Source organism: Mercenaria mercenaria, chromosome 6 (assembly GCF_021730395.1).
Source record: "Mercenaria mercenaria strain notata chromosome 6, MADL_Memer_1, whole genome shotgun sequence".
In the NCBI taxonomy this organism is placed as follows: Eukaryota; Metazoa; Mollusca; class Bivalvia; order Venerida; family Veneridae; genus Mercenaria; species Mercenaria mercenaria.
In genome coordinates this window covers 13,974,503-14,118,681 of record NC_069366.1, presented here as the reverse complement: position 1 = coordinate 14,118,681, position 144,179 = coordinate 13,974,503, and the positions used below count along the sequence as shown (strand labels likewise).

The window sequence follows — 144,179 nt, the reverse complement described above, 5'->3', positions numbered from 1 at the left end:
AAAGTGTTCCGATATATATCAGCACAGTAAAACTGTTCCGATATATATCGGAACACTTTTTCTCTATTGAGGTCCTATCAAGGGAGTATAATTTTTTCCTTTCAAAGAAAAGATGATTTTAGCTCCAGTTTACAGTTCACAGAGGAAGAATTGTCACAAAAACCTACATTTATAAAGTAAAAGAATAAATAAACTAGAATATTTCAAAAAATTGATAGTTATTGCCAATTCAGAAATACATGAAATATATGAAATTCTGAGATTTCTCAAATGTTTCTTTTTCTTTGATTTTTTTACAAACAAAACAACAAGTTTTACAATATGTCTGGCCAATGAAATGCAAAGATTTAAAACCAATGCAGAAATTTGTTGGGTACTTTTATCTGGGGAACACATTTTCTAAAACAGAAGTTTTAGTGTTTCAGTCAGCGAGGCGCAGAAAGGGAATCAAAATAGTAAAAATAATAATAAACAAATTTAAATGAAAAATGATATATAAATTTTAATGATAAACTATGCGATAAAACAGTTATAATATGTAGTGCTCGTGTGTTACCAGGATATATCAGAGCTAGGGGTACATCGAGGGTATTTTTCTCTTCACATATCTGTCTCGGCCTACCGGCCTCGACGATATGTGCAGAGAAAAATACCCTCGATGTACCCCTAGCTCTGATATATCCTGGTAACACACTCTCACACATACTATAACTATTACATATAGCAATTGCTGCGGATCGTGTTAGAATTGAAATTATAAATACTGGTATTACAACTATCTAGAGGTGATATCGATATCTTTTACATTTTTTGTTTCAGAAACTATATATTCAAAACAAGAATAACATCCTGTGATAAATTATAATCAATATTATATGATAGATGACTTTACTATTACAACTGTGATATCTGTGAAATACTGTGATAATTTATTATGCTATGTAATTTGTATTGACATGAAGTGCACATATAAAATTATTATTATTAAAATTGTAAGAGTAACTGTGACGTATATATTGTGGCAATATCCCAGCAAACACACAACGTTAAGACAACGTTGTGTTTTAGTTGTATGTTAGTTGTGCTATTTTACAACGTTGTGACAACGTTGTAACAACGTTGATAACTATTCAAAATAGTGATTTGAAATGTATAGGAGAAAGTCCTATGCAAGCAATGTGTGAATGTACTGATAAGACCCTATAAAAAGACACACTGAGTTTTTATCTGAATCTTGTAAAATCTACAACGTTAGTACAACGTTGTGCAAACGTTGAGCTACAACGTTGTGTACGTAACAGTGCTGTAACGTTGTCACAACGTTGTAAAGAAACGTTGTCACAACGTTTTACTCAAGTTTGAATCACAACGTTGTTAAGGTAACGTTATATTAACGTTTTTACAATGTTGCCAATTTTCAGTGAAAGAGTAGTTATGAAAGTATATTCAAAACAGACAGTTGCCTAGAAAAGCCTGCCTACTTGCGGAGTTACCGAGGTCGCCTGCGGAGCTACCGAGGTCGCCTGCTCAGCAGCTGTCAACACTGCCTCATACGAGAACTGCTTTGCTACTCCCTTATATACTAATTTTTTTCGCTCGATTGTGAAGAATAAAGCTTCGAGTCCGAATCCGGGAAAACCTTGGAATAGCGTTTAATGAGGACGTTAACTGCCATGACCCAATATAAGGGTTCAAACCCACGTATCCGTGGTAAGCAGCCGACACCTTATCTCCAACACCACCACCCCTCTTCTGCCGCAAAACATTGCCAGTTATATAGGTAATTTGTACAGCATATGCTGTATGCAGGTCTAGAATTTTCTCTTTTTTATGGACATTCTGTAAATATATATATATATTTACAATCCATAAATCTGAAGATTTTTCAGTATAAATTTATATAGACTGGTTGTATGAGATCTGTTAAAATTACAATTTAAATCATAACTGCAAGTTAAAATGAAATTTTTCACTCATTATATTAAGCATGTAGATTAAAAACATAGAAATTATTTCATACAGATGGATCACTTTATTTTTTTCACATTTTCCAAAAATTCAAAGTTGTCAATTTTGACAGAAAATCACACGAAAAAAAACCTTCTTATGCATTCTAAGTTTAACCCTGCAGTTTTGACCAATTTTTAGAAGGATAATATGCCCCCTGCCCCCCACCCTACCCCCACCCGATCATACCTAGGACCTACGCTTAAGCAAATTATGTATTTATGAGGGTACATCAGAAATACTGATGATCTGAACTTCAAACTTCTGAAAAATAAGCTTGTTTCTTGAAATAAATTAGGTTAGATCTATTTTAGTGTCAATATTTTGTTGTTGTTGTTGTTGTTGTTGTAGTAGTATTTCATTATGTAAAGCTGACTTCGTAGCGATAGGTTCGATTCTATATTTTGCCATTATAATTTCGTTTATTTCAATTTAAGTTGTCGAATATACTGTAACATCATTGAACATAAATATTTTTTCGTAAAATTTACTTTGAGTTTCTCCTTCTTAAAAAGAAACGTTGATTCGGATGTACTGACACCTGAATATCTGCATGCGCGCCGAATGTTTAGGTAGCAGTTGGTAGTTTCCAGCCACAGATTCGAATTGGCCAGGGTCAAAATCTGTCATTAGAGATAAAACCTTGAAGTGAAGACTGTTTTGATGTTTGAAATATTTGTTGGTGTGAGTTTGTGATTAACAAGTTTAAGAATGGTATGTTGCAGAAATTCTGGCAGATGCGAATGTAAGCTTTATGGCATCATTTTCATATAACTGCTTGAAATGCATATATACCACTATCAGCATTGAGCGTCTCGTGAACTGTCAAATGTCATATAGGCCTCACACAGTTGAAATAGTGAAAAAAGTAATCGGTTGACAGGTATTTTTGTCCATCTCTGCAAGTAATACTTGAAACTGAGTACAGAATGCAAGTGGCCATTTGGCTCTATCATTTCCCCTAACATTTTAAGGCCAGTTGGAGATATGGCTAATTTGGGCTGAAATGTCATGTATTTTCGCGGCTGAAATTATCTTTCAGGTGGCTTGTGGATTTAAAAATCTATGCTTTGTATGAATTTTACTATGTATTTTATTTCTTCTTCAAGTAAGATGTAAACCGGTATCTTTTTATTTTCAGGTCTGCATCTCGTAAGATATCGGAAGCCGTCTGACTTGGCCACATCGCTCGGAAGTCCGAAGTACTAGAAAAAAACCGCCATCTGCTACCTTACAAAGTCCGTTAGTATTTTTGGTGTCTCTCGGTGATACTGTTACACATTAAAACAACTGAATAAAATCTCCTTTCAATTAACTATCGATATATCTGGTGTTTTACGTAAGACTGAGGTAAGTACATATAAATTAATACTTATATACTCTAGATTATTCTTGAATTCATTTTGGCGCAAACTGCAAAGTTATCCCAAGATTTGGGCCAAGTCAAGATTTTGTTGCAGATCAAATAGCCTACATATGCGTTCGTTAACAGCAACAGAAATTTATTCAGTAAAAACCCTAAAGTCTAGTTTCTGTAAAGAAAAAAAAACGAATGCAAATTGCTGCCATACCCCACCCACTTCTGTTAATCAAGAATGACGAAACAAGAAACTTTCCATATAATATTCAGCACTGGTAAAGGTAAAGGTAAGTTTTATTTACCATCGCTTGGTGAAACAATTAACATAAGTTCTGTAGAGCTTTTCTGCGACCCTATATTAAGAACAGTTAAAACCAATTATACCTCACCCCCTGCAATTTGCTGGTACCCATTTACAGCTGAGTCGACTGAGGCAATCGTGATAAAGTGCCTTGCCCAAGGACACACCGCAGTGGGAGTAGCCAGGATTCGAACCAGGCGCCTTCGCCTCCGTAGAAAGCGTCATAAGCCCTCTCGACCAGTGCGTCCGCAACTATTTAATTTCTGTTTCGAAGTCTTTCAGTGCTTTCACGGATCTACTTTTCAGATTAATATTTACAGCACAACAGCGGATGTTAAGTGCTGTGTGGCGGCCATAAAAGTCGCCCCGACTTATCTCAGTGTTGATATATTTTCTGGTCCTTCGGGATCATTGATTTCAACTCATTTAGATTTGAAGATTGAATACTGCTTAAGCCGGTGATAGGGGGCGTGGGCAGTGTTGCATTATCCATACTGCTCATGAACAGACTCAATCAAACTGAGTCTGCAATTTTCACTGTTTGTTAAAATTGTTTTGTTCTTGGTGCTTCAAGGATCTACTTTTCAGATTATATTTATATTTTTTAACTATATAAGTATTAAATCAGAGCTTCAGGTAAGCTGCGTACTTATGAAAATAAATTTTCAGAAAACCTGATTGAATTAATAAAATTAATACAAGGATGTGTCTAGCCGTCCGGGTTACCGAATGCCTAGTCTGAGATTTAGCCGATCTGCGATCCCTTTACCAGACGGCTAGCAAATCCTCAATGATTTTCTAACCATCCGGTAATAGATTTCCTAATGAATAAGTAATGATACCTGTTATTTACTGAAAAAATATAGATGTCGATACTCATCTGCAAACAAAACTTTGTGAATACATACTACAGATTTACTTTTAATCGTGCATGTAGATACGAAGACTTGCATGTCAGTACTAAGGTCATATTACAAACTCATTCTAGTGTGAAAGCTAAGTCCGGTTTCTTTGTAAATCTTCAGGCCTTTTTACATGGAGAGGTGGCAAATAACTTAAATGGTATGATCCTCATGCCAAGTGGGGCAGGAGAGGTCATACAAATGCATGTAAATACCGAAACTTGCATGTCAATTCTAGGTGCATCAAACATAGTAAACTAATAAAAGTCTGAAAGCTATCTCATGTTCCTTTGTCAATCCTCAGACCTGTTTACATGGAGAGGTGGCAGATACCTTAAATGGTTCGATCCTCATGCCAAATAGTACAGGAGAGGTGGTACATATGCATGTAGATACCAAGACTTGCATTTATAATGTAAATACCTAAGTACGTCATACATAGTAAAACCAATTCAAATCTAGAAGATATCTCATGTTTCTTTTTCAATCCTCAAGCTGTTTACATGGAGAGGTGGCGAATACTTAACTGTCTAATCCTCATGCCAAGTAGACAGGAGAGGTGGTACAAATGCATGTAGATACCAAGATTTGCATGTCACTACTTAGTATGTCATTGTAAACTAATTCAAGTCTGAAAGCTACAGTAAAACCAATTCAAATCTGGAAGATATCTCGTGTTTCTTTGTCAATCCTCAGGCCTGTTTACATGGAGAGGTGGCGAATACCTTAATTGGTCCGATCCTCATGCCAAGTAGGACAGGAGAGGTGGTACAAATGCATGTAGATACCAAGATTTGCATGTCACTACTTAGTATGTCATAATAAACTAATTCAAGTCTGAAAGCTATAGTAGAACCAGTTCAAATCTGGAAGATATATCGTGTTTCTTTGTCAATCCTCAGGCCTGTTTACATGGAGAGGTGGCGAATACCTTAATTGGTCCGATCCTCATGCCAAGTAGGACAAGAGAGGTGGTACAAATGCATGTAGATACCAAGATTTGCATGTCACTACTTAGTATGTCATTGTAAACTAATTCCAAGTCTGAAAGCTACAGTAAAACCAATTCAAATCTGGAAGATATCTCGTGTTTCCTTGTCAATCCTCAGGCCTGTTTACATGGAGAGGTGGCGAATACCTTAATTGGTCCGATCCTCATGCCAAGTAGGACAGGAGAGGTGGTACAAATGCATGTAGATACCAAGATTTGCATGTCACTACTTAGAATGTCATAGTAAACTAATTCAAGTCTGAAAGCTATACAGTAGAACCAATTCAAATCTGGAAGATATTTCGTGTTTCTTTGTCAATCCTCAGGCCTGTTTACATGGAGAGGCGGCGAATACCTTAATTGGTCCGATCCTCATGCCAAGTAGGACAGGAGAGGTGGTACAAATGCATGTAGATACCAAGATTAGTCACTACTTCGTATGTCATAGTAAACTAATTCAAGCCTGAAAGCTATTACATGTTTCTTTTGTCAATCCTCGGGCCTGTTTACATGGAGAGGTGGCGAATACAATGTACCTTAATGGTATGATCCTTGTGCAAAGTAGAACTAAGAAGAGTGGTACAAATGCATGTAGATACCAAGACTTGCATGATGTAAATACTCAAAGTACTTCATACAATATAGTAAAACTAATTAATTTATTTGGGTTTTACGGCACACCAACACAGTACAATAGGTTAAAAAAACCAATTGAATTCAAATCTGAAAGCTATCTCATGTTTCTTTGTCAATCCTCAGGCCTGTTTACATGGAGAGGTGGCAAATACCTTAAATGGTTCGATCCTCATGCCAAGTAGGACAGGAGAGGTGGTACAAATGCATGTAGATACCAAGACTTGCAGGATGTAAATACCTAAGTTTGTCATACGTAGTAAAAACCAGTTCAAATCTCGTGTTTCTTTGTCAATCCTCAGGCCTGTTTACATGGAGAGGTGGCGAATACCTTAAATGTTATGATCCTCGTGCCAAGTAGGATAGATTAGGAGAGGTGCTACAAATGCATGTAGATACCAAGACTTGCATGATGTAAATATTTAAGTACGTCATACATAGTAAAACCAGTTCAAATCTGAAAGCTATCTCATGTTTCTTTGTCAATCTTCAGGCCTGTTCACACGGAGAGGTGGCGAATACCTTAATTGGTACGATCCTCATGTCAAGTGAGACATGAGAGATGGTATAAATGCATGTAGATACCAAGCTTTGCATGATGTAAATTCTTAAGTTAAATTCTTAACGTACAGTTATGTCTCCTAAACTGCTCTCTAAATTTTCAAATAATTTTACATGCACATCACCATCATGAGTGCAAGGAACACGTGCATTTACATGTTACTTTGACCTTCACCTTGACTTGAGATACTTTTTAAAGTCAGTGTCTTCAGAAAATAAGCAATTTAGGTGCCATACGATATGGAGGTATTCATCACCTTCAGTGATAGCTCTAGTTATTTAAATTTTAAAGATTTAATGACTGAAATTGAATCATTTGATACCATTAATGGCATAAAAAGTTTATTCAATGAGTACTGTCTTGTTCTTATAATGCGATCTACTTTTATCAATACGATTGCTGTAGAACTGATTGGACCTACATATTTACAATAGTTTAACTGTTGTTCTGTTTCCTTTTTACAGTCCCAATATTATTGCACATTCGGTAGCAAAGATGTTGACACCACATGTCATCTGATGATGACTTTTACGGGATCAAATAAGGTTTGGTCATTGTATTCCCTGAAAGGAATGAGAGGAGAAAAGAAACTGGAAGACCTGGCTATCTACAGGCCAATGCTGGCTGCAGGTCAATATTGAGTAAGTTCTGTATACTGTTACAGTTTGGAGTAAATTTGTCCAGAGAAAGAGGATAGGTAGCTTGGTAATTAAAAAAAACATGTTTGGAATATTGGTAACATAAATCATCATCAATGACAGGTATTTTTTGAGGACAATTCAGAAAAGAAAAAGCTCAGCTGGGCCTCATGTTCTCAAACCATTTTTCAGTCTCATTTGTTATTTTATCTAAAACATCATAATCAATCGGGAATCCATTTAAATAGCTATTTTAGATAGTTTTTAAATTTCATTTGTTGTTTCATTATATAATATAAGATTTAAATTAACATGTGAGCATGGCGCCTAATGTGGATGCCTCTTTTGTGATAACGGCCCCGGTCGGCAATTTGATTACAACTTTTACACCACTGTAATGATTTTTTTTCAGATGCTGTTATGAAAACTCATAAGACAATAACAAAAAAAAAGAAGCTGAGGATGCTGTTTTTAAAACATGCTCCATTCAAAAAAGGTGGATTGAAATTTAAGGTAGGCTTAGATTCTATTGCTTTTCTATTGTTCAGTGTTGATGCTTTTTGGATAAGTCAGAAAATTTACAACATTAAAACAGCACTTGCTTGAAGGTCAAACTGACTTAGGTTACAGTTAAATGTATCTAAAGATAAGTGTAACTTGAGCTCTTGATAATCTTCAGCTTTACTTCTTTGTTTTTGGTGTTGCACTAAAAAGGTCAGAATAATTTGATTCAGGTTTTACTGCAGGATTCAGGATGGTTGAACTGATATAAAATTAAAGAGCCAAATCTTCATCCTTAAATTTGCTTAAAACATAAATTAAGTTTCAGAAACAATTTAAACAAATAATGTGTCTTGCTCCAGAATCATTCTATCATTGACATTTGTTTTAACACAAGTACTTAATATTAATGAATTATATTAAAAAAACATTCAATATTATACAGAAAGGTGTGATGGGTGCGTCTGCTGCAGGCAGGGAGGATTTGACGGTCAGCCAGAGGATTTGGAGATATACTGTTATGTCTTTAATGTGGACTTGCGTGTGATTTAAGTTTTCACAAGGGTTTTAGTGTGTGTGAAAGTATGTCAGTTTTCAAAATTGAGCTATGACAATTTGCTCAAACTACATAACTCAAAGAACTTTGAAGCGGTCTTGTTGACGTCATGAGCTTTTGTTTAATACCAGTATTGGTGATATAGTCCCATGATTATATACTGTAGAAAGTGAACAAGTTCACTGCTTGATACAGATAATCATATAGCCTGATCTCTGAATGATATTTATGAACCAAAAGAAGGCATAAAATAAAAACATACAGTAGTGATTTGAATTATTGATATTGTTAAACTAGATCTGGGCCTGTATTCATGAAGGATCTTAGTAAAAAAAATTATCTAGAACTTAATATTCTTTGAACAATCAAGTCAAAACCTTTTCACGCCCTTTAAATATTTCACAGCATGACTCCAAACTTGTATATTATACCAAAGAAAAATAGATTGGCAACTTGAAAGGCGTATAGAGCAAATCTCGCCAACATCACATAACAACTGAATGAGGTCTCCTTTTAGTAAGCATATTTGATCACAATTGATCAAGTCAGCAAACGCTTTGAAATAAGAAAACTTGATCGTTCGTGTATAATGCTAATGGTACCTTTTTAATAATGTTACCAGTATTTTCTACACAGGAAAGCAATGAATTTTTGATTGGAAGTCTGAGAAATCAACAGTTGTAGAAAAATAGACTTGATTCGGTTTATTACGCGCCAGTGTAACATTAAATACTGACCACGTTGAAAATTGACCCCATAGATCCTTTTCGACGTTGAGAATTGACCCCGTCAACATTTCAACATCAAATTTTGATCAAAGGGTCCTTTTTCAACGTTGAGAATTGACCCCGTCAACATTTCAGCATTAAATTTTGATCAAAAGATCTTTTTTCAACATTGAGAAATGGCCCCACCAACATTTCAACATTAAATTTTGATCAATGGGGTCAATATTTAATGTTACACCGGCTGTACCGCCAGTTTAATACTTCAGTAAGCATCTGTTGAATTGATCAAATCGGCAAACACTTTGAAATAATATAACGCGCCAAGGTCAATGTCACCAAGGTGTTATAGTGACGTCTTTGGTTATTTTTAAGGTTAAAGTTTTTCGGCAACCTTTGTTTTTCTGTCATAGCTTTGTTATTATTGCTTATATCTTTCTGTAACTTTACATAAACATTGTCCAGCATACAAACAAAGTATGTACAGGGGGTGGGCCCATTATACCCAAGGTCAAGGTCACCAAGGTGTTATACTTAGGTTAAGGTCACAAAGTTGTTATACTTGGAATTATTTTCATGTTAATTTTTTTGGAAAGCTTCGTTTATAGACATACCTTTGGTACTTTAAAAGATAGTGACTTCACTTTATCATCATCATCTGCATGTGTGGTAGCAATCCCAATAACTCTAATATGTGTTATTGACAGAATTATGCACCTTGATGTATCTTCCTTTTAAAGTAGAGGTCTCCTGTTGAGACATATATTCATTTTACTGTCAAATCACCGAATAGTGGAGCGCGCTGTCTTACGGACAGCTCTTGTTGTTGAGACCCCTTAGAGAATTTCAAATTTGTTGTCGCATATCTTCACTCTGATGTGTTGCACACAAGTCGCATCCATATAACCATGGTCAAGGTCACACTTTGGTCAAAGGTCAAAAGAGATTTATTCTAACACATTCTTGTTATTCTTTTACTATTTTTATCAGAAAATCAAATTATTGATCGTCTGCGTTACTTAAATTTTGTTTTTCTCAAAACTGTCAAAGGTAACCATTTGAAACTTGGAAAACTTGTTCACTTTTACACATTTTTATACGCCCGAAGGGACGTATTATGTTATGACGCCGGTGTCCGTCCGTCCGTTAGCAATTTTGTGTCCGCTCTGTAACTCTTGAACCCTTTGAAGGATTTCAAAGAAACGTGATACAAATGTTCACCACATGGAGACGACGTGCAGAGCGCTTGGTTCGGATGACTAGGTTCAAGGTCAAGGTCACACTTAGGGGTTAAAGGTCATATAAGTGTGTTTCGTGTCCGCTCTGTAACTCTTGAACTGCTTGGAGGATTCCAAAGAAACTTGGCACAAATGTTCACCACACTGAGGCGACGTGCAGAGGGCATGTTTTAGATGACTCGCTTGGGGGTCAAATGTCATATATGACTGCTTTGTGTATATTGCTCTGCATTGCAGTGCTCTTGTTTTTATTTGGCAGAACCCTTTTTTGTTCTCTTACAATATTTTTTTTTGTATTACTTCCCTTTTTTGTTACTATAAATAGCTTATTTTGAAACTTTTTTATTATTTGCCGTAGGGAAAAACTGAGACCACTTTTCTGTGGTACAACATGGATGGTACCTCCAATTTTAGGTGTATTTTGACATAACTTTACCTGGTAAGAATTTTTTTTGTGGACTTGGAATATTTTTCTGGATTTTCTTCTTTTTTTTTGTTCCTGTCCTTTGGGCTTCAACAGTCAAGTTCTTTAAATTTTGCTCCCATCCTCTGATATAACCCTTCGGGCGTATATTGCCCCGCTTGGCGGGGCTCTTTTATTCATTGCAATGCAGGTAACCCTGTGATTTGTCTTTACAGAGTAAATACCTCTTACTGTCCGTCAGTCTCCAATTTCTCAATACAATGTAACAAGGTATTTTTCTTCTTTACAGTGTTGACCTCATTCTGTTGACTAGGTGACTTACAATGATTTTTTTGTTAAGCTATTGCCCTTTTTGACCTTGAATTTTCAGTTTTGTTTTTTTTTTTCAATCCAATTACCCAATATCTTATCATAGGTATTGACATGATACTAGACATAATTCATTGTGATGACCCAATTTGTTAGACAAGAGGAGGTAACTGTATCAAGGATCATTTTCTAAGAATTATTGCACTTTTCATACGCCCGTTTGAAAAATTGGACGTTTTATGGGAACGCCCCTGGCGGGCCGGCAGGTGACGTCCGGAGCATATCTTCTTCATGCATGGAGGGATTTTGATGAAACTTGGCACAGTTGCTCACCATCATGAGACGGAGTGTCATGCGCAAGAACCAGGTCCCTAGGTCTAAGGTCAAGGTCACACTAGGGCTGTTCAGTGTATGTGCATCCGTGCGTGCTTGTGTCCGGATTTGATTACATGTCCGGACTGTAACTTTGACATGCATGGAGTTTGGCATGAATGTTAACCTCAGTGAGACGGAGTGTCATGCGCAAACCACAGGTTCCTATCTCAAAGTTCAAGGTCACAGAGGTCAAAGGTTAAATTCAATAATGACTGTCCGGAGCATTTCTTCTTCATGCATGGATGAATTTTGATGAAACTTGGCACAATTGCTCACCATCATGAGACGGAGTGTCATGCGCAAGAACCAGGTCCCTAGGTCTAAGGTCAAGGTCACAATTAGAGGTCAAAGGATACAAGAATGAAAACTTTGTTCGGAGCATTTCTTCTTCATGCATGGAGGGATTTTGATATTACTTGGCACAAATGTTAACCACCACGAGACGGAGTGTCATGCGCAAGAACCAGGTCTCTAGGTCTAAGGTCAAGGTCACAGAGGCTAAAGTTCAGATACAAGAATAACTTTGTCCGGAGCTAACTTGGCACAATTGTACACCATCATGAGACGGAGTGTTATGCGCAGGTCCCTTCTTTAGAATTACTTCCCTTAATTGTTACTATAAATAGCTTATATTGCAACTTTTTCATTACTAGTCGTAGGGAAAAATCGAGATCACTTTTCTGTAGTGCAACATGCATGATACATCCAGTTCTGAGATGTATTTTGACCTGTCTCTACCTGGTAAGATTTTTGTGTGGACTTGCAACTTTTTGAGGTGGTGGTGGGGGGGGGGGGGGGGGGGGTGGTTAAAGATTAACTTCCCTTAGTTGTTACTATAAATAACTTACATTGTAACTTTTTTATAATTGACCATAATTATGGAAAAACCAAGACCACTTTTATGTAGTACAACATAGATGTTTTTTTCAATCAGTAACTTGAGAACCACTTTACCCAGAATGTTAAAACTTAATAGGATGATTACACATGCAGAGTTTATGACCCCTATTTATTTTGGGGGTCACTGGACCTGAACATGAGAAACAATTTCCATTTCATAACTTTTAAAAGAACCACTAGGCCCAGAATTTTGAAACTTAGTCGGATGATTGGACATGCCAAGTAGATGATCCCTTTTGCAGCCAACCATCATTGTCTCTTTGACTTTGCTCCTTTCCCCTATTGACTTCTTGCCAATACGACTATGCATTTGGGGAGACATGCATTTTTCTTCAAAATCATCTTCTAGTTCACCTTTGCCGAACTTGCAGCTCATGAAGTCTGTATTTACCTTGTTCCTGTTGGCATGTCATTGTATTAGATTTTGTTATCGTTAAACTACATAAGCTTTTTGTATTTGATTAAATTGAATTATCGTTATCGTTAAACTACATAATCTTTTTATAATTTTGGACTTGAATTATCGTTATTGTTAAACTACATAATCTTTTTATAATTTTGGACTTGAATTATCGTTATTGTTAAACTACATAAGTTTTTTGGATTTGATGGATTTAAATAATTGTTACGTGCAGTATTCCCATATACTGCTTAAGGGATTACTTTCGTTGTTTCTGAACTTAACGAATATTTTAGTAAATTTTATAATTAGATCTTGAATTAAAATATGTTATTGAAATTTTGTTTTGCTTATTTATTTAAACATGAGCTGTCAAAAGTAGGTTGTATTTTGGTGGTTTCACAACGTTAACCAACAACATTGTCACAACGTTGATACGACTCCAAATTTTTACGTTGTCACAACGTTGTATCTGACCGCAACACAACGTTATGCCACAACGTTGTCGCAACGTTGACACGACTCCACACTTTTACGTTGTGACAACGTTGTTTCTAACGTTGTCACAACGTACAGCACAACGTTGTAACAACATTGTCACAACGTTACTGTGCTTCCTGGGATCAAACTATCGCTGTTTTTGTTTGAAGTTGTTAAAATTGAAACGCGGGCAAAGTATCAAACGGGAAAGATTTTCTTAACGGGTACAAGTAAATTTGTAGTAATTTATACACACCATATAAAACCATTCAAAGGATGTGGTCGTTTTATACAGAATTATAAGAGGCTATATCTAAAAGCTATTTTTGTACATTCTATAGTAAATGAATTAAAACAGTAGATTATACAAATTTGTAAAATGAAATCCTAATTATGAGATAAAAATATTTCAAACCTGGCATAAGGACGCAAAAAGACATATCTTTACAACGTAAAAAACATATCTCTTTGTGTTACAGAGATACCACTATAATTGACAGACATATCCCTTATAAATATCTTGTTATGATCGGGAAAGGTGCTCCCTGTGTGGAAGTCTCGATTTGCCCCCACCCAACCACCTGTCGAAAATCATTGTCTTAAACTTTCGTTAACAGTTTCCTGTCAAACATATAGATGATCTCGCCTACCTCGGCAAAGTTGTCAGTTTGAGTTCGGGCTCGGCCTTGTGAAATTATTTTTTAAAGAAGCTATCCAGCAAGCCTGCAACAGTTTCTGGTTCTTTCCAGTGTGTTTCTCTACTACAAACAGACGATTATCGACGTTTAACTTAAAAACTAACCGTTAAAAAATGACCCAATTACTGATCAAAAGTTAACAACTGATCAGGTCTCAACGACTTTTTAATCAAAATTTAATGTTGAAATGTTGGCAGGGTCAATTCTCAACGTTGAAAAATGACCCATGGGGTCAATTTTCAACGGGGTCAAAATTTAATGTTACACCGGCACATGTGCATTATAAACTGACATTCGGACATAATGTCAGTAAGCACTATACTATAATGGCGCAGGGCACAAATGATATGTGCAACTTTATTTGGTGTTAAACTGTATTAAATTTCATTCAAGTTTATTTTGCAATATAGGAGAAATAGTCAGAACATTTTCTAGAGAAATAAACGACCTTTAGATGCTTGTCACAATACTCCGCTAAAATTTATATACTGAAAAACATGCAAATCTTGCCTTGGTTAAATCCAGCAGTAGTTCAATCAAATTTTTGTGACAAGTGAACAAACTGACAGACAAGACAAAATCGTTATATATCCCTAGTCCCCACAGTAAGGGAAACATACTACAGTTAAATGAATTATTGCATTTTCCATATTTATTTCACACCTTTGGAACGTGAAGTACGGGTCATTTATAGTTGTTCCTCGTTCGAAATTTTATATTGTCTAAACTATAAATCCATATTGATCAATTTTATGAATTACTGAAGATAATACACAATATCAGTTTATAAGGTTTACATGTACAAAACTATAACACAAACTATAGTTTAGATTTATACAGCCATCAAAGCTCGCACTGTCCCTTTTATTTGAGCTCGGCATATAGCACACTTCGAGAGCGCCGAAATACATTGAGAACAACAGATCATATGACCACAAGGTAATGTTATAATGCAAGCCATTGCGTCAAAACATATTTTGCACATGACCGGGTCTTTAAGCTTTCTATTCTCTTCGACTATATCAGCCTCTGTCTCCGATTCAGACGACTCGTCATTTTCTAAATAGGCTGCTTGTGCAATTTTACCCGATTCTTCTTTACATTCAATTTCTTCTTTTATCTGTTCTGTTACTTTGACAAGATCTACTCCTGAAAATGTATCTTTTTCGAGAAGCAATTTTTTTATTCCACATCTAATTAAGTTTTCGTCAGTGCAGAAATCCCTGGCTGCCATTACAGCATCTTTATTACGCTTAATTGCAACTTCAACCGTATCGATCACATCATTACCATCGCCGTCAATTTCACAATCACTGTCATCTTCACCACGAACGTGTTTAATGTATGCATCACCCTTACACTGACGCAAATGTCCACAGTGCGGGAAGTTTAAAGCATGTTCTCTCCAAGGGTCTGCTGCATCTGGCCAGTCCCTTAGAGCCCCTCCACAATAAAAACATCTCACAGAATCATCTACCCCAGTATAAGCAAATCCTGCATTTACAAGTACATTTACACTAATTTTCTTTTTTTGATGCCAATTTTCATAGGATTTAAGCCTTGATTCTGAGGTTGCGTACTGTCTGTACTTTGGGTTATACAAGACAATTCCTAATCTGTCACTCAATGATTGTTTGTTTTTATCAGAATTACTTGCTGTCCTACTTATGATGTCTCTATCGCTGTCCGCTCTTGTATCAACCGAATCAGTCTGGTTTCTGTTTGAGCTATTTCTATTTCCTCTTGTATCTGCAGAATCAGGTTGATTAATATTTACGCTACCTCTTTCTGTTCTTGCATCAATAGAGTCAGTCTGATTTCTAATAGAGCTACTTCTATTAATTCTTGTATCTGAAGAGTCAATTTGGTTTCTGTCGATGCTACCTCTATCTCTGGAAGTAGTTTCGTAATTTATGCAACTTGCATCTTTCTTCGTGGTTACGTTTTCGGTTGAGTTTCTGTTTGAGCTCTCTCTTTCGCTGCTCATTTTTCCTCTTTCTGCAGTATTATGACTTATATTAGAGCTATCTGCCTTTCTCATGTTTGCAGTGTCAGTTTGATTTCTGTTCTCTCTATTTCCATTTACTCCTTCATTCGTAAAGTTTGTCTCACTGCTGACCATTGCAATATAACTGTCTCCATTTTTTGGCTTTTGTGCGACATTTTCCGGTAACGTTTTATGATCAGATTCAGTACTTTTCTTGCCGGATGATCCTATTGAAGTCAAAGTGTTTTCGTATGATGGCAGTTTCAAGTATCTGTGAAAATTTGCATCAAATTTTGACAAGACCCCTGCCATTTGCCTGAAAGTAGTATTAAAATAATCAGAAACATCAACCCAACCCGTGACGCTGCGTTTAGTCGATTCTGTTTACAGAATTTGGCATTAATTAGCCTAATTCATTTCGTATTCAGGTTTGGTAGGCATACGAAGACGCACCTTGCAGTTAGGATTCTGCGGACGCACCTTACAGTAAGGGGCGGTGAATTTATAGGGCGGAGTTGGATGAATGATTGACAGGTACTCGATTAAGTTCTAAGCATGCCTTAAAAAGAGAAACAAGCAAATTCGATGAATTGGAATCCCCCGCCGAAAGGGTCAGAGTTGAGGAACGGCAAAAAAAATATCCAGCAAAAAGTTAAGAATGTTACCAAGAAGCAAATAATTTCATTAGTCAAAATCAAATTAAAGAGAAAATGAATGGTTTGTTTGGGTGGGGCTGGGGGGGGGGGGGGGGGGGGGGGGTGAGGACACAACAGTTTACATGTTGATTATAAATTGATAGAAAGAAATGAAAATGAAAAAAAAAAAAAAAAAAAAAAATGGTGGGGGTGGGGGGGGGGGGGGGGGGACCAAGGTAAGGTGGTGACCAGGTGTAGGTACACAACATCACATGTTTTATAATAAATGTTCATGGAAAAGAATGAAAGAAGTTTAATGAAATTCTTCCAATTGGTTGGTTTGTTATGTACAGATCTGTGGATTTTTTAAACAATTAAAGGGCAATAACTATATGGAAAATTGACCAATCGAAAAAAACCTTGAAGGGCATCGTCGCAGTATCTTGGTTCATGTCTGTTTCAAGTTTGATGAAATTCTACCTGCTAGTTACTGAGAAATGGCTGCAGACGGACATTTTTCATTAAATCAAGGGCAATAACTCTGACGGAAATTGACCTATCAAAAAAAAAAAACTTGACGGGCATCAGCACAGTATCTTGGTTCATGTCTACTTCAAATTTGATGAAATTCTACCTGTTAGTTACTGAGAAATAGCTGCAGACGGACATTTTTTATTAAATCAAGGGCAATAACTCTGAGGGAAATTGACCAATCAAAAAAAAACTTGACGGGCATCATCGCAGTATGTTGGTTCATGTTTATTTCAAGTTTCATGAAATTCTACCAAGTAGTTACTGAGAAATGGCTGCGGACGGACGGACTGACGGACGGACTGACGGACGGACAACGCCATTTCAATACCCCCCTCCCGATTTCATCGGCGGGGGATAATTATGGGCGCACTTTAGAGTCAGGAAATAGATCTACATTTTAGCTTGTAGCGAAAGGAATGTACACTATACGTTACACTATAGAAGCGGACTACACACTATAAAGAGGGTTATGAAGAGTTACGGACCTCGTAATCAAGTAGGGCCTATTATATTTGTCAAAAATAAAGAGGAATATATACCATAAAATTTCAGCTACGGACGCAATTCAGATTCAGCATATTTATTAATTCATTATACTTCAGATTACGTTGTACTTTCAAAGCTACATGTGGACGCATCTTCCCGGAGTTAGATTACACATTAAGCCTACATTGATGATGACTGCATAGTACTATAAAAACTCTCGGCGATATATGACCATTTCACGTGCGGGTACAGCTTATTTTCTCCGAGAGGGACCGACTCCTCCCCCGCCACCCCCAGAAAGTTTTGCGCTTCATTTTCTGCATTCTAGGGCATTTAAGAACACCTGTCCACTGCAATTTTATATACAATATACCCTTATTTTCACAGGTGTTTTTAGCTAAACTTTTAAATTTGGGGGGGAAAAAGATAAAAAAAAGTTTTTCTTAAAGGGAATTCTTATTTTCCCTTTAAAAAATTTAAATTTAAAAAAATATGAATTAGTAAACAGATAAAAGTTCGTGTAGATGCCGGGGGGCCGCTTCTTGAGTCATTAATTAAAAAACATACCAACAAACGCAATACGCTACTATAAACACTGCAGACGAATCTCTTTTTAAGTTGTACATTAACCCTATTGGGAAAATAATATATTTTTTGGGAATTGGGGACGCGCCTCAGGTCCTTTTATTGGGCCCTCCTTTTTAAAAAAAAAAAAAAACTGCATAACAAAAACAACTGCGGACCACCTAGATTCAGCTTATACATTAAGTATAACAAAGAGGAATTTCTTGAGGCCCCAGAGTCATGAAGAAGAGCTTATTTAACTGCAGGGGACCCCCCCTCAGAGTTGTTAACATTAAGCATAATTAAAGAGAAATTAATTAAGAAATGGGGACGGTGCCTGAATAAAATACCATAAGGATCCATGAAAGTAACGCACCTATAAGAGCTCTGGACATACCTACAGCAGTTTATAAATAGAAGATTTAAGAGAATATTCATTTGAACAGGATGAGTCCCTAAGTCTTTTTATACATAACGCCCCCTTTAAGAAGATGATAATAAAAGCGCGAAAGTACCCAAGTCTTTTTTATCAAAAGACATACTTCAAAAGATTAAATAATATTATAGCAGCAGCGGAACGCCCCCAACGTCATTTTAACAAAGGGATCATTTACGAAGACAAAATAAAATTATGTTAGCGGACGCACCCCACAGTCAGTTTTACACAAGAAACCCTTTTACGAAATAAAACAAAATAGCAGCTGCGGAGCACCCTAAGTCAGTTTATAGAAAAGGCACCTTTTTAACAAGACTAAGTACTATTTTTGCAGCTGGGGAGCCCCCTTACATAGTTTATACATAAAAAATCATTTTAAAAAGACTAAATACATTAAAGCAGCCGGGACGCCCCCCCCAGTCAGTTTATACATAAAAAATTCTTTGAAAAAGAAAAAATTTCATTATAGCACTCGGACGCCCCCACAGTCTTTTTTATACAAAGGGCATCCTTAAAAAAAGACTAAAATATTTTTAAGCGCTGCGGAGCCCTTAAAACATTTTTTAACATAAGACATTTTTAAGAAGACTAAATTCTATTATAGCAGCAGGGGCGCACCCCCAAAAGGGTTTATACATAAGGGCACCTAAAGAAGATAAAATTTGATGCAGGGGGGCGCACCTTACGTCGTTTGTACAAAAAAAAGCCCTTTTAAAGCAGATAATCTTTTATAGCATGCGGACGCCCCCTGCAGTCTTTTATACAAAGGCGTCCTTCAAGAAGACTAAAATACCATTATAGCAGCTGGGGCGCCCCCAACAGTCAGTTTAACATAAGGCATCCTTTAACAGGACAAAGTACTAATTCAGCGCGGACGCCCCTTACAGTCTTTATACTAAGGGCCCCGAAAAAGACAAATACTATAATAGAGAGCGGGCACCCAGATCAGTTATAGATAAGGGCCCTTTTAAGAAGACTAAATACAATTATAGCACGGCGGCGACCCCACAGTCGTTTTATACAAAGACATCTTTTTGAACTTTGATACTTTATAGAGGGGCGGACGCACCCCTAAGTCAGTGTAACATAAGGCACCTTTAAACAAAACAAGTACATTATTGCAGCGCGGACGCCCTTAAGTCATTTATAATAAAGCTTTTTTAAAGAAGTCAAAATACTATTATTGCAGTGCGGAGCCCCTTACGCAGTTTATACATAAGGACCTTAAAAGAAGACTAAATACATAAAGAAACCGGACGAAAAACCCCACAGTCAGTTTAAAATTAAGGATCCTTTAAGAAGACTAAATAAATTATAGCAGTGCGGAGGCCCCAACAGTCAGTTGTACAAAACATCATTTAAGAAGTTAAATACTATTTAGCGCTGCGGCGCACCCCTAAGTCAGTTATACTAAGGCCCTTTAAAAGACTAATACTATATTGCAGGCGGACGCACCTTAAGAGTTTATAAAATGGGACCTTTGAAGTTAAAACTTTATAGCAGCTGCGGACGACCTTCCTCAGTTTATACTAAGGAAACCTTTGGGAAAGTCTAAAAACTATTAAGCAGTGGGACGCACCTTACAGTCAGTTTATAATAAGCACCTTTAACAAGGGCTAAGTACTATATTGCAGCTGGGGGACGCCCTTTACGTCAGTTTAAACATGAAAATCCTGTAAGAAAACAAAACTATTTTTTAAACTGCGGACGCATTAAGCTTATACAAAAGACACCCTTTTCAGGAGAGCTTCGATAAAACGGGAACACACCCCCGACATTTTAACATAAAAACTTTTTTAAGAAACTAATACATAATAGAGCTTCGGACGCTCTCACAGTCAGTTATAAAAGGCATCCTTAAGGACTAAATACTTTTTAAGCGCTGCGGAGCCCTTCAGTCAGTTTATACAAAGGCATCCTTTAAAAAGCCCCAAATACTTTTATGCGAGCGGACGACCCCACATCAGTTTATACATAAGGCTCCTTTAAGAGGAAAAATACTATTAGAGCTGCGGACGCCCCACAGTTTTTAACATAAGGCCCTTTTAAAGAAGACAAAGTACTTTTATACAGCGCACCCTTTAAGAAGATGCTTACTGTAACAGCTGAAAAAGCCCCCCCTGTCAGTTTATACATAAGGGATCCTTTAAGGGGAACTGTTACTGAAACGCTGCGGACGCACCCCATTGTCATTTTTATACAAAAGGCTCTTTGGGAGACTGTACTGTAAAACTGCCAACGCACCCCACAATCTTTATAATAAGGCCCTTTTGAAGATGTTCGTAAATCTGGACGAAAACCCCCCACTGTATTTTAAACCTTAGGCATCTTTGAGGGGATGTTACTGAACAGCTGCGAACCCCCCCCAAAATCATTATACATAAGGGACCCTTTTAAAAAACTTCTTACTGTAACAGCTCGGACGCCCCCCTGTCAGTTTTCAAAAGGATCTTTTGAGAAACGCTTACTGAAAAGTGCAAAACGCACCCCCCAATCTTTTATACAAAAGGGGACCCTTTAAGGGACTGTTTTACTGAACATGCGGACGCACCCCCACGTCATTTTAATTAATTAACCTTTTTTTGAAGGGGGAATAACAGTATAAAAAAGGGCAAAATTTCAGTCGTTGATATTAGGTCTCCATTGAAAGCACTGTATACTTAGTCGCAATAAAAGTTTGTGGGCGTCCTTGGTAGGCTTATATAATAACATGTTAACAGATGAAAGTTCGTGTATCCCAAAAAACGTTATATCAGTTTAAAACATGATCCCCCAAAATATTTCAATATGCATACTTTTAAAACCGCGGAAAAACCTCCCAGTCGTTGATCATTAAGCCCCTCCTTAAAGGATGCTTTTGTTAAAAACAGATGGGGGTGGTCCCCCAGCTGTTACAGTAAGCGGCTCCTAAAGGATGCCTTATGTATAAATTACTGTGGGGTGGTCCCCCGCGGATAAAGCAGTCATTAAAGGGTGGGCCTCATGTATAAACTGACTTTGGGGGGCCTCCTCGCGTTTCAAAAAAAGTCTCCTTTTAAAAAGGTCTTATTATTAAAATGAATGCAAGGTGCGTCCGAGTGAAGTTTTTTGTTTCTTTAAAGGGTTCTAATATATAAATGATGGGGGGGCGTCGCAGAGTAAGCAGTCTCTTTAAAGGGGATTATGTTAAAAATGCGGTGGGGGTGCGTCCCCCCCTTTTTACAGAAGCAGTTCCCTTTTAAAGGGTGCCTTATTTAAAATGAAGCTGGGCGTCTCGCTGTTTACGTTAGCGTCTCTTTAAAATTATGCCTTTTGTATAAACTGACGAGGGTGCGCAAACAAGTTACAGTACGCAGTCCTTAAAGGATGCCCTATGTATAAAGTTGCAAGGGGCGTCCCTTTGTGTTACAGTAAGCGCTCCTTTTAAAAGGGTTATGTAGGACATGACTGTGGGGGGGCCCCCAGAGTTACGTAAGCATTTCCTTAAAGGATGCCCTTTTGTATTAATGAGTAGGGTCGTCCGCAGTGATGTAAATTTTTATTCCCAAAGATGCCTTATTATAAACTGACGCAAGATGCGCCGCCTGTTACAGTAAGAAGTCTCCTTTAAAGGAGCCTTATGTAAAACGACTGCAAGGTGCCCGCAGTGCTATGATTATATTTAGCTTCTTTAAAAAATTCAATATATAAATATGAGAGGTTTTTCGTCTGCAGTAGTAAAACAGTCTTTAAGGTGCCTATGTATAAATGAATGGGGTGCGTCCTCAGTGTTACATACGCATTTCCCCAAAGGGTGCCTTATATTAAGGACTGTGGGGTGCGTCCCGAGCTGATGTAGTTTGTCTTTTTAAAGGAACCTTTCGATCAACGAGCAGGTGCGTCCGCAGCTGCTATAAAGATTAGTTTCTTAAAGGAGTCTTATGTTTAAATGAGCAAAGGGGCCCCCCAGTGCATAAAGTATTTAGTTTTTAAAGGATGCCTTATTATAAATGACGTGAGGGCCAGCAGTGTATAATAGTATGAGTTTCTTAAAGGTGTTTATGTATAAATGCTGCAAGGGCCTCCGCACGCTATTAGAATTGTCTTTTAATTAAAGGAGATGTTAAAAAAGCTGTGGGGGCATCCCCGCTTTCTTTAAAATCTTTGTGTTCTTTAAAAATGCCCTTATGTATAAAGCGGGGGTGCATCCGCGCGTATAAAGTATTTTAATTTTTTTAAAGTATGCCTTTTTGTTAAAATGATGTGAGGTCGTCCCTACTGTTATATTTCAATTTTTTAAGTATGCCCTTTTGTTAAATTTTACAGGGATCCCTCCCCTTTTTGAATGAATAAATCTTTAATACTCCTTTTTTATAAAGACTGTAAGGGGCGTCCAAATCTTTTTTGCGTGCAGTCTACTTACATGGATGTTTATTATTGTTTATCAGAGTCCCTCCTCCATTCTCAATGTATATTTTTCTTTAATTTGTTTAAAGATAAACAACCGAGTTTCGTCCCATGTTATAGTAGCGTCTTTTCACTGATTGGGTCCTCTTGAATATTTCCCCTTCGTTTGCTTTAAAATTTTAAGCTTAATCTAGGGTGCTCCGCAGTTTTTATGTATGAGTTTTTTTTTAAAAGGGGGCTAATTATCAAAGGGGTCTGAGACCCTGTCCCCAATTTCCCTTCTGTAATTATTCCCCAAAATAGGCTTAATTTATCAACTAACTATGAGATGCGTCTGCATTTATGATGCAGATTGCAGTTTTTTTGGGATATTATTAATTAACTGACTCAAGAATGCGGTCGGGATTACGACGAACTTTATTGTTCTACAGTATTATAATGCTTATCTAGGGTACGCCCACAGCTGTTTTGGACTGGTATACAGGCTCTTCAAGGAGACCAATATTCAACTACTGGTCCCTTAAAGGATGGCTTTTGTAAAACTGACAGGGGGGGCGTCCTCCTTTTTTCGTAAACATGTGCGTTTCTTTTAAAGGATGCCTTATGTTTAACTGACGTGGGGTGCGTCCGCAGCTGTGAGTTTCGTCTCCCTTTAAGGATGCCTTTGTAAAACCTGCGCAAGGGGCGTCCTAGCTGTTACACTAAGCATCTCCTTTAAAAGGTTTTTATGTATAACTGACGCAAGGTGGGGGCCCCTCAGCGTAACAGTAATCGTCCCCTTAAAAAATGTCTTTTGTATAAACGATCAAGGGGTCCCCGGTTTTTTACATAAAAAATTCTCCCTTAAAAGGGTGTCTTATTTTAAAATGATTGCAAGATGCGTCCTAGCGTTACAGTAAAAATCCCTTTAAAAATTTTTCTTTTTTTATAAAAAGATGCAAGGTGCGTCCTCAGTTAAATTCCTTTCCAAGCCGTCAATAGAAGCTTAATGTATTACCTGACTCTGAAGAGCGTCCACAGCTTTTACAGTAGTAGGGTCGAATACAGGCTCCTTAATTCTATATACTATGTTTTCTTGACTTAATATTTAACCTGACCCCGAGGAGCGTCCTCAACTATCATTATATACATAATAATTATATATATAGAAATTGAGTACGCACCTCGGAGAAAGGTGACACATTAAGCATATCTTATGAAAGTTGAGGAGCACCTCAGGGTCAGATTATAAACAACACCACTACTTAATTAAATGGAAATAAAGACGTTTTCCAGAATCATGTTACAAGACTCGTCTTTAGAGCATGCTTAATCAGTTAAATACGTCCATTACTTTTGTTGACACCCACCTCAAATAAAGAGTAATAATGAAAGAAGAAAAAGAAACAACAGAAACACAAAAACAATCTTCTTCTGCTAATTTTCATTAAATCCTTAATTAGCAGTACTACAGTATATTTAAATGATCTATAAAATAGGCTTTTCCCGTTTATCTACTGAGAAAATCAGGAGTGTTTAGATAATTTGTTTTCTGGTTTTTTTTTCCCTTTTTTTGCGCTAAATTAAAGTGTGGGTGTAACACGGGTTGTCCCACGCACTACCATAAAATGAGAAGGCAAATCTCGCATTCTGCTCCCTGCTCTCATAAATGCCTATGTTCAATCAATAGCTTTATGATACATTTTGCTATAATTATATGGACCGCCAAGGTATCGTTTTCTGGCTTCATTTAAAAATTACTCCCCCCCCCCCCCCCCCCCCCGCCCAATTCCCCACTAAAAAAATTATATTAAAGCTTTATAGTATAGTTTATATATTTCAGTTTAGATAGATCTATATTTTTATTATCTATAAAAACTTTTGGTAGATCTAGATCTAGAATGATATATTACAGTACGGTAATTTATTAATTTATCGCCCGGGTTCGTATTAATTTAAGTACTACAAGAAACATGTGTAATATTTTAAATATCACTGATGAATGAATGCTTTCAATGTAGGCTACTTAATGATTTAAACGTCTTTTACGTTTCTAGCTGTTGCTTGCCACCGCGCAAACGCTGACAACTTTATCATAATATCATCGCTCCACCTACTTACTACGGACCGCCTATAACTGTATGATGCGTCCGATTTCCTGACTGTAGGGTGCGTCTTCGTATGTCTACGATTCAGGTTTGGTCCATTTTACAGATTATTTTTACAAAACCCCATCGATGCCAGGATGTTTAGTTTTCGGATGAGTAAGGCTAAGCTATAGCTATTACACAACACGACTGGCAATAATTCATGCTATAAAACGTTTGCAAATTACATTTTTAAAGTTCGATCTAATACTAACTATACGTACGTTTCGTTTTAGCCCCCTTCAAATGGTGTATCACTGAAAACTATGAAGCAACTAATATTTATAGTTGTACATTACGCTGTTATCTGTTTTATAAACAGACATTGCTATAAATAGCCTGGTTTGGGCAGGTAATCCAGGCTATTGCTATAAATAGCCGAGTGGAAATCCGGTGACGCATGGCGTCAGTTGTTAAATAGTTATAGTGCGTATTTTCTGACCTGGCGAAGATATTTTTAGTACAGGCTTTACCATTAAAATCAATAGGTAACTTGGTGCTTATCGGATTTATCCGACGTAATAAAACGAAATCTAATGATATAACCGATTACCCTAAACTCAATGATAGAATGGCCCATTTATGACCTTTCTATAAATATCTCCGCCAGATCAGAAAATATGCACTATAATATGTGCGCATATATATCATGTGTTGGAATGAAAGTTTTGGGATACCAATAATGACACAATTAGTAATAGTATTGTGTATAGCGATTCCACAAAATTGGCACGTAGACTATAAGCACAGGCCCCATCTAACGGTATCCTTATTGTATAGCGTATATATAGTAAGAAAAACTTCTTACTATATATACGCTATACAATAAGGATACCGTTAGATGGGGCCTGTGACTATAAGAAGATTTATATTAATAAGCATTAATACGTCGTCAAGCCTAATTGAACCTGCAAGCATCTTACTCAACAATAAGTGATTTTTCATGCAATTCATTTGAAAGTTTTTAAACTTGGGAAAGGAACATATCTGTAAGCAACACGTGTCTGACAAACATTTATTATAACAGAAGAAAATTTTATTTTTTTTACTTTTGTGTTGGGTGCATTTCTAGTCAAAATAATTCGACGTTCAATTGTTTTATATTGCCCATATGAAAAAAAAAATCTCAATATTTCAAAGGATCGCGTCAAATTAGTTGGACTAGGTGCATTCCTACTCCAATCTGATTAAAATCATCTCCTCGATAACGATCGGGATTTTAATCTCTATTGGTGCTGCATATGAATACAACACCCAAATATAAATTTCATGTAGAAATTTGTGTATTTAAAACGATGTCCGTACGGTTTTAAACTGAAAGTCCACCAATTTTAGAATCCTTTCGGTCTCTGTACAATCGTAGCGTCTGGTCACAATACCTACGGGGCCCCGTACGATCTTTAGAGGATGCAATCGTAGGATATCTGTAAGGACATCGCAGACAAGTCGTGCGGAGCTCGCAAGGATCCCGGTAGTACCTCGTACGGTGCTCGTTGGTTCGAACGGCTCTCGCACGGCACTCGTATGTGGTCCGTAGTTACTGTATTTTAATACCACCTTGAATCCCCAAGGAAGTCGTACGGAGCCCGAACGGCGATCGTAACGCCCATGCGAGCCCCGTACGGACATCGCACGTTCTCCGCACGGTGTCCTTAATATCGTACGGACATCTTGTACGTTAACCGTTCGAGTCCCCTGCAATAGTCGTGCGAGTATCGGCAAGCCTCGCAGTTTTCCAAATCCGCACGGACATCATGCGATGCCCGTACAAGCTTTTCCAGGGCCTGTGCGGTTCCCGTACGTGGCTCTTGCGAGCTGCCCTTGACTTCGAAAATCTCTACGAGCTCATAGAGAACTCAGGAGCTCGGTGAAACATTTTCACCGAATTCCCTAGTCCCCTACGAGTTCAAAAAATCCGTACGACGCTCGTACGAGTCAACAATGCCCGTACGGACGCCGTACGAGTTTGCCGAAATTCGACTGAAAACCTACTCATATGGAGCTCGTAGCGTTCTTGTGACCGAACTTTTAACATTTCTGACTAAGTATTTGTCTGAAAGTCATTGAAAGATCCGTTTTCAGTCTAGGCACTGGTCAACAAATATATCACTGTCATCTGAAAACACTTGGGTTTGCTATTTTGTTATATAATTTTTATCAATCTTAGCTTTTAGAGTGATTTATTGTAATTTCAGAAAAAGTCTTTAATACAGCCAGACTCTCTGTAAAGCAGGTTTCTCGCCCGTAATAAGTTTTTTCCGACGTTTATTGTTTCTACCGGTATTTTTAAATGCATGTGTGCCGTTCCAGCGCATGGACGTTTACTTAGTTTTCTTTGAAATCTTTAAATGAGTTTATAGTACAACCTCTCCAGAGCGGCCCTCTCTTAAGCAAAAACCTCTCTATAACAACATCATAGACATTTCCCTAAGCTGAAATATACTATCAAATTTACCTCTCCGGAACAACTGATCATGAGATAGTGAATCTAAAATCAACTTTGAGTTTCAATTTTGATGTAAACAGATACAGACAATAAAGCTATTATGAAATTCAAAATTAATAATTTTCTTTCAATGAAAATCATTGTCAAAACTGAAAGCTCTCCATAATCATTCTGCAAATAATAAACTTTCTATTAACAGACTGTTGCCGATAGTGACACGTTTTTATTAGGAAATATCTGAGTAAATGTCTTGTTTATTTTGGGTTGTAGACAGTTTTTCAGTCGTGTAACGGAAGGCAGTTTACCTAACCAGTGTTCCTGGATTCTGTACCAGTATAAACCCGTTCTCTACAAGTAACTGCCACCTTCCTCACATGAATCAGCGGTGGGGGATTATATAATGATTTCAGACGCAATGTCTTTTATCAAATAGTCACAAAGAACATACGTTCCACCTGAGGATCGAACTCACGTCTGTCAACCCGCAATCCGTAGACCAACACCCTACCTACTAAGCTAAGCGGGCAGGCTTATCTTAGTAAATGGTGGATAATACTATTGCTGAAGAATGAAGATAACCCGTTGAGGTAAAAACCCGTTGAGGTAAATCAGTAAAAAAAAGGCGTAAAGGGTTATAAGGCATATTTTTTAAAACCCAAAATTGACGGCACAGTAAAAGTGAGACCTCATTGGTCATGCTGCTGCACCATGACGGGCACTAGACGGAGCCTTGGGTTGCTGCAAGGTGAGGGGCACACTAGCCACTAGCAAGTTACTGAAAACGGGGGCTCTTTTTAAATTTCTGTTTTGCGCCACGCGACTTTTACAGTTTGCCGCCCCAAATAAAAAACAAACGTTACATCGGATTATTTCGATAATCCCACTGCCCTTTCATTTTAAAACGTTTTTCCCTTATCCTTTAAAAGTATTGTCTAGCCATACCTCTAGAATAGATTCTCCCCCTAATGGGTTAAAAACTTCCTGCCAAAATCAAAATTATTTATTTGTGCAAGGGGAATGTTATAGAAATCTAGGGTCATTTCACGCTTTCAAAAATTTCGATCTTAAAATTTATGCATTCCCCCGTAACTTACAATCAAATTTTGGCTGTAAATCTAATGGCAAACGACGAAAACCCAAATTTTGAGTGGGCCCAAATTCTGAATTTTACCCCGACTTTCAGACGTTTCCCATGGTGACTTTTTGCCAAACATTAGTTTAAGTCAGTTGGAGGAATTTTAATGAAAACTGTTGACGACCCTATTGATTTAAAAATTATGCAATAAATTTTAGCCATTTTCTGAGGAGTTGGGGTTTTTACTTTAAACCCGGTTGATTTATTTGCATGTCTTCGGGCTTCTTCCTGTATTCATTTTCAATGGGCTAATCCGGTTAAACCGGGAAAAAACAACGTAAATCGAGCTGTATGGGGGTTTTTTTCGTATACGGTTTAACCCCCTTTTTTGGGTTTGCCCCCAAAGTTTTTTTTAATTTCCCGGAGGCCCCTGCTTTGAAAAGATCGATAATAATTTGGTTTTTTTTAAAAAATATTTTAAAAAAAATGAATAAAAGAAATTTTTAAATTACCTTGACTTAGAATTTCAAAAATTCTTTAAAGTCCTACGTTGGGACATCATCAACGTTCTGATTGTTCTTTCCCTTTTTCCCTGTACGGCCCCAATTTCGTCTTTTTTTTCCCCTTCCAAAATTTTTTATTGACCAGAATAATGTAATATATCTATTTTGGGCGATTACAAAGAAACATAGGACCACTGCAGTTTTAGTGATACTGAGCCTACCCCTGCTGTTGTGAAAATTAAAAGCAGCATACTGGCCGGCCCCTCAGGGGGTTTCTCGGGGGTAATGACTTCTGAAGCGAGTTGCGTATTACCAATTACGTATGCATTTTGCCCCTTGTTGAGCCTCTCAGAGTTTTACTGATAACCCCCACGACCGGGGTTTTATTGAGCGACTTTTCCCATTTTGAAAAAAATAGGGGAAGCTAATTATATATATTTGCGTGTTTGTCATAAAATATTTTGTATATCCCTTGCTATGTTGTACCAAAAGAAAAATTTATATAAAATTTAAAAAAAAACATTCAGTTGAAAAATGTTCTTTTAAGTAAAAAAGGAGACCTTTAAAAACCAGCCCGATTTTTTTTTTAAACTGAAATAGTTCGTTCCAAAATTATTCACTGGGAAAATCAGTCCCGGAATACGTACATTATAATTTTTTCCAAGCGGCACAGATTTAAAAATGATTTGATAATTTTTTCCTGCATTTATTTTGTGAAGGCGAGTTGAGTTTTGGGGTTGGCTGCAATGAAAAAAATCTGGAACAGTTGGGTTTTCCACACGAGAAAAGTAAAAATGAAGTGGGGGGAAAAGATGTTAAGGGAACTTTTTTGAAAGAGGGGGTAAATACATTTTTGTTGTTTGTTGTTGTTTTTTTACATTTTCCTCAGTATTTTTTTACAGAAACGCGATTTTTAACATTTGGTCTAGAAAAGACGAGTAAAGCTATTTTTTAAAGTGTTTTTTGCCTGGAAAGTTGCTTCTTTCGTGGTTTTTTTTTTTTTAAATTCATAGTTCGACTATGTGGTATAGTAGTTTTTTTAAATTTTCGTAATTTGATCCAGTGATTTTTTTATTGCAAATTTTCCCATTGTATGTATTTTGTTCTTTCTTATCGCCAATTTCCGACAATTCGAAAGTCTCCGAGTTGTTGGATCAGTGCCCATTTAAATCGGTGATAGTTTAATACCCCCTTAAAATTTCACCCCGGTAAAAAATTTGTTTTGACAATTTTCCTGATTTTATAAAACTTTTTGTAATTTTTAAAAATAAAATAAAATTAAAAAAAGCCCTGAAATATGTTTTTTTCGAAAGTAGACTATTTCGGGCTTAAAAGTTAATTGCGTGTTTCCTTTTTCCCGCGAGTCGTACATTTTTTTTTCGTTTGTTCGAGGTTTCTCATCGATTCGAGCTTTGTGCTTTAGTAAAATTCATGTATGTAGCATGGATTCCATTTCCATTCGCTTGTTATTTAATTTTAAAGTTCCTAAACCCCAGTTAAATACTTGTTGAAAAAATTTAAAAAAAAAAATAGCATCCTTAGCAATTTTTTTACTTTTGAAAACCCCGTGAACAAGAAGGAAATTTGGGGAAATATGGATTAAAAATTTAACCCACTTGATTTTTTTCCAGGGGAAAAAATATTCCCCAATGAAAAAAAAAAATCAAATTTTTTTAGGATGGCCAAATTAGTTAGTCCAATTAAATTTGTACAACCCAAAATTTTGGGGAAAAATTTTTTGTATGGTCAATGGATTATGCCCTATCAAAAAAATATTCAGAACCTTTTGCGAAAAATTTATTTGGACTAAAAATTTTGTTTAGACCAAGGAAATCTACTGCCCCAAAAACTTTTTTAATACGAACATTAAAGGATCAATGAAAGTTTTAAAATGTAGGGTTTGTCGCCTTCGTTTATCAAAGGAAAAAATTATTAAAATTTAAAAGGGTGATAAATTGCATCAGGGTACGGACTTGGGTACTTAGGGGAAAAATGTGTCAGGCAGTCGGTAGAGCACTGCCTTGTAAGCACGGGGCCCCCAGGTTCAAGCCTGACTGTTGCGACATTTTTTCCCCGGTGACAGTTGTTAATAAATTCTTAATCCCCGTTTTTAATGCAAATTTATTTTTTGAACGCGCTGCAAAAAAAAAAATATTAATTAACGCTTAAGAAAAGCCCCCCCCAAAAGGGTTTAGAGGTTCTTTCGGGGAAACATGCTATTTTTCGTCCCAAAAAAATTTTTTACCTGGATAAAATGAAACTACAGTATTTCAATTAAAAGCTTAAATTTTGGGGGTTAGTTTTAAAAGTTTTGGGCTTACAGGTTTTTTTATGATAGGTTTTTTTATAATACTGCCCCCCGCAGGGGCGGAAATTAAATTTGTCCTTTTTCCCCCAGGTTGTCCCAAGCTTTTACGGAAAAGTGAAATTTGCCCAAAAAATTTACTAGTAATAAATCTCGGACAGTAAAAAATATCAAATGACAAAAATGAAAAACCAAGTCAAATCGATTTCCCCCCCTAAACCCTTTGTGGGGAGCGCAAATAAAGTTTCAAGTGCCCGAAACCCCTCCTATGGACATAAAAGGTTGGCCATGGTGCATGTATTAAAGCCCGCTCCATCTTGGTTTTTAAACCCTAAATTGTCACGGAAAAGATCAACCAAGCAACCCACAGTTGTGCATTTTGCCCCCCACTTCGGGTTTCTGCACAACAGCTCCCCGGCAAAAAAGAAAAAAAAAATTTGGGGCCAGTTTAAGGCCCCAAATGCTAGTCGTTTCAAAAATTTCACGGGAGGATAGTTTCCAATTTTGTATACCTGGCAAAACATTGTTGCTTTAAACAAAAAAAGGCCATCAGCAGATCAGACCCCATAAATAAAACATTTACAGCTTTAAAATTGTCAAACGAAACTGTGGACAGATTTCGAGAAAATTTACAGAAGTGGTCAGTCCCAAGCTTAGTGTACATATGAAAAACAGTTATACATATTGGTGAAAAAATTTTTTTTTGTGACAAAAAACCCCTTCCATTTAAATTTATTGTCTTTTGCCAAATATTAAAACTTTAAATTTTCTAAAAATTTTACAGACAGAAAAGAGGCACTGGACAGATAGCCCAAAGGACAAAAAGGCTCTTTCGACAAAAAGGGAAAGGAAGCTGACCCCTCCAGAGTCTTGTTTGTTGGTTCGGCAAGTTCCAAGTTGGTGAGGGAAAAAGAGCCCGAAAGAAAACCAAAGATTAGAGGAAAGAAAATTTCGGGGAACAGGTTCCCCCAAAAAAGAAAAAAGGGGGTTAATAAAGTTGGCCCCCCCAAAAAAAAAAGAAAATAAAGATATTAAAGACGGTGTCAAGCCCCCTCCCGGAAAAAAGGCGAAAAAAAAAAAGAAAAACCAAGGCTCGAAAGCAAAAAGGTGCCAAAGAAAAAGCCCCATTAAAGCCTCGTTGAACAGAATTCCCATCCCCACCAAAAACCCCACCCTTTTTGAGGACTTTTTTGAACCTTCTGCCCAGATAAAAGCACTAGCAGGGAAACTGCCCTGGCAATGAAGTGGCATTACTAAAGCCCCCATATACTGAATTGTTGGAAAAAAGCACCCCCAATAAAGCAACAAGACATCCTATTAAATCCTAGACGATTCAGTTTAAAAGCAACTGTTCCAGACATTAAACGGCTTGGATTTAAAGAAAGTGCTAAGTTTTTGCTGATAGAACCCTGTATGAATTTTTTAAAATTCTTTATTTTTTAAATGTAGGAATTGAGCCATCGTTTCTATGTAATATAACTTTTTTAAAAACATTCAGTTTTTAAGCAGATAATAGTAGACTAACGGGTTTTTGTCTTTTGAAATGTTTGGCCCAAAAAAACAAAAGTGGAATTCTAAATTTTTCAGTCAAAGGGCCCGCTGTTGTTTGTATAAAGGGAATAAATTTCTTGCATTGAATGTATGCACAATTGAATGCAATATTAAATCTGTGTTACACCTACAATGTAACCCTGCCCCTTTTGTCATTTATATATTGATATTGAACACTCATTTTTATGTAACTTAATAAATCATTTAAAATTATTTTATATAAAATTAAATAACAAACAAAATGATTAACTTCACAAACTTTTTTAAGACTTGAAAAGATTTGGATGTTGTCTTTATTTTTAAATTTTTCTTTATTAAAGAATTTTTTCACCCAATGAAGATTTTATGACCTTTTCCCGCGTCTTAGGTGAAGCCCCAGGTTCAACGTATGCAAAGATGATGTTAGAGCTTTTTTCCAATTGGTAATAAGTTTTAAATTTAAAAATCCTGGCTAAATTCTTATCATTTTAAAATCGGGTTATTGATATTTTTGGGTTATAATTGCAAAAACACAGTTTTTATGATATATTTTTAGGATTTGAGACAGTTCTTCCAAAATCAGGGTACTTAAATTCCCCTGATTGAACAATACCTGGTCATTATTGTAAAAACGGGATGTCCCCGTTATTATGAAATTTCCAATTCTTTAGATAAATTTTGTACCCGGGTTTTGTAACAATTTAATTTTTTTTTCCAGAAAAAGTACGAAACCCCTGTGATGTCCAGAATGTACAAACCCATAGTGATGTCCAGTTACAACAATCTTAATGATGTCCAGAAAAGTCCAACACCCTAAGTGGCTGGTCCCCAATGTTAACAGGCTAAAAATTTTACTCAGTCTTATAACTAGAAGTCAACTTTTATATGTATGTTGTGTATTGGTAGTGATCATTGACTTTTTGATCGATATTGTTGCCTACGAAATTTTGCAACGAAAAAACCCCAATCATTTTGTTATAAATTTCCGAACTATGAAAAAGAGTGGTCAAAAAATGAGTTTTTTTTCAAAACGAAGAAATTATTCCGTTTTTTTCCCGGGTTACGTCATTAAAAGTGCGTCAAGAAATTTTGACGTCATTAAGCGGTTTTTCGCCCCCTTTTTTTTGTAAAAAAAATTTTCCAAATATTGGAAAATGAAGTAAAGACAAGATAAAAAGAAAATGGTTAGTGCCTAAAATGGAGAAAGTTTTTCTGGTCGGCTCCGGAGGTTTTTCAGGTTCGCCCTTGGCTCACCCATAACCTCTCCACCCCGCCCGTAAACTTTCCTCTACTGCATAACCCATTATTCTCTATTTATTAAAGACCAAAATTTTATTTGTTGTTTTACAATCTCTGGTATACGTGCACTGGGTTTGGCTTTGTAGTCAAATTAATAAAAACCCTAGAAAGAAGTGCTGAGGGTAAGTGTTTTTTGCTGTTGATGCAAGCCTTTTTAAAAATTTGGGGGAGTTTGGACTAGTGGGCCCCACATTAAATCGTTTATTGAGGTGACAAAAAAATTTTTTTACATCGTTTTTTTTTAGGAATCAAAATTTTTAATTTTGTATCTTTGATTTCAGGTCAGTCAATGTCAACTTATATGGGAACATGATCGTCTTTCCAGATTGAGTCACAACCAATTGACCCCTCAACCCAAGTCACTTAGAAAATTGGTAGGTGGAAATTAAAGCTATTGATTTAATCTTTCCAAGTTTTTTAAATTTTCATTTAAAGCAAAAGCAAGTTGAATAGCAGATTCAGTGTTAAATGACTGAAAGTAAACATGCAAGTTTCAAATTTGTCTTGAAAAACTTAAATTTTTCCCTTCTTTGTAATTTATAACCAAGATTAAATTTTTTTTGAATGTCACCAAAAAAATTATCTGGACATGTTTGTGATATTTGAAAATGATTCAAATGTATTTATTTCTTATTCAGTGTGTCCAACCCAAACCTGTGACAATTTGGGGAAAAACTCACCCAAAAAAGAGCCCGTGAAAACATTTTTTGGGGGAAAACGTAAAAAGCATCTCATGGTTTTGTATTTTTTTTTTCAAAAAAAAACAAAAAACATGCATGGTTCATTTAAGCCCCCAAATTATGGCAAAGTAACCCAAGACCCCCTCAATTATCACGGATAAAGTGTTTCGGTTAAAAAATCACCCCAAAAAATGCTTTTCTTTTATATTAATTTGTTTTAAATGTGGGGCACTTGACCCCTTTTTTTTTTTTTACCAAAATGATTCTCTTATCGATTAAGGTTTTTTTCTAAAAAATTTATAGTGAGTTGATCTCGTCTCAAAAGGATAATCAAATAAAGATAGTCCAACTGAATAACCCAAACTGAAAAAGCAATTACTGAAGAATCAAAGAAATAAAAAATTTTAATAAAATTAAAAAATGTTTTTTCCTAAGAAAAATTGGATTTGCTTGAAAACAAAATCTTGATATTTTCGGATGAAAATCGGAAAACAAGTGCCCGAAAGGTTCCCGCGTGAAAGCAGACTAGCATTTTGTCCAAAGCTTGTTCTGCGCGGCAAAAAATACAAGTCAGGATACAAGCTGTGTTAATTGTTATTCGAGCGGGTTTTTACACCACAGGGGCTTCGCAGTCCCCGGGGGCCCGGGGTTCAAAAGGCCAAAAAAGGGATTTAGGGGTGCCCTTGACAAGTTAAAAATGGTGCTCAAAGGGTTTTTCGTTTTTTTTTTTAAAAGTGTTTGGGATAACAGGAAAAAGGCGGGGGGGCGAGTGTGATTAAGACTCCATTTCTGCAAAAAACTGTCACAAAGTTTAAAACTTTAAATTAACCAATATTGACATACTTTGCTTTTCTAGCTTTATGAACGGCTGTGGATTCCCCCCCCCCCTTTTTGTTTATTTACCTTAAAACCCTTTTTTGAAAGGTTCCCTTTGGCAATTTTTTAGTTGAATTAATTAGGGCCCGCAGGCTCTCTTGTTTTTTTTTTCTTTGAAAAATGTAAGTAGAGTTTTTTCAGATCCTTTTTAAAAAGAACCCAGTAAAAAAAGGGCGGCTACAAAAAAAGGGTTTTTTTTTCAGACAGGTCTGCATTTCTGGGAAAAAATTATCTTATTGAGGGTGCCCTTTTGAAAATAAGTTTTATCAAACACTTAATGTGAAGACGATCACTTATATGCCAGACTTGCTTGGAATGTTTTACTTTTTAAAAATTTGACATATCTAGTAGAGAAATAGGTTAAATAGGAAAATTATTATTTTCAGGTTGGAATTTTTTTTTTCAGATTATACAAAAAGATGGTGCAAAAAAAAAAGGAAAAAAACGAAAAAACCTTCAGAGGCAGAGTGAATAATGCTGTTACGAGAAGTGTCTTCAGCAGAAAGCAGCTTTAAAATTAAATATTAAAAACAAAAACAAAAAAACTTTAACATGCATGCAAAAAAAAAAAGTTTTTCATTTTGGAAAAAATTTTAAGACTTCTTTTTTTAATTTAGTTTTTTGTTGTGGCAGGATCCACAGCACTAGTTGCCAGAAGGCAATAATTGCTGTCGATTTTTTGCAGGGTTTGAAATAAAGTAAAATTTTTAAAGTTATTATAATTTTGTATTTAAGTTTTCCCCGGAATTTTTTATTCACATTTGTGTTAAATGCTCATGGGTCATGTGATTTACTAAGGTTGGGAATATCTGGCGGTTTTATTTTTCTGCAATATTTTGCACTGTTTAAAAATTTTTGTATAAGTGTTTTCTAAATTTTGAAATTTTTGTGAATTCTTTTTTAAAAATTTAAGACTTAAAGAGAAAACATTGATTTGCTCAAAACAATTTCTGTTGAAAAAAGGCCTGGTTTTAAAATGACGCTTGGGGTTTAAAATGCGCCGGTTGAAAAAAAACCTTGATAAACCTTTTCCCGGTTAAAATTTGGCTGGGTTCAAAAAGACGCCCGGTTTAAAATGACCCTGGGTTTAAAAACATCTTTGCATAAAAATTGTATATCGCTTGGTTTTGCCCTTATTGACGCCTGGGGGACGCTGTTTACATTACTCAACGTTGCAAAACCAGCTGGTTTTTTTATTCTTGCGCCCGGTTTCCCGTTCCCCAAAAAAGGGGATTTTAAAACAGGAACAACCTTACTAACTGTCAATATTTGTACTTCCCCAAAGGGGGGTTCCCTTACAGAGGTTGCACGATTATTCTTTCCTTGCCATTAAATTTTAACAAATTTTTTAAATAATGATCCCGTATGATGAACAGTTTGTAAAGTCTGTAAAAACCCCTTTTTGAAAAATTTCTTGTTCAAGCTTTACTCGATATCATTTATTTTTCCTTTCTGTAAAATGCTACAAGAACAGGGCTTACAGATGTTTTAAAATTTTGTACAGGTAACAAGTGTTTGTAAAATCACACGTTGCGCCCCCCCCACCCCCCCCCTTTCCCCTTTTAAAAGACCCTTTTTATTTGATGTTTGGGCCAAAAAAAACAAAGACTTATTAATGATTACAGGAAAAAATTCTATGAAAAAGGTTGGGGTCTTAGGGCCAAGTGTCTCTGTTATTAGAACCATTTTAAGTCTAGACCTATTGACGCCCTTAAACAATAGGGTATCTACTACCAAAGGCAATCAACTTGAAGTTTGACTTTGTAGACAAACGTCCCCCGTTATCGCGGGGAAATTTTGAGTTTAAAATCACGTGACTTGACCTGCCCAAAAACAATAGGGTTTATTACTGCCCACGCAATAATCCTCTGAAGTTGACGCCCGTTCTCGAGTTTTTGAAAAATTTTGTTCCACATCACGGACCTTGACCCTTTGTCCTCAAAAATGTAGAGGTCATCTATGCCCAAGAATTATGTGAAATTGGGCCCGTGGGCAAAATTCTAGTTTTTCAAACGGAAACTGCACAAGGGCCCCGTTTCCGCGTGGTTTTAATCATGACTTCCAAAACCCTTGCCCCCCGTCGATGTTGAGCCTCCCTGGGGGGTTGAATTTTTCATGTAATGAAGCTCCCGTGGCTTTCGGAAGGGCAGTGGTTCTATCCAGGGGCCGGGTCGTCCTGAAAAAATAAAGGAGGGGCCCTTTCCCCCCCCCCCAGGGAAAGTCGCCCATATGACGTATAAATTTTTCGGTGACAAAATAAATTTAGTTTCGGGGCCTTGACCCTTTACCTTTGACCAATGCCCCCCAAATCAACAGGGGTCCCTAATTACCCAATCCCCCGATAATTTTTCATTGGTTGTTACAATCTAAAAGGGGAGATTCGTTCCCTATACATGAAAATAAAAACTAGGTAATCGGGAGTCCAAACCACCTCGACTATTCGAAGAATGATGTAGTATGGGGGTCAAAAAAAGGAAGGGAAAAAGGCGATTTGTAAACCAAGAAGCTCCCCCAAATTACTGCAGCTAAGGGGCCCTTTTTTGTCGCGGATTTTGGTTTTTTGGGGAAAAATTTTAGCAAGAGTTGCTGGTTCTTTAACAAAACCCTCTCTCTCTTCTTTACCTCAATGAAATTTTAAAGAATCAAGTCAATACTTCAAATATTAAACTATGCCCCCCCAAGGTTTTCAAAAAAAAAGTAATTTCCGAAGACGCGGCTCCCTATTCGGGGGTTTGACAGTTTAAAAAAGAATATATGTCTCGATAATCGAGATCTACTTTAAAGGAAAAACCCAAGGGCAAAATTCGTCAAGAAAAACAAACTAGAGTTTTGGGGTTTTTACCCCAAAATGCAGATGAGATGGGAAAAATTCTTTTGAGTTTTAAGCATAACCTTTTAGTATCAAAGTTATGTCCCGGGAAACGAAATTGTCAAAAACTTTAAATAGAAAGGGCATAATTTGGTCAAGAAAACAATCAAGAGTTGTGGGGATTTGTTACCACTCTTGCAGATGATGGATAAAATAAATTTCAAGTTTCAATCTTTATTTTATAGTACTAAAGTAAAATCAAGAAAACAAATTGCCCCAAAAATTTTAAGTATAAAAGGGGCATAATTCTTCAAAAAAAACAATTAGAGTTATGGGGATTGTAACACACATTACAAAGAAATATTTTTGATTTCAAGTCATTATCTTTTTAAAGAACCAAAGATATGTCTATAAACAAAGCTTTCAAAAAAATTTAACATGAAAATAATTCCAAGTATAACAACTTTGTGACCTTGACCTTGGGTATAATGGGCCCAGCCCCTGCACATACTTTGTTTGTATGCTGGACAATGTTTATGTGAACTTACAGTAAGATATAAGCAATAGTAACAAAGATATGACAGAAAAACAAAGGTTGCCGAAAAACTTTAACCTTAAAAATAACCCAAGTATAACACCTTGATGACCTTGACCTTGGGTATAATGGGCCCAGCCCCTGCACATACTTTGTATGCTGGACAATGTTTATGTGAACTTACAGTAAGATATAAGCAATAGTAACAAAGATATGACAGAAAAACAAAGGTTGCCGAAAAACTTTAACCTTAAAAATAACCTAAGTATAACACCTTTGTGACCTTGACCTTTGGTATAATGGGCCCAGCCCCTGCACATTGTTTGTATGCTGGACAATGTTTATGTGAACTTACAGTAAGATATAAGCAATAGTAACAAAGATATGACAGAAAAACAAAGGTTGCCGAAAAACTTTAACCAAGCTCACGCAGACGCCAACGCCGACGCCGGGGCGAGTAGAATTGCTCCCCTATTCTCTGAATAGTGGAGCTAAAAAATGGGATGGTTCCTTGTCACTGCACTCCCTCTTACTGACCACTATCAATATGTAAAGTATTAGGTCAACACTTGTGTATCACATAGCATCTGAGTTATGCCTTGGACAAGGTTTTAAACAAGAGCTGTCCGTAAGACAGCGCGCTCGACTTTTCTCAGTGCTTGACTCTGAATTAGAGCTTTGCCAGTAAAAAAAATCCAGGTAAAAAGGGACATAACTCTGTCAAAATTATAATCAGAGTTATGGGAATTGTGTCTCCTGGTGTAGACTTTGATAGTAAGTAACTATTTTGAGCTTTAATAACTAGAACTGTCACAGGAGTGACTCATACCCCCACCATACGGTCTTGTCACAGAAGAATGGCAACCATAAGAAATCTTAAAAATACTTAGTCTTTGGAGTACTTCATCCTGGGCTTCCACATGTAAGTAATACTAGTATAATACTAGTATAATACTAGTATAGTAATACTAGTAAATATATTAAATCTCTAATATTAGAGATACACTAAAAGTGAATACAAAAAAGTGTCTTACCGACCCATGTTACCACAGAAAAATGTATTTACTTTTTACATAGGACTTATAATAAAAAAGTTACAAAAATACCTAAAATATTGAAAATCTAAAAATAGGATTTCTAAAAATAGACTAATTCCTGGAATTTAAGGTGAAGAAACTCCATACAAAAGTTAAAAAAAGGTTACTTCCCTTTGGCTCTAAGCCAATCAGAATGAGATATAGTGAAAATACATCAAAATTAACCTTAAATTCTAGGTAAAAAGGGACACAATTCAAGAAAAATTAGTGTCAGAGTTATGCACCTTGTGTCACATGATGTGGGTGATGAGGTGGAACATCTATTTTAAGTTTGAATCAAATCCATTCAGTAGTAACTGAGATATAGTGAAAATACATCAAAATCAACCTTAAATTCTAAGTAAAAAGGGGCATAATTCATGAAAAATTGGTGTCAGAGTTATGCACCTTGTGTCACATGATGTGGGTGATGAGGTGGAACATCTATTTTAAGTTTGAATCAAATCCATTTTGTAATAACTGAGATATAGTGAAAATACATCAAAATCAACCTTAAATTTAAAGTAAAAGGGGACATAATTCATAAAAAATTTATGTCAGAGTTACGCACCTTATGTCACATGATGTAGGTGGTGTGGTGGAACAACTATTTTAAGTTTGAATCAAATCCATTTAGTAATAACTGAGATATAGTGAAAATACAACAAAATTAACCTTAAATTCTAAGTAAAAGGGGACATAATTCATGAAACTTGGTGTCAGAGTTATGCACCTTGTGTCACATGATGTGGGCACATGATGTGGGTGATGAGGTGGAACATCTATTTTAAGTTTGAATCAAATCCATTCAGTAGTAACTGAGATATAGTGAAAATACATCAAAATCAACCTTAAATTCTAAGTAAAAAGGGGCATAATTCATAAAAAAATTGGTGTCAGAGTTATGCACCTTGTGTCACATGATGTGGGTGATGAGGTGGAACATCTATTTTAAGTTTGAATCAAATCCATTTAGATATAACTGAGATAGAGTGAAAATACAGCAAAATTAACCCTAAATTCTAAGTAAAAGGGGACATAATTCATGAAAACTTGGTGTCAAGAGTTATGCACCTTGTGTCACATGATGTGGGTGATAAGGTGGAACATGTATTTTAAGTTTGAATCAAATCCATTTGGTAATAACTGAGATAATAGATTTCGGGACGCGACGGGACGGGACGGGACGCGACAAAACTGACTCCTATATACCCCCCTCAAACATGTTTGGTGGGGGTATAATAACAGAAATATTAGACTTTTAACAAAAAATTCTAAGTTAAAAAGGGGCATAATTCTGTCAAAATTCAAATCAGAGTTATGGGAATTGTGTCTCCTCATTAGACTTTGATTGTAAACAACTATTTTGAGTTTCAAGTCAAAAGCTTTAATAGTAACAGATATATTTGACATTTATCAATTTTTTAAAAAAAAAATTCTTAGTTAAAAAGGGGCATAATTATGTCAAAATTCAAATCAGAGTTACGGGGATTGTCTCTCCTGGTGTAGACTTTGATAATAAATAAGAATTTCAAGTTTCAAGTCAATAGCTTTGATAGTAACAGAGATATTTGACTTAATCAAAAACTTTAACCAACGGCGACGCCGACACCGGGGCGAGTGCAATAGCTCTACTTTTTCTTCAAAAAGTCGAGCTAAAAAGGGATATAATTCAAATATGGGACCACCTAAGTTACTGTTCCTTGTCAATGCACATCCTCTCATTGAGCTTTATCATTGTATAGAGTTACAACTAGGGCACACCAATTGTCCAATAATTACGTGAACCCAGGTTCACAGTCGAAAAACTAGCATTAACGATTGATAAATTAGGTTTTTCGAAGGTAAAACCAGATTTTTCAAATACTAACCTGTATTTTCAAGCAAAAACATAAGATAACAGGCGTAACCTATAGTTTACGCTCATGAACGCAGGTTTACATTCGATAAACTAGGATTTCTCAATTCAACTATGAATTTCTCTCGTTCACGAGGGTGAACCTATATTTTTAGCAGCGTAAACCTGGGTTCATGAGCGTAAATCATAGTTTACAAACGTGAACCTATGTTAATGAACATGGGTTTACGACTGAAAACGTGAACATAAGATAACGACCGGAAATCATAGTTTTGTTCCTGAAACCAAGTTTATCCAACACAAACCTAGGTTCACGTTTGTAAACTATGGTTCAAGGTAAGCCAATTATCTAATATTTACATTCTTGGTCGAAAAACTATTTATTTATTTATTTGTTTGGGTTTGACAACGCACCAACACAGTATAGGTTAAATGGCGCCAAACAGGACTACAAATTTTGGTTTCATCACATCTCATTTACATCGAAATAAATAAAAAAAAAAAAAAAAAAAAAAAAAAAAAAAAAAAAAAAAAAAGGATTATCGAATTCGAGTGAAAACATAGGATAATGGGCGTAAACATTAGTTTATGCTCTTGAACCAGTGTTTACTTCCGATAAACTAGGTTTTTCGATTAAGCAAGAACCTATGTTTATGGGCGTGAACCTGGCTTCACGAGCGTGAACCTATGTTTACCACCGAAAACCATAGTTTTGTTCGAGAACCCTAGTTTATCGATCGTTAATCTTAGTTTTTCAACCGTGAACCTGGGTTCACGTAATTATTGGACAATTGGCGTGCCATATACAACTTGGTACCTTCAATACTTTTGAGTTACCCTCCTGAGAATTGTGACGGACGGACTAGGTGGGGACTATATATTTCCACATCCCTTGAAGGTTTTGTCGAAATGTGGACTGGTACGAAAAACTTAACCAAGGTGCGATGCAGATGTCATAGCGAGTAGAATAGCTCTCCTTATTCCTCAAATAGTCAAGCTTAAATGCCAAAAAGGCCATATGTAAACTGCTAAATGTCCTTGAACATTATTATCAGTACTGAAGAATATTTTACCAGGATTAGAAAACCTTTGTATCAAATAGACGAAATCAATATTGCATTGTTCCATCATTATGCATATAACAGTGTGTGTGTGCATATACCACAAATTAATTTGTTCCAGTGTAATTATTACACAAGGTATTGCTTCTAGTGACTGGTGTTTTTTTTTAATTATTCCTGGGCCCCACATCCATATAAAGAAGTGCCAAATGGAATTAGCAAAGGACACAATGTTTAAATTTATCTCTACCTGGAACACACAAGACACCACAAAACTAAGAGGGTTCATCTACTGATTGCTTGAATGTTTCCCCCCGTTACTTATGACAATTTTTAGGATGCCGACTTTGAGGTGGGAGACATAATTATAGACCTAATACAACTTATTCAGTGAACCCTTTTTAGATTTTTGTTCTAAATTCCAATCATTCCACATGTAGGCCTACTGATTTCTGTTTATCATCCTATATCTACACCAGTGCTGCTGTGGTGTTATTAGATTTAGCTCCTACACCACAACATATTTTTTTTCAATGTAGTGACCTGAGCTAGTCTATATCCTAGGTCAAATTTAATTTCATTCCTCAGAATAGACTCACTTTTGTCTAGACGAAATGGAATTAGACAATAACTGAAATGTGGAAATATCTTTATCAGTCTATAGTAGCTAGTCTATTGTGTTAGCAACTACCGATTGTGCAAAAATCACATGACAAATTCGACCAACTAAAATTATACTTTATATAGACTTATTATCTTAGTCATGTAGAATAGACTCACTTTTGTCTAGACGAAATGGAATTAGACAATAACTGAAATGTGGAAATATCTTTATCAGTCTATAGTAGCTAGTCTATTGTGTTAGCAACTACCGATTGTGCAAAAATCACATGACAAATTCGACCAACTAAAATTATACTTTATATAGACTTATTATCTTAGTCATGTAGATTATTCATATTACATGAAGGACTTCAATGTTAAAAAAATTTGGTCAATTCTACTGGCGTTATGATCCTTGGGCGGGGCGCATGTTCTCCGCGACTATTTGATAAACAGCATTTTGTCTGAAATCATTAGTCCTCCACCTCTGATTCATGTGGGGAAGTTGGCAGTTACTTGCGGAGAACAGGTTTGTACTGGTACAGAATCCAGGAACACTGGTTAGGTTAACTGCCCGCTGTTATATGACTGAAATACTGTTGAAAAATGGCGTTAAACCCAAAACAAACAAAACTGGCGTTATTTTCATCAATCGTTACACAGGAACTCCGAGGCTGGACATACAGCAGCTGTATTGACTACCCATTGTTTTCCTACTTGAATTGTCACCTAATAACACATAACTTTCAATTTAAAAGCTTCTTTACAGCAACCAGAATTTGCCAAGGTAATAAAAATATCATTTTTTATTATTGATACATTAAAGCATTTAAATCTAAAGTTGAGGGTTATTTGGTGACTATATATATGTAAGGATTCCAACTATGTAGAAGTATAAGGTTTTAGTCTATAGAAATCATATAGCACTTGCTAACTTATACTTCTAAGGCACTGTTCAAACACCGGTCAAATCAAGGCGGGTAGTCAACATGGCTGTTGTATGTACGTTGTTCAACGTTATTTCATCTTAAAACATGAAGAAAGAGGAAACATAGCATTTTTATCAATCTAGGGCCGCAACTCTCGACCAGATGGTCACATTTTAGTTTTTACCCATAATAAAACTTTTGATCATATACATTGGAAAGGGGTGACCGTTAGGTGGGGTTGGACTGTACTTTGAAATAGGTGAGAAAGGGTAACAGCTTAACTTTGAAATAGGCGAGAAAGGATACCAATCAAGTTTAATGCAAATATGGCGATTCATCAATTTCACAAGCAGATAGGCACAATTTTTGTACATTAGTAATTTTCATGTTGGCTTTATTTAGCCATAATTTCTTGGTAATTAGCTTCGTGGTGTTAAGAATTCGCAAAATGTGAACATTTACGACACAATGTAGATTATTGTTCACAAATATTTTGAATAAGCAACGAACATTAATCAGAATAGAAGTATCCTGAATATTACCTAATCTACAGAAACTAACAAAATTGGATGTCTCGCCTTTTTCAAGTGGAATTTGTTTTCCGTGGATTTTTCAGAAAGGTTTTCTATTTGCTTTCTGTTTTTTATAAGACTGTATCATCAAGATATTTTGAACAATCTTGGCAGAGATTCAGGCAAAGAACATTTCTGAAAAACTATTTTGAAATCTGGCAAGCTGTGTCTGAAAAGATTTTAAAAGTTTTACTTTCCCACCGATGTGGTGGCCAGAGTTCTACAAAGAACAAGGGAGTCTAAAAAGACAGCTAAATCCCCGGCCACTGTTATGGATAGTGAAAGGGTAAACCTTTGACTTTGAGCTGTGACCCTGACTTTGAACTGACATGGCTGACCCATGAATTCTGCACATCGTCTTGATGAGGTGATCATTTGACTAAAGTTTCATGAAAATCCTTTAAGGGGTTTAGGAGATACAGAGCTCAAACCTTTGACCTTGAGTTGTGACTTGGACCTTGAGTTGACATGGCTGACTCATGAGTTCTTGATGAGGTGATCATTTAACTTAAGTTTGATGAAAATCCTTCAAGGGGTTTAGGAGATACAGTGGACACAAAATTGAGGGCTCAAACCTCTGACCCCAAGTTGTGACCTTGACCTTGAGCCGGCATGGCTGACTCATTAGTTCTGCACATCATCTTGATGAGGTGATCATTTGACCCAAGTTTTATAAAATTCCTTCAAGGGGTTTAGATATAGAGCGGACACGAAATGGAAGGCTAAACCTTTGACCTCGAGCATGGCTGACTCATGAGTTTTGCACATCGTCTTGGATAGGTGATCATTTGACCCAGGTTTCATATGAATCCTTAAGGGGATTAGGAGATACAGAGCGGACACAAAATGAAAGGCTCAAACCTTCGACCTTGACCTTGAGCCAACATGGCTGACTCACGAGTTCTGCACATCGTCTTGATGAGATCATTTGATCCAAGTTTCATGATTATCCTTCAAGGGGTTTTGGAGATACAGAGCAGACACGAAATGGAAGGCTCAAACCTTTGACCTTGAGTAGTGACCTTGACCTTGAGCCGACATGGCTGACTCATGGGTTCTGCACATCGTCTTGATGAGGTGATCATTTGTCCCAAGTTTCATGATTATCCTTCAAGGGGTTTAGGAGATACAGAGCGGACACAAAATGTTACGGAAGGACGGAAGAAGACCATTCCTTTAACCCCCCCCCACCACTCGTGGCAGGGGATTATTAAAAATTTTCAGCAAATGGTTGACCATACAAGGAACATCCAGTCCAAGTTTAATCAACTTCAAATAGTTTCAGAGATGTCGTTTGAAACAAACTGTAAAAGGCCGGACGACGGACGGTATGTGATCACAATACCTCACCCTTAAGCACTTTGTGCTCCAGCGAGCTAAGATAATGTCCGATTATGTTTTGCAGTATCTTTCCTAACACAAGTAATACATTATGAGATTTCCTTCTTGGTGGCCTCTGAAGTGGAAAAAACAGAACCGTTGAAGAAAGTCTGGACTATTCATTCAAGGATGCAGCAGTTTCATGAAGATCCATCGTGATTCAAACAAGAGCTGTTCGTAAGACAGCGCGCTCGACTTTTCTCAGTGCTTGACTCCGAATTAGAGCTTTGCCACTAAACAAAATTCCAAGTTAATAAAGGACATAACTCTGTCAAAATTCAAATCAGAGTCAAGTCAAAAGCTTTAATAGTAACAGAGATATTTGACTTTATCAAAAATTTTAACAAAAAAAGGGGCATAATTCTGTCAAAATTCAAATCAGAGTTATGGGGATTGTTTCTCCTAGTGTAGACTTTGATGGTAAATAATTATTTTAAGTTTCAAATCAAAAGCGTTGATAGTAACCGAGATATCTGACTATCAAAAACTTTAACCAAAAATTCCAAGTTAAAAAGGGACATAACTCTGTCAAAATTCAAAACAGAGTTATTGCGATTGTTTCTCCTGGTGTAGACTTTGACGGTAAATAAGTATTTTAAGTTTCAAGTCAATAGCTTTGATAGTAACAGAGATATTTGACTTTTTTAACAACTTTAACCAAAAATTCTAAGTTAAAAAGGGGCATAATTCTGTCAAAATTCAAATCAGATTTATGGGGATTGTTTCTCCTGGTGTAGACTTTGATAGTAAATAACCATTTTAAGTTTCAAGTAAAAAGCTTTGATAGTAACAGAGATATTTGACAATCAAAAACTTTAACCAAAAATTCTAAGTTAAAAGGGGCATAATTCTGTCAAAATTCAAATCAGAGTTATTGGGATTGTTTCTCCTGGTGTAGACTTAGATAGTAAATAACTATTTTAAGTTTCTAGTCAATAGCTTTAATAGTAACAGATATTTGACTTTATCAAAAACTTTAACCAACGGTGACGCCGACGCCAGGGCAAGTACACTAGCTCTACTTTTTCCTCGAAAAGTCGAGCTAAAAATAACTGTGTAAAAGGTTTTGTATTTTAAGCCCCGTCAGTTCCAAATATGGGTAACATTTCCCCATTCAAACAAGGTGATGATTAATCAAGTGATTCATAAGTCATTTGAAAGCTTTCTATTTTTTAGCTCAGGCAGCCACTAAAATGGGTCAAGTGAAAGCATGCTACAGACATACAGACAGTAAAGGTCCATCGTGTGTTGTTTGAAGGATTTTTCCTACCAGTATTTTAGCCAAGACAGTCCCCAAGCGGAGGAGTGGATCACCTGAACAAAACCTTGCCAGAATACAACGAGTTTGGTGCATTGCTACAATAAAATCAAATCTTAAAACCCTTCTGAAAGCACAGAAAGCAAAATGACAGCAGACTCAGTTCCAGTCTATTCACTAGATGAAATAAAATTCCATTGGATTCACTTTACAACCATCCTGCATTCATTAGCAGTTTTGTTTAGCAATGGCGCACTTGACATATCCGTATGCCCAGTCTATCTCATTTCTATAAGCAAAGTTTTTTCTTATATCTCACATGGCAATTTCCTGTTTGATTCCACCTGCCTTGCAACTCCCCCTATCTAATTAACAGATTTATGTTCACCGTGACTGTCGGATACTGGTCCAAGCTGACTATGTATAGAATTTTCTTTAGCAGGACTGATGTATTCTTTCTAATATTCCTTTAGATCTAAAATAAAATTCCCTGTGTGATCCTGTGCTGGAGACAGTCAAAGCTAGCTGCTGGCTGTACAAGCAACACTTTAGTACAAGTTGCATCTTAGTTCACAGGGCTTTTCATCCTTATACAACAGAGGCCTGTATGAGGCCACTTCCCAATCCAAAAATATACTATTTTTTCCCGTGGCAGAAATATTTCCCAAAATGCAAGGTAAGATTTCTGAAAATCATGCCAACAGATGGTTAAGATTTTGTTTACATTTTAGTATTTCAAGAGGAAGCGTTCGTCTCAACACTGGTATTGATTTTTTGTTGCATTATAGCCCAACAGTGCACAGAACCACGTGTGACACATTACCAGTCTAATCCTTTATATTCCACGGCCTGGATTTTAGTCTGTTTCAACGAGATAAATTTAATTTGTCTTTCGGTGTTTACTTCTGGTTTATTTTTCCCAAAATGACAATTATCGCACATAAATTTCCCAATTTCCTGATGAAAAGCCCTGGTTCAAGTCTATGTGACTTAAAACCTAAGAAAACAATTCCCTGTATCAGCTGACCAATGCCTTCAAACACAACAAGAGCTGTTTGATGACAGCGCGCTCGACTATTCGAAGAATTGATTGAAGAATGGGGTCAAAATATTACCAAAGATATTCAGACAAAAGAAAAAAAAAGGTTAGACAATGTTCCTGTATTTGCGGATTTCGGTAAGTCTTGCACTAAATCATTAAAATGGCAATGTGTGAACCAATTTCAAAGTCCAAAAAGGGCCATAATTCAGCCAAAATAGTTGTCAGAGTTATGTACTCTTGCCTACAGATTGAAATCATGATGATAAACAAGTGTTCAAAGTTTAAAAGCAATATGTCGAATAGTTTTGACAAAACGTGGACTTGTATGAAAACAGAACAAATTTCCAAGTCCAAAAAGGGCCATAATTCAACCAAAATAGATGGCAGAGTTATGTACTCTTTCCTACATATAGAGACTATTATACTGAACAAGTGATAAAAGTTTCAAAGCCATACGTCAAACACTACACAAAATATTAACTGGTACGAAAAACTTAACCCAGATTTCTAAGTCAAAAGGGGCCATAATTCAGCCAAAATCCTCGATGGAGTTATGTACTCTTGCCTATAACTGGATATGGTGATGGTAAACAGGTGTTGAAAGTTTCAAAGCTTTATCTCAAAAGACTTTGTCAAAATATGAATTGGTACGAAAAAATTAACCAAGATTTCTAAGTCAAAAAGGGCCATAATTCAGCCAAAATCCTTGGAGTTATGTTCTCTTGCCTATAACAGGTCATGGTGATGGTAAACAAGTGTTGAAAGTTTCAAAGCTTTATCTAAAAAGACTTTGTCAAAATATGAACTGGTATGAAAAACTTAACCAAGATTTTTAAGTCAAAAGGGGCCATAATTCAGCCAAAATCCTTGATGGAGTTATGTACTCTTGCCTATAACTGGACATGGTTATGGTAAACAAGTGTTGAAAGTTTCAAAGCTTTATCACAAAAGACTTTGTCAAAATATGAACTGGTACGAAAAACTAAACCATGATTTCTAAGTCAAAAGGGGCCATAATTCAGCCAAAATCCTTGATGGAGTTATGTGCTCTTGCCTATAACTGGTCATGGTGATGGTAAACAAGTGTTGAAAGTTTCAAAGCTTTATCTCAAAAGACTTTGTCAAAATGTGGACTGGTACGAAAAACTAAAACCAAGGTGTGACGCAGACGCCGATGCCATGATGAGTAGGATAGCTCTACTTACTCTTCGAATAGTCGAGCTAAAAAGTGCAACACAAATGCCTTTAGACGACATATTTATTTTCAGGAAAAATACAGTTTATTTCTTTTTGCCACCAGACTTCTTCATTGCTTTCCTCAGCTTGCCAAACTCCACATTAATAAGGCGGTTTCTCTGAAATGAGAGATTGCATAATGTTAACTTGATCAAGAAACATTGATAATATTATTTCTTACAAGAACATTAACTTCTGAACAATCAAGTTGCATCATTAATGCACTTGCAATTTTGGTCCAAAAAGTTGAAATAGTGTTAGTTTGGTGAATCCATATTACATCTGTGCCTCACACAATATTGAAGATTTACCAGCAATATTTCACCACTTGAAAGTACAAATACTGTATCTTGCACTTCAGAATATGTATATCAGCACTGCAAACTATGACGGCAGTTCCTATCAAGACACAAGGGTTCATCATTGGTGCAAGTAACTACAGCTTATGTGCGACAATACAAAAAAGAACTGATCAGGTTTTAGTGTTTCTCAGAGTATTTAAAGAAACCGGTTGATCGTCAAACAATATCTGATGTCAATTCATAGATTACTCAGTGAAAAAGTGGTTAACTGCATTAAAATGAAAAAGTTTTTGAAATGAAAATGGACATCTTTTGGAGCATTTTCTCTAAAATCGCTTTTTGAAAATATTGTCAAAACTGGAAGGTAAATATAAACATAACCCAATTAGATCATATGTAAAAAGTTTGAATGTTAATTGGAAAATAGACACATGAAATGGTAACGCTGGCTAAATGCTGGAGACAAATTATAACCACATCAGATTAAGTAGATCAGCATAATAATCTATGACGGCAGTTCCTATCAAGACACCATGGTTCATCATTTGTGGTAGGTTTAATTATTCAATAGTATCTTTTTGAATCCTCCATTCAATGTTAACACCTCTATTAATACCTTTCTAAACAGACTTGACAATGTTACATTTTTTTATGCAATGATCCTTAGTTATTCGAGTTACAACAGTACAAAATGAAAGTTTCTTGAAACACGGTTGTTTCTTCTGATACACGGTCAGCAAAGGCCCATACGGAAGATTGCTTTTGCAAGTATGCTGCCTTGTTAAATAGTCTTTATTATTATATATTACAAAATTGAGTATGTCGAGACATCAACGACATTTAACAGATAAAGACTTGAGACTACCCGAGGAGCACAATGCATTACCCTCAAATCATCATATCATTTAACAATATGATACAACATTAAATATAATGTTGCCGAAGCTGACCGTTTCTTGCCAGAAATAAGCTGTAAAGGACACCAGCAACAATTAGAACTAATGAATATAGGCAATAAACACCACCGTCTTCTCAGCAATAAGGCTCCAATGTTGACAAGAGCCTGTGTTTGAAAGTTAAACGTTTACAAGATTTTTATCTGGTTAAACAATTCTTCTAGCCATCTATCATAAACAATGTTGAAAAAAAAACGTCAATACTGGTTACAACCATGCTATGTTTGGCACTGTTTGATGCGATTCCATTGTGAAACAGTGCGAAATTGTCCAAATAGACTGAACTTGGGAAAATGTTACAAAAAATTACCTTGAATTTGTGATATTTTTCAAGTTTAATTTGAGAAACTAATGCAATTACGAATTTGAGCACCCGTTATAGAAAGGAACAAGAGCTGTCACTAATGGTGACAAATGCCCCCGCAGCGCCTTGACCTTTGACCTGGTGACCCCAATGTCAGTAGGGGTCGTGTACTCAGTAAGTACTATCAGCATGTGTATGTGTAGTTTGAAGGTCCTGGGTGCAGTGGTTCGCGAGTAAAGTGCCTTCATGCAAAAAGTTAACGTTGTGACGAACGAACGAAGGAACTAACGAACGAACGAACGAACGGACGGACAGTTGAAAACTAATATGCCTCCCTTCAGGGGCATAAAAAGCCATCCAGTATCATCTCGTTTCAATAAAGATCATGTAAAATTTTATATAATTCTGTAAATGTGGGAGCCTAACTAAGCAAGCTGTCACAAGAAAGCTGGATCATGATTGTAACAGGTTAGGATATATATTTCTTAACAACTGTTTGTTTGACCACACTTCAGAATCAGTTTATCAGCACTGCAAACTATGACGGCAGTTCCTATCAAGACACAATGGTTCATCATGTGTGTGGTTTCAAGCAATTAGTCAGATTACCCCTACTCTTAAATCAGATACATACATAAAACCCTCACAAACAGACCCTTGTATCAGAATAAATGACCCCGAATTCTAAACATAGCCTTGGCTATCTTTGAAAAACTGACAAAATCTTTAACACACCATTGTCAAACTAATTTCAGACAAGAACAATGGAGACTGACATCAAACTCAGTACTGACACAAACAAAATTAGGCAATTTACACAATAATAATTACAAATTGATAAATCACACTACAAAAATGCAAATAAATTCATTTCTACATGCATTTGTATCAGCGAGTATTTCTAAAATTTACTTACTGCTTGCTTTGCCTTCATTAACTTGAATCTGTCAAAGTCTGTGAGAGTCTCTCTCTGGAAAAAAAAAAAGAGAGAAAAGTTTGTTTACATTAGATGTGGTTTTCATACAAACTGCTGAAATTTGTTAACATTAATAACTGAGAAACCTAAAATTTGATAATTACATCATCTGAAGTATGTAAACACTTAACTATCCTGTTTTTTGTTTGTTTTGGGTTTAATGCCCTTTTTCAACAGTATTTCAGTTATGCAACGCCGGGCAGTTAACCTAACTAGTGTTCCTGGATTCTGTACTAGTGCTAACCTGTTCTCTGCAAGTAATTGCCAACTTCTCTACATGAATCAGACGTGGTAGACGAATGATTTCAGACACGTCTTTTATCAAATTTTCATGGAGAACGTATGCCTCACCAGAGGACCGAGCTCACAACCCTGCAATCCATCAATTTGCGCTCATCCTGATGAGCTCAGCGAGTGGACTACTATACTTGTATAAACTTCAAGCTGAAGAAGTATATCTGTGAATTAGTACAACACTAAATCCAACTTTTGATAGACAAGTTCGGTGCAGGAATAAGCAGTAAGTACCTTTTCTCTAGAAGCAATCTTCTTGGCCCACGTAGAGTTATTCCACTTCTCTGTGATGTTTTCCTTTTCCCAATTTTTCCTGATTATCTTCTGTCTGCAAGATGCCGGCACATTCAGTCTATATTGTGTCAACTGCAGTGCCTTCAAGTTCATCTGTTTACGGGCAACATTGGAACATGGACCATCAATCAAGACCTGCAAATGAATGTAGCCAGAAAATAATGACATTATTAAAATAATAATTCCCAAGTTGGTCATTATTTTGTACCTTTTTTTTATTAATTTAGTATCTATTTTACTTAACATCACTGTCTTGTCCTTCGTACCTGACCACAAACCCTTATTTTCTTACTCTTGGTATTATCTTCTTTTTCTTCTTTTCACAAAGCAAGTTACTGACAGAACATTTTTCATAGATGCTTTGTTTAAAAAAGAAATCAGTGTTCCCCTAAAATTCAAAAACATTTTTAGTGTTTTTAGGGTCTACATGTAAGTCTTCTAAGACTTTTTTAAGGACAGGCATCAAATTCAAGGATTTTAAGGTTTTTGCAAACCCTGCTAAAAACATTAGTTTTTGCAAGCTTTTCAAAACCAGTTATACCAACTGTAGATTTTTGTTTGTTTTGGGTATAATGCCATCTTTCAATTAATGAATCAATAGTATTTCAGTTATGTAATGGATGGCAGTTAACCTAACTAGTGTTCCTGGATTCTGTACCATACAAACCTGTTCTCTGTAAGTGCCAACTTCTCCACATGTATGAATCAAGAGGTGGAGGACGAATGATTTCAGACACAAAGTCTTTTATCAAATTGTCACAGAGAGCATACGCCGTGCCCGTGGACTGAGCTCACGACCCTGCAATCCGTAGATCTGCGCTCTCCCTATTGAGATAAGCGGGCCAGCTATACCAACTGCAGAAGTCTCATAATGTAAATCATATCATACAAATAGATACAGATAGAAATAGAACAAATTTATGTATAATAGCACTTTCAGATCTATGTACTTGTACACTTCTAAACATAGTACCCAATAAAAATAATGTGTCTTCCAGCTCACCAGCAGGATTATCTATATCAAGTACCAGGAACTTCCGTTCAATGGTTTCACAATAGATGTTGCAGTGCTTGAAACTAGCACAAGCCCAAAACTAAAAGCCTACTAAAAGTAAGTTTGTGCAGGTAATTTTCAAAAATTTATATAAACCTGAAGACTCGGTTTGACAAAATACTGTGGTTCATATTAAACTATGCAATTTGGAGCAGTGTCTGAAAATCTTAAGATCTTATTTCTAACACAAATTCATTTGATGAAAACTAACAGAATACTTCGTAGATGCAGACAATTGTATGAGACAGCTGTAGCTCACTCTTAGTACAAAACCCTTAAGCACTGTGCTTAGGTGAGCTTACATATAGTAAGACAACTACAAGGCCTTTTGATTCTTTTAAAATGTGAGGCATAAAAACCCAGTAAACCAAAAAATGTCCTCTTTTTAACAGATTAGATATATAATGAAATTCAAGCAGTCAAAAGTCTGAAATCAGGACCAGTCCTGAAGTAGAGCAACTTCTACTTACCCTGTTCTGGTCAATCATATCAACAATAACACAAAGTTTTCCTTTATCGTCTCCATAGGCAATGTAGGCTACACGCCCAGATTCCACGTAGCGATCCTTAAAATATAAAAAGAAGTTACAAAAGTAATGGAAAACTCTTAACCTCATGGATTGGAACTGGAGATTCACAAATACTCAAGACATATTAATTCTTCCTGTTTTTGAATTGTGCTTTACTTTTCAAAACGTGAAACGTGTGCGTGTTCCTGTTTTAGCTTCTTTTCCAACATTTTTTCCTGTCATATTTAAAAGGACAATGTCTCACTGTAACAGTGAGCACAATGCAGTGATTTTTTTTTACAAATTTCCATGTACGAGTCCCAGGACTCGCTTGGCTAGAAAGCAAAGAGTCCGGACTCATCAATGACAACACACAACAAGTGATCCCTATAGCTCACCCTGAGCTTCACTCAGTTGAACTAGCCTAAGACAGATTTCAATATTTTTATATCATTAAGCATCATTAATGCACTGTGTAATCCTTTCTAATACCCTGGATAAACATATTAAAAACAAGAGCTGTCACTATTAGTGACAAATGCCCCCCGAAGTGTGCCCAAGAATGCTATGTGTTTGTGAGTTTCAGCCATTTTTGTTGACTTTGAGTTTTTGGCATTTTCAGAAAAATCAAAGTCCACCAAAATGACTGAAAGTTACAATTGGCCTTTATTTATGCATACCATCTATAAGCATGTTTAAGTCACGTGATTAAAGTCCCAGGATGCTGTGATGTCATATTCGCGAAATCAAGGTTTGCAGACGACTGACATAATTTATTTGACAGGACTGTTTCGGACTTAACCCAGTAGATAACTAAATCGAATAAAATTAATTGGAATAATGTATGTGGTGGAGGATAAATGTATTTAATCACAGGGTTTTTTCTTCCTGTTTTGGGAACATAGCCTATACCCCCAATATTGGGAATTTTGACGCGTAAATGTTCCAAATTGGGAAATATTTAGGATACAGTAAGGATGTGTTTAAGTACTTTCTCATACACTTGTTTCACATTGTACAACCTCTTTAAGATACTCAGGGTTTCCTCTGGGTCAATTTCACTTTGCGCCAACAAATTCGCCAATCAGGAAAAGTTTGCGCCAGTGGCTCTCAAGTTGGAGCCAATAGTCTGTGATGGGCGACATACCATTTTCTTTTTCAATCTCTTTTTCATTTGATTCTTTACAGTAACCAGGCAATTTGCTCTTGAACCAGTCTATCCTAATAGAACATTGAATCAAAAATAGTTTTTAATCTTCTCAACCATTTTCAAGAACATTTTTTAAACAAAAGTAATAGCTCAATCTATAAAATTACTCCTTTATATAGTTTGCCATTTTTAATTATCTCCCTTTAAGGGTCATTTTCACTAAATAGATGTTTTTAAAACATGAATATTTATCCTAATATCACATTGAATCAAAAATAGTTTTTAATCTTCTCAACATGCTCAACCATTTTCAAGAACATTTTCTAAACAAAAGTAATTGCTCAATCTATAAAATTATCCCTTTAGCTTGCCATTTTTAATTATCTCCCTTTAACGGTCATTTTCACTAAATAGATGTTTTTAAAACATGAATATTTATCTCTTTATTCTTTTAACTTTTTATTTCAAAATTTATTTAGGTCATTTATCAAAAACAGTGTTGTTTTATATTATTTTATAACTTCTGAAAAGCTTTTTAAAATGCTTATGTTTCATTATATATATATATAACTAAATTTCTATTTCCATTCATACATAGTATTATTACTAATGTATAGCGAAAATACCACCTACAGGTATTATTAACACTTTGTTTGGTAGCTCTGGGGTTGAGCTTTTTAAAACTATCCCCCCTGTATCAATGCTTTAAGTTGGGCAGGTAAAAGAACCAAAAGAACTGCTTTAGTTCATTTGTATCTCAAAAATTCTTCCATTGAAATTATACGACCGCGACTGAAATTTACGAACGCTTAGATTTATTTAACAACGCTTGTGCAAAATTTATCTAATTATGATCGGAGAATATGTATATCTTTTGATCGTGCTTTGAGGTGTCATTATTTCCGGCATTTTCTCGGTCTCGATAACTTTGGCATAAGGCGTTTTCTGCATCATAAAAAAGGTGGTACATTAGACTAAGCACGCAGCTAATATTTTGTTTCATTTGCTTTCGTGTAAGTAGGTGGGGCTAAATTTGGCGAATCAGACTGACTGATAATCATTCTTGCGTGGAGGAATGCTCTAGTGACTCTGGGAAGTTTTAAATTATGCTCCGAGGTGTAAATCGATATTGACACGTTGTGTATTGTCTTCGTGTAGTGTTAAATATCGGATAATCCGTTATTGCGTCCTTGAGAAAGATCAGATCAGATCGACAATTATCTTGTAGGCGCCAATGAAATTCGCCAATTGAAGATTTTTAGCGCCAGAATTTACATTTTGTCGCATTTGCCACCATTGACGACCGACATCGGGAACCCTGAAACAGGTACAAAAAAAATTGCCCCTAGACTACCTTAAAATTTTTTTTTGGTCTAGACTATTTTGATGGGTTGGTCGATGCACTACAAACAAACCATTTTTTAATTTAGGCCCTGGACTACCTAAAAAAATTTTTGGGTCGGACTATTTTGATGGGTCGGTCGGAGCACTACAAACAAACCATTTTTTAATTTATGCCTGAGCATGCGCAAAAAACACCCTCTTCCAAAAGTAATTTTGGATAAATATTTTTTGAACAGATAAATGTAAGTCATTTATTTATACAGAATATTTATATCAATTTTGTTTTTGTTTACACCAGTTGGTGTTGTAAGTGGTTGCTATTAGATGGCACGTTCAGTTATATAAATAATCGACTGCAATCAAATAATTCGAAGGTGGTCGACTTTATCATCTGTTTATCATCAGTACCAGTATTGGATAGAAAAAAGTTAACTTTCATTCAACAAGAGCTGTCCGTAAGACAGCCAAGCTCGACTATTCGAAATATTGTCCCAGAAGCAGGAAAATATTACCCAAAAAGGTTAAATATCAAAAGAGTTTTAAGTTCAAAAGTGAACATAATTTGACCAAAATGCATATCAGTTATGGGACTTGCTGCTATCAACTAGTTTTATAACCCCGAAGGCACATGTGAAGTTTCAATTCAGTATCTGTATTAGTTTTGGAGATAGAAACTTGCATGTAAAACTTTAACCAGAATTTTCTAGGTCCAAAAGGGGGCATAATTTGCCCAAAATACATGCCAGAGTTATGGGACTTGACCCAGTGAGGTTAGTAATTGATCTAGAAAAAGAAAAAATAAGTTTCAAATATATATGCCTTTTAGTAATAGCTGTATGTTCTTGCACGCAAAACTTTAACCAGAATTTTCTAAGTCCAAAAGGGGGCATAATTTGACCAAAATGAAGGTCAGAATTATGGGACTTGGTGCTATCAACTAGTTTTATAACCCCGAAGACACATGTGAAGTTTCAATTCAATATCTGCATTAGTTTTGGAGATAGTTACTTGCATGTAAAACTTTAACCAGAATTTTTTAAGTCCAAAAGGGGGCATAATTTGCTCAAAATACATGTCAGAGTTATGGGACCTGACCCAGTGAGGTAGGTAATTGATCTAGAAAAAGAAAAAATAATGAACTTAACTTAAAACAGTTACACCCATGACTGCTGAAGCGATTTTTGCGCTATACGTTATTTCAGTTCCATGTTAAGACCGTACATAACATGTAAAATAAAACATGCAAAATATCTATTAAAATGAACTTATAAAGTGATACACTGTTGTCAGGTTTTATATTTAGGACCAATTAAATATAATTGGGGAACCCAAAGTCAGTCAGGACTCCAAAATTGGCATGTGTGGGAGTCCCTGGACCGCCATCTAGCAATATCCAAGCAAATCCCTGGTTCTTCTTATGAAAATATGAAAGAAATCGAAATGAAGTTCAATATTTTATGAATTTTCGCGACCCACGTGTGAAATAATCTGCAAAATTTACCTAGTAAGTGAGCAATGAGACAACTGATACATGTATTTATTTCTCATCAGTATAACGTTTGTTAGATTTTTAATGTCTTTAACCAGTTCTTTTTGAGAGAAACAAAATATGTTGGAAAATACTTGGAAATTTACCTTGCCTTGCACCATCGTGTGGCTGAGTAACCGGAAAAGGAAGTTGCAAAGAGAGTACCCGGGAAAATTTATTTCATTTTTTTTTTTTACCATTGATTAAAAAGTTAACTTCCCCGCTTTCTCAGAATTATGCATTTCCTTTAAAAAAGTAAAAAATGTGATACTGTTAAAATAAATTATATGAAAATATGATAAAATAGACGGTGATCTTAAGATACGAAAGAAACTCTTTACGCGGAAAAAAAAAATTTCTGTCTTTCTTTCTTCCTTTAATGATTTCGATCAATACTGACCATCACGTCATGCAGGTGGCAATTTAAGCAGTCAGAAAAGTTGATAAAACAACTACCCATATTGGTACTGATGATAAATCCGGACAGATGACTAAGTCGACCACCTTGGAATTATTCGATTGCAATATGTTATTTATATAATTGAAAACGCCATCTAATAGCAATAACTTGCAACACCAACTGGTGTAAACAAAAACAAAATTGGTAAATAAATAAATGGCTTACATTTACCTGTATAACAAAATATTTATCCAAAATTACTGGGAAAGAGGGTGTTTTTTTTTTACGCATGCTCACTGTCAACACATAAAGGCATGACATTGGATCACTTTTCATTATTTGATCCGGAATGACTGATGCAGCATTTTTTGGAAAGTTTCAATATAATACTGCGAGGAAAAATTTGTAAATGACTGGTCGAATTTATTATCAGTCAACGTTCGTACAGTCCCCATTTTACATACCCCTTTTAGGGCCTCACTTCATGTGAGTTTGCTTACTAAATATAAATTTGAAGTAGGTAAAGTTTTTAGCAAATGTTAAGCTTTATTTTGATACCAACCATTGAAAACAATTTGCAGAAATAAAAAGGTTACAGGTAAAAAACCTCATTTTCTGTCCGGGTTAATCATAAGTACCAGTATATAATACAGTTAATAAAATAAGTAATTTTGAAGCCAAAATCGCTCTGACAGCCAAATTACATGTTTTTAAAAGGGTAGCCGATACAACCTGTTTAAACTATGTACAAGGCTATATTACCTTACATTGACAGAATGGCCTTCTTAAAGGAGTCCACTGTACTAATGGAGACAGTTGATTCAGACAGGCCATTCCAGACTGGTATTAACCTAGGAAAGAAAGAGTACTTGAAACAGTCTGTGTGTGGAGAAGGTCTATGGTATTGAAAGGGGTGACTGTGTCTGGTTCTGAGTGGCCTATTTATAATCGGAGTCAGGTACCTATCCTTATCAATAAAGACTAGATTATTATGTATTTTATAGAAAAAGGTTTAACTTGAGACCTCTCTAAACTATCCAGATTTAATTCTGTCAACATGTCACCCACATGACTAGTCCTACGCCATCTCCTACATGCCCATCTTGCCGCAGTGCGTTGCACCTTTTCAATCCTCTGTACATTTTGTTGGGTGTAAGGATTCCATGCTGGGGACGCATACTCAATTTGGGGTCCAACCATGGTTTTGTATGCCAAAATTCTTGTCCCCTGTGGGACAAAGGAAAGGTTACGACGTATGAAATCCAGTGTTCTAGTGGCCTTGCTAGACACATTGGCTATGTGTTTGGACCAATCCAAAGTAATGGTGATAGTTACACCAAGATACTTAGCAGAGTCAACCGCCTCAAGGACTTGACCATGGAGCAAAAATTTTGTTTAATAAGGTAAACCTGTTTATGTCTAGAAATTCTCATGACTTCACATTTGGCCACATTAAATTTCATTCACCAAGTTTGCTCCCACTGTTGCAATTTATTCAAATCATCTTGTAGGGTCAGACAATCTGAGTAGGAATGGATATCTCGATACAACACACAGTCGTCAGCAAAAAGAAGCACTGTTGATGTGATACCCTCAGGTAGGTCGTTAATAAACAAGAGAAATGGCACTAGTCCAAGAACTGAGCCTTGGGGAACACCAGATACTACTGGGACTGGGTCAGACTCTGCACCATCAAGGACTGCCACCTGAGACCTGTTGTTTAACCAAGATTTAATCCATTTAAGGGTGGTATCCCGTATACCATAACAATTTAGCTTGTGCAGGAGTCTCTTATGAGGCACTTTATCAAAGGCCTTGGCAAAATCCATGACTAATATGTCGGTTTGGACATGTTTCCTTGTTTTACTATTATCCAGGTTACGGGCCAAGTTATGGACAAATTGTACTAGTTGCGTCTCACAAGACCTTTTCTCACGGAAACCATGTTGAAAGTTTGACAAAATGTTAGACATGGAAACGTGTTTCATTCAGTTACTAACAGTTATGTGCTCAAAGACCTTACATGAAATACATGTAAGGGAAACCGGTCTGTAATTGATCGGGTTATATGTTGCCTGCTTTTTAAGTTTGTCTTTTGACAGTTCCTGTGATACGAAGGCGCCATAACCTCAGATCCCCTTCCTAACTTCAAGTTTGTTTAGTTCTGCCCATTGTTTTCTCGTTTGGAGCAAGCCCTTTACTTTATCTGGGGACCAAACGCCGCTCTTCATGGAATTACACGCCTCAACACGTGTATCATTGAATGTTCCATGTTCACCGCCGTTTGAATACATCTGCGGATGTCTCTAAATTGCTTTTTGTACTTTTAGCATTTGTAAATGTTGAGTTCAGCTCAACCCGGGGCTAGAGGGCGTGGACGGTAGCATGCATTTCCATGAACAGGCTCAATCAAACCGAGCCTGCAACATTTTCGTTTTTGTCGTGTTGAGCGACCTGTGAAGTTTCCACTTTTCTCTATTTTATACTTATCGCCCTTCTTAAAAATAGGAGCTACTGAGGCATTGCACCAGTCATTATGGGTTTGACCTGAGCGCAAGTAGTGGTTAAAGATGATAGACAATATGTCTGCAAGTTCACCAGAACACCTCTTAAGTGTACGGGTATTAACACTGTCTTGGCCTGATGCTTTATGTGGGTTAAGTTTATTCAATAACATAAAAAACCCATTACTCTCTCAACATGTATGTCTGACCTAGATGGGTACTTCTAGGCCCCATGTCGGGCATTTCTAAGTTATCTTCGACAGTAAAGACATAATAAAATTGTTTATTCAAAATATCAGTCTTATCTTTGTTGTCTATTTTAAATTGTGTAGGTGCATCTTTAACACTCACCCGGCAAAAAAGAAGAACAACAACAAAAACCATATAGTGCTTATCGAGTTGGCTTTCCGGTGATAAAGCGTTAGCTAAATATTGTTTGTTCGTTTGTTTTGTTGGGTTTAACGTCGTACCGACACTTTGGGCGTATGGCGACTTTCCAGCTTTGATGGTGAAGGAATACCCCAACTACTCCATCACGGGCGGACATCTGGGTAGAACCACCGACCTTCTGTAAGTCGGTCTACTTACGCCCCGAGTGAGGCTCGAACCTATATTGGTATGGGGCTAGTGCTTTGAAGTCAGCGACCGTAACCACTCAGCCACGGAGGGCCCGATTTGGTGTACAGTAAAGCTTCGTCTACGCACACTTGCATATAAATTTTATTTCTTTTAACATAATCATATAACAATTTATACAATATTCTTGCTTTCATGACTTCTCATTCAGTATTCTTGCTTTCCGTCTTCTTAAATTCTCCTTTGTGTTTTCCGGTGATCTCGCTTTGTCAATTGTAAGTCAAAATGGAATTAGTATCAGTTTGCAATAATATGCTGTAAAGATTAAGTGAGTGAAATATCTCGCTGTAACAAAAATGGCCGAATTTTGAACCGAAAGAACATATCCTGAAGGGATTTATTTACCGGTAAGTGAGTTTTCGCTTTACATTTCATGAAATAAATATGCAAGTGCTATTCTTTAGCAACATTGCATTTATAGTTGAATAATTGAAAAGACAAAAAAGCTTTATGAAAGGTTTTGGGCTCGGTGCAATGTTTACAAATAATTGTCTTGATTTTTTGACAAAATTTTGCTCCTATCCCCTGTAAATATGATACTTCTTCATATGTTATAAAAGCTTTTTAAGTAGATATGGCAGTTTACAAAGAAAACGATGGCTCTACTTAACTTGCCTATAAATTGTCGCCATATTCTGTAACAGCAGGTCGTTTTCGGTAGAATGAAAACACATTATACACATTTAGTTTGACTGTAAACGCATGTTTGTCGAAGCGGTTAGCTTTCTTGGGTATTCCTGCCATTTCCAAAGATGATCATTGATCAGTGTCCATACTATTGTTTATTAATTACGCCTATCTGTTTTTTTTATTGAAAACAATTGGAGTTTTATTTGATGATAATAAGAACGGATTATAGTCAAAACGTACCCAAACCAAAATATACCCTAAATAAAAACAGTCAAAATGTACCCACAAAGTGTTAAAATTTGTTAGTATGTTATCTGCAAAAATATATACGGAACTGTATGTTGAATAAAATGAAATATTATCAACTGTTAATTTACTGTTTCCTAGAAGGTAATAGCATTTCACACAAGTCTTGATTGTTTTCAAGTCATGAAAATTCCTACATGTTCAATTCTTATTGCTTTGAAGCAAGATTCTATTTTGATCTATTAAGTTACCACATCAGTTAAATGTCCGCTTAGCTCAGTAGGGAGAGCGTTGGTCTACGGATCGCGGGGTCGCGAGTTCGATCCCCGGGCAGGGCGTATGTTGTCTGTGACGATTTGATAAAAGACATTGTGTCTGAAATCATTAGTCCTCCACCTCTGGTAATTCATGTGGGGAAGTTGGCAGTTACTTGCGGAGAACAGGTTTGTACTGGTACAGAATCCAGGAACACTGGTTAGGTTAACTGCCCGCCGTTACATGACTGAAATACTGTTGAAAAACGGCGTTAAACCCAAAACAAAACAAAACAAAAAAATGTCATACTGTTGAACTGAAACTGAAAATCATTTAAAAAGAACAGCCTCAGTAATTTCTTAATGGGATACTGGATACATTGTATATTATATTTTAATGTGGATACATTTTGACTTTTTTGGGTACATTTTGACTTTACCATGTGGGTACATTTTGGTTTCGGTACGTTTTTACAAAAAATATTCATTATCTATAGTGCGATCGTATGTTTGTATTTTATTAGGGAGACTGTTTTCCTGACAGAATAAAGACAAGATAATACCAACGCAAATTGTAATTAGTGAGTCAACTTCCTCACGTGCGAGTTTTCTTTTCTCGAAAAAGAATTATTTTACTGTATTGTACTGTATGCTATGTTATTATTGGATATTACATGTATTTCATTATTTCTTCATATTTCATATTGCAATTTAAAGAAGAGAATACATTATCAAAAACAAAAAGATTTAGCAATTTTCGATGTTTAGGTGAATTATAGACAAAATACGAATCATTGCATAAAACGCGCTGATGGGAAAGCACATTACTTGATTGGAAAGGGCCTGTCATGTCTTTATTATTGGAAAGTTGTTTATTATTTCTTCACATTTCGTTGATCAAATAATAAAGAAAATAAATTATGAAAAAATTTAAAGTTTCCTTGTTTTTTGTTTTTTTAAATGATTATAGACAGTCAGTGCATAAAACGCGCTTTTAAAATTTGCTTTTTTTATTTGCTCAATGCAAAATTCAACGAAATTATTGAATACTTTCCAATAATAAACACAAAGGGCCTGTAATATGTTTTTATTCGAAATTATTGAATCATTTCTTCATATTTTATTTTGCCATTAAAAGGAAAATAAATCATGAAAAAAATATCAATTTTCGGTTTTTAAATGAATTATAGAGAAAGTATGTATCAGTGCATTGATCGAAAACGGCCTAACATGATCGGAAAGGACCTGCCATATGTTTATAACTAGAAATTATTGTATTTGTTCCTTAATGTTTCATTGAGCAAATAAAAAGAAAATAAGTTATGAACAAAACAATATAAAATTTAAATTTTTAAAATAATTATAGACAAGATACATTATAACATATCAGTCCATAAAACGTGCTGATCGGAAAGGGGCTAACATGCTCGGAAAGGGCCTGCCATATGTTTATTACAAGAAATTATTGAATTGTTTCTTCATATTTCATTGAGTGAATAAAAAAGAAAATAACTTAATGAATAAATATCAATTTTCAATTTTCAAAAGAATTGTGGATAAAATATGTATCAGTGCATAAAACGCACTGATTGGAAAGGGCCTGACATATGTTTATTATTGGACAAAAATATTGTAAAACGCGCTGATCGGAAAGAGCCTGCTATATATCTATTTTGGGAAATATTTGATTATTCTTATATGTATGATATATAATTAAATTAAGAAAACAAATGCGTTTATTGTCAAAGCACATACCGTTCTAATCTATGCGGCATAACAAACACGTGCTTCTGATTAGTCATGATTGAGTTTGCATTATCACACCTATCGTATTAAATCAATTAATTAGTATATCTGTAAGCACCCAAGTGGTAGTGACATAATATATTGTCGCAAAATTTTAATATGCCATTTCCGATCAGCGCGTTTTAAATATTGACTCATGATTTGTGAATAACTCTTTTGAAAATCGAACATTGATATTTTTTTCATAGTTTATTTTTTTTTTTTTATTTGCCCAATGCAAAATTAACGAAATAATTGAACACTTTCCAAAAATAAACATGGCATGCCCTTTCCGATTAAGTCAGGCCCTTTCCGATCAGCGAGTTTTATGCACTGATACATATTGTATCTATAACTATTAAAAATGAAACTTCGATCCTTTAGGATCATGGAGTCCATTCAATATCTTTGTAATAGAATTCCGCTTAACAGCGTGAGAGGTGTTGCACTTTCCATTACCTCTCATGAACAGACTCAGTCAAACCGAGTCTGCTATTATTTTGCTTGGTTGCATTCTGTGCTTCCAAGGGATCTTTTTTACAGATTTTATTGATTTTTGTCATAATTTATTTTCTTTATTTTTTTGATCAACGAAATATGAAGAAATAATTAACTACTTTCCAAAACACATGAAAGGCCCTTTTCGATCAAGTAATGTCCTTTCCGATCAGTGCGTTTTATGCAATGACTCGTATTTTGTCTGTAATTCATCTAAAAATCGAAAATTGCTATATCTTTTTTGATAATGTATTCAAATGAAATATGAAGAAATAATGAAAAAATGTCCAATAATAAACACATGGCAGGCCCTTTCCGATCCGTGCGTTTTATGCACTGACTCGTATTTTGACTAAAAACTGATAATTTCATTTTCATAATTTATTTTCTTTTTTAATGGCATGCTCTTTCCGATCAAGTTAGGCCCTTTATGTTCAGCGCGCTTTATGCACTGACTCGTATTTTGTCTACTGGTCCAGTGCCTAAATCCGGACGGTTCTTAATAATTCGGACACCGTTAAAAAACACTTTACGATTATCACGGGGGAGGAAGTGTTACACGAAGGATGGAGTTCTTCTGATAACCTGTCATGTTTTCTTCTGATAACTGTTACGGAGTTCCTGGAAAACGTTACAGAGTTCTTCTGATATATGTATGACAAAACAAGGAATCGGTCGAAAAAATGGTAATTATCAATCTTTAAAAAGAGAGAATGGGGTGTAAAACTAAAGTTTGATGATCAAGGTTGCCTCATGTTTTGTGCTATGTGTCAGAAAAAAACTGTTTAGTCTAATAATCATCGCCACTTCTTTGAAATCAAGACATTTTGAGTAAAATGTCGAAATCGTTTGCTTATTAATCTACTCGTCCACGTTCTTCATCCTCGCCACATGCAATAGCCTAATTTTAGTGCAAAGCTGCAAACATAAACCACTGTCTAACAATTTTATGCCCGATTTTTCTAATGTTACGGAGTTCAGGTGATAAATCTGAAGATGTCACAGAGTTCTTATGATAACTTTTGTTACTGCCAGGGTGTTTCTTGAGCTATGTTAAGATACTTTTTAGCTAATTTTATTATTTAGAAAGGGTGTTAATCATGTTCTAATGTAAGATATTTATCCAAGGCACAGTATTGTGGTTATATGATGTATGGTATGTGTGTTTTTGAGTTCCAATGATAAAGTTTTAGTGCTATGTTTTTAATTCTAACTAGATGTTACTTTTAAAGGGACTGTGTACGCTCATAATGCTGATCTACTAACTATTCCTTTTACTTTTCCAACTAAACTCAAAATGTACTCATAATCGTCTTATAGCATTTTGGCAAATGCAAAGGTCGTTTCTGGTGAAGGATTGATATAGACAGCTCTTTAAAATTCACATTAATATGCATTATGATATTCTTTAAGACAAATAGTATATGCATGTATGAGGATGACAAGCCCCTTTTTGGTACGCAGTATTCAGCGCATTTAAAATTATATGCATTTTGTAAGGTGTTATGATAATACCAATTAAGTTTTATCGTAGAATTTACGCCAGTCACATTTAAATTCACCTTCTGTATAATGTCGCATTGGGACTAAAATTTTTCAGTGTCAAATTTTAAAATTCTACTATATTAATGATTAGAAGAATTATGATGGTAAAGTATTACTGATAATATATAGCATTATCATTATCATTATTACATTCTTTATGAAAATCTATTGATATGAATACAACTGTATACATAGTATGCGAAAGCGTTCGGATTAAGGTTAAATGTTTTGGGTCTATAACTTAATGAAAATGATCATGCGATAAACATTTAAAAAATCGCATACACACATAATTGAAAAATTATATGTATATTCTCATGTAAATCTGAAGCTATAATTTTGGTGTGTTTTAGTATAATTTCTTGTCGCCGTTTACGTATATTAATTAGTTATTGTACGATTTTTGTTGATTATGGAGTATAATCTAATGTCGCGTGGCAAATTATGGTCCCTAATCAACAAATATCATACAATAATAATTTCAATTTAGAATCATTTCCTTCTTGTCATAGCATGGTCACGCATGGTTTAATTTTGCCACACAGCCTCAATGTTGTAATCGCGACTTTCCTTTCAGGATGAATATTTACAACATGAGCAACTGCTTCAGACGGTGTCAGGAATGTTTTGTGATAGTATTTACATCTGACTGTCGCATCTGAAAAAAAGGACAATTGAGCCGCGCCATGAGAAAACCAACATAGTGGCTTTGCGACCAGCATGGATCCAGACCAGCCTGCGCATCGATTTTTAAATGTATTTTGTCTATAATTCATTTAAAAATAAAAAAATTGATAACTTTTTTTCATAATTTATTTTCTTTTATTATGTCATAATGAAATATGAAGAAATAATTAAATAAATTCCAATAATAAACATATGGCAGGCCCTTTCCGATCATGTTAAGCCCTTTTTGCAGAAAGGGCCCTTTCCGGTATCTAGTCATAGCGTCATTATACTGCACATAGTAAAAACTTTACAAAAGACCCATATCATACATTATATAACCACAAACTGTGCCGTGGATAAATATCTTACATTAAAACATGATTAACACCCTTTCTAAATAATAAAATTAGCTAAAAAGTATCTTAACATAGCTCAAGAAACACCCTGGCAGTAACAAAAGTTATCATAAGAACTCTGTGACATCTTCAGAGTTATCACCTGAACTCCATAACATTAGAAAAATCGGGTATAAAATTGTTAGACAGTGGTTTATGTTTGCAGCTTTGCACTAAAATTAGGATATTGCGTGTGGTGAGAATGAGTAGATTAATGTGTATGAATAAGCAAACGATTTCGATATTTTACTCAAAATGTCTTGATTTCAAAGAAGTGGCGATGATTATTAGACTAAACAGTTTTTTCTGACACATTTGCACAAAACATGAGGCAACCTTGATCATCAAACTTTAGTTTTACACTCCTTTCTCTCTTTTTAAAGATTGATATAATTACCATTTTTCCGACTGATTCCTTGTTTTGTCATACAGATATCAGAAGAACTCTGTAACGTTTTCAGGAACTCCGTAACAGTTATCAGAAGAAAACATGACAGGTTATCAGAAGAATTCCATCCTTCGTGTAACACTTCCTCCCCCGTGATTATGATTTTTTACTGAAATGAACAGGATCGACGTAAACAAACCACCACAAGTGTACGGATTTAGGCACTGGACCAGTATAATTCATATAAAAATCGAAAATTGCTAAATCTTTTTTGATAATGTATTCTCTTCTTAAATTGCAAAATGAAATATGAAGAAATAATTCAATAATTTCCAATAATAAACTGATGACAGGCCCTTTCCGATCATGTTATGCCTTTTCCGCGGAAAGGGTCCTTTCCGGTATCATAGGAGTACCAGTCACGAAAGCAAAATCAGCTGTTTGTAAACAAAATACTAGAATTAGATGTGAAATTATCATAGTGAAATATGAATTGTCAACACCTACTTCGCCGAGCAGTTCTTTCCAGATCATATTCCGTTAAGTTAAAAAACAGCTTAAGGTTGAAGTCACATGTAAGTTAAAAATACACGCTGTCGAAATCTGAACCCACTGTTTAAGAAGTGGGAGGGGTAATGGGTTAGGAAGCTAATTTCCAAACATTAATTATTACTTACGCACGCATTGAGCGTATAATTTACTGGCTGACCGCAAGGGTTAGGTTTTACCTAGGGTTAGAATTTTTGCTACAGTGTAGGGATAATACACATTTTTTTGTGTATTCATAACTTTATCATGACATCACAGTACATTAGGGGTTCTAATTGACCAATCAGAGAGCTGCATTTTCGAGTACCTGCCAGTTTCCACTTGGGTATTATCAAGTATATTTACAATGAACATATAGTGACTTTAGAAATAAATATCACACTAATTTAGAAATCAAAATAAGATTTTTCACTGCACATGCCCCAGATGATGCTACAAACAACCAAACTTTGAAGTTTCACTGAATTATTATATCGATTTAATACCTTTATTTTAGTTAAAAGTTTGAGATTTTACACAGGCAGTCTATGATAAAGTCCGAGTAAAATGTAATCAATACCCAAGTGAAATTAGTATCATTCCACAATGTTTTGGACATGTTAAAATTATGAATATCCCCACACAACCTATTTTCGACCACAACCTATTTTCGACCTACTATTAACGCAGGGCTCGACACTAACGCTGGTCCGCTGGTCCGAGACCAGTGCTTTTCAGGGAGGACCACTAACTTCTCGAATCTGTGTGGTCCGATGGACCACCGAAAATTACAAGCAAGTCATTTTTAAAATAGGCAGTGGCTAGTGAACCGCCACCGGTGCAGCAGACACGAGGTCTAGTGCACCGTCACCGGTGCAGCAGACCTGAGGTCTAGTGCACCGTCATTTTTGTTATATATAAAATATAGCTTTTCTTTGAATTATAACTTATTGTCACCAGTTTTATGTATGATCATTATTAGAAGAATGAAGTAAGATGATTCTAATTTAAACAAACCTTGACTTACCTTTTAATTTACCGATATACCGATTAAAAACATTGTGCCGCTATCAGATATGGTCTATTAAAGAAAGTTTATTATGGCGGAATGATTCTTAAGAAGAACGTTCAGTTATGACAGAATGAGTTTCATTCGGAAAGAAATAATTAATTTTTAATTTTCATAAATAACATACTAGTATATGTATGTCCATTTAAGATTAGTTATTGTCTGTATCTGGATACATCAAAATTGAAATCCGAACTTAATTTTAGATTCACTATCTCATGATCATAGCTGCCGATACAAAAGACAAACACGCCCAAGCTAATTATTAAATAACTTAAACAAGCTACCAACAAAGCCTACATTTGTAGACCTCCATTCATTGTTTTAATCTAATCTTTATTGTTTTTCACAGTTTTTATCATAGATTTCGTAAGATGTAGCCTTTTTAAATTAATAATATAACAAATATTGAAATCATGACAGTATTCACCGTAAATGTACATTATAAAATATTTGCTTGCAAGATGTCAACATTTCCGAGTTTCAGGTTTCATGAAGAGTTAATTGTCAATTGTCACTGACATAATAAATCTGAAATTAAGATCGAATTTCAGTTTTGATATACATACATATATATACAAATGCAGACATTAATGGATACCACTGTTGCCGAAGAACGGAGATCAGCGCTTTAAGGTAAAACGGTAAATTACCAGGTAAGTCGAGGTTTATCTTACTTCATTCTTTTAGTTATGCTCTTGCATTTTACTGGTGAAAATATCTTTTGATTAAACTTTACATAAAGGCTATATTTTATATATAACAAAAAATGACGGTGCACTAGACCTCAGGTCTGCTGCACCGGTGACGGTGCACTAGACCTAGGGTCTGCTGCACCGGTGACGGTTCACTAGCCACTGCCTTTAAAATAAATTAATAAACATTGAATTGTTCACGGTACTGCAGTTTAAAAATAGAATTTGGTTTTCCCCGTGTATTTTTTCTTGAAATTTGGAATGCCCGGATGTAACGCTGGTACTAAAACCCGGGAACGGAACACGGTAACTTATCTCAGTCCACGACACTTCGCCGAAAGACACCTCGTCGAATACGACACTTTGCCGAACTTGACACTTTGTCGAATCCGACACTTTGCCGAATACGACACATAGTCGAAGTTACATACTCGTCAAATTTGGTCGAAAGTTGGTCTAAAATAATCGGAAAAGGAGTACTTACAATGTTGAAAAAAAATCGGAGTACTTACATATTGAACGAGAAAAGAAAGCGGAAACACTTCTATTAAACTGTGCTTGATTTTTAACAAAATCGATCAGTTAGATTAATCGAGTTACAGTCTCTTTACAGTCTCTTTATTAGTATCTTATGTTGTATGCTATTCCCCTCAGAAATTCTTCAGACGATCGTTTCCCAAAGTCCTGTACCACTCTCTGCGCGGCCTTTGCACTTTCTGTTTTCGCAACGCCAATATACCTTTTCAGACACTTCTCTATCTTTACAATAGTTAAATCCTTTTAAAGTCATTTTTTTTGCACCACGTAAACTAAGAAAATATTCAGGCTTTTCCTCCATTACTTGTTTGCTTTTACACTTTACACTTTACAATAACATATCATAACAAATATACTGAAACTAAAATTATAATTATACTTACCCGTAGGCTTCTCCGGTCCAATTCATAAGAACTTTGTTCACCAAATAACACGTTTCTAATCAATTATGGTTATTTATCCATTGAGTAAACGGTAAACGTAAGCCGATAATACAATCAATTTTCATCATAAAGGCCTTTGTCAAACGTAACAATTTCGACCAAGTGTCGTACTTTATATGAAAATTAGACCAAGTGTCGGATTCGGCTAAGTGTCGGATTTTAAGGTTCCGGATTTTGACCCGCGAAAATCGAGAAAAACTCGTATCTGACTCGCACAGAAAATACCCCATGCGTCGGCGTGACCCGCGGTAATTTTCTTTGATGCGTCTGAGTTCGAAAGTTCTGCCCCTGTGCCAGTCAAAATCCCAGTGAATTTAAATATTGTTTGCCGCCATAAGCGGAAGTATGGCAGTAGGCGGAGCGTCGTATATTAATTAGCTACTGACATATGTCAATTACGCCACGCGCCGACTGACACGTTGTCATCTCGCGGTTTGTATTTAGTACAATTATAATGCCCGTCATTATCAAAAGTGTTTATTGATCAAAAAATTAAAAGTTAATTGATAACAAATCAGCCTATTATCGTGTTTGTACAACTTGTTAATTAGCGGTATACAGCTTATGCTGTATTGTTATGTCTTGCCGATTATTACTGCATGAACAACAAATTCATTAAAATCATTTATTTTATGTGCTTGACACGTTTATATAAGCCGATCGGCCGTTACGATCTATAGCATTTTATTTAATTTATTATCATTACCGAGGCTTTGTTCGGGCAAAAACAAATAAAAATGCTTTTAATAAGCAGAAATTATAAGTATTCAGTAGGTATAATGAAAAAAATAAGAAATTTATAACATGTATTTTATCAAGATTTTAATGTACTTTCGTTTTCCAAATTTGTCACCCGTTTTCACGGCCGTGATTTTCGGACATTTTTAACGAGATTTTCTAGTGCAATCTTAATGAAAAGTCAATAAAAAGTCTGCATTTAAGGAAAAATGACAACTGTTGCAAAAAAAAAGCTCTTATTTTGAAGCTAAACCCCACCCACAAAATATGAATTGCTGAAAAAATCTTTATTGACATCTTTATTTTAAATTTGATTTTCAAAATTATTTAATAATTAAATGGCAGATGTTTATCAAAATAATAATATAAAAATCACATGTTTTGCAGTGTTTGTAAAAAGTACTCCATGGAAGAAGAGGGGGTCTCATATATTACTGGTTCTGTTAACTTAAAAAAAAACAACATCCATCTTGGTAGGACCACCTGAAATTCTGTCGGACCATCAGTTTGCAAAAGCTGCTGGTCCTTCGGACCACCACTGTAAAAAAGTTAGTGTCTAGCCCTGTTAACGTCTGCAGAAGCCCGCAGGAATGTGACCGAAACCGAGGGTCGAGGTCACAAACATATCCCAAGGGCTTCTGCAGACGTTAATATACAAAACAAACGTGCATTGTCGCTATTCTTGCATAAAAACATTACATGATGACTAAATGTATTGTTTTCATATGTGATGACTTGACGATTCCGGTACATTTTTTAATTACCATTCTGTTGTTCTTGGAAATGGTAAAATGTTTTAAATATCCGTATCCAGGGCCCAGAAATAAACAACACTATCAAAGGCACATCCTGAAGGTTTTTAAACGATTTTTTTTTATCTCTCGTTATTACAAGCATAAAATTACCAATAATTGTTCATATAACTTCACAGTTTGATGAACAGGAGCCCAATTTCAAGAATAATAACTTTACATTCGAGTTATATTGAGTACGGACACATTTGGAGTACGGATGAGTACGAATGTAGTGTCAAGCTTTCAAACTGTTTATATAAATTCTTCCAGAAATTAGATAAAAACATACGGACTGATACTTACAAAAAACATAAATTTGATTCCTAAAAACAAACGGTCGCACAAGTTACAAGCAATTCTTAAACATTCACAGTTATCTACAAAAACTCAAACGACGCTGAGTTCTAAAAGGGGAGTAAACAAGGGAAGAAGCGAGTACGAACATTGTTAGGGGCAGTGCATTTGGCGTTGGTAACTGATACAACAAAATATTCTATGGTTTAGATTGCATCTTTTATGCTACAAAAAGAAGTTATTATGGATGAAACAAGATGCAGGTACCAGATGTCAATCTGCGGAGAAATACATGTACGTCCCTGGCCCTGGGAAAGCATTTTAAAAATAAAAATCATGTATTAACAGCATGTGAATTGCCTTGTTTGCACACGATTTTTCTCCCGTTAATATCTTGGCGGATCCGACACTTAAATATATTATAACTACTATGTTTTCTAAGGGAAAAAATGCCAAAAAGTAATTTTGAAATTTTTTTGCCCCTGTGACAATGAGCCCATAGAAAAAAATGGTTAAAAAAAAAATTCATGGTAATGAATTATTGTGTGTTGTCCAAATATTTGACGAAATTACCCTGCCACTGTCTTAAATTTACATGGCAATAATTGTAAATGTCTTACTAACAAAATTATTTTTAAAAATACGGGGCTCCGATACATTTTACATATTCACAGGAAGCGCTTTATCAAGTCAAATGCCGTACCACGAAATTAGAATTATCTCCCATGGCAAAAGTGAAGGTCGCATGCACAGGAAAAATGATGGGTTTAAAGTAAACAAGGTCTAGAAAAATGATTTTCTGTTTGAAATAATTTTGGAAAAGAAAAGGTTTATGAAGTTAATAGGAAATAATAGCAACATCATCTTGTTTTTCTTCCCTTTATTCATTTATTCCCTTAGTACAGCGAAAAAATGTGCAAACAGGCTACTTGCAATTTTGTTCAACTGTTTTGGGCAGAACCTTTATATACAAACGTATAATAATTATAGGTGCTTGACTGATGCTTTGCATGGTCCAAAAATTATCTCACTTTATAAACACTTCGCAACAACATAGTCATTATTATAACTGTCTTTTATTTCTTGTTCATTTTTGACATGTAAAAGAGTACAAGAGAATTACTAAAAAAATTTTGACTTAGAAATTAAACTGACTTACTTTGCACAGGTTCCATAACTCTATTTTGCATTTTTACAAAATTATGCCCCTTTTTCGACTTAGAAATATTTAGTTAAGGTTTTTATATGTAAGCTGGTATCTCAGTACCCACTAATGGGAATGGATTTAAACTTCACACTTGTTCACTGTGATGATCTGACATGCAGTGCATAGATTCCATAACTCTACTTTGCATTTTTACAAAATTATGCCTCTTTTTTGACTTAGCAGTTTCTGGTTATAACTTAAGTTTTTGTATGTAGGCTTGTATCTCAGTACCCACCAATGGGAATGGATTGAAACTTCACACAATTGTCCATTGTCATGAGCTGATATGCATTGTACAGGTTTCATAACCCTGTTTTGCAATTTTACAGAATTATGCCCCTTTTTAGCTCAATATTCGGAGAATAGGGGGGCTATTCTACTCGCTTCGGCATCGGCGTGAGCTTTCTTGGTTAAAGTTTTTCGGCAACCTTTGTTTTTCTGTCATATCTTCGTTACTATTGCTTATATCTTACTGTAACTTCACATAAACATTTTCCAGCTTACAAACAAAGTATGTGCAGGGGCTGGGCCCATTATATGTAAGGTCAAGGTCACCAAGGTGGTTCGCTGTCTTATGGACAGCTCTTGTTCAACTTTAATATTCATTCAATTGACAAGACTGTTGAGTAGTCGAGCGTTGCTGTTCTCCGACAGCTCTTGTTCAAAAAGTACTCGCATTTTGCCAGTATGCTAGCTTAAATTCCAACCGTGTTACTTAGGTTCAGTGCATTCCAACTCTTGACTTTATTATCAGTTTCATTTCATTTCTGTCTACTTGGGTATTGCAAATCAGAGTCATTGATGCAGGACCCGCCCGCTTAGCTCAGTAGGTAGAGCGTCGGTCTACGGATCGCGGGGTCGTGAGTTCGATCCTCGAGCTGGGCGTATGTTCTCTGTGACTATTTGATAAACGACATTGTGTCTGAAATCATTAGTCCTCCACCTCTGATTCATGTGGGGAAGTTGGCAGTTACTTGTGGAGAACAGGTTTGTACTGGTACAGAATCCAGGAACACTGGTTAGGTTAACTGCCCGCCGTTACATGACTGAAATACTGTTGAAAAACGGCGTTAAACCCGAAACAAACAAACAAACAAACATTGATGCAGGCCCATCTAAGGGTTTTACAGCTGAGGACAAGAAATATTGTGGAAAAAATTAGAAAACAGTTAAGTTTGTAAACTTTAAGCATCTGTGCATATTAAACAACTGTGGGTTATAACATTAGCCTGTTTTTTCAAGCGATAAACACAGTATCCCCAAGACTTACATTTTCGATAGACATATGATTTTCACGATGTTATTTTTTCCAGTAAGTTTGTACATCCCAGGCATGTTGAGTGGTGACCACATTTCATCACTTTATTTAAATAACAAGAGCTGTCGGAGGACAGCAACGCTTGACTATTCAACAGTCTTGTCAGTTGAATGAAAATAAAAGTTAAAAAAGGAAAATAATTTTGTAAAATTACAAAACAGGGTTATGGAACCTGTAAAATGCATATCAGTTCATTACAATGGACAATTGTGTAAAGTTTCAATCCATTTCCATTAGTGGGTACTGAGATACCAGCTTACATACAAAAACTTAACCAAAAACTGCTAAGTCAAAAAAGGGACATAATTTTGTTAAAAAATGCAAAGTAGAGTTATGTAACCTGTGCATCACATGTCAGATCATCACAGTGAACTAGTGTGTGAAGTTTCAATCCATTCCCATTAGTGGGTACTAACTTGAACATCCTCAAAATTTCCCTAAGCTGAAATATACTATCAAATTTACCTCTCTAGAACAGCAACCTCTACATAACAGTAAATATTTGTATCTCCCAAAGGGTGTTGCTCTACAGAGGTTGTACTCACATTGCACATGCTGATTATTGAGGATTCAGGCAGATACTGATAAAAAAGATCCCACCTACATTGTTAAAAATGGGTTTTACTTGATAAATATAAAAGTTGGGTTCAAAGGCCAGCAGGAGTTGAACTTAGCAGGGGCTGATTTATGTCAGGTGCACTACGTTTGAAAATCAATGATATTTAATAAATGCAAATTTGAATAGGACTTAACAAAAACTCACTGAAAATATACTATTTAAATACCTTTTAATACTGTTAAAATGTTGATAAAATGCAAAATAATAACTGCTTGAAGCCTTCAAATGATAGTTAATGATTTTTACCAATTTCAGTGTACGGTATAGATTTTTAGTGTGATTGGCTTGAACCGTCTAAAATGTAAAACATAAATCATGAGCAGGTGCTTTCAACTAACTGCTGTTTTTATAGGAAATGAACTTGCAAAACTCAGAATTCCGGATAATATCCACACACACAATAAAGGTCTTGTACTGTTTTGTCACCTGACGAGACTTAGTAGGAATTTTAATTATTTTCCTTTATACTTTATTTTTGGCGATCAATTTATTCCTTACGCCATCAAAAACTGATATCACTGGGATAACTATGTTGTATATTGGCTCAAGATGACAGTTTTGCCCAGAAAATATAGAGCTAAGAACATGACTGTTTTCTTCTAGAGACACTTACGTTATTGTCCGGTATTATGTGGATCGAAAGGGTTCAGATATGCATGAAACCTCTTCAGAATCTAATAATTTGTAAAATATTACCAGTAATTAATAATAACTGTGAATGATTTTTATTTTATTATCATTACATACAAAACAAGAGCTGTCGGAGGACAGCAACGCTCGACTATTCAACAGCCTTGTCGACTGAATGAATACGAAAGTTGAAAAAGGGGCATAATTTAAAAAAAGCAAAAAAGGGTTATGGAACCTGCATAGTGCTTATCAGCTCATGACAGTGGACAAGTGTGTGAAGTTTCAATCCATTCCCATTAGAGGGTACTGAGATACCAGCTTACATATAAGAATTTAACCCAAAACTCCTAAGTTTAAAAAGGTGCATAATTTTGTAAAATGCAAAGTTGAGTTATTGACCCTTTGCACTGCATGTCATATCATGACAGTGAACAAGTGTGTGAAGTTTCAATCCTTTCCCATTAGTGGATACTGAGATACCAGCTTACATACAAAACCTTAACCAAAAAATAAGTCGAAAAAGGGGCATAATTTTCTAAAAAAGCAAAATAGAGTTATGGAACCTGCTTTGTGCATGTCAGATCATGACAGTGAACAAGTGTGAAGTTTCAATCCATTCCAATTAGTGAGTACTGAGATACCAGCTTACATACAAAACCTTAACCAAAAAATTCTAAGTCAAAAAAGGGGCATAATTTTGTAAAAAAGCAAAATAGAGTTATGGACCTGTGCAATGTAAGTCAGTTTATCACAGTGAATAAGTGTGTGAAGTTTCAATCCATTCCCACAAATGGTTACTGAGATACCAGCTTACATACAAAACCTTAACCAAAAATTTCTTAGTCGAAAAAGGGGCATAATTTTGTAAAAAAGCAAAATAGAGTTATGGGACCTGTGCAGTGTAAGTCAGTTTATCACAGTGAATAAGTGTGTGAAGTTTCAATCCATTCCCACAAATGGTTACTGAGATACCAGCTTACATACAAAACCTTAACCAAAAATTTCTAAGTCGAAAAAGGGGCATAATTTTGTAAAAAAAGCAGAATAGGGTTATGGGACCTGTGCAATGTAAGTCAGTTTATCACAGTGAATAAGTGTGTGAAGTTTCAATCCATTCCCACATGTGGTTGCTGAGATACCAGCTTACATACAAAACACAACCAAATCGGGACGCGGACGCCGACGCCGACGCCGACGCCGACGCATGGGCGAGTCCAATAGCTCTACTATTCTATGAATAGTCGAGCTAAAAATCGGGTGCCAATTTTATCTGCTCCCATGATGCGAAAAGTCTAGCTTGACTTTTCGAAGAAAAAGTAGAGCTATTGCACTTGCCCCAGCATCGGCGTTGCCGTCGGCATCGCAGTTGGTTAAAGTTTTTGATAAAGTCAAATATCTCTGTTACTATCAAAGCTTTTGACTTGAAACTGAAAATAGTTATTTACTATCAAAGTCTACACCAGGAAAAACAATCCCATAACTTTGATTGAATTTTTAGCTCATCTGATTTTTTGAAAAAAAATGATGAGTTATTGTCATCACTTGAGCGGTTGTCGGCGTCGGCGTCGGCGTCTGCGTCGGCGTTGCCTGGTTAAGTTTTATGTTTAGGTCAGCTTTTCTCCTAAACTATCAAAGCTATTGCTTTGAAACTTGGAATACTTGTTCACCATCATAAGCTGACCCTGTATAGCAAGAAACATAACTCCATCTTGCTTTTTGCAAGATTTATGGCCCCTTTTGTACTTAGAAAATATCAGATTTCTTGGTTAAGTTTTTATGTTTAGGTCAACTTTTCTCCTAAACTATCAAAGCTATTGCTTTGAAACTTGGAATACTTGTTCACCATCATAAGCAGACCCTGTACATCAAGAAACATAACTCCATCTTGCTTTTTGCAAGATTTATTGCCCCTTTTGGACTTAGAAAATCAGTTTTCTTGGTTAAGTTTTATGTTTAGGTCAGCTTTTATCCTAAACTATCAAAGCTATTTCTTTAAAACTTGCAACACTTGTTCACCATCATAAGTTGACCCTGTATAGCAAGAAACATAACTCCGTCCTGCTTTTTGCAAGATTTATGGCCCCTTTTGGACTTAGAAAATATCAGATTTCTTGGTTAAGTTTTATGTTTAGGTCAACTTTTTCTCTTAAACTATCAAAGCTATTGCTTTGAAACTTGCAACACTTGTTCACCATCATAAGCTGACCCTGTACAGCAAGCAACATAACTCCATCCTGCTTTTTGCAATAATTATTGCCCCTTTTGGACTTAGAAAATCATTTTCTTGGTTGAGTATTATGTTTAAGTCAACTTTTCTCATAAACTATCAAAGCTATTGCTTTAAAACTTGCAACAGTTTTTCACCATCATAAGTGGACACTGTACATCAAGAAACATAACTCTATCCTGCTTTTTGCAAGAATGATGGCCCTTTTAAGACTTAGAAAATCATGGGTAGGACAATATTTCTATTACACAAAAAAAATCAGATGAGCGTCAGCACCCGCAAGGCGGTGCTCTTGTTGAGAGTTATGCCCCCTTTTAACTAAGAATATTTTGGTTAATGTTTTATAAAGTTTTTACTTGCAAAGCTCTAATTCAGAGTCAAGCACTGAGAAAAGTCAAGCTTGCTGTCTTACGGATAGCTCTTGTTCTAAATATAACTTTAGTGGTGTCCCTGGAAAAGCAACAAGCTGATTTTTAGCTCGACTATTCATAGAATAGTGAGCTATTGCACTCGCCCATGCGTCGGCGTCCGCGTCCGCGTCCCGATTTTGGTTAAGGTTTTGTATGTAAGCTGGTATCTCAGTAACCACTTGTGGGAATGGATTGAAACTTCACACACTTATTCACTGTGACAAACTGACTTACATTGCACAGGTTCCATAACTCTATTTTGCTTTTTTACAAAATTATGCCCCTTTTTCGACTTAGAAATTTTTGGTTAAGGTTTTGTATGTAAGCTGGTAACTCAGTAACCACTTGTGGGAATGGATTGAAACTTCACACACTTATTTACTGTGATGAACTGATCTACATTGCACAGGTTCCATAACTCTATTTTGCTTTTTTTACAAAATTATGCCCCTTTTTCGACTTAGAAATTTTTGGTTAAGGTTTTGTATGTAAGCTGGTATCTCAGTACTTACTAATGGGAATCGATTGAAACTTCACATACTTGTTCACTATCATGATCTGACATGCACTAAGCAAGCCCCATAACTCTACTTTCTTTTTTTTCAAAATTATGCCCCTTTTTCGACTTAGCAGTTTTTGGTTAAATTTTTGTATGTAATCTGATATCTCATTATCCACTAATTGGAATGGATTGAAACTTCACACACTTGTTCACTGTCATGATCTAACATGCACTGTGAAGGTCCCATAACTCTACTTGGCATTTTTACAAAATTATGCCCCTTTGACTTAGCAGTTTTTTGTTAAGTTTTTGTATGTAAGCTGGTATCTCAGTATCCACAAATTGGAAAGGATTGAAACTTCACACACTTGTTCACTGTCATGATATGACATGCAGTACAGAGGTTCAATACCTCTAATTTGCATTTTACAAAATTATGCCCCTTTTTCAACTTTTTTATTCATTCAATTGACAAGGCTGTTGAATAGTCGAGCGTTGCTGTCCTCCGACAGCTCTTGTTGTTTCTATCTGCCGAACTATGAAATACTTACACAGATGAGTAAAATATTGCCAAAAAACTGTGATTTAGTGTCGAGGTTGTCTAGTTGTTAACCAGGTTTTCAACGAAAACCTGAGTTATTAGATTGGGGTATGTCGTTGGTTGGGCGGGCGGATGGGCGGCGGCGTCAAACTGATGTTTCCGGTCAATAACTTTTGTTTCGGTAAAGATATTTGAATAAAACTTGGTATGTATGTAGCTTATATCAAGACAAAGGCTGGGATTGATTTTGGGGTTTCTGGGGTCAAGGTCACTGTTACTTAAAATAGAAAAAGGATTTCCGGTCAATAACTTAACTTAGGAATGAGCTATCATGATGAAACTTGGTGTATAGAAAACTTATATAAAGTTGTAGCTTGGGATTGATTTTGGGGTTTCTGGGATCAAGGTCAAGGTCATTGTTACTAAAAATAGGGTTAAGGTTAGGTTAGGGTTTAGGGTATAGGGTTAGGGTTAGGGTTGTGCTTTAAAGTGGTGCACTGTGATTCAGTATACTTTTTTATTCTTACGAAAAGTGTTGAAAAACTGGTTTCGTGGCATTGCCGCGTTTCTTGTTTAAATTTATCAAACAAAAGTCAACAAATATGTGGTATTAGGAATCACCGTACTTTTGTCTAGTCTATTCTATAATTATCAAATAGTTGTTTATTTATAACATATGTGCCTCATGTGTCTTCCATCACTTAACTATTTACCAATATCGCCCCAATCATTTGAAAATGTCTTGAACTCATATCAGTAGTTAGTGTGGACGATTTTACTTGCTACTAGCCTGTTTGATGCTGTTTTCTCAGTACTAAGGAAATAAGATTATGTTGATATTATTTCCTATTAACCTAGTTAATATTTCCTTTGCAAACATTATTTCAAACAGGAATTTCAATCAGGAAATCATTTTAAAATCCTTGTTTACTTTTAAATCTATCAGGTTTCTGTTACAATGTGACCTTCACTTTTGCCAAGGGAGTTAATTCTAATTTTGGGGTTCAGCATCCTACTTGATGAAGCGCTTGCTTTGAAAGTGTGAAATTTATCAGGGCCCCCTTACTTCAGTTTATGAGTAAGACATTAGAAATTATTGTAATGTTAATTTAAGACAGAGGCAGGGTAATTTCATCAAATATTTGGGCAACACACTCTTTATTATTGATACTACTTTGTCAAATAATCAAAGAGGGACATATTTTCAAAATAATTAGCATACTTTTTGCCAAATAAGGCAGCTTTCAAAGTAGGTCAAATTTGTTTCCTGTAGGTAGCACTGCACTTTGTTATTCTAGCAAAAATCCAATACTGCGAGACTGGATAAACCCAAAACTAACAGCAAATTGTTTATGTGTTACACTGAACCGTGGTTTGTTTCCATGTTGAAATTGTAACAGTAAAATATATACAGCTTTCATTATGGTCTTATTTTTAGCTCACCTGAGCCAAAGGCTCATGGTGAGCTTTTGTGACCGCTCAATGTCCGTCGTGTGTCGTGCGACCGTCAACATTTTCTTAAAAAATCTTCTTTTTAAAAACCACTGGGCAGAATTACTCCAAACTTCACAGGAATGATCCTTAGGTGGTCCCCTTTCAAAATTGTTCAAAGAATTGAATTCCATGCAGAACTCTGGTTGCCATGGCAACCAAAAGGAAAAACTTTAAAAATCTTCTTGTCCAAACTGCAAGGCGTAGAGCCTTGATATTTGGCATGTGACATCATCTTATGATCCTCTATCAAGATTGTTCAAATTATGCCCCTTGGGTGAAAAGAGGCCCCGCCCCGGGGGTCACAAGTTTTACATAGGCTTATATTGGAAAACACTTTAAAAATCTTCTTGTCTAAAACCACATGACCTAGACCTTTGATATTTTGTATGTAGCATTGCCTTGTGGTCCTCTACCAAAATTGTTCAAATTATGCCCCTGGGGTGAAAAGAGGCTCTGCCCCAGGGGGTCTCAAGTTTTACATAGACTTATATAGGAAAAACACTTTAAAAATCTTCTTGCCTGAAACTGCAAGGCCTAGGCTTTTGATATTTGGTATGTTGCCTTTCCTAGTGTTTCTCTACCAAAATTATTCAAATTATGTCCCTGGGGTGAAAAGAGGCCCTGCCCGGGGGTACCAAGTTTAACATAGACTTGTATAGGAAAAAAATTAAAGATCTTCTTTTCTAAAAGTTCAAGGCCTAGGCCTTTGATATTTGGTATGTAGCATTGCCTGGTGGATCTCTAAGAAATTTGTTCAAATTATGCCCCAGGGGTGAAAAGAGCTCTGGGGGTCACTTGTTATAATTATGGGTTATATAGGAAAAAATACTTCAAAAATTATCAGATCATATTTCCTAGACTGTTTAATTATAATTACCTGATGACCCCAAGCGATTAGGGATCACTTGACTGTGACCTTGACCTACTGACCTACTTTCTTGTTTTTTAAGATACAGCCTTGGAATTTGAATGAAATGTACAGTTTTGCACACAGATCTTAAAACTGACTTTCAGTTACCATGAATGTGACCTACTGACCTACCTTCATAATATTTTAGCATCAGTTTGCCATTTGAAACATGTGACTCATATTACTCAGGTGAGCGATTCATCATGACCTTCTTGTTTAAAGATTTAAATTGTATTATTTTGTGTGGTCTGAACCATCATAAAGTTTTCATAGCATTCTGAAGCTCGTTTCACTAAAACATATACCTAATTAGATGCTTGCAGGTAGATATGTGTAAAGGCAAAAGTGATTCGGAATTTAAGGATTAGGTCAATGGTTTGTGTGCTTGCTTTCCAATCCAGAGGTTCGGGGTTTGATCCCCAACAGATGCCTCGGGATTGTTTCCCACCCAACTAGAGATGTACTGATCAGAAATCCAGGCAATCCTTGCATGTATCAGTGCTATACACCTGGCACATTAAAGAACCAAGGTGTCTATTAAAAAAGAGCTAGGGTCTGGTACCCGGATTGCCTTGTATCTGAATAACTGTCTCTTCAACTAGTCTGCACCTGTCAGACACTTGTTTATATACACATAGTGTGCACTTGTAGATAAAAACACTTAGTGAACACAGTTCATATAAAAGAAAAAATACCTCTCCGGAGGGTGCGCCTATACAATAGGTGGAAATTACCTGTAATACAATACAATACAATACCGGAAATGACTAGAAATAGCTGCGGTCATGGAGGTCCAAAAAATTTAATTATTATGCAAAGTAACAATATTTCATAATTTAGATACAATCTTTTTATTGGCAATTTATTGACCTATTCTGACATGAGTATTTATAAAAGATATTGTGTAGGGATAACGCATGTTGTTTCGTTTTATAACATCTGCAAAATCCCAACGGATTGGTTTGTGCCGGAGCCCAGTATGGCTAAGGTACCAACGTATCCCCAGGGATTCTGAAGTTGTTATAACATGAAATGAACATGTGCTTCTGCTGTTCTAGCATAAAATGTGTAAAAACTAAATAATGGATATGTGGTTCCTCAACATCATTAAATTTCCTTGAAATGCACGGGAATGATGCCATTGTTTTATGAGGTTGACATCATTTCCTTTTAAATTATCCATTTTGGGGCTGTAATACACTTACGCTAATACGTTAATAATGCTTTGCCACAAACCGTGCAGATATAAAAAGGTGTTTTAAAAGCATGTGAGCACAAGAATTTCTCAGTTAACACATCCCCAAAAAGTTACAAGAACAGCAATTTTATGCAAGAATACATTTTGAAGCCTAAGTCCAATATTAGTTTTTATGAAAACTGGTTTGGAACACCGAGTTGCACTGTATTTAATGTCCAAGTTTATTTTTTATGAAATACCGAAGTATTAAGTACACCTGTTTGGGCATCTTACTAAGTCATGTCCTTGTTTCAGGAACTGTTCTATGATTTCAGGTTGCAACAAATGTGAAGGTCACAGGAACATTTGTTCTATGATTTCAGGTTGCAACTTTGAAGGTCATAGGAACATTTTGTTCTATGATTTCATGTTGCAACAAATTTGAAGGTCACAGGAATACTTGTTCTATGATTTCAGGTTGCAACAAATATGAAGGTCACAGGAATACTTGTTCTATGATTTCAGGTTGCAACAAATTTGAAGGTCACAGGAATACTTGTTCTATGATTTCAGGTTGCAACAAGTATGAAGGCCACAGGAATACTTGTTCTATGATTTCAGGTTGCAACAAATATGAAGGACATAAGAACATTTTGTTTTTCGATTTCAGGTTGCAACAAATGTGAAGATCATAGGAACATTATGATATCAGGTTGCAACATATTTGAAGGTCACAGGAATTCTTGTTCTATGATTTCAGGTTGCAACAAATGTGATGGTCACAGAAAGATTTGTTCTATGATTTCAGCTTGCAACAAAGTGGTGGTAACAGAATTATAATTCTGAGTTCAGGTTGCAACATATGTAAAATTTACACATTTGTTCTATGATTTCTGAGGTTGCAACAAATGTAAAAGTTACAGGAACAGTTTTTTTATGTTTTCAGGTTGCAACAAATGTGAAGGTTACAGGAACAATTTTTTTATGATTTCAGGTTGCAACAAATGTGAAGGTAACAGGAACTTTTGTAGATGAAGTGAAGAAAATTGTGGGAAGATCCAATGTATCGACAGCAGATGCTGTACGGGAACAGCATGGGCATGATGAGTCATATCATGGGTAATAAATACACTCACCTTTTGCTTTACCTTTTGCTTTACTTTTGAACACAATCAAAGCTAGTAATCGTAGTATGTTAATATGGCATTGCAATTTTGAACAAATGAAAGCAAAGTTAAAGTTTGATATTTAGTATGTGAATTTCTGAATGTGGCCCCTACATGAGTTGCTAACTGTAACACTACCCTATAAGACTCTAGAAATTGTTCAATATTTTAGTCTTGCATATACTAGTATATGCATGATTAAATGATCAAACAGTGTAAACGTATGTTTGTGAATTGCCCTTTTACACTGCGAAAAAAGGGTCAATATACGGGAGTGTACAGTCCCGTATATTTCGAAAATACGGGAGTATACGGGGTGTATATTATAAATATACGGACCTAGTATACAATCCCGTATTCGGAACATCTAGTATACGGGAAGTCCGTATATTTGTCATGCATATACGGGATCCCGTATACGCCGAATATACATACATGTATATTTCCCGTATATATTAAATATACGAGTTTTAAAAAAAAATCAATTAGAAATGGTGTTTATTAGTGTCCTGCTTTAACATAGATTTTATTTTCATGTATTCGAAGGGTCTTTGAAATTTATCCCGTATACTTGTCGTATTTTAGAATATACGGAACACGTATACGAGCCTGTATATTCCGGATATACGTAGTATACGGAGCCGTATTTTGACATATACGGACTGAAAACTGCAATCTAATATACGGGACATATACGGACCTGTATTTCTAATATACGGGCATCGGAATTTTTTCCGTATACGTAATGATATACTAAGTATAGGACCCCGTACTTTTGACATATACGGGGCATATACGGAACTGTATTTTTTGATATACGGGTACGGACTTGTCCCGTAATATGCAAGGTATACGTAATATACGGATCCCGTACATGTGGCATATACGGAATTTATTTGCATCTGATATAAGGGGATATACGCAGTGTTCCAGATAAGCTGCGTATCGGCGTATTTTACGCATAAAAATCAACTAAAAACGCACATGATTTCATTTTGATGCGTACATTATACGTACATGACTTTGAACTTACGCACGACATTAAAACTTGAAGCGTACCTTAATTATATTTAAATGAAAACATGTTGAAAACAGCTGATCACTACTTCCGTATAAACAATGCGACGGGTAACCACTATTAACTTCGCTAAAACGTTCTACCTGTCTTAGAAACCATAAACTAGTCTACTTGAACATCTGCATCGTCTAGGCGCTCTAGAAATTTTATGTATTTACTTACCAAAATCAAGCGTTTGATCGTTGTATTAAAACGAAAGTAGGCACATTATTTTTATCATGGCTTCCGAAGCAAAACAGAGAAAAAATTGATAATTTTTTTGTGGTTAAAACACCTCTACCGACTAAGAGCTTTGTGCAACCAATAATCGAAGACATTATTTCTCCCGTTTTAAAAAATAAAAAGTCGCATGTGGCTGTCACAGAATCTACCATGAAAGTTGGAAAAAATCGTACCCTTGGATAAAACTCACTGAAAAGGACAGTTTATGGTGTTGTTATAATGTCTGTCTTTGTCTCTATAGTAACGGTAAGTATTGTTAAAATTACCCTTTATCCGAGTTTGGAATTTTGAGTTTACCCCCATCTTCTGAAAAGTGAGGGTAATTACCCATGGGGTCAAAAAATTATCTGGAACACTGTATACGGAACTGTATTTTGTTGATATACGGGCCAGGTTTTTTCCCTTATATGCAAGATATACGTAGGATACAGATCCCGTATTTGTGTCACATATAGACTGAATTTGTTTTTTCGTATACGGGAAATACACGGAACAGTATTGTTGAAATATACGTTGGCCAGATTTTTCCCGTATATGCACTATCCCGTATTTTTATTTTATTAGAACTAATCTGGTATATGGGGCACACACTGAAAGATGACATAGAATGAAGGTTAAACAAACCTTTAGCAGAATACGGTATGTTAGGAAAAATCAAGACAAAGACAGGGTATGAGAAAAACATTATCATCAATGAAGACAAGTCAGATTAAATTAACATTTTTATATAACATTATATAAATACTTAAAAAAAACCAGTTGTTTTTTTCTCGTACGTTTACGCGTTATTTTTATCTTTTGTCCAAATGAAATAAGCAGAAAATGTAATTCTTGCATACCAGACGGTGATTTCCGGTATTTTTACCGGTGCTGGAAAATCCATCCGGGGTGTAAGATGACTCTCGTGCTTTAAATGACGAATTACGAACTACATATTGGAGATGATTCATGTAGTTATATTTTCTTTCAAAACGAAATAAAAATCCAGTACCTTGACAGTTCCTCTTGGTTCCTGATAATATATTTATCAAAAATTCATAACGTTACGCTGCAACTGATAAAACAAAATCGGAACTAAACATTGTTATTTGTCTATGAAACGTCATGACATCTTTCCTGTTTACGGACGTTGCTTTCCCGCGCTTTGTTTAATTACGCTGCTATAAAAAATAGCTCTATAAAGAAGCCACTCGATTGATTTGTTATTTTATTATTATTTCTCCATGTCGGTATGCAAGAAAAAGATTCTGTCACTGGTTATAGGTGCAGATGGGAATATCCGGCTCTCGGCTAAACAGTTACCCTCGAAGCCGGAAATTCCCATCTGCACCTACAACCAGTGAAAGAATCTTATAGCAATCAATAACATTATGCATTTTTAGATGTTCGTTTCTAATTGAAAAAAAAAAACACACCGTTAACGCAACAAATCAGTATAGTAACACTTCTTTATTACTGTTTATAATTGTTTCGTTATTCCAGTGAATGTTGATTCCCACTATAGGCTTTTTGATTTGCCGTCTGCTAAAAGACCAGTTCATCCTTTCTAATGTCTGAAGATGTATTCAAATTTAGCGCTTTGAAAAGATGCATGATGCATTCTGTGTTGGAATTCAATATGAAAGCAGGTTACAAATGATGCACCCCATGGAAATCTTCAGTTTCATGATCTCAATAAATGTAAGCTTTTGTCTGTTGAGGTACGAATGTCACTGAGTACGATGGCTCATCCGGGCTGTCTGTCAGCATCTACTGACCAAACTTCTGACATAAGCGTATTTTCTATCTTGAAAACAAATCGTCGTCCAGATGGAGTTAATTGAAAAATCTCTTGTGTCAACCTGAATAGAATTTGCACGCATTAAAGGTTATATAAATGGACTCTTGTAGTTAACAGATATAGAGAATGGTATGTTTTAACGTTATAAATGATGTGAAAAATATGAAAAATGAAATGACGTGTGGGCAGGGATGACATCATTTAAGTGCTCATTTCGCGCAAAGAAACTAGATATACAGTCAACTTATTTAAAGTGTTTCATTTGCGTTTAATAGTTATATTACGTTAAATCTATCCCCAACATTATTTTTATATTAAATGCATGGGTGTTCATAGTGCCGACACACGCAGCCACCTCATTTTGAAGAATTGTCTTCAAACTGACAAAGTCACGACAAAAGTAGGGAAGATATTTTCAAGAGAGATTCTACAAAAGCATATTAAGTGCAGCGATGTGATCTAAATAACACTTTCCCATTCTATTCTACTAAAATGTAAAAATACATCCACTATTTAAACGAAGCTAGCTTAAACACAAACATTCGTAGCCATTTATTGTAGCAAAAAATAGAGTCACAAACCTGTTCGTCGTTATTATGCTATATTAGTGCTCTATAACCTGTCCGCCATTACGCGATTCATTTTATTTCAGACATTTCTTAAAAACGTGGTAAATTAGCAAATTCTGTACGATATATTTGCACTATTTTTTTATTATTATTATTAAATGATCTGGAGAGTTTTTTAAGAATTTCCAGTCTTGCGCTCAGTATAATATTCTCACTAAGATTATTTTAGACAAGTAAAATGATTCACCAAAATACGTTTATCTCTTCATGTTTAAAATGCTTTTATTCAGCAGTCCTGTATTCAAGTATGAAATAGAAAACAAGTTTAATTGTTAGACACATGTATCCAATCTTATAGATTAACCTAAATGAAATATTAAAAGATATCAATCATATAATTTACATTATTTCGTATAAGTTTTTACCGAATACTAGTATTCGATACTATCAGATCATAAAGGCTGTCTTTCAAATTGAAGTTTGGTCATATTACGAACAACAGAATAGGAATTTTTGTTTCTCAACTATTTAAAAATACCATATCAAGAGAAAATAAAAGATGACAGCGTCAGGAATCGAACCCGAACTGCCGCGGCAATAAAGAAGTTTTCCGCTGTCGTTACCATTAACGCTGAGGAGGCTTTGATGTTCAATGCGCGTTAAATTTACAAACGCTTTTCAATTTTCATCATAAAAAGTACTTAAAACAATTAATTCTCATTTTCTGTAACATATAGTCTGTCAGAAATTAAGAAATATAGCATTAATTTCCAGAGATTTAAAAAAATGTCGAACTTTGCCTTTAATGCCTGTATTTCGTATTCTTTTAATTTTTAGTTTGAAAATTGCGTTACCTTTTTTTCCCTCCAAGATTGCACACAGTTACAATTAACATAAAATAATCTAACTGTGCCAAATATTTAATCACACTTTAAATTTCATTGTGTATTACAACATTGCCTAGGGATAAGCATTACCGGCGAGTGTTGTTTCAAGGTGGGTCAAAAATATGTTAATACACTTATAGGTATTTTTTATGGTTTTTTACGTTGTATTTATGCATCACCTTTTTCTGTCTTTGTATCGTCTTTTTTCTCGGGAATTTAGTTTAAATGATTTTTACAGTTATTTCACTTGACAATTTTATATCATTGGAGAGAAAATTTAACACAAGCTAGAAAAATAAAAGATTTTTTGCTGTATTTTTGTTGTATATAAAAACGCTGCTTAGAAAACTTTTAAAATACGTCATTTTGCGCCCCCCTAAAAAAAGACGTTTGTGGTCATGGCTGCAAAATAGGTAATAACAGAAAACTGAAAATATACCAATCTTTCGGAAATACGTATGTAAATTATGAAAATTTCGTAATAGTCCGTTGAAAATCGGTAGGTGGTGTACATTTGAAATAAAAGACCTAGCTACGCAATTACTTATATTGTGTACATATATATAATAATATGAGCGGGACCATGGGAAAACCAACATAGTGCGTTTGCGGCCAGCCTGGATCCAGACCAGCCCCCGCATCCAGGATCTTTGTTGTTCGCCTTCAAACCTTATTGCAATTAGAGAAACTGTTAGCGAACAACATGGGTCCTGACCAGCCTGCGCATTCGGATCCATGCAGGTCGCAAAGCCGCTATGTTGTTTTTCTCATGGCGCGGCTCATATGTTTAATATCATGTTTCATATATTTACAAGAAAGTAAACTTAAGTGTTAGATGTATAATATCTAACGATTTCTAAATATTTCATGATATGTTTTAAGATCGAAATTACAGACATACTCGATTTTTTTTTAACAAATGACTTTTTTTGTTTTCAGAATGACTGAATATGCACGCGCGCAGGTCTATATGTGCACGTGAACAGGTCTGGTTAGAGTAAAAACACGTTAATTAACATGCACAAATCGACCTTCCGGCGAGATTTTTAATGTTCTTACAGTTGTTTCAAAATATATAAACCCTAGGCAAACAAAAGATCTAGAGTAGGTGTGTATTTTTTCCATATTGAAAGATAATAAAACTTTCAAAAATTCTGAAATTTTATTATAACCAACCTTTTTTGATATGATACTATGAAACAATAATACGCATCACAACCGCTTACATTTTAGTCTAGAAAAGCATTATTTTGTCAGTTAGATTACCCATTTTCAAAAGATAAAAGATCGTTAATACTAACTTCATGAATGCTTTCATGAGATTCCAGTTTTGATCGAATGAATGAATGTATGTGCCGCCTAATTCGTAAAGAAGTTAGCCGTGGCTACTTTGCTTCTGCGAAATATATTTTTTTCTTTACAACCTTTTTTCTCGTTTAACCACAATGGTATTCATGAAATATTTTTGCACGATAAAAGCAACATTAGCTTTTGGTGACTGGAATTTTTGTCTACTAATGAATGAAAGAATGAATGAAATAATTGTTGAATTGATTGTGCTTGAATGACTGAATGAATGAAAGATTTCACGAATGAATGAAACTACTTAACGGCTATTCTGAATTTACTTTTTATACGCCCGTTTGAAAAACGGGACGTATTATGGGAACGCCCCTGGCGGGCGGGCGGGCGGGCGGCGTCCACAGACCTTGTCCGGAGCATATCTTCTACATGCATGAAGGGATTTTGATGAAACTTGGCACAGTTGTTCACCATCATGAGACGGAGTGTCATGCGCAAGAACCAGGTCCCTAGGTCTAAGGTCAAGGTCACACTTAGAGGTCAAAGGTCAAATTCAAGAATGACTTTGTCCGGACCATATCTTCTTCATGCATAGAGGGATTTTGATGAAAGTTGGCACAATTGTTCATCATCATGAGAAGGAGTGTCATGCGCAAGAACCAGGTCCCTAGGTCTAAGGTCAAGGTCACACTTAGAGGTCAAGGATACAAGAATGAAAACTTTGTCCGGAGCATTTCTTCTTCATGCATAGAGGGATTTTGATATAACTTGGCACAAATGTTCACCACCATGAGGCGGAGTGTCATGCGCAAGAACCAGGTCTCTAGGTCTAAGGTCAAGGTCACACTTAAGAGGTCAAAGGGTACAAGAATGAAAACCTTGTCCGGAGCATTTCTTCTTCATGCATAGAGGGATTTTGATATAACTTGGCACAAATGTTCACCACCACGAGACGTAGTGTCATGCGCAAGAACCAGGTCCCTAGGTCTAAGGTCAAGGTCACACTTAGAGGCCAAAGGTCAGATACAAGAATGACTTTGTCCGAAGCATTTCTTCTTCATGCATGGAGGGATTTTGATGTAACTTGACACAATTATACACCATCATGAGACGAAGTGTCATGCGCAGTTCCCTTCTTTCGAATTACTTCCCTTTGTTGTTACTATAAATAGCTTATATTGTAACTTTTTCATTACTAGTCGTAGGGAAAAATCGAGACCACTTTTCTGTAGTACAACATGCATGCTACATCCAATTTTGAGGCGTATTTTGACCAGTCTCTACCTGGTAAAGATTTTTGTGAGGACTTACAATTTTTTTTTTTGATTTTTTTTTTTTTTTTTTTTTTTTTAGATTAACTTCCCTTAGTTGTTACTATAAATAACTTATATTGTAACTTTTTTATAATTGACCGTAGGGAAAAACCAAGACCACTTTTCTGTGGTACAACATAGATGTTACTTTCCAATTTTAGGTGTATTTTAAGGTATCTCTACCTGGTAAGGAGTTTTTTTGTGGACTTAGAAAAACAAAACACTTAGTTATTACTAAACAACCACAAAATTAAAATTCCATTTGCAAATACAGGTGCTAGAGTAAAGAAATTTGCTGTGACGGGCGTATATTGTGACATTCTTGCACTCTTGTTCATATTATAATTATATAATTTAATAATTTAGTAAATAGACAATTTTTACTGACGCTAGCAATTAAAAGAGTATTTCGTTTGAAGTGTATTATTTCGTCTACATAATTGTACATTAAATATGTTCCTTTAAATCGCAGCAACTCGTATTCCCGATTGATTAAAAAACAACAACAGAGAACAGGGGAATTACAAGGCTAACTCCATTTTCATACAACCTTTCGACTATATATTTATTAAGTCTTCATCAGGAAGTCAACAAATATGATTATGAAATAAACAACGTCATGAATTTAAGTATTTCATGATCTGCCTTGTTACAAAAAGAATTCATATTGAGAAAAAAAACCTGTCTAATTCAGGTAATCAAAAATTAAATAAAATAAATACTTACCCGAGCCTTCGTCTTCCTCTGCAGAATAACGCTAATGACAAGACATTTTTGCAATATACAGATTAGTGCGTGCGGTCACTTCAACCAGATGTTATCGCCTCGGGCTAGATGAATGCGCGCTGATTGGCCGATTCCATTAAACGGCAGAGGGTTAAATTAGGCCATGCCGATTATCTCATAAAATTAATTAATATGCATACAATTAGTATCAGTTACACACCCTATAAACGACTGTATTTCCCCTCTTCCTCTTGCGAGTGATCAAAACAATAAACTGACAGCTAAAAGTTGAAAAACAGCATTTTAATGTGACTGATTTGCTTTAAAGGTATATATATTTACATTTATTAGGAGCTAAACATGATTTGTTTCTGTATAAAATGTGCTAGTTTGATGACAGGTAGAATTATAGCAAAAAAACTCGATTGATCACTGATTTTGTCCAGAAATTATACATTGTCGGCGTCAAAAGTACTTATTTTCTTGCTTGAAGAATGACCTATATGTAAATTCCACTGTTTCATGGATAAAGAAACAATACTAGTTTGGTAAAATAAAATAATATCATTGATAAATTCTCGAATCTGTTTATAACCGTAAAGGAAAGAAGAATCGGTGTTATTTCCTGACTGTATGCATGCTTGCTTTATTTCTGTACAAGTGCTTGCGAGTTTGGTGAAACGACTGTATGCCTGTTTGTGAGTGACTTCTTTAAAAAAATATCGGCGTTTCCTATGCTCCTGTAGTATTACTTCATATTTAGAAGCCGCAAACAATGTTTGAAGAAGGAGGGTGGTATAAAGCAGTCACCATGCGGTCTGTCCGTTCGATCTGTTTGTATATGTGTCCTCATATATTTAGTCTTGTAATTACTTCAATGCTATTGCACCAACCTCTCTCGAAAGTTTTCATACAAACATCGGCCATATGTAGTTAATGTCCATCTTATTACTTTCCTTTTTCTTTTTTAAAGTTACACTTAAAGTTGAAACATGGTCTGTTTTTCGTGTCAGTGCCATAACTTCTTTATACATTAAGGGATTTTGAAATAACTTGGCACAAATGTTCACAATCATGAAACCGTAATGCGACGATGTGTCGCATACAAGACTATATTTTCTAGAATTTCAAACCATTTAAACCAATATATAATCGCAACTGCAATTAATAAGGTGTGAAAATATGTAAATATGAAAACAGTAAATGGGGTGAAACGGCGCCAGATTGAATCCACTAATCATTTGCGGATCGCTTTCTTGACAGCGTCGCACAGTAAACAGCTCTATTTTAGTTATGTCTTTGTATTTGCCATTAACACATGAACTTTAACATGAACCTTGTCTTATTTTACTGAAAATACATTTTGCGAAAGAAATAAGTCCCAAATTTACAAGCAGAAGAGGAAAAAATGAGGGTTTATTACCTCACCTGAGCAAGAAGTGCTCAAGATGGGCTTTTGTGATCACCCTGTGTCCGTCGTCCGTCGTTGTCGGGTATATTCCCTATATCTGGAGTAATGGTGTTATTTTACCTTTGTACAAGAACAAGGGTAGCGTTAATGACCCTTACAATTACAGGGGTATAACTATATTAAGCTGTTTTGGAAAGTTGATCACATCTTTATTAAACACTAGGTTAAACACTTTTGAGGTCAATAAGATATTGTGTGAAGAACAGGCTGGATTGAGAAAACAATATAGCCCTGTTGATCATATATTTTCTTTAAAAATGTTAATAGATATGTATTTTGTCAATTATAAAAAAAACTGTACTGTGCTTTTGTGGATTGCCGAAAAGCCTTCGACTCAGTCAATCGTATTGCTCTGTGGCGAAAGATTTTAAGTTACAATATTGATGGTAAATGTTTTAAAATTATTCTCAACATGTATGATAAAGCGAAGTCCTGTGTAAAATCAAACAATACTCTATCTGAATTTGTGTGTGTCATACATGAATTAGACAGGGTGAAAATCTCTCTCCTATTCTATTTTTTTATTCTAGAATGATTAATAGCTTTATGTCTAGTAAATTTCATGGTCTTCAGTTATTATCTGATAATGCTAGTCATATGTTAAGTGATAATGATGTTGAAGTTTTCTTCAAGTTATATTTGCTATTATATGCTGATGACACAGTCATCTTAGCAGAGACCTCTAATGACCTCCAGTCAGCTCTTAATGCTATGTCAGAGTATTGCACCTCATAGGGGCTAAAATTGTCATACTTTGGAAAAATTAGAGAGGTATGCGTATTACTCCAGTATTTCAATTTGAGGGTAATATTTTTAGAAAGTGTTGACTACTTCTCATACCTAGGTACATGTAGTCAATTTTCATTCAATGGCAAGTTCGGTAGAACTAAGGCTCATTTAGTTGATCAAGCACGCAAAGCTATGTTTGTTGTTATTAGTAAATCCAGGAAGTTGTTTTTACCTATTTATTTGCAGTTGCACCTTTTCAATGCCATGGTTACTCCTATTGTTTTGTACGGCTCAGAGGTGTGTGTGTGGGGGAGGGGGGTGGGGGTCGAAAATTTACATATTGTTGATAAATTTCAGTTGAAATATTTAAAACTTATTTTAAATTTGAAGCAGAGTACCCCTAATAACATGTTGTATGGTGATCTTGGTATTTTACCACTTTCAAGTCGTATTGAACGTAGAGTGTTAACTTTTTGGAGTAAGTTAATAAGCTCCAAGGAAAATAAAATTTGTAATATTTTGTACAGAACTTCTCGCACTGTCTCACAGGCAAAACAAGAAATTTAACTGGTTATGTTATTTTAAAGATAGTCTGGATTCTCTTGGTATATCTAATTATTCGTTAGATCAGAAGATTCGCTCTTGTAACTCCTTCAAAAATGTTGTTAACACTAGGATTAAAGATCAGTTTATACAAAACTGGAATTATTCAGTTAATAACTCAAGCAAATGTTTTAAATTATAGAATGTATAAACACGAATTTGTATTTGAAAAATATTTCAAGCTTTTACCTTTTGGCCTTAGCATTTCACTTTGTAAATTCAGAAGCATGTATCATTTGGTGCCAATAGAAAAAGGTAGATTTGAAAACAATGCAAGAGAACAAGGTACTTGTCATATGTGTAACAGTAACATTTTTAGGAGATGATTTTCTTTTTTATTACAAATATATATTTCAATATTGATAGAAAAAAATGTAATATATTTTCTCTATCAACGTAATATTCATCTATATATTTAATAGATAGATGAATATTATTTTAAATATCCAAATACTCTCAAATTTTCTGACCTTATGAACAATGGCAATAACGATACTTAAAAACTGGCTGTTTTCTATAAGAAAATTATGTCTGCTTTTAGATAAATAGTTAGTTCTCATCCTCCACATCATCAGTTGCTTCTGCTACGATTTATCAGGTTTTACATGCCAATCTGATTTTGTTACTATGACTTGTTATTGTTATAATTGTTGTCAGAGGCCCTTATGGGCCTTGACTTGATTAATAAACTGTAAACTGTAAAAAGCAATGAAAACGACCAAATCCGCAAGGACAGATTCCTGGCGGGTGTGCGTTATCACGTTCAAATGTAAATTATTTCTAACATTAGAAATAGTGGTAAACTTGACAGTCAGTAAACACAACGGCTGTATTTGTAACAATAACATGTTTATTTTATTATTGAGAAAGGGGGAATCGGGTAGTTAAACCATTAGGCCATTCAACTATTTTGTGCTACTTTTAAATCTTGTTGACTGATTTACCATGAAGTTAACTCTGAATTACTAATAAGGACTTAATCGACTTTTCCGATAATGTATTCGTTGTCCTTTTCTATTTATACGTTCATTCGCAGGATACTTGCGGGTGAAATAGTTTTGTTTGTTTTTTAAATCAGAGGATCATTTTCTTCGGATTCCAGACGGACAGACAGACGGGGGTCAACCTTAGTCCTCGCCTGTCTCATCTCATCGATATTTTGAAATCGTAAGGTAACATTTCTTCGTTCTGCCATAGAGACTCGACGGTTAATTTCTTGCAAGACATGGTAGGGCCCCTATGTATACATTCAATTTCTAATTCGTATTATATGATAGTATATGTGTGTAACACCGAACACATGCATGTGAACGATGCTGAAGCATTCATTTAATTATTTAATTAAGTTGGACAGCGAGTCACAAACACTCGAATCCAGCCACCCCAATGGATTAGTACAAACATCGCATGGGGGTTACGGTGTTTGGTTCGACATTTAATGACATTATAAACATGACGACTGATCAAAAGAAACAATTTTGTATGCATATTTTTTATTTCATTTACGCCTTTTAAGGACATAGATCGCCTATTGTACTCGCAAGATGGAATACAGTATCACTCGCAAATACGAATTCAGATCAAGTATCAAAATTGGCAAGTCCGCATACAGTAAATGTTTTTTCACCGACTAGATAAAATTAATTTCATTTAAAAATGCAACAGAAGCGAAACATTTTATTCACATATATTTATGAAGTATGCATACTGATTACAGAAAACATCATGGATAATTGGTTTACAAATCAATTTGGCGTGATATTCATCAATTTCGTGACTTGGTCAAGTGAATTTTCATGCAATGAGTGTGATCAGTCAACATTTTTTAAACATTACCTGTCAGTTTCATCTATTATATCATCATGTACACATATTTATGTTAGACTTATCGTTTAACTTAAATACACATACAGTGTAAAGCCAAATAATGAATTTGATGACGATTCTTACCTTTCCCGTGTCATTTTATTGTTTTGATCACTCGCAAGAGGAAGAGGGGAAATACAGTCGTTTATAGGGTGTGAGTTAATGTTGCAGTAAAACTGTGCCGCAGAACCTATATGTACAATTTATTTGTATTGACCTGGCAATCTTTGCAAATATTGTCGGGCGTTTTCGTTAATTTACCTAATATTTGTATCCTGAAAATAACCATATTTTACAGCTAACCAATGTCACGGTGGGTTTGATTTCCAGGCACGTTACCACGGGTATCATTTTTTAAAAATATAATATAATGTTATCGATACCTGTTTTATTTTTACATAAATTTATGTATCATGTTTTTTTTTTTTTTAAATAGTGTTTTCTCTTGTAGTATTTATATTCTAGTACGCTTATGACGGGTAACATGCCTTTTTATCTAAAATACTTTAAACAAATTATTCTACTTTGTTACAACGAGTAAATATGATAACTTTTAGTAAATAGACCATAAATACTAATAAACTTTGATAATGTGGCAGGTGAGTCCAATAAGTCCAGGAGTGTTCAAAGATAATCCTTCATAGATATATTGTGCAGCAAATATTGGATTTACCTGTATTGGAAAATAAACAGTGTCGACTGTATTGAGGTCAACTGCCACATTATCAAAGTTTATTAGTATCACGATACGTTTGATCAAATAAGTGGTATTGGTAACTTTGTTCAGGGTGAGCTAGTAGTATAAGTGGATAGTCCAGCGTCCGTCATCAGTCGTCTGTCGTCCTGCGTCAACATTTTTACTTAACATCTTCTCCTCAGAAACTACTGGTCAGAATTACACCAAACTTGGTAGCATCCTGGCCTGGACCTTTGTCATGTTTGTTAATGGTTTAATTTGGCTCCTATTAGGGGCCGCCAGAGCTAAAAATAGAAAAACCTGAAAAGAACTTCTTCTCAGTCATGAACTGCTTGATGGATCTTCATCAAACTTGATCTGTAATATTATCATAACAGTCTCTCCCAGTTTTATACAAATGTGGCGCACACTAAAATTAGAAATACCTTTTAAGGACCTTCTCATAAACTGCTGGAGGGATCTTCATCAAACATTGTAGCATCATTATAAAGGTCTTTCTCTAATTTGTTCAAATAGGGGCAGTTGGCCCCTTGTATGGGCTGCTAGGTTTAAAAATGAAAATAGCTTTTAACAATTCCATCTTATGAACCACTTGATGGATCTTCATCAAACTTGGTCTGTAGCATCATTATAAGGTCCTCTCCAAAGTTTGTTAAATTGGGGGGGGGGGGGGGGGACAGGGGGGATCACTTGGCCACGTTTAGGGGCTGCTGGAGTTAAAAATAGAAATGCCTTTAAATGACTGATTGGGTCTTCATCAAGCCTTGTCTGGAGCAACATTTTATGGCCCATTACTATTTTTTTTTAAAGGGGGCACTTGGCCTCTTTTAGGGGTCACTAGAGCTTTAAATAGAAATATCTTTATAGTCCTTCTTCTCATGAACCACTTGATTTGATCTTCATCAAACTTTTTTCAAATGCAGGCACTTGGTCCCTTTTAAGGGCCACTAGAGTTAAAATAGAAATACCCTTTAAATGATTTCTTCAAATGGTTCTGAGTTTTTGGTGTTTGACAGCAAAATATAGAGAAAACGTTTAAATAAATTTTGTTTGAATGAACAGCTTAAAGGATTTTCACCAAACCTAGTTAGAAGCAAAGTCAGATGGTTGAGGTTTTCTTCAAGTGAGCAACTTAGGCCCATTTGGGCCAAATGGACCTCTTGTATAAAGTAGCCTTCTAGTTGTTGGATGAAGTTATAAAACAGTTATTGCCCTTTAGACTCGGTCTGTATGAGGATTTATAGAGTTCTGAAAAGGTATATCAACCTAATGGGCAATGTTCTCTGCAGATATCACTTCCAAGATCAGTAAATCCTCATATATTTATTAACTAAAAAAGCAATAACTGACTATGTTGATTTCATGGTCTTGGATATAACCTGTAATAATTAATAATAGATTATAGAAACAGTCTGGTCATATAAATGTTTTCTTCTTTTTGATCTTTTCTCTTCATTGCTTAGAAATAAGGAACTTTTGTAATAAAGAACAAACTTTGTTTTCATCTGTATAAAGTTGCCAAATCTATGATCAAGTGGTTCAGAGCACAAATCATGAGCCATGATTCTCAGCCTGCTGCTGTAGCAAAACTTGTTAGTCTGTCTGATCTAGCTAAACCTAAGTTATGTGTGATTATTTTGCACCTTGCATGTCAAAGAGCCTGAGAAGCTTCTGGCCTTCTGGTTCTTCTTTATCTTGTACATGTCCTATTGATGAAGTCTTCAGAAGGTCAAAGGTCACAATGACCTTGACAGTATACATATAAGGAAATGTTGCAGATTTTGTTATTGATGAATTCTGCAGAATGTCAAAGGTCACAGTGACCTTGGCACTTTTCCTGTAAGGAAATGTTGCAGATTTTGTTATTGATGAATTCTGCAGAATGTCAAAGGTCACAGTGACCTTGACACTATTCATGTAAGGAAATGTTGCAGATTTTGTTATTGATGAATTCTGCAGAATGTCAAAGGTCACAGTGACCTTGGCACTTTTCCTGTAAGGAAATGTTGCAGATTTTGTTATTGATGAATTCTGCAGAATGTCAAAGGTCACAGTGACCTTGACACTATTCATGTAAGGAAATGTTGCAGATTTTGTTATTGGTGAATTCTGTAGAATATATCAAAGGTCACAGTGACCTTGACACTATTTGTGTAAGGAAATGTTGCATATTCGGTTATTGATGAATTCTGCTGAATATCAAAGTCATGTAAATATCATATGGCAGCGTGTGTGACACTGACATTGTCAACCAGAGGGCAGAATGTCACCCGAGGCGAGTGATGACATTCTGTTTTGAGGGTTGACAATATCAATGTCACACAAGCTGCCATATGATATTTATTTTATTATACCGAACAAAATGTAGTATATAAAAATGTTTAAAAATGTTTTTAGTTCATTAATTTAACTGTTTCATTTATAGCACGGTGTACACATTGAATAGTGACATCACTACTATATGTGTACAAGGGAGGCAATCATGGCTGAAAAATTGAAGCAGTTAATGAGGGACTTAAGTGAGTTGAAATTGTCTCCCGTATTGGATTATGTCCAAGATAATAAAATTGTAAGTTGGTCCCATCATTTGGAATCCTCTGACTTTATCGCTGTTTTGTCTGTTAGATATCAGTTCTAAGGTGTGATCTTGCATATTTGTTAAATTAAATGTCTGAAGTGTCAAAATTAAGATACATGTATGTTTATAGAATATGTAGCTAAAGGCATTATTAAGTCAATAGACATGATGATCAATATCTTAACTTCATTTTCATCATATTGTTACAAATAACATAGCGATAACAGCAGAGTAATCCAAATGAAAGGACCTACTTACTTTAGAGAGTATGAAAGGGAGATAACTGACCAAAGTCTCTCATTGCCCTTGTATGACATCCAGTCACCGCCTTGGTAGCCTAGTGGTAGAGCGTACGTCCGCTTCGAGTGCGGGAGGTCGTGGGTTCGATCCCCGGCCGCGTCAATACCAAAGACGTAAAAATGGTACTAGTAGCTTCCTCGTTTGGTGCTCAGCATTAAGAGGATAGTGCTAGGACTGGTCAGCCCGGTGTCAGTATAATGTGACTGGGTAGGGTATCATGCCACATGTCTACAGCGTGATGTTCCAGTGAGGCAGCACTATAAAGTTGGGCATTGTGCTCACTGCTACAAGAAGACACCGTCGTTTATATGACTGAAAAATTGTTGAAAAAGACATTAAACCCGAACACACACACACTTAATATATGACATTCAAAATATCAGCACGGTCGCATGACCTGGCAGTCACTTTCGCTTGGTCATGTGTCAAAAAGGTTGAAAAATGTTTTTGATAGTCAAAATATCTCTTTCTCGGGTAATGGGATTTTATCATTGTAGGCAAAAGAGAGGTATAATATATGTAATTGTCAACTTAAAAGTCTTATGTTGCGGTCGCTTAGGCATAGCCTATACATTTAAAGCCAATCTCTGTGAACTGCTTCAGGGAGTCGACTCTTTAGCTCAGTGGTTATAGCATTGGACTAGCATCAGAGCGACCCAGATTCAAATCCTGTCATAGGCAGTTGGGATTTTTCATCATAAAATGCTATGCTCTTTAATTTCTGTTATGGCTAAATGTCGTAATTCGTCCGGGATATGGACTTTTTCTCGTGCCGAAGATGGCACTTTCTTTGCAAAAATGGCTTACAATTGTCATCATAAATGAAGACTTCTTTGACGAAGGAAATGTAACAGTCACTTACACATAGGGTGTACATTCAAAGCTTATCCCTGATAACTGTGTCAGAGAGTCGACTCTTTTGCTCAGTGGTTAGAGCATTGGACTAGCACCCGAGCCAGCCGGGTTCGAATCACGCCACAGGCAGTTGGGATTTTTATACGCCCGTTTGAAAAACGGGACGTATTATGGGAACGCCCCTGGCGGGCGTGCGGTCGGCGTCCACAGACTTTGTCCGGAGCATATCTTCTACATGCATGGAGGGATTTTGATGAAACTTGGCACAGTTGTTCACCATCATGAGACGGAGTGTCATGCGCAAGAACCAGTCCCTAGGTCTAAGGTCAAGGTCACACTTAGAGGTCAAAGGTCAAATTCAAGAATGACTTTGTCAGGAGCATATCTTCTTCATGCATGGAGGGATCTTGATGAAAGTTGGCACAATTGTCAAGGTCACACTTTGAGGTCAAAGGATACAAGAATGAAAACTTTGTCCGGAGCATTTCTTCTTCATGCATAAAGGGATTTTGATATAACTTGTCACAAATGTTCACCACCATGAGGCAGAGTGTCATGCGCAAGAACCGGGACCCTAGGTCTAAGGTCAAGGTCACACTTAGAGGTCAAAGGATACAAGAATGAAAACTTTGTCCAGAGCATTTCTTCTTCATGCATAGAGAGATTTTGATATAACTTGTCACAAATGTTCACCACCATGAGGCGGAGTGTCATGCGCAAGAACCAGGTCCCTAGGTCTAAGGTCAAGGTCACACTTAGAGGTCAAAGGATACAAGAATGAAAACCTTGTCCGGAGCATTTCTTCATCATGCATAGAGGGATTTTGATATAACTTGGCACAAATGTTCACCACCACGAGACAAAGTGTCATGTGCAAGAACCAGGTCCCTAGGTCTAAGGTCAAGGTCACACTTAGAGGCCAAAGGTCAGATACAAGAATGACTGTCCGAAGCATTTCTTCTTCATGCATGGAGGGATTTTGATGTAACTTGGCACAATTATACACCATCATGAGAGGAAGTGTCATGCGCAGTTCCTTTCTTTAGAATTACTTCCCTTTGTTATTACTATAAATAGCTTATATTGTAACTTCTTCATTACTAGTCGTAGGGAAAAATCGAGACCACTTTTCTGTAGTACAACATGCATGCTACATCCAATTTTGAGGTGTATTTTGACCAATCTGTACCTGGTAAAGATTTTTGTGTGGACTTACAATTTTTTGGATTTTTTTTTTTTTTTTTTTTTTTTTTTTAAAGATTAACTTCCCTTAGTTGTTACTATAAATAACTTATATTGTAACTTTTTAGCTCACCTGTCACAAAGTGACAAGGTGAGCTTTTGTGATCGCGCGGTGTCCGTCGTCCGTCCGTGCGTGCGTCCGTGCGTCCGTCCGTAAACTTTTGCTTGTGACCACTCTAGAGGTCACATTTTTCATGGGATCTTTATGAAAGTTGGTCAGAATGTTCATCTTGATGATATCTAGGTCAAGTTCGAAACTGGGTCACGTGCCATCAAAAACTAGGTCAGTAGGTCTAAAAATAGAAAAACCTTGTGACCTCTCTAGAGGCCATATATTTCATAAGATCTTCATGAAAATTGGTCAGAATGTTCATCTTGTTGATATCTAGGTCAAGTTCGAAACTGGGTCACGTGCCGTCAAAAACTAGGTCAGTAGGTCTAAAAATAGAAAAACCTTGTGACCTCTCTAGAGGCCATATATTTCATAAGATCTTCATGGAAATTGGTCAGAATGTTCACCTTGATGATATCTAGGTCAAGTTCGAAACTGGGTCACGTGCCTTCAAAAACTAGGTCAGTAGGTCTAAAAATAGAAAAACATTGTGACCTCTCTAGAGGCCATATATTTCACAAGATCTTCATGAAAATTGGTCAGAACGTTCACCTTGATGATATCTAGGTCAAGTTCGAAACTGGGTCACGTGCCATCAAAAACTAGGTCAGTAGGTCAGATAATAGAAAAACCTTGTGACCTCTCTAAAGGACATATTTTTCATGGGATCTGTATGAAAGTTGGTCTGAATGTTTATCTTGATGATATCTAGGTCAGATTCGAAAGTGGGTCACGTGCCATCAAAAACTAGGTCAGTAGGTCAAATAATAGAAAAACCTTGTGACCTCTCTAAAGGCCATATTTTTCATGGGATTTGTATGAAAATTGGTCTGAATGTTCATCTTGATGATATCTAGGTCAAGTTCGAAACAGGGTCATGTGCGGTCAAAAACTAGGTCAGTAGGTCTAAAAATAGAAAAACATTGTGACCTCTCTAGAGGCCATTCTTGTGAATGGATCTCCATAAAAATTGGTCAGAATGTTCACCTTGATGATATCTAGGTCAGGTTCGAAACTGGGTCACGTGCCTTAAAAAACTAGGTCAGTAGGTCAAAGAATAAAAAAACCTTGTGACCTCTCTAGAGGCCATACTTTTGATGGGATCTGTATGAAAGTTGGTCTGAATGTTCATCTTGATGATATCTAGGTCAAGTTTGAAACTGGGTCAACTGCGGACAAAAACTAGGTCAGTAGGTCTAAAATTATTAAAATCTTTTGACCTCTCTAGAGGCCATATTTTTCAATCGATCTTCATGAAAATTCATCTGAATGTTCACCTTGATGATATCTAGGTCAATTTTGAAACTGGGTCACATGCGGTCAAAAACTAGGCCAGTAGGTATAAAAATAGAAAAACCTTGTGACCTCTCTAGAGGCCATATTTTTCATGAGATCTTCATGAAAATTAGTGAGAATGTTCACCTTGATGATATCTAGATAAAGTTCAAAACAGGGTCACGTACCTTCGAAAACTAGGTCAATAGGTCAGATAATAGAAAAACCTTGTGACCTCTCTTGAGACCATATTTTTCAATGGATCTTCATGAAAATTGGTCTGAATTTTTATCTTGATAATATCTAGGTCAAGTTCAAAACTGGGTCACATGAGCTCAAAAACTAGGTCACTATGTCAAATAATAGTAAAAACGACGTCATACTCAAAACTGGGTCATGTGGGAAGAGGTGAGCGATTCAGGACCATCATGGTCCTCTTGTTTATAATTGACCATAGGGAAAAACCAAGACCACTTTTCTGTGTTACAACATAGTTGTTACTTTCAAATTTTAGGTGTATTTTAAGGTCTCTCTACCTGGTAAGGAGGTTTTTTTTGTGGACTTAGAAAAACAAAAGACTTACAATGATTACTAAACAACCACAAAATTAAAATTCATTTGCAATGCAGCAGCTAGGGTAAAGAAATTTGCTGTGACGGGCGTATATTGTGACATTCTGGCACTCTTGTTCATCATAAAATGCTATGCTCTTTGATTTGTTACGGCTAAAAGTCATTATATTATCTCATTTTACCTTATTCTAGAGTGGAGCCTCCAGATGTTGTTGCATTTGCTGAGTCTGTAGAGCATGTTAGCCGAGTTGCACAACTCTGTAATGATAATGGAGTTCCTCTGATACCATTTGGCAGTGGTACAGGACTCGAGGGCGGAGTTAATGCACTACAGGTAGCAACTAATTGTCTATTTATTTCTCGTTTTGGTACACAGTTTTTCTACTGAATTAAATATTTATATTTATCTAATGTTTATATGTCTACATTTTATGTTACACATTGGTATTTTCAGTTTGCAGCTTTATTAGACAGAAAGAAGATTTTTCTGACTAGCATGTTATTGTCAGTTTAGTTAGTTAAATATACTCAGTCAAACTTGCTTGAGAGTCCAGCTCTTTTTAAGAGACTACTTAGTACATCTTTTGTGTTTAAAGTGGATTCATTTGATATTCTCTCCACTTGACAGTCGTGATTTTACCTTACACTGCCAGAAGTGATTTTGAATATATTACTGTGTCATTTGTTACTATTACATGTAGGTGAGGAAGAAGTTTAATTGACGGACTCGCTGTATAAATTACCACTCCATAGTTTGTGCTTTATGACCAAATAAGTTTGCTTGGCTTAAGATATACTGTCAATGACGAGCAATATTTAGAATCCTTACAAACTATTCATGTATTTCAAAGCATATGTGTAGAAACATATTTTCAAAATAAGAGTAATTTTCCCAGTCATTTTCAACTAAAGCCCATCCATGATTCTGACCCCTAGTTTAAAAAAATGACCAAAGTGAGATAATACATGATTTATCTATAATGACCATTGCTGTTTTAATATAAATCATCTGTAGACAAAATAAATGTAAATAGATACCATATCATGTGATCAAATGATTCAAAGCAAGTCAAAAATGTTCCTTTGTGATGTAATGAAAATACAGAAACCAAGCCAGTTATTGTTTTCAATGACCATTATTTTCGTCAAAATGAAATATTAACATCTTACAGAAATACTGTAATCACAAACAAAACTTTTGAAAGTTTCTGATTAAACCCCTATATGAAAATATGTATAGGAAATACGTAACACATTGAAGCAAAATAATCTGAAGTTTACCATGTAGATTGTCAAAGAATCAGATTTAAAGTAAGCCACTTCTGAAATTTTCATTCCTGGACTCTATTTGGCATTTTCATTGTCTATTTCTTTTTAAGATTTTTATAAATTTGTGCTAATAATCTATAGAAATTAGTGTAAAAGTTATAGTAGGAAAGGGAAAAGAGAGAAACAAAATGGCTGAAGGTGGGGTTCAAATTGATATTGTTTTTATACATGTTCTGTTAATAGCAGTTGAAAAGGAGGGTTTCTGTCATGTTTTGAAGTCAAAACTTAAAAGGAAATAAATATGCAGATTTATTTCTGATGTCATTTAATGGAACTACTTATTGAATGGTTTGCCCATCAGTAAGTGTATGAGGGCAGATAGTTTTACTATTTTCTGGTAAGCCATTCAATAAGAAGTAAATTTTCAATATGTTTTTTTTTTAGCTCACCTGAGCATGAAGTGCTCAAGGTGAGCTTTTGTGATCACCCTGTGTCCGTCGTCCGTCCATCCGTCGTCAACAATTTGACTGTTAACACTCTAGAGGTCACAATTTTGACCCAATCTTAATGAAACTTGGTCAGAATGTTACCCTCAATAAAATCTTGGACGAGTTTGATATTGGGTCATCTGGGGAAAAAATCTAGGTCACCAGGTCAAATCAAACGAAAAGCTTGTTAACACTCTAGAGGTCAAAATTTTGGTCCAATCTTAATGAAACTTGGCCAGAATGTTGCCCTCAATAAAATATCTTGGATGAATTCGATTCTGGGTCATCTGGGGTCAAAAACTAGGTCACCGGGTCAAATCAAAGGAAAAGCTTGTTAACACTAGAGGTCACAATTTTGACCCAATCTTAATGAAACTTGGTCAGAATGTTACCCTCAATAAAATCTTGGACAAGTTCCATATTGGATCATCTGGGGTTAAAAACTAGGTCAAAAGGTCAAATCAAAGGAAAAGCTTGTTAACACTCTAGAGGTCACAATTTTGGCCCAATCCTAATAAAACTTGGTCAGAATGTTACCCTGAATAAAATCTTGGATGAGTTAAATATTGGGTCATCTGGGGTCAAAAACTAGGTCACCAGGTTTAATCAAAGGAAAAGCTTGTTAACACTGTAGAGGCCAGATTTATGACTGTATCTTCATGAAACTTGGTCAGAATGCTAATCATGATGATCTTAAAGCCCAGTTTGAATCTGGGCCATGTAGGGTCAAAAACTAGGTCACCAGGTCAAATCAAAGGAAAAGCTATTTAACACTCTGGAGGCCACATTTGTAACCTTATCTTAATGAAACATGGTCAGAATGTTAATCTTGATGATCTATAGGTCAAGTTCAAATCTGGGTTAGGTGGAGTCAAAAACTAGGTCACCAGGTCAAATCAAAGGAAAAGCTTGTTAACACTCTAGAGGCCACATTTATGACTGTATCTTCATGAAACTTAGTCAGAATGTTAATCTTGATGATCTTTAGGTAAAGTTCAAATCTGGGTCCTGTGGGGTCAAAAACTAGGTCACCGGGTCAAATCAAAGAAAAAGTTAGTTAACACTTTAGAGGCCACATTTATGACCATATCTTAATGAAACTATCTTGATGATCTTTAGGTCAATAGGTCAGGTGAGCGATACAGGGCCTTCATGGCCCTCTTGTTTATTCAATAGACCTGTCAAAAGCACAAACTATGGACCTTTGGTTTATATAAGGAGTCATGTAATATTTTTGACTATTCACCAGTAAGCCATTCATTATCTACTTTTTATTGCCATTTAAAAGACCCTTTACAGTATTAGTTTGGACTGGACTTTTCTTGTGACATAGGGTTGGATTGTAAAAATACAAATGTGTTCTTGAATTTTCACATGCCTTACAGAAAGTTACTCATACACTGTATGCGAGGTGTGTTTGGAATTATTTGATATGTTTGTCAAGGTGGACTGTTTCTTTAACTATTTGATATGTTTGTCAGGGTGGACTCTGTCTTGATGTTACCAAAATGAATAACATCCTTTCTGTAAATGCGGAAGACTTTGACTGCTGTGTGGAATCTGGAGTAACCAGAGTGACGTTGAATAATTATCTACGTGACACAGGACTCTGGTTTCCTATAGGTATATACATTATTCTTCATTTGTCTGGTTCCCTGTAGGTTTATGCATTATTTTTAGCTCGAATATTTAAAGAATATGGAGAGCTGTTCTACTCACCCCGGTGTTGGCATCAGCATTGGTTAAAGTTTTTATGAAATGGTAATATCTTGTATACCATCAAATATGTTTACCTCAAACTTAAAACACTTGTCTATTATAACAGTTTCTACCTGTAGACAAGAGTACATAACTCTGTCAAGATTTTTTGCTGAATTATGGCCCTTTTTGGACTTGGAAATTGGTTCAGATTTCGTACAAGTCCATGTATTGTAAAAACTATTTGACATGTGGCTTTGAAACTTTGATCACTTGTGTATCCTCATGTTTTCCATCATTTTTTAGGAGAACTTAACTCTGTCAACTATTTTGGCTGAATTATGGTCCTTTTTGGACTTGGATATTGGTTCAGATTTCGTACAAGTCCATGTTGTGTCAAAACTATTTGACATGTGGCTTTTAAACTTTGAACACTTGCTTATCACCATGATCCCCATCTGTAGGCAAGAGTACATAACTCTTTCAACTATCCTGGCTGAATTATGCCCTTTTTGGACTTGGAAATTGGTTCAGTTTTCATATTTAATTTAGTCAACATTTTGTCAAAACTATGTGGCTTTGAAAATTTGAACACTTGTTTGTCATCATGATCTCCATCATTCTGTAGGCAATAGTACATAACTCTGTCAACTATTTTGACTGAACTATGGCCCTTTTTGGACTTGGAAATCAGTTAAATTTTTCATACCAGTCGATATTTTGCTAACCTGTTTGTCATATGGCTTTGAAACTTTGACCATTTGTTTACCATCATGGTCTTCATAATATGTAGGCAAGACTACATAACTAGGACAAGGACTTTAGCTCAGTTATAGCCCTTTTTGACATAGAAATTAGTTAAGATTCACATACCATTCCATATTTTGTCTAAACTGTTTGATGTATGGCTTTGAAACTTTGAACACCTGTTTACCATCATGGTCACACATTGCCATATAGTGCAAGACTTAGCCATATCCACAAATACAGGTGCATTGTTTGTCTTATCTAATTTTCTCTTTTTATCTGAAAATCTCTGATAATATTTTGACCCCATACTTCCATCAATTCTTCAAATAGTCAGGCCTGCTGTCAACAGACAGCTCTTGTTTATTTTACTGGTTCCTTGTAGGTGTATACATTATTCTTAACTCACCTGGTTCCCTGTAGGTATATGCATTATTCTTAATTCATCTGGTTCCCTGTAGGTATATACATCGGTTCTCTACAGGTATAGCCTTCACTCATTTGGTGTGTTTCTAAACAATTGTAATAACATCGTCTTGAAAGGGAAGATACAGCATATTAAAGTCCCATTTCAAGAACAGTATATTGTTTTGCTCATTGTCTGTAAGTCAGTCAGTCACTTGATCCATCATTCTGTCAGTCGGTTTGTTGGTCTGTTGTTTGATCAGTCTGTAGTCCATTTCATTTCCAGTCAGTAACTAGAAAATTCCTGGTCTCACAATTGTGGTCAGATAAATTTGGGTGAACTTGGGGGTCAGTAGATCAAAGGTCAAGGTCACAGTGACATTTAGATTGAAAAAAGTTTCCACTGAATTACTAGAGAACACTGTCCTACTGTTGTCAGACTTCATAGGATGATTGTGGTCATTAGAGGACAGGTATTGTTTGAGGGTTAGTAGGTCAAAGGTGAAGGTCACAGTTAACTTCACACATGTCTTTGGCATTATGAGATGACCTCACAAGGCAAGGTACATAACTTTAGCTTTTATTTTGATAAATTCATACCCCGTTTTATCGTGAGAATTTTGTGAATTTTTTTTTTAATGTAAGCATGGTTCTTTGGAACTACTTGACGAAGTGTTTTCAGATTCTGCATACATTTTTAGCAACCATCATGATTGATGGCACTTGTTAAAGTTTCATAACTCTGGCTTAAGTTTTTGGCAAAATTACGTCCTTTCTTTAACTTAGAAATTTTTGCAAAAGCTTTTATATGTAAACAAGTATTAGTTGCGATGGCTTCAAGTAGTCAAGCCTGCTGTCATAAGACAGCTCTTATTTTACAATAGAAGAATATTCCTTATTTTATGATGCTAGATCCAGGAGCCGATGCAAGTTTGTGCGGTATGTGTGCAACTAGTGCGTCTGGTACAAACGCCGTACGTTACGGTACGATGAGGGAAAACACGCTCAATATGGAAGTGGTACTAGCTGATGGAAGGGTGATTAACACTGCTGGGCCCGGTAGACGTACTAAGTATGTTGTATTTAGAATGAAATAAAAATGTTGGTGGTTTTAGAATAATTAATAAGTAGCATGAGGGGCCGCTGTGACCTGGTGGTTGAGGTCACTGATTTGGAATCACTTCCCCCTTTCATCTGTTGATTAGAACCAGGCTTGGGTTGTCAAGTGAGAACACTGTCTAGCTTGCTTTTGGAAGGTTAGTTGTTCTGCCTGGGTGCCAATGTGTCTGAAATCATGTCAGGATGGGAACCTTGATCTTTCGGCAGACACCTGGGTTTTACTTGACCATTTAAGCTTGAAAATTGTCTTACGATATGAACTGTGCTGGCAAGACTTTTAAATCCAACAAACAAGCACCAGTCATATGGTACAGAATAGAATATATTGCCATAGAAAGATTTCCTTGTATTGTTGATGTCTGTTTTATATACCAGTAACATTGTGTGCATCATGATCTGAGCATTAAAACTTTTGATAGATTATTTCACTGCTGTGGCAAGAGCCGTAAAAATTGTTAAACTTGTACTTCAATTATGCATGTTTCCTTTGATTGGGTTAAATTTGAGTAATCTTCTTGTAAATCATTTGCCAAAAATGAGATTGTCCTGATGAATTAGTAAGTGCTTTTGTAAATTACTTTCAGAAAAACATCTGCTGGTTATAATTTGACAAATCTGTTTGTTGGGTCAGAGGGAACTCTGGGTATTATCACCAAGACAACACTGAGGCTTCATGGGATACCAGAAGCTGTAAGAATATTTGCTTGATTGTGAAAAGTGTATAATTTCTTAAGCAAAATTTGATTGAAATGTAAATTGTCAGATTAGTAGGAATGTAAGAATAATAAAAAAAATACCTGTACAATGTACTAGTGTTTGCAAATCAATGTTGTTATTCTGCCCTTCAGTAAAATGGCAGTACACTTTACATGATGTCAAAGATCTAAAGAAGTTTTTATTTCTTTGCTTGTAGAAGTATTTTTCAGCTTATCCTAATTGGTTTGATTCCTTAGCAGTGAAGTAGCCTGATACACCTGGCTTACTAAAGTTGACAATAATACATTTATTCAGCTCTGTTGCTAAAAGTTTGCAGTGTGCTCTTTGGCTACACCCTGTCTGCCCACTCCATGAAAACAATCTTACACCTGTTGTAAATTCATGTATTGCGATGCCTTATTGATGCAGAGATGCATATGTCATTTCAGACAGTATCAGCCACATGCCACTTTCCTGATGTCCAGTCAGCTGTTGATACTACAGTACAGGTGTTGCAGTGTGGTATACCAATGGCCAGGATTGGTAAGTCTAAGGGGAAATCCTTCCAACTTCTTTCCTCGAGATTTGAACTTGATTCACTCAAATTACCACAAAGCTTGAATTTTCCTTACCATCCCTCATCAAAATCGATATATAACACACTCTACATTCAAAACTTTCAACACAAATAACTTGAAATTTTGAATCTTGCAACTTGTCTTGTAAGAGATACTCTTGTGAAACTGGCAACAAAGTAAGTGTATTTTATTTTGTGTGTAGACCATTCTAGAGATGCTGGATGTAGGCTGAATTGATGTCTGATAATGTACTAGAGTGGCAGGTGGAAAATTTGAAACCGTCTCAACACATATCAGTGACACAGTCTATCTAGGTTTGTAGCAGACAAGACAAAATTTGAATCTTTTCATTGCCATGCCAGAGTGCTAGATGAAATGATGATTAAGGAAGCAACCATTGTGTTGATTTGAAACAAATAAATGACTGTTAATAAACTCCAGTAATGAAGTAAATTATCAACAATCTGAAAGATTAAAGAAATGTATTTCTGTATCAATCTTTAATTTTTTCAGAGTTTCTAGATGAAGTTTCGATTGATGCTTGTAACAAATACAGTCATCTGGAACTACCTGTGGCTCCGTCCTTGTTTCTTGAGTTCCATGGAGCAGAGTCCGCTCTTAAAGGACAAACAGAAGTTGTGGGTAAGGTCTTAATTTCAACTTACAGTCTAACTTCTTTAACTAGAACTCGTATAATTCGTACACCACCCTTCTCTCAAACTCGTCGTCACCTCCCAGAAAAATCCCTGTAAAGTGAATTTTGTTCGATGGCTCAAACAATCGATCACTCGAACAAATTTTGCTAGTACTGTGGAGTTCGAGTTAAGGAAGTTTGCCACTGAATTGATAAAACAATTGCCTTTGTTTCATCAGCTTTGTTCTTCATCTGAAAAAAATATGTAGGAATATTCTGATTCTGTTTCATGACTTTGTGCAGATTGAGACATGTATCATATTAATGTGAAAAGTGGTGGGGAAAGAAGTCAGAAACTTGAAAATATAAACATATTTTCACATATAATGGAAAATATGTACCTGATAAGTAATAGTGACATCCCCTTTATTGGTAAAGATGTAAACTTACAAAGCAAGAGTGATATTATATGTTGGTGAGAGCTTGGTGAAGGAAGATCACAGTTACCCAATCTCGACATAATACCAAGTGGAGGCACTATTAGAACCACTGATGTTCCACAAGCCAGCTGCCGGTATGATAGCTGCCCGCAGTAACTTTCTCACTTGAAAAAAGTCATTCCATATGATAGCTGCCCACAGTAACTTTCTCACTTGAAAAAAGTCATTCCATATGATAGCTGCCCACAGTAACTTTCTCACTTGAAAAAAGTCATTCCATAACAAGCCTCAAACAAACAGTGGTGGGTTGGAGTAAGCAGTTTAAAAACAATGATCTTTTAACCAGGCAGCAAGTGAGGCTTTCAAATATAAATGATAACTAATCCTATTATTCATTATTTCATAACGTTGTTGTTTATTATCAGCAAACTTAATCTAAAGTAATTGTTCATTGCACTATGATTGACTTCTTAATCATGATTTTATTAATTGAATAGTTCCAAGGACTTTTTTTAACATATTTAATATTTCATATAATTTAATAGTTATGTAACAGAAAAAGATGTTTTTCTAATGTTTAGGTGACCATGAGAATGAGTGCATTATAAGCACTTATTCTATACCTATTTTATCTATCCAATCACAAACGTTCATTTGCAACACATGACCGTACAATATATTACGGTATTTGGATGCACATGCGTACAAAAATCCTGTATTTTCTGTATTTGGATGCACACGCGTACAAAAAATCCTGTATTTTCTGTATTTGGACGGTTCAACAGTCCCATGTTAAACATACGATAAAGCCCGAAACGCGTGAACATGTTCCAAATGTAAATCGGATGAAGTAGGCGCTCTATGCACAGAGTTTGATCATGCATCTTGAAATCTTGATTTTATTTGAGTTTTTTTGTTTACAACACACAGAAACGATTCAAGGGATAACAATGCTATCTGATTTAGATATTAAAACGTTCGTTAATAATCAAAACTTAAAAATACAGTAAAAAGGATCATCAGATTTTGGAATATTTGAAAAGTCGCTAAAAGAAGCCGTTCCTGACGAAACCTAGAAACTGGTATCAGCCGTGACTGTCTGAATAGCTACCTCAGCAGTTTTTATTTAACGGTTAAGAAACAAAATGGAGAAGATTATGAATGGCAGCGGACGGGCGGTCAGCATCCAAAATATGTCTGCTCTATAATTCAGTTTTCGTCGGATCTTCACCAAACTTACTGACAATGTTTGTGGGCATTACATCTCGGCCAATTTCGATAACCAGCCAAATTGTACCAGGCACTCTTTGATTATAGTCTTTGAATTACTCAAAAAATGGGGAATTTAGCCTTGTCCGCTCTTTTAAGTCGAACAGTTTTCATCCGATCTTCACCAAACTTGCTGACAATGTTTGTGGGCATAATATCTCAGCCAAGTATGATTACCACCCAAATCGCCAAATGGCTGTTATGGGGAGGATGCACCATATACTTTTTTAGCTCACCTGTCACAAAGTGACAAGGTGAGCTTTTGTGATCGTGCAGCTTCCGTCGTCCGTGCGTACGTGCGTCCGTGCGTGCGTGCGTAAACTTTCGCTTGTGACCACTCTAGAGGTCTTATTTTTCATGGGGTCTTTATGAAAATTGGTCAGAATATTCACCTTGATGATATATAGGTCAAGTTCGAAACTGGGTCACATACGATCAAAAACTAGGTCAGTAGGTCTAAAAATAGAAAAACCTTGTGACCTCTCTAGAGGCCAAATTTTTCAAAAGATCTTCATGAAAATTGGTCAGAATGTTCACCTTGATGATATCTAGGTCAAGTTTGAAACTGGGTCACGTGCCTTTAAAAACTAGGTCAGTAGGTCAAATAATAAAAAAACCTTGTGACCTCTCTAGAGGCCATATTTTTCACGGGATCTGTTTTAAAGTTGGTCTGAATGTTCATCTTGATGATATCTAGGTCAAGTTCGAAACTGGGTTACGTGCGGTCAAAAACTAGGTCAGTAGGTCTAAAAATAGAAAAACATTGTGACCTCTCTAGAGGCCATACTTGTGAATGGATCTTCATAAAAATTGGTCAGAATGTTCACCTTGATGATATCTAGATCAAGTTCGAAAGTGGGTCACGTGCCATCAATAACTAGGTCAGTAGGTCAAATAATAAAAAAACCTTGTGACCTCTCTAGAGGCCATATTTTTCATGGGATCTGTATGAAAGTTGGTCTGAACGTTCATCTTGATGATATCTAGATCAATTTCGAAACTGGGTCAACTGCGATCAAAAACTAGGTCAGTAGATCTAAAAATAGAAAAACCTTGTGACCTCTCTAGAGGCCATACTTTTGAATGGATCTTCATGAAAATTGGTGAGAATGTTCACCTTGATGATATCTAGGTCAAATTCGAAACTGGGTCACATGCTTTCAATAACTAGGTCAGTAGGTCAAATAATAAAAAACCTTGTGACCTCTCTGGAGGCCATATTTTTCAATGGATCTTCATGAAAATTGGTCAGAATTTTTATCTTGATGATATCTAGGTCAGGTTCAGAACTGGGTCACATGAGCTCAAAAACTAGGTCACTGTGTCAAATAATAGAAAAAACATTTCATACTCAGTTCAAAACTGGGTCATGTGGGGACAGGGGAGTGATTCAGGACCATCATGGTCCTCTTGTTTAATGATTATACGCAGAAAAAACAACATTCAATGAATTACATATATTACATATGAAGTGAAATAAATATAGAATAAAAAGGTTATTTAAGGGCTAACATTGTTCTGTATAATATATATTTGCACTCATACCAAGCTTGGAAAAACTAGAAACGGCAGGAATACAATATTCAGTGAAACATTTTTAATTGAAACTATTATTATAGTTTATAGTAAGACAAAACTGATATAGAATAAAAAGGTTATTTAACATTGTACTGTACAATACGAGATATATTTGGACTCGTACCCAGCTGAGAAAACCATATTGAACTTGCCTAGCGGCATTTCCAGTATGGTTTTCTCAGCTGGGTACTCGTCCAAATATATCCCCGTATTGTACAGAACAATGTTAAATAACCTAATAATATACATGTATCTTGTAAATTTATCTGCCAACTTAGCTCAGTAGAGAGAGTGCGGATCGTGGGGTCGTGAGTTCGATCCTCGGGTGGGCCGTATGTTCTCTGTGACGATTTGATCAAAGACATTGTGTCTGAAATCATTTGTTCTCCACCTCTGACTATGGTTATGTTAACTGCCCGCCGTTACAGAACTGAAATACTGTTGAAAAATGGCACTAAACCCAAAACAAAACAAACAAAAAAACAGATAAAAAGATGCAAATTAACAAGAACCATAAGATGATTTTTTTTTTCTGAATTATTTCAATAGAGGAGTTGGTCAGCATGAATAATGGGTCTGACTTCAAGTGGGCAACAGATCCGGATGAGAGGAATCACTTATGGAAAGCCAGACATGACATACTGTATGCATGTATGGCACTGAAGCCAGGATCCAAGGTAATTTTGATATACCAAGCACTAATATGGCACTGAAGCCAGGATCCAAGGTCATTATGATATACCAAGCACCAATATGGCACTGAAGCCAGGATCCAAGGTAATTTTGATATACCAAGCACCAATATGGCACTGAAGCCAGGATCCAAGGTAATTGTGATATACCAAGCACCAATATGGCCCTGAAGCCAGGACCCAAGGTAATTTTGATATGCCAAGCACCAATATGGCACTGAAGCCAGGATCCAAGGTAATTTTGATATACCAAGCACCAATATGGCACTGAAGCCAGGATCCAAGGTAATTTTGATAGACCAAGCACCAATATGGCACTGAAGCCAGGATCCAAGGTAATTTTGATATACCAAGCACCAATATGGCACTTAAGCCACATACTGAGGAAATAATGATAAACTGTATGCTGCAGATACAATTTTTTTTGATCACTTAAGATCTTTTATTTCTTCAATATATTGAATGTTTGTATGGCACTAAAGCTGAAATGTAAGTAATAACAAAATCTTGTGTGGCATTTAAAACACAATCCAGGTGATAATGATGCACTGTATGCCTGTATTGAATTAAAAGCATGATCCAATAAAGAATGATATACCATATGGTACTGATATCTTGATCCAAGAGAAAGGACAGGTGAGATGAGAACTTACATTAGTACTCTTTTAAGAAGCCTGAATCCATGATTACAGTGCTACAAATATATTTTATATTTGAAGTGGAGGTCCAAGTAAACAATAATTACATTACATACATGCCTTTTGGTAAAATAGCTATACTTGAATCAAGGTAACCATGATATTCAAGCCAGGATTCAAAGTAATGTGACTGCAAAAGTGACAAAAATTTATCGAGGGAACCATGAACATGGAAGTTGTACTTCTGCAGATGTAGAACTAGGCTGTGTAAGGTTTCATCTGAATGACAATAGCATTTAATGATGTCAAGTAATATTTATATCCAAGCATTTTATGCCCCCGGCATCTACTGATGCGGGAGGCATATAGTGATTGTCCTGTCCATCCGTTCGTTCGTGCATCCATCCATCCGTACGAGGTTAACCAAATGGGACCGTTTCGTCTAGCATCAATACCCCTTACTAGAATGACTTGATACTAATGCAGATGTAACCTGTGACCAATCCTCATCTTCAGACATCACCTGACCTCAGTTTGACCTTGACCTTGAACTTGACCTCGTTTTGGACTTAGGTTGCTTTGTATCGACAAGGATGCCCGGTGACCGGGGGGCATCAAGCATTTATTGAACGCAGCTTCTTGTTTAAGTCTAGAGTTATTGAAATATCAGATGTATTGAAGGTTTCATCCTCTTTTTGTATTTATATTACAGCCATATTCTACTGATGTATGTGTACCTGTTTCAAACCTTCCAGAAGTGGTTGTCAAAACCAAAGAAATGATAAAAGAGGCAGGAATCATAGGTTGGTAGTGCTTTTATTATTGATAAATATGATGCCCTTTGGTTATAAAACTAATAATGGTTTAGCTAAGATTTATTTTTGGTAAACTCTTTAATACTTGAACTGAAAGTAATAGGTTACAGAAGTCAAAATTATTTTGTTACCAGTATGCAGCTCAAAGAAAAGTCTGTTTAAATAAAGAGTCAGCTTCAAGAGAAAACAAGGGACAGAAATCAGATGCTGAATGTGAACATTAAGAAAAAATTGTCAGAAATCAAAATCTTTGCTTTAAAATTTTGGACAGTTATTCTTTCACTTGATTCATCCCTTGATATTTAAAGTTTCAATTAAAATAATTGAGCTGCATCATGAGAAAACCAACATACTAGTGCATTTGCAACCAGCATGGATTCAGACAAGCCTGCGCATCCTCGCAATCTGGTCAGGATCCATGCTGTTTGCTAACGGTTTCTCTAATTGCAATAGTGTTGGAAAGTGAACAGCATGGATCCTGACCAGACTGCGCATATGCGCAGGCTGGTCTGGATCCATGCTGGTCGCAAATGCACTATGTTGGTTTTCTGGATCCATGCTGGTCACACATGCACTATGTTGGTTTTCTCATGGTGCGGCTCTAATGTTTTTTGTAATTTTATATCTATGCATAATGTTTGTTACACAGGTCCAATAGTAGGTCATGTTGGGGATGGAAACTTTCATGTTTTCTATCCAGTTCATCCGGACGACCATGAAACGTTACGTAAAATTAAGGAGGTTTCATATAAAATGGCATTGTAAGTTTCATTCTCACGGCTTTCTGTGACAAAACTCTTCAGTAAACTTGGAATTTGGCTTTCCAGATTTATCTGTTTCCTATGTGTAACTGAAACATGATTATATAGCAGTTTGGAATATACTGAATATAAGAAAATTTTACAGTGAGGTGGGATTGTCAAAATTTAAAATAAATAGTTAAAGATTGCAAGTTTGATGCGGTCATTTTCCAAGGCTTAAGAGTTATGTACAGAAGTCCCTGTTTTGCTAGTGCTTGTAATGAAACTGTCTCAAATATAAATTTCACTTGATTAAACAAAGGGAAACTGCTAAAGTGTGGGGTGAAAGATTCTTAATCAGGTGACGTTCCAAAATGTATCGTGTTATACTTGTAATATTTCCTTTTTATTGTGTGATCAAAATAACGAATTACTTTGGATAAAATATACCATCAGTTACACTGATTTAGAATATAATTACCTGTATCTTCTGGTTTCAAATGCATTTTGAATAAAACATTACCTCATGAACGAAGTCGTCGTTTCTTCATGAAGAACTTTAAAAAGTTGAGAATTTACATCAGGAGCAAATAATTCTGTATGCCGCATAAGTTTATCTCATGAAAAGAGGAAATAATGAACTCAGGTCGTAGTTTACATCATGAAAAAAGCTCAAATTGTACTCAATAAGTTAAAAAAATACCTTGTGAGCAAAGCTCAAAATTTGTCTAATTAAGTTTGAAGAACACAGTGTAAAATAAAATTCATTTGAAAATCTCACATCAGTACCAAGTGGTTCCATTTATTTAGGTAAATTTCAAATACAATTGATGTGGGTTATTTTCTTAATCTTTGATGCCCTTAAAACAGCTCAAGATACTCTGGTTTAAGTGCCTGCCACTGCGAAAAATATGTGCATATACGGGAGTATACGGTCCCGTATATGTCTGATATACGATATGATATACGAATATCATATAAAAGGTATCTTTCCTGAAAGTATGATCAAAACCTACGCCTTAAACATACTTTTTGATCTTGACAATCCCTAACTTCGAATACTGACATAAACTGTTGAAACGTATTTATGCTAAGTATGAATGAACGGATCCATGTGAGAAAAACATGAATGTCCAATTAAAGAATACGGGATTCACGTATATGGAATGTTCCATATACGGGAAAAATGTTTCCGTATACGCCCGTATATTAGGAGTATACGGAATGCGTACACTCCCGTATACGGAACCATTTTCCGCAGTGTGCATTAAAGGATTTTTTTTTTCCAATTTGACCGAGAAAAGATATTTTAGACTCTAACTGTATGTTTGGGTAAACTTGCTTTAATGTTCTAGAATTAAGATAATAATATTCTTGGAAGAAAGTTCACACAGATGTTGGGTGCAATTGAACAAGATAAAATCATCAATTCCAATATCACTTACATGAATTTGGACAATATATGAGACTTGATCCAAAAGTAATGTCACTGAATCCATAAAAATGTGTATTATAATGAAAAGAATAAAAGCAAAAATTTATTCCCAGGTACCATATGCAAAATTGAAAAAAAAAGTATCATAAAAATTTTACTTAAATATAGACATGTATGGAAAGCATGGTAACGATCTCTGCACATCACTGATGTTACTGGTGTCAGAAATTGATATTTTTGTCACTAAGCAATAACAAGTCTTTGTACTGCACAAACGAACATTAATCTGCAAGGATACCACTACAGTTTTCAAAGTTGATTTCAGAAAGACTTCCTATCATTGTAAATTACATATCATTATGTCTTCCCCTCCCACCCACTGGGGGAGACATATTGTTTTTGCCGTGTCCGTCAGTCACACTTCATTTCCAATCAATAACTGGAGAACCATTTGACCTAGAACCTTTAAACTTAATAAGGTGTCAGGGCACCCCTATTGTTTTTGGGGTCACTCCATCTAAGGTCAAGGTTACAGACCATTTCTGATAAATAACTTGAGAACCGCTTGACCCAGAATGTTGAAACTTAATAGGATGATTGGACATGCAGAGTGGATGACCCCTATTGATTTGGGGGGTCACACGATCAAAGGTCAAGGTCACAGTAGACAGAACATGGAAAACCATTTCAAATCCATAACTTGAGAACCACTCGGCTCAGAATGTTGAAACTTCTTGGGATGATTTGACATGCAGGGTAGATGATCACTATTGCAGAGAACCATAGGTGTCTCTTTGACTTCCGCTCCTGTCCCCTATTGACTTCTTGCCAACTACTATGCATTGGATGAGACATGCACTTTCAACAAAAGTATCTTCTAGTTATGATGTCAGTTGGTGATTATCTCTGTTTAGTTTTTTTTTCTGTTTATGAAATAAATGCTGATTTTTGGCATGCAGCGAAAAGTCATCAGGGGTGAAGTTAAAAGTTCTGTGTATTTGAAACAAAACAGCCCTAGGAAATTAAGTTTACCTGTTATATCATAATTGAAGTAGCTTATATCTTGATTTAATTTTTATAATGATATTATGTTGAATACATGTGCAATGGAAAGGGTTACATTACTTGTGGATCAACTCTCGTACCTATTCTTAGATAGAAAATCCATTTCACTGACAATCCTCCAAATACTTCAGCATACTATAATGAGGCAGCTCTTGTTTTAGGAAAGAACTTAGATAATTCACTGGATGAGGCATCCGTGGCCAAGTAGTTAAGGTTGCTGACTTCAAATCACTTGCCCGTTGTCGATGTGAGTTTGAGTCTCACTTGGGGCGTTGAATTCTTTATGTGAGGAAGCTATCCAGCTGGCGCACGGAAGTTCGGTGGTTCTACCTGAGTGCCCACTCGTGATGAAACAATGCACGGAGGGGCACCTGGGGTCTTCTTCCACCATCAAAGCATGAAAGTCGCCATATGACCTAAAATTGTGTCAGTGTGACATTAAACCCAACAACAACAAAAAAGTAATCCACTAGGAACAACCTGTTCGTATTGTTGGAATCACCTGTTGGTGTTGTTTTAGGAAATATTAATATAATCAGTGTCATGAAGTTGACATTTCAAAGCTATATCTATTTTGAGTTTGTAGCACAGCCCCTGCAGAAGTAGGCGGATTAATTTCCTGTTAATATGCTGGAAACTAATTGTAACTTATACATTTGTTAAAGTATATGGAAGATAAGGTTATATAAAAACCAAGTTATCATTGTAATTCTTTTGTTATTGACAATTATTCAAAAATTACAATTAACATTTAAGTCTTCAAGGAAGTGAAAATGACACGAAATAACAATGCTGTTTTGGTTGAAATAAATCCCCATGGTTTTCATTACTATTCAACAATGTACTAATTAGATATTTAGTAATGGATCTGAGGTTTGATAATAAACTGCTTTAAAAAGGAATATGGAACCGAAAATAGAATCAAGAAACATTCTGAGTTATACCAAGAAATGTTAACTGCATAATTCAGAATTAATTTCCTTTTCTTATATTTATTTATATCTCTGTGTCACAGTGACACTTGTATATTAAATGAAAATATCTAAATTTATATATAATTATAATATTTTTAAAAACAATCTTTGCCAGAGCTGTAGTTCATATGGTATAAAAACAACAAGGAAGTTTGCTTTAAAGAAATTACTAAGGTTGATCGTAAGTTCATTAAATTCCAAAGATGTGGATGAATTCAATGTAAAATAATGGTGCGTTTGGTAGACTTCTGATAAAAGTTTTTAATTTGTTAGATATTTTTTCAAAAACTTGTTTAATTGCAAGTGAATTAATTTGAGACAGTTTCTATTAGAGCATTACTTTTTATGCCCTCCTTTGAAGAAATGGGGGCATATTGCCTTGCACATGTGGGTCGTGTCTGTCAGTCTGTCTGTTGGTAGAGCGAACAGTTTTATCTCTATTACTTGACAACCACTTAACCCAGAACATTCAAGCTTGGTATTGGGTTTGTGAAGAGGATGACTTGGGGTTACTACAGTACAACCTCTCCAGAGTGGCCCTCTCTTAAGCAAAAACCTCTTCAGCATCATCAAAATTTCCCTAAGCTGAAATAGACTATCAAATTTACCTCTCCAGAACAACAACCTCTTCATAACAGTCAATATTTGTATCTCCCAAAGGGTGTTGCTTAGCCTGGGAATCCAGTCTGACAATTTGTAAATTTTTTCTACCTGCAAATTGACAGCCTGGGGAAACCTGTTTTCCAACTGCAGCGCCACCTATATTACACCCGAAATATGTGGGTGTCTGATAAAGAACGATAACTTCTGAAAGCAATAATCCATTGCTAAAAATAGAAACAGAATTCTCATGGAAAAGGCAGATCGGTATCATGTACTTCCGAACATTTCCGGGCCATAGACAGATACTAGTTTGTACCTCCCATAGCTTTTTCTAGCAAGTTGTAATAACTTTTAAATATGTCAGTAAACTTAAGTTTGCATCATAGCCATCAAGATGTTATATAAATGCCTACCTAGTGATCTACGAAAATTGACAAAATTCGGCAGCATTGCCTTGTTTTCATTTCAAACAAGCGCATATATGATCACATGTTATTTAGGCTAATTATAGAAAATCGATAATCAGTAGTGACATGGAAACTCCTTCAGATTTCCCCAGGTGTTGATAATATCAGAAACTCGATGAATGCCAATTAACACTAATTAGCGCAAAATAAGTCGGATCTTTAATGCTTAGATATTATGTATTATTTCTTCTGACAAAGCACAAATATTATCAACGGCTTCCCAGGCTAGGTGTTGCTCTACAGAGGTGTATATCAAAGATCATGTTCAAAGGGGCTTGAACCTTGAAAACCGTTTCTGCTCAATAAATTTAGAACCATTTGACCCAAAGCCTTCAAACATGATAGCATGATTCTGCTTATGAAAGAGATTACCCCAATGGTTTTGGGAGTCAGTAGGTCAAAGGTCAAGGTCATTGGTCTTAAAATTGAAAACAGTTTCTGCTCAGTAACTTGAGATCTACTTTCAAACATAATAGCATGATTGGGCTTATGAAGTAGATGAACCTTGTAGTTATTAGGGTCAATAGGTCAAGGTCACATGGACCTAAACTTTGAAAATGGTTTCCACTCAATAATTAGAGAAAAGCTTGACCAAGTATCTTAAAAATTAGTAGCATGATGTGGTTTGTGAAGTTACAAGATAGCCCTTTTGGTTTTTTGGGGGCCAGAAGGTCAAAGGTCAAGGTCACATGCACCAGAACACTGAAAACAGTTTCTGCATGGTAACTTAAGAAACACCAAACATTCAAACTTGTTAGCTTGACTGGTCTTAAAAAGTAGATGACCCCAATTGCTTTGGAGGTCAGGTCAAAATCACAAGGGTCTGAGCCTTGCTCAGTATCTTGAGAACCACTTGTCCGTGAATATTCAAACTTGAATCATGACTAGGCTTATGAAGTAGATGACCCCTATTGTTTTGGTTGTCAGTAGATCAAAGGTCAAGGTCTCAAGGACCTGAAGATTGAAACTATTTCTATATGCGACTTGAGAAGCACTTGAACACACAAAAAACTGGTTTCTCATTAATTACTGGGTATTTATTTTGACTGGCAATGAAGTGGGGCATGTGTGTTCTTCGAACATAACTTGTTACATTCATATATGTAAGTTCCTCTGTGTTGTGTCCATATTTTCAGATGGGTTCATATTAGGGCATGTGGGTGATGGAAATTTCCACACATTGTTTACATTTGACCCAAATAAACCCAGAGAACTGGAATTTGTCAAACAAACAGCTGAGAAAATTGCACTGTGAGTGTTTTATTAGTCAAAAACTTGTAGCTTAAGAATTTTGCAATTGCTCAGCATTAAAGTACAGGGTGTCCGAAAAAAAAGGTAATACTTCCCTACTTTCAGAATTTTGATTTAATGTTAGAGAATTTGCATCAAAATACACATACATATAAAACAAAGATGTAAAGAGTAAATATGTCAAACAATATCATTTTTAGCTCACCTGAACCAAAGGTTCAGGGTGAGCTTATTAGTATAGGGTGGATGGTCCGGCGTCCATATTTTTACTTAAACATCTTCTCCTCTGAAACTACTGGTCAGAATAACACCAGATTTTGGTCTGTAGCATCCTGGTGAGGTCCTCTATCATGTTTGTTCAAATGGGGGCATTTGGCCCCTTTTAGGGGTCGCTAGAGCTAAATATAGAAATACGTTTAAACAACTTCTTATCATGAACCACTTAACTGATCTCCATCAAACTTGGTCTGTAGCATCATTATGTGGTCTTCTCCAAATTTTGTTCAAATGGGGGCATTTAGTCCCTTTTAGGGGCTGCTAGAACTAAAAATAGAAGTACCTTTAAACGACATATTCTCATGAACCGTTTGATGGATTTTCATCAAACTTGGTCTGTAAGCCTCATTATAAGGTTCTTTCTCAAATTTGTTCAAATGTGGGCACTTGGCCCCTTTTAGGGGCTGCGAGAGCTAAAAATGGAAATACCTTTTAAACAACTTCTTATCATGAACTGCTTGATGAACCTTCATCAAACTTTAAGGGACCACTAGAGCTAAAACTAGAAATACCTTTAAACAACTTTTTACCATGCACCTCTTGATGGATCTTCATTAAACTTGGTATGTAGGATAAATATATGGTCCTCTCCCAAGTTTGTTTAAATGGGGGCACTTGGCCCCTTTTAGGAGCCGCTAGAGCTAAATATAGAAATACTTTTAAAAGTATTTTTTCATTTAAAATTTAAAAAAACTTTTTTTGATTCTTTTACAAATTTGTCACAAGCAAGATCTAATTAGGTCAAAGTTGACCTCAGGTGAGCGACTTAGGCTCACTTGGGCCTCTTGTTACATTTTTAGCTCGACTATTCGAAGAATAGTCTAGCTATTCTACTCACCCTGGCGTCGGCGTCGGCGTCGGCGTCGGCGTCACACCTTGGTTAAGTTTTTGCATGCAAGTACATACAGCTATCATTTAAAGGCATATAGCTTTGAAACTTATTTATTCTTTTTCTAGGACAATTACCAACCTCACTGGGTCAAGTTCCATAACTCTAACATGTATTTTGAGCAAATTATGCCCCCTTTTGGACTTAGAAAATTTTGGTTAAAGTTTTACATGCAAGTTACTATCTCCAAAACTAATGCAGATATTGAATTGAAACTTCACATGTGTCTTTGGGGTTATAAAACTATTTGATAGCACCAAGTCCCATAACTCTGACCTTCATTTTGGCCAAATTATGCCCCCTTTTGGACTTAGAAAATTCTGGTTAAAGTTTTGCGTGCAAGTACATACAGCTATTACTAAAAGGCATATAGATTTGAAACTTATTTTTTCTTTTTCTAGATCAGTTACCTACCTCACTGGGTCAAGTCCCATAACTCTGACATGTATTTTGAGCAAATTATGCCCCCTTTTGGACTTAGAAAATCCTGGTTAAAGTTTTACATGCAAGTTACTATCTCCAAAACTAATGCAGATATTGAATTGAAACTTTACATGTGTCTTCGGGGTTATAAAACTAGTTGATAGCACCAAGTCCCATAACTCTGACCTTCATTTTGGCCAAATTATGCCCCCTTTTGGACTTAGAAAATTCTGGTTAAAGTTTTGCGTGCAAGTACATACAGCTATTACTAAAAGGCATATAGATTTGAAACTTATTTTTTCTTTTTCTAGATCAATTACCTACCTCACTGGGACAAGTCCCATAACTCTGACATGTATTTTGGGCAAATTATGCCCCCTTTTGGACTTATAAAATCCTGGTTAAAGTTTTACATGCAAGTTACTATCTCCAAAACTAATATAGATATTAAATTGAAACTTCACATGTGTCTTCGGGGTTATAAAACTAGTTGATAGAATCAAGTCCCATAACTCTGACATGTATTTTGGGCAAATTATGCCCCCTTTTGGACTTAGAAAATTCTGGTTAAAGTTTTGCGTGCAAGTACATACAGCTATTACCAAAAGGCATATAGCTTTGAATCTTATTTATTCCTTTTCTAGGTCAATTACCAGCCTCACTAGGTCAAGTTCCATAACTCTTAACATGTATTTTGAACAAATTATGCCCCCTTTTGGACTTAGAAAATTCTGGTTAAAGTTTACATGCAAGTTACTATCTCCAAAACTAATGCAGATATTGAATTTAAACCTAACATGTTTCTTCGGGGTTATAAAACTAGTTGATAGCATCAAGTCCCATAACTTTGATATGTATTTTGGTCAAATTATGTCCCCTTTCGAACTTAAACTCTTTTGATATTTAACATTTTGGGTAATAATTTCCTGCTTCTGTGACAATATTTCGAATAGTCGAGCTTGGCTGTCTTACGGACAGCTCTTGTTTTAGTACGAAGTACCGTTTGTGTCAAATGCGTTATTTCAGTAATTAATGACATTCTCAAGATGACGGCCCTTCATCAGTTTTCCCTGTTTAACTCACACTATGAAATTGTTAATAACATTTCCACACATTTTCTTCACTTCCCGTTTGATGTTTTTCAACAGTATATCTGTGTCCACTGGCTTTGGTCTGTAAACAGCCGACTTCAGGTAGCCCCATAGAAAGTAATTGCACGGGTTCAAATCAGGACTGTGTGCGTGCTAAGATTGTCCACAATCCTTCACTTAAGGGTATCGTCTGGAAATCACCTTATCGCCAAAGGTTTCATGAAGATAATCTAATACAATATTAGATGTATGTGCGGTTGCATCATCCTGCATGAACCAGAAATTTTGCTTATTTTCTGTTCACTTTCGAAGCGCTGGAACAAACTTGTTCTTCACAAGTGACAGGTACAATTGTGAATACACAATGTCCTTAAACACATATGGACAGATCACTGTCTGCAATGACATAGCACACCAAACCGTTAATTTCTCATTATGCAATGGTCTCTCTGTTAAACAATGAGGCTGTTCATTTTCCCAGAATCTCATGTTATGTTTGCCACTTGACCCAGAATGTTGAAACTTTATAGGATGATTGGACATGCAGAGTAGATGACCACTACTGATTTTGGGGTCACTCTGTTAAAGGTCAAGGTCACTGGAGCCTGATCATGGAAAACCATTTCTGATCAATAACTTGAGAACCACTTGACACATAATGTTGAAACTTCATAGGATGATTGGACATGCAGAGTAGATGACCCCTATTTTTGGGTCTCTCTGTTAAAGGTCATTGTGACAGCGGACAGAACATTGAAATTCATATCCGGTCAGTAACTTGAGAACCATTTGACCTAAAACCTTCGAACTTCATAGGGTGATAGGACTTACAGAGTAAATGACAACTATTGATTTTGGGGTCTCTCCATCAAAGGTCAAGGTCACATGGGCCATCTGTCTGTCACACTTTTCTATCAATAACTGGAGAACCACTTCAAACTTCATAGGCTGATAGAGCTTATAGAGAAGATGACCCCTATTATGTTTATGTTTACTTGATCAAAGGTCAAGGTCACAGGGGCCTGAACATGGAAAACTGTTTCTGATCAATAACTTCAGAACCACTTGACCCAAAATGTTAAAACTTCATAGAATGATTAAACACGTAGTCTAAGAGTAGATGACCTGTATTGCTTTTTGGGTCACTTGATCAAAAGTCAAGGTCACAGGGACCAGAACATGGAAAACAGTTTCCAGTTAATAACTTGAGAACCATTTGACCCAGAACCTTCAAATTTCATAGGATGATAGGACTTGGAAAGTAGAAGACCCTTATTTTTTGAGGGGTCAATTTACCTAAGGTCAAGGTCACAGGGGCCTGAACACAGAAAATTCTTTCCAATCAATAACTTGAGAACCACTTGACCCAGAATGTTGATACTTACTAGGATGATTGAACATGCAGGGTAGATGACCCCTACTGATTTTAGGGTCACTGGATCAAAAGTTTAGGTCACAGGGGCCTGAACATGGAAAACTGTTTCCAATTCATAACTTGAGAACCACTGGGCCAAGAATGTTGAAACTTAGTGGGATGATTGGACATGCCAAGTAAATGATCACTATTGCAGCCTACCATCAGTGTCTCTTTGACTTTCCCTCCTGTCCCCTGTTGACTTCTTGCCTATATGACTATGCATTGGGGGAGACATGCACTTTTCTACAAAAGCATCTTCGAGTTCAGTTTTACATTTAAATGTTACTTGTAGTCACAATTTTAGCTACATATTTTTAGGCTATCAGATTTACAAAGTGATAAGAAATATCATTTTAACAAATGAAGTTTTCTCTCTGCCCTAAAAAGATACAAGATAAAATCATTGAATTGTTATATGGGAGTTAATGTGAGTGTTGTAACCATGTAAACAGACCTGCACATGTGATCATTTAAACTTCCTCCTCTTTTATTAATAAAGATAATGTTTTACAAAAAAAGAAACAATTTATTTAATAGTAAAGTTAATATTATGAATTGTAAATGTCACGTTTCTTCTGTATATTACAAACATTGTTACAGAAAATCATGATATGCCACGCTCAGATATTATAGATATTGACATTATAGATATTGACATTTCATTAAATAATGAGTTTTTGTACATGAAAAATTTCTTGTTTGTGTCTTCCAGCTAAAAATGTTCAGAAAATTAATTACTTGGATAATACTAAAAGAGCTGCTCAGTAATTCTTGTTGATATAAAATCATCAAGTACATTGTAACATCTGTTTGTAATGATATTTATTTTTATTCCAACTTGCTTTTATATTACTGATTATAGTAACATTTTTATCGCCCACCTAGGTGGAGGTATATTGTTTTGACATTGTCTGTCCGGCTGTCCGTCTATCTGTGGGTCCATCTGTCAGTCCATCCAAAACTGATAATGCTTATAATTCCGGAAGTATTTTAATTAGAATTACCACACCTCACATAATGATTAATTAGCATATGACATTTGCTCACATAATATATTATCCCCTTTTATCCAGTAAAAGCAGAGTTTTTCCCCTTGATTTGATAAAAAAAATACCAATTATTCTTGACTGTAACTTATTGATGGATCTTCATAAAACTTTGGACAAATATAGGGTATATGGTATATATAGGGCAGAGATACATGCACAATTTCGTCAGGATCTCTTCATTAACTAAAGTTATTGCCCTTTAATTATTTTCAATCCAAGTAATCCTTCGATGGTTTTTCTTGAAATTTAAGACAAATATAAATAACTATATGATGGTGATGCATGAATATGCATCTTTCTTCTGAATCTCTCCAGTAACTGCAGAGTTATTGCCCTCTAATTGTTTTAAAGTTCATAAATACCCAGAAAACAAAGTAATCCATTAATGGATCTTCATGAAATTTATAGATTTTAATTTATAGAGTTTTTCCTCTTGATTTTGTAAAAAAGTAGTAGGAACCAACAAACTGTTGCATGGTCCTTTTGTACACAACTTGTGTATATCTCGAAATAAAATACTGTTCCAAATATATCTTTCAGAATATACTCCCCTCATTCACAAAACGGGGCCTCTGTGGCCGCTGACTTCAAATCACTTGCCCCTAATCAATGTAGGTTCGAGCCTCACTCGGGGTGTTGAATTCTTTGTTAGGAAGCCATCCAACTGGCTTACAGAAGGTTGGTGGTTCTACCCAGGTGCCCGCTCGTGATGAAATAATGCACAGAGGGGCATCTGGGGTGTTCCTCCACCATCAAAGCTGGAAAGTCACCATATGACATATAATTGTGTCGGTGCGATGTTAAACCCAACAAAATAGAATAAATAGATATCATTCACAAAACAATATAATTGGTGAGTGTAATAAATTTACAGAATTTGCTTGTTATATTTTCAACTTGATCTTTAAAAGAAGTTTAAAATACATGTTTACCTGCACTATTTCCAAAAATGTTGCTTAACGCTCTAAATCTAAGTTTGTGAAATTGCTCTTATCTATTTGTCTGTCCATCCATCAAATTTGTGTTATGCATATTTCAAAAAGTATCTGACCCTTAATTCATCAGACATCATAGGATTGTTAGTAATTCAGCATGTGAAGATCACAGTTTCTTCCCAGTCTATGAAACTGTTTTAGAATGTCTGTCTTTCTGAAAGCTAATTCAGGTTTGGAGAAGTACTGTAAACGCACATACATGTATTTTCACGGGGTCAAAATTTCGCGAATATGAAATTTTTGTGTTTGTTTGCGAGATTTATTCAAGCAGGATACCATTGTTACAATTTGTAACAGTGGTATCCTGCTTGAATTTGAATTATACTAAATGGTGAATATTTTTGCGAGGATTAATTTTTGCAAGAGGTAGGGCCTCATGAATATAGGGAAAATTAAACCCTCACGAAAATTCTTTCATTTACAGTAGGTCGTGTGAATAATACAGAGCCCATATGGCCATCTTGTTTAATCAAATATATTGTTACAATTGTATTTGATAAATGAGTCTGTTTCTCCGTTTTTTTCCCAGAATTGCCCTGGATTTGAATGGTACCTGCACAGGGGAACATGGGATAGGGATTGGAAAAAGGGAACTACTGATCAGAGAGATAGGAGAAGAAGGGCTTCAGGTCATGAAACAAATCAAGGCAAGCTTAGACCCAAACGGAATCATGAATCCGGGAAAAGTGTTCTTCTAGATGGAGGTCGAATAAGGAGAGGACAGCTATTAGGCTAGGCAAACTAGTTGCAATTATAAATCTCTGTTGAGCTAGAGTCTTGCCAACTCAAAGTATAGCTGACTTTTATCTTCAACTACAACAAATGTACATATCTGCGGAATGAATCAGAATTCATAATTTATGTATTTGAGTACCCAGAATTTTACATTTTTACAACATATTTAAAGTTAAAAACACAATCATGTAAAACAAGCAACATTTTCTAGTGTTTTGAATACAGATTTGAAATACACCAACTTGCGTATGCAGATGATTTCCAGAAATAGCTGCGCAGGGTAGCATATTACATTAAGTAATTTTGTTAAAGATAATTACTTTATGCAGATGTTGTATTTGATAAAGTTATACTGTTTTTGCTCTGAGATTTGATATTTCATTAAGTAATGTCTAGGTGCTAATTATATCATACTGATTTGGTTGAAGTCTCATTGCATAGCAGTTCAACCTTTACCTTGCTAAATTTCTAAAATGGACTGGTCCATCATTCAATTTTGGCAGCTTCACTTACTATTCAAAGGGGTGTTCACTGAAAATTAATTGACTGAATAGCGAACAGTGCAGACCATGATCAGCCTGCATGGATGTGCAGGCTGATCTTGGTCTGCACTGGTCGCAAAGGCAAAATCACTTGCCGCCAGCAGACAAAAGGTTAATAGTCTTGTTATTAGGAAAGTTTCTCAAAGTAGTGCTATTTTATATACTATTTATTCAGGAAGCAAAATGTTCTAGCTTTAGGTATTACATTATTCAGAGAATCTTGTATTAAACCCCATCTACATGAATCCAATGTTTTTGAACATTTGCCTAAGATAAGCCAGAGTTATGACTAGTTCAATACAATTTAATTACCAGTTTCAATTTCCTTCATTTGGAAACAGTCACTAATTAAACAAAACACAAAAAATATGTTTGGAAATTTCATCATCAAATTCCTTTATTTTTAATTTTGGGTCACCTCTTTCCATAATGATATATTTGAAAAATGGATTTTATGAAATATTTACATAATTTGCAGTTAAAAGTGATATATGGGAAAAAAAGCATGATTCCTTATTGGCAGAAAGTCTCTATTTCTGCAATATTAAACCACAGCTCCATATAATTATATTAACCAGAGTTTCAATTTTTTACTTTAGCTATATTTTCAAATATATTTATATATAATTATATTCCTATCAATGCTCTAAACTACACAATCGGGGGGAAAATAGGACTGGTTCTATCTCCGTCTAAGAGAGTATTCCATTAGATGTGACACAAGTAATGATAAAAAAAAAAAATCCAATGTTGCTGTTAACACTAAATCCATGAACATGTCATACCACTAGCATATCTTAACTACATACTCAAGGACATTGGACTGATGTAGACGATTGTTTTATAGTCTATTTTAATATTTTTTGCCTGTGCCTTTGAATCTTAGTAAAAAATGTTTCAGGGATGACATTTAGCTGATAAATAGAATCTTCATTTCATTACAGTATGAATAAATATTTATTAATTTTTGGTACAGAAGTAAAAAACAATGCACCGTTAATGTATTTGCTAAGCTTGAGCTGTGTTGATTTTAGTTCGTGGACCCGTAATGACACTCGGCAAATTACGTATGACTAGGTTCTCATGTTACATTCTACGGACATTCTATGGACGTAAATGTAGCTGAATGTGCACCTGATTTTCTGTAAAAAAAACAAAAAAAAAACACGGAAAATGCGGAAATTGGATACGGAGAAAACGTAATTCGCTGATTTTCATCATAGGTCCACTACCTTAAATGAGCCGTGCCATGAGAAAACCAACATAGTGGGTTTGCGACCAGCATGGATCCATACCAGCCTGCGCATCTGCGCAGTCTGGTCAGGATCCATGCTGTTTGCTTTCAAAGCCTATTGCAATTAGAGAAACCGTTAGCGAACAGCATGGATCCTGACCAGACTGCGCGGATGCGCAGGCTGGTCTGGATCCATGCTGGTCGCAAAGCCACTATGTTGGTTTTCTCATGGCGCGGCTCAAATATTGTTTTGTAATGAATTATTTACTGTGTTTGATTATTTCTAACAAAAAGATATTAATGACTGACATTTAAAGTTGGAATATGATACCTCATCTAAATAGTTTATACCTGGTTTCCTCTTATAGACTGTGTTATGAAATATACTTGTCTCTGTCACCGCAGATAAAAGAGGTGTCATATAAAATATGAAACTAGATCTTATATATTGTATAGTGAGATACACCTACAAAAAACTGAGTTATGCGGTGATATATGGGGGCGAAGAAATGATTTATAGTGGTAATATTTCTTTATCATGCGTCAGTAAAATTAATGTCTTTTTAAATTATTAATTTTTCTGTGAGATATTGAGGGAACATTTTTATTTTATTTGACTTAAGCTTTTGCAGATTTTGAGTACATTTACTGAAGAACATTAGTGATATGTAACACACTGATTTTTTAGTATTCACTAAGTACAACAGTATTATAAAAAATTTTAAGCATGTCATGAGAAAACTGCCCTTTATAGATTTACATCAATGTCTTACAATTGAATAAAATACATTTAGATAGATCAGAATGCAAGAATGTTTTCCTCAGTGATGTAAAAGTTGGAAACTAACAGGAATTATCATGTCATATGAATTTTATTTGAAATATTTGAATTTCTTTTTACATAAAATGACGATGTAGATTGGCCATTAGTCTCTCAACAATTACATTTTGATGGAATAATGTAATCAGAAGTCAAGTTTTTATATCCGCCCCCACTCACACTTTGTTTGTATGGTCTATATAGGAAACGGCTTAGTCTGTCCTGTCCCATCCTTAAGTGTTTTCCTTTAGATATCTCTGGAATGAGTACAGGTACTATTTTGAAACTTAAAACATGTTTTAAGGACTGTAACACAAGTTGTTATACCAGGTCCTGTTACTCTTGACTATTGTTTTGATGAAATTATTTCCTGTCTTTCAGTTGTAAGATAACCCAAAATATGTGAAACCAATACAGACATTATTTTTAAACTTGAAATATATAATTGAACTGCACTATGAGAAAACCAACATAATTCATTTGCGACCATCATGGATCCAGACCAGCCTGTCATCCGTGCAGTCTGGTCAGGATCCATGTTGTTCGCTTTCAAAGCCTATTGCAATTAGAGAAACAGTTAGCGAACAGCATGGATCCTGACCAGACCGTGTGGATGTGCAGGCTGGTCTGGATCCATGCTGGTCGCAAATGCACTATGTTGGTTTTCTCATGGTGCGGCTCATATTTAAAAGGGGAAGAAAGAAAACAGCTAGTATAGCTCAGTTCCAGATCCAGTTACTCGGACTGTTTTGATAAAGCTATTTCCCTTTCTACTTAGAAAATATACCAGAATTGACATTCTTTTCAGTATTTCTGAAACCTGTACATGCATTGGACTGTAATTTCCCGCTTAGCTCAGTAGGTAAGAGCGTTGGTCTACAGATAACAGGGTCTTGAGTTCGATCCTCGAGCGGGGCGTATGTTCTCCGTGACTGTTTGATAAACGACATTGTGTCTGAAATCATTAGCCCTCCACCTCTGATTCATGTGGGGAAGTTGGCAGTTACTTGCGGAGAACAGGTTTGTACTGGTACAGAATCCAGGAACACTGGTTAGGTTAACTGCCTGCCGTTACATGACTGAAATACTGTTGAAAAACGGCGTTAAACCCAAAACAAACAAAATTCTTTTCGGGTTATAGTGCAAGTTTTCACATAAAAGTTTCACAACTTTTTTTCATTTTGAAAAAAAAAAAAAAAAAAAAAAGATCCCCTTTCAGACTTTTTCGTTTTATTCAAATGTCTGTGAACACCAAAGAATTTTTAACTTAAAGTCCACTGATGGGATTTCAGTATATCTTGGTACAATGATGACATTGAAATAAACTGGAAGGCACAAGAATTGCAGTTCTTTTAATAACAATAAAATTATCTCCAAGATTGAAAATAGATGTTGTCAGACAGTATACAGTGAATGTCATTTATTACCATTATAACCCTTTTTAAACAAGGCTTTTATTGGGGATATGAATCACTTTCAGTGATATCACCACTTTTGTTAATTGCCAGTTAATTAGAAAATTAAAATGCTTTTGTGTGGCTCTGTGCTTCTGAGAAATCTACCCTTACCTTTTATCTTTTGTGTTCATGTAGATATGATAATTGTATGTGCCAAATGATTGTAATGATTTTCTGCTGATTTCTAACTTATACTGAATTTAATCTGTTATTAATTTTATGTAAATTTGTATTTGTTATATGTCCCTTGTATGTATTTATGAATTATTGAAGCTGTCTACGGTTTTTGTATTGATTTATACAATATTTTCCATTTTGTAAATGAAATGTGGATAGAAGTATATTAAGCTGAGTCAGTTAAGACTAGTGGTATAATGAAAATGTGTTCTCAAAATTGAGCCATGCCATGAGAAAATCAACATAGTGGGTTTGTGACCAGCATGGATCCTGACCAGACTGCGCGGATACGCAGGCTGGTCTGGATCCATGCTGGTCGCACACCCACTATGTTGGTTTTCTCATGGCACGGCTCAAATATTTACAAGCTCAAGCCATTGGTAATATTTTTATATTACAACATTGATTCAGGTGTGAGTGATAAATTTAACTTGCTTTCTGATATTAATTAACCCTTTCCCACATGGATACGTTTATCACCGTATCTATCGATTACCGAACAGAAACGTATTGACCCGAGTCTATCGGTTCCCCGATAGAAACGTATTATACCGATTAACGGCCATTTGAACAGAATCGTTTTATCCCGTGTCTCATAATCAATCGCTTTATTTTCGTTCTTTTCCTAAAGAAACAAATTCCGGATGTTTACTAACTCAAAATATGGGATTTCGTCATCATTATTTACGTACAAGATCATGTGGTTACTATTTAAATTTATCGAGTACTTTGCAAAGAAAGACACCGGGGTTTTTTCCTACATGTGCACGACGCTACGTCATGGAAAATTACTGAGAAAACTGCTTGCAACTAGCCGGTTCGCGGGCTTTCCTCGTTCTAAAAATAACAACCATTTAACATCAAAGTATTTTTAAATGTGTTAGGTCATGAAGGTCACGCGTGATACATGCGGATTTCCCCTAAACAACAATTTGTGTATACGATGGCTTGGAATTTATGGCCTTACATAACGGGAAGTGTTAATCAAAACAGAAGGACCGCGGCTTTCAAATATTTTATGACACCCAAAGAGTTAATTGCTGCGGAAGTCACCCGTGATGTACCGACGTTTGATCATCAAAATATTACGTAATATTATCGTAAAATTTTTAATTTTTAGCACAAGAATACTGTAGTCGGTTACGAGTCTCGATCTCAGCGATCTTTTTGCACTTTCAGAAATTTTATGATCCGTTATTTTTGTAGTGTTATTCAGTTTGATGGTCGTCTTTTTTTTATATAATTACTTACCGATTCCGATTCGGAAGATAAGTCTATTAACTATAAATCAAACTTTCAAGCATCAAAATGAAATTGTATATGAATTTCAATGTGAAAGTAATCCAAAACAGAATTTTATGCCTAAAAATATATATTCCCGTACTTTAACACTTTATATCTTCGAAACTCAAAGTTATTTATTTATTTTGTTGGGTTTAACGTCGCACCGACACAATTTTAGGTCATATGGCGACTTTCCAGCTTTAATGGTGGAGGAAGACCCCAGGTGCCCCTCCGTGCACTATTTCATCACGAGCGGGCACCTGGGTAGAACCACCGACCTTCCGTAAGCCAGCTGGATGGCTTCCTCACGTGAAGAATTCTACGCCCCAAATGAGGTTTCGAACCCACATCGATGAGGGGCAAATGGTTTGAAGTCAACGACTCTAACCACTCGGCCACGGAGGCCCCCTCGAAACTCAAAGAGAAACTACAATAAATTTTGTATCATCGGAAAGAGAATTTAAATTGCTATAAACTTTATATTGACAAAAATAATGTCAAACTTACAGAAAATATTAAAATAATGACATTTTTAACATAAGTGTGTGTAATCACAAAATAATGCCAACACCTCTGTTCAGATAAGACAGTCACCTTTATCAGCCATATACCGATTATTGATTATCACTTATCAGTGTTATGTAAAAGAGGTTACTTTGGCTTCTGTTCTGTGTGGTAAAGGGTTAAGTGTTGATCTAGTTCTCAAAAAAGTTGCCATGCCAGTAGACAGGTCGTAACTAATTCTGTGAAGTCTCACCATATCTACAGAACTGTTCATCTTGCTCTGTTATGAGTGTGATTAATTATGTCAGCAGTAAAGAGAGTTACTTCCCTTACCCAGAACAGTTACCTGCATTTTGTAATAACGCATATTCTTTTCTCCCTAACAAGATCAAAAATACTAAGTATGACCTTGCCCTTGGATCATGAGTCAGCACTAATTATTCATTTTTAGCTCACCTGAGCAATGCTCAGGTGAGTTTTTCTGATCGCTCGATGTCCAGCGTCCGGCGTCTGTCAACATTTAGCTTGTGTATGCGATAGAGGCTGTATTTTTCAATTAATCTTCATGAGTATTGGTCAGAGTGATAACCTTGATGAAATCTAGGCCGAGTTCGAAAATGGGTCATCTCGGGTAAAAAACTAGGTCACTAGGTCAGATCAAAGAAAAACCTTGTGTATGCGATAGAGGCTGTATTTTTCAATCAATCTTCATGAATATTGGTCAGAATGATAACCTTGATGAAATCTAGGCCGAGTTCGAAAATGGGTCATCTCTGGTCAAAAACTAGGTCACTAGGTCAAATCAAAGAAAAACATTGTGTATGCGATAGAGGCTGTATTTTTCAATTGATATTCATGAATATTAGTCAGAATGATTGCCTTGATGAAATCTAGGCCGAATTCGAAAATGGGTCATCTCGGGTCAAAAACTAGGTCACTAGGTCAAATCAAAGGAAAACCTTGTGTATGCGATAGAGGCTGTATTTTTCAATTATTCTTCATGAATATTGGTCAGAATAATAACTTTGATGAAATCTAGGTTGAATTCAAAAATGGGTCATCTCGGGTCAAAAACTAGGTCACTAGGTCAAATCAAAGAAAAACCTTGTGTATGCGATAGAGGCTGTATTTTTCAATTGATCTTCATGAATATTGGTCAGAATGATTGCCTTGATAAAATCTAGGCTGAGTTCGAAAATGGGTCATCTCGGGTCAAAAACTAGGTCACTAGGTCAAATCAAAGAAAAACCTTGTGTATGCGATAGAGGCGGTATTTTTCAATTGATCTTCATGAATTTTGGTCAGAATGATTACCTTGATGAAATCTAGGCCGAGTTCGAAAATGGGTCATCTGGGATATAAAACTAGGTCACTAGGTCAAATCAAGGAAAAACCTTGTGTATGCGATAGAGGCTGTATTTTTCAACTGATCTTCATGAAATTTAGCCAGAATGATTACCTTGATAAAATCTAGGCCGAGTTCGAAAATGTGTCATCTGGGGTCAAAAACTAGGTCACTAGGTCAAATCGAAGAAAAACATTGTGTATGCAATAGAGGATGTAGTTTTCAATTGATCTTCATGAAATTTGGTCAGAGTGATTGCCTTGATGAAATCTAGGTCAAGTTTGAATATGGGTTATCTGAGGTCAAAAGCTAGGTCACTAGGTCAAATTAAAGAAAAATCTTATGTATGCGATAGAGACTGTTTTTTTCAATTGATTTGTTTTGAAATTTGGTCAGGATGATTGCCTTAATGAAATCTAGGTCGAGTTTGAATATGGGTCATCTGAGGTCAAAAACTAGGTCACTTGGTCAAATCAAAGAAAAAACTTGTGTATGTGATAGAGGCTGTATTTTTCGATTGATCTTCATGAATTTTGGTCAGAATGATTGCCTTGATAAAATCTAGGTCGAATTTGAACATGGGTCATCTAGGGTCAAAAACTAGGTCATATCTAAGGAAATGCTTGTTTTATCGCAAGAGACCAATTTTTTGGTCCAGTCTTAATGAAAATTGGTCAGAATATTTGTTTCCATGAAATCACTAGGTCAAACATGTTTTACACTGTTATGGTGTGTTTCTTAGGTGAGCGACCTAAGGCCATCTTGGCCCTCTTGTTTGCACTAAAAGTAGAAAAAAAGCAGAAGTCTTAGCATTACATTTGGTTCGTAAGAACAAGGAAACTTCTGTCTAACTTCTTAACAGGTTACTTCAAAATCTGCACATAAACTGCGTAAAAAATTGCAAAAAATGAAGACAGCATTTTGTTTAATATATGCTTTTATGAAACAATGTATTTATATCAGTCTTTTAGCTTTTCAAATCTATTTTATATTATGTTAGATTATGCAATGATAGAAGGTGTGCATCTTAAAGGTGCTATACTTTCATGATTTTCATGGGAAAAGTATTGTTATGCTACTAAAGCAAGCCTGTTAATTGTATTTTATTGTTGATTATTATGAACTTACAAATGAATATAAATCAGGTCATAAATCAATTGATTTTAGTTTTTAACTTTATGTTCCCACAACTTTAATGGTGATCTTTGTAGTGTTCTATTTGTGTGACAGGTATTCAAAAAGCATGAAGCATTGGACCTAAAATACTTGGCAAGTTCTCCCCCTTGTTTTTTTTTGCATTTAGCTAACTGTTCTGTTCTGTACTATTCTTTTCCCTCCAGCGTAGGAGAACCGTGCAAATGCACGTAGTCAAAAATCCACTACAGGAATGATATATAAATCCAATCCATAGTGAATAAACTCAACACAGTTACACAAAAATTTCAACTGGCTTAAATATGAAAGTGGGTCTTTTTGGGTAATTGTCATGCGAACGTGGCCAGTGACACTCGTCTAGAACAATCTAGACTGAACTTGAGCTGAAATATTAGCATCAGTCATAATCCACTGCAGTCTCACTTTTTGTTCTTGAACTGTTCCTTCATAGGTCAGTTATATTACTAGAAATAATGTCAGAACCTTCAACTAATCCCAACATAAAGTTTTATTGATGATTTTTAATCTTATATTATAAAATACAGGAAAAAAGTCCTCAAAAGAAATCCAAGCCAAACATTGAAAATTAGGTGATATTTAATGGCAGCTTCCTATAGATTTTAATCAAACCAAGTATTGCAAATGTATCTTAAATAAAATCAATAAAACAAAATATTAGTATCATTTCTTTTTCAACATGAATGCATTACATAATAAAGCAGTTCAAGAAGCATTTTATAAATAATTACCATAACAGTTTATGAATTCCGAGCAAATATGAATGATATCAGGTACATGTAACCCCTGCCCCCTCCCCCCACCCCTGCTGTAACAGTGTAAATACATTTTTAGCTCATCTGATTTAAAAAAAAAAAATGAGTTATTGTCATCACTTGATCGGCCTTACCTGGTTAAGTTTTATGTTTAGGTCAGCTTTTCTCCTAAACTAATCAAAGCTATTGCTTTGAAACTTGCAACACTTGTTCACCATCACAAGCTGGCCCTGTACATCAAGAAACATAACTCCATCCTGCTTTTTTCAAGAATTATTGCCCCCTTTTGACTTAGAAAATCAGTTTTCTTGGTTGAGTAATATGTGTAAAAAAACAAAGAAAAATATCAAACAGGGAATGCCACGCACCAAAAACGTAGCCTCCTCAAAACGAAAACCCCCAGCACGCAGACGCGTGCACCACACACACACACACACACACACACACACACAAAGCCAACACATAAGGACAAAACGAACAAACAAAGGAACACAGTGGGGCACCGCCTTGGAACGGTCAGTGGCAAAAACACCACTGGGGAGCTTAAACCGGTTTATGGTGCACCTAACCTCACTCTTACCCCCACCATGTTCCAAAGACATGGGACAGTGTAAATAAAAGTAATCCCCTCCAGGTGAATCTCTTACACACGTAATGGAAACAAAAAGGCATGGCATGTAAAACACAAAAATGCTCGTGTATAAATATATAAAAAACAAACCTTAAGAACCAAAAACGTATGTACTCAATGCCTTTTCAGAAGACAGAGCAACAAGAGAAACACCCTTAAGGGCCCGACGAAACAGGCCAGAAGACAAATATCAAAACAGTTCAGTCCTGGTAGGATTTAAAAACTGCTTATCATAGAGTCCTCCCCCTCTTCCGTCAGACGCAATCAAAGAGGGAAGCGTAGTGTCCAACTGTAAACGGGTTGAACACTAAACATGCGGTATGTCTCAAAACAGTTGGGTCGTAACCTCTTAAAAGTCAGCTTTTCTCATAAACTATCAAAGCTATTGCTTTAAAACATGCAACACTTGTTCACCATCATAAGCTGGCCATTTACAGCAAGAAACATAACTCTGTCCTGCTTTTTGCAAGACTTATGGCCGCTTTTGGACTTGGAAAATATCAGATTTATTGGTTAAGTTTTATGTTTAGGTCAGTTCTTCTCCTTAACTATTCAAGCTATTGCTTTGAAACTTGCAACAGTTGTTCACCATCATAAGCTGACTATGTACATCAAGAAACATAACTCCATCCTGCTTTTTGCAAGAATTATGGCCCTTTTTGGACTTAGAAAATCATGGGTAGGACAATTTTTCTATTATACAAAAAAAAAATTAGATGAGCGTCAGCACTCGCAAGGCGGTGCTCTTGTTGTTTTATGAATTCCCTATCAATATGTTTCTCGATTCTGTCCAAACCATTTTAACTTTAATGCCAACAAGTTAGAATACATAGATTATGTATCAATTTTTTTAGAAATTCTATGTTCTGAATTTTGACACCACTCCGATTTTTAGCTCGACTATTCGAAGAATAGTCTAGCTATTCTACTCACCCTGGTGTCGGCGTCACACCTTGGTTAAGTTTTTGCATGCAAGTACATTCAGCTATCATTTAAAAGGCATATAGCTTTGAAACTTATTTTTTCTTTTTCTAGGTCAATTACCAACCTCACTGGGTCAAATCCCATAACTCTTACATTTATTTTGAGCAAATTATGCCCCCTTTTGGACTTAGAAAATTCTGGTTAAAGTTTTACATGCAAGTTACTATCTCCAAAACTTATACAGATATTGAATTGAAACTTCACATATGTCTTCGGGGTTACAAAACTAGTTGAAAGCAGCAAGTCCGATAACTCTGACCTTCATTTTGGGCAAATTATGCCCCCTTTTGGACTTAGAAAATCCTGGTTAAAGTTTTGCATGCAAGTACATACAGCTAATACTAAAAGGTATATAGATTTGAAATTTATTTTTTCTTTTTCTAGATCAATTACCAACCTCACTGGGTCAAGTCCCATAACTCTGACATGTATTTTGGGCAAATTATGCCCCCTT

General features: G+C 35.8%; 3 protein-coding genes across 4 annotated transcripts; 1 reads left to right on the top strand and 2 right to left on the bottom strand.

Annotated features, from left to right (window-relative positions):
- Window positions 1-14,734: 14,734 nt before the first annotated feature.
- On the bottom strand, window positions 14,735-25,493 carry LOC123549607 (baculoviral IAP repeat-containing protein 3-like). The gene is made up of 2 exons (XM_045337827.2): window positions 25,358-25,493; window positions 14,735-16,303 (listed from the first exon to the last, which is right to left on the bottom strand). Exon 2 carries the CDS (start codon window positions 16,297-16,299, stop codon window positions 14,833-14,835), a length of 1,467 nt encoding a protein of 488 aa, XP_045193762.2. The 5' UTR covers window positions 16,300-16,303; window positions 25,358-25,493; the 3' UTR covers window positions 14,735-14,832.
- Window positions 25,494-50,210: 24,717 nt separating this feature from the next.
- LOC123549608 (60S ribosomal protein L14-like) lies at window positions 50,211-59,167 on the bottom strand. Its single transcript, XM_045337828.2, has 5 exons — window positions 59,025-59,167; window positions 54,857-54,952; window positions 53,273-53,467; window positions 52,685-52,738; window positions 50,211-50,325 (listed from the first exon to the last, which is right to left on the bottom strand). Exons 1-5 carry the CDS (start codon window positions 59,115-59,117, stop codon window positions 50,251-50,253), a joined length of 513 nt encoding a protein of 170 aa, XP_045193763.2. The 5' UTR covers window positions 59,118-59,167; the 3' UTR covers window positions 50,211-50,250.
- Window positions 59,168-69,282: 10,115 nt separating this feature from the next.
- LOC123549610 (probable D-lactate dehydrogenase, mitochondrial) lies at window positions 69,283-136,261 on the top strand. 2 transcript variants are annotated; one of them, XM_045337830.2, is made up of 12 exons: window positions 69,283-69,442; window positions 85,995-86,119; window positions 106,536-106,677; window positions 109,582-109,723; window positions 111,863-112,022; window positions 112,654-112,759; window positions 113,215-113,308; window positions 113,857-113,985; window positions 117,814-117,941; window positions 119,307-119,397; window positions 125,830-125,944; window positions 132,614-136,261. In XM_045337830.2, the coding sequence occupies exons 1-12, from the start codon at window positions 69,356-69,358 to the stop codon at window positions 132,780-132,782; spliced, it is 1,488 nt and encodes a 495-aa protein (XP_045193765.2). In that variant the 5' UTR covers window positions 69,283-69,355; the 3' UTR covers window positions 132,783-136,261. The 2 variants fall into 2 exon arrangements, with proteins under 2 accessions (XP_045193765.2, XP_045193766.2); XM_045337831.2 differs by lacking the exon at window positions 125,830-125,944 and adding an exon at window positions 120,059-120,170.
- The last annotated feature ends 7,918 nt before the right edge of the window (window positions 136,262-144,179 follow it).

Bases quoted from the DNA above. Each gene is read 5' to 3' on its own strand.
- LOC123549608 (XM_045337828.2), bottom strand. From the start codon at position 59,117: ATGGTAAAAAAAAAAAATGAAATAAATTTTCCCGGGTACTCTCTTTGC. The intron at 53,468-54,856 runs GTAAGTAGAAGT...ATTCATTTGCAG, and splicing joins ATATGATTGACCAGAACAGG to GTCTTGATTGATGGTCCATG. The intron at 52,739-53,272 runs GTACTTACTGCT...TTTTTTTTCCAG, and splicing joins AGATTGCTTCTAGAGAAAAG to AGAGAGACTCTCACAGACTT.
- LOC123549607 (XM_045337827.2), bottom strand. From the start codon at position 16,299: ATGGCAGGGGTCTTGTCAAAATTTGATGCAAATTTTCACAGATACTTG.
- LOC123549610 (XM_045337830.2), top strand. From the start codon at position 69,356: ATGAATTGTCAACACCTACTTCGCCGAGCAGTTCTTTCCAGATCATAT. The intron at 86,120-106,535 runs GTAATAAATACA...ACCTTATTCTAG, and splicing joins CATGATGAGTCATATCATGG to AGTGGAGCCTCCAGATGTTG. The intron at 117,942-119,306 runs GTAATTTTGATA...TTTATATTACAG, and splicing joins CACTGAAGCCAGGATCCAAG to CCATATTCTACTGATGTATG.